The following is a 121,819-nucleotide window of genomic DNA, read 5'->3' on the forward strand; positions in this document are numbered from 1 at the left end:
GGGAGGATTGAAAAGGGACTGTTATGTCCTGCCCGATTACTGCCATCGGAGCTGCCAGTTTTCCTCAGCACCACCTCTTGGCTGGGCCCAGCCTTGAGGCAGCCTAGGTCAGCAGGGTGTTTTGAAATATAATCTGCAGCGTTGTTGCTCACCTGCTGACACACAGGAGGCATGAGGGCGGTACTGCTGTAGCTCCAGTCTCAGCCAAGTGGCTGGAATTCCAAAGCCCTGTTGGGATATGTTGTATTGTACAGCCAGCACCTGGAATCCACTGTCACTTTACCTTGTTTCTCAGTGACTGTCTTAAGAACAGCCAAATGACATAATATCCTAGAGGTATCAGAAGCCATCTTAATGGGCTGTAGTTGAACCAAAGTTTGAATCAGAGCAGCATCCAGTTCCAAATGGAGATTCCTCTGAGCTATTTGTTCTAATAGCCATTGTAGAGATAAACAAGACACCTATGAAAAAGTGGTTTAAAGCTTATGAAATGATACAAAAGAATGTGAGACCTGAAAAAATATGACAAAAGGAACATTTATTGCAGTTAAGCATGCTGCAATGTTTGGACTACAACTGGCTGTTTGTCAGGGCTTGAGAGGAGAGCAGAGCCTGTATCAGCCTCACAGAGTCCAAATGAAGATACCTCAGCTTTGCAATTATGTAAGCCACAAGCAGCACCAAGATCAGATAATTCTGTCTGTCAGTGACAACCAGTTTAGAAAACCACACGGTGCAAATGCTAAACCACTTACATTGTGTGATAGATTCTTTTAAAGTTAAATTGTAAAACAAGTGCCACTCAAGGTCGGGTGCTACAGCTTTTCCCTGAGCCGCTGATGTTGCTTTGCGCCATTTCTTACCTCCCTTTGTGATTGTGTGATGAAGTTTACGACATTACCATGGGGTCCTGGAGATACCCCTCACCTGCATGTTAGAAGCATACACAAAGAGAAATAAAGAGTGGTATTTGAGGCAGAAGAGTGATTGAGTTGCAAAGAGAAGCTGGGATGTGCTGTATTTCTGGGTTTCTATTTTTTAGTTTTGTTTGAATGGTTTTGGGTTTTGGTTTGATTTTTATTCTCTCAGCAGTTGTAAGAAATTTTTCGGTAGTCAAGTAGAAGAAAAGAGTTTAGTGAGGGAATATAAAGAAGGATGGAAAAGAGCATGGGAATTGCAGAGTACAGAACAGGAAGAGAATGGAGGAGGAAGCTGTGTGAAGAGAAGTTAGGTGAGAGAGGAGCAAAACGGTTGGATAAACAGAACAAGAGGGAAGGCAGAACTGTGGAGTGTTCTCAAGTTAAATATATGGTAGAATAAGTGTAGAAGAAATAGACAATAACATTTTTGTAGAATAAGAGTAGATAAAGAAATATACAAAATTTGTTTGTTTGCATTTAGAAAGTGAACACCCTTTTTAAAGTCATTGAGGAAGCACACTTTTATGCAAAAAAATTGAGAAGTTTATTCTTCTTGTGTTTTCTCAAGATGTGGCCAGATGTTCTTAACCAGATTGACCAAATACTCTTCTACATCAAAGCAACATCCAAGATACTGTCTCATGGTAACTTAGTTTCATTTCTTCCTATTTGTTTTCTTAGTATAAAACAAATCTGTTATGACTGAGAAATACTGATTCTAAGCCTGATTTTGAAGTAAAAAAAAAAAAAAAAAAAGATGTTTCCATTGTCTTCAGTTAGCTTTTTATGGGCCTTTGGTATATAAACATCGGACTGCATGTTGGAAATTACTTGGAGTCTGATTTCTTCAAAGTATCATTGAATCCTACACAGACTTTTTTACATCATTGTGAAAAATTCAAGCCAAATAACCAACATTGCTTTTCTATAGCAAATGGAATTGTTAAAATGTCATAGATGTATTTCTGTCCACAGAATTAAGAAATCAAAGTAATCCTGAGATTCATAATCTATCTATCAGGGATTTCCTCTTGCTCTCAGGAAAAAATATGGGTCACTTTCAAGGAAAGAATAGTGAATACGTGAGTTTTTCCTAGACTTCATAAAAATGAAGTATGTATAAAACTCCTTAAGGACTTTTATTAGCTAAAATAAAGCACAGCAATCTGAAAGGATGACTTTCAGAGAAATATTTTAAGTGATTAGACTGTGCTCCTCAGTGGGGGGCAGAGATGATGTTCTGATGTGCTGACACAAAGTAAGTGATTGAGGTATGGAGGTAATAAACCCTGGGCTTAAAAGTTTATATTGGAAGGAAGAAGTGAGACAAGGCAAAGCAAAATCTGATACGCAAGGGGAACGTCTGGCTTAACTCTTCTGGATTAAATTAATCTTGGGAGATAGATCAAGGTGATTCTTGAATGCCTTTTTGATCAGCAGTGACAAGGACATCTGTTCAAGAGAAGGGTGTTTTCAACATGACACATCATCATACTGGTAAATAGTGGGTACTCCTGTTATCCTTGAACATGAGACTTCACAAAAATGAAAGCAGCAATCTCTATGGAGAGCTTGATTTGTATTTTGTAATGTAGAGAATTCAACATTGACCTAAGCAAATGAACCCATTTGCGGCTCATTTAAACCAGTGAAGAAAATTTACTGTAGGTTTTCATTGTTTCAGAGGTTGAAAAAAAACCAAAGATGTGAAAAGAAGCAGACCTCTTCTTAGAGAAGCAGAGCTTTCTTTTAATGACATACAAAGCAAAGGGTATGCTGTTCTCTCCCTTGGCTTATTCACATTGGAATTGCTCACTTTCATGAAAGTGATCTTATTTGATGGCCTTGTATGCTTGTTCCCTTGGCTGAGTGAGTAAATCCAGCTGGTGGTAAACTGACCTCTGGCATCTTGTGCCTCAGTGCTCCTCAGCAGCTGGAGTGGTGTGAACTGCCTGTGCAGACCTGTGCAAGCCTGCAAGGCAGGAGCACAGTGCCCAGGCTCGGCTGCAGCTGGTGATGTGGCAAAGCAACCATCCAAATAGACTTTTAGTGCTGACTTGAGGGTCGCTATTTATGGAAAAAATACCAGTTTACTCAGGTCCTAATCAAGGCTGATCTAAGAAGTGTTGGAAAATATAAAATGTACCATAATGGTGCTACATTACCCTTTTTTTCCTTAAGGTGTCAACCCTTTAAGAGGGAATTTTGCTGTGAGAAACACAGAACGGGATGCTTTGTGTTTTCATAGAATTGTTTGGGTTGGAAAAGACCTTTCAGATCATCAAGTCCAACTGTGAACCTAACACTGCCAAGCCCACCACTAAGCCATGTCCCTAAGTGCCATATCTACAGGTCAGTTTGTTCTCAGTGTGCATGGTCAGTACATGTGATGCACTACAATTTGTGTATTTCATGCCTGCTCACTCCCTGACAAACAACCTGAAATGCAGTAACCCTATGCAAAGAGCCAATGATTAATTTTAATTGGACTAAGGAAAGCACAGAAATATTAAATATAAAAGCAGATGGCCTCTCTCTGCTAATATCTTGTGGGCTTCAGTGGCAATGATGGAGATTTCTTGTGCAAAATTCTGGTTCTGCTGAAGTCAATGGGAGTTTTACCACTGACCCCGATGGGGACAGAATTTCACCTCTTAATGTTTATTAGATGCAGCAGGCAGAAAGCAGACTCATAGCTATAAAGGCTATGACATTTTATGGTTCTGACTCTGCAACTGCTCAAGCACATGCTTAATTTTGCTACAGTAATAAAGTTAAGCGCCAGCTTAAGTGTTTTCAAGGAGGGGTCTCCTTTACACTTGAACAAGTCTATATTTGATCATAAATCAGGAATTTCCCCTCTTCCTCATCCCTCCCCTCCCAAAGAAAAGAATTCTGTGTGTGATCTTCAAGTTCTTTCTACTTAGCTCAAAAATAACTGCCAGTATTTTTCATTTTTGTAAGGAATGAGTACGTCAGCTGAAGTGATGTTGCCCAGGTGACATATGACTTTACACAAGTTACTAATTTCAAACAGATTCAACAGGGAAATTTCCATTTCAAACAATTTATTAGAAATAACTCAGACAATGGCTAGTTCCTGAGAGAAAGCTGAGGTTTTGCACAAGACTTTACAGCCAAAGTCATTTTCATTAAGTTTTTGAACAATTCTGGGCATCACTAGACGTGTTCTCCAAATTCTTCCCCTTTTGCTGAGAGGAGCATTTGTGTATTTAATTCCACTTAATTTTAACCAAAGCACGTGAGAAGCGTAGCAGAGTAGAAGCACAAGAAAAGGCATTAAAGCTAGATTAATTCAGACCTGAAATCAAGCATAAAATTTTAGTGGGATAGCACTTAACCAGTGGAATAACTTACCTTAGGATTTATGACTGGATGCTTCCCCATTACTACCCATCTTTATGTCAGGAGTAGATGCCTTAATGAAACAAGTTCTTCAGCTCAGACTCACAGGTTCATAGCAAATTGTGCTGAAGCAACCTCTTTCAGTCTATCACCCTGCCCCAAGCCAAATAATTTGTACCTGTATTATTTCTATCACTAATTTCATCTTCACTGATGTGCATTATAGTCTTCTGGGGAATCTATTGCAGGACTAAATTGTCCTTATTGCAAGGAAACCGTTCCTTTTTTGTATCAAAGCTACTCAGTCAAGCCATGTTCTTATTGAAGAGCCATGCACAAACCTGGCTACAGTAGTTCAGTTGAAATCTTTCTAGTGCTGAATAGTTAAGAAGGATGACTTCATCTTGTTTGTGAGGATGAAGTAATCCTTCTGCTTGGTAGTGCTAAGGCTGGCCTTGATGTTCAAAGGATGAGAGTCTTTGGTGTGTATTATACTGAAGGGCCAACTAGATGGTCATGGAAATTCCTCCTGGTTTTAAATCTCAGACAGAGAATGTGGATGATGAGTGTACAGTAGATTATTTCACAAGTTCTGTTCTTATACTAATTTGGTTTATTTACATTGTGGTTGATAGTAATAGATGAAGTAACCCACTGAGTAGGGAGGGGGGTCTTGAGTCAGTTTTAGACTCATCAGGAACCCAAGCAGATGCTGTACTTCTGTTTGATTTAGTGCACTTGCCCCTCCACCCTACTTGTTCTTCCCAGAACTAACCATGGCAATGTGGCTGGGTAGAAACTGGAAAAGTGTGTGCAACAGAGACAGTTATAAGAAAAAATATGTGACAGTCAGCTGGGAGCCAGTGACAAGCAGGATGCAGGGAGTGAGGGCTCATAATGGGGCTGTGCCTGCATTCCCCTCATAACTGGGAGAGCCTTAAGGCTGCACTTGCTAGCTACCTAGACCCCACTGGAAGTGGCTGTGTCAGATTGGGAGGAAGGTTCAAAACAAGGTGTATAAGCTGTATTTTTTATATATATATAAAATAGAATGAATATATATATATTATATGTTAGCTGTACTTACCAGGAGTCTGGAAAGCACTGAGGGAATGAAGGATTGGGGGCTGGTCTAGCCAGCTCATGGGTAAGAAAATAAGAGGGCCCAGGAGTTCAGCTCTGGTAATTACTATTTCTCATGAGCTTCTGGGTTACAATAATGGAAGTTTTACAGTGCTGTTGAGCTGTGTGTTGAAAAAACAATCCTTCAGCTTTCAACTAATTTAGCTACCATCTGTAAGCTGTTTAGGTAATTCCCCTCATTTCACTTTCCCCATTTAATTTTGCTATGTATGCCTTTTCTTCATTACACCTCCTACATGTGCATCTGTGCAGGCACAGAGTAGCACACAGATGCGTAACTCCGGATTTTCTGGCAAACACAATTGTCACTGATGTGCTCTCTGGACAGAATGGAATCATGCTAGATTACTGGAGCCCATCCACAGACTGTGGGCATTTTGCTGTGTAGACCTATGCTCTCTTCCTCACACCAGTGTGTTTTAGACAGACAAAGAAGGTGCAAAATACATAAATAATAATGCTTTATCCTACAAAACTTCCAATGTTGGGCTTTGTGTAGATGTCTGAGTTTTATTTTGTGCCTTCTGTATGGAAGTCAATTCACTGTTGGATACCAGATTTCAGACTTAACATATTAGAGTTGTCCTTAGTTCACCCAAGTCTGGCTAAGTATTGCATCTCATATGATTCATAAGATTTCCCTGGAACCCAGGGGTATATCAGTTGTCGTGGCGAGGCACAGTGAGGTGAGTTAATTAATAGCATTCCAACATATCCTGGGCTTTATTGGCTAGTAGTGAAGAATCCCAGAAGAAGGAAAGCAATGTAATTGTGCCAGATCCATCCTGTGTTTCCTATGGTTTCGTTCTTGAATTTTTTTCATATATATTTTATTGTCTCGATGCCAGTGCTCATGATCTCTGAAATTAAAAGCATTCCTCATAAAGGGGATTATGAGATTAAAAATATTGCTCATAAAGAATACGTTGATCCTCACTGGGAGGATGATAGACGTAAAAACATCAAATTACTGATGTCACCAAATAAAACTAATTTAGAAGATAATAGTGCTTTTTTAAAGAAATAGTGGGGATGTGTTAGATTTACAAACTGCAAGAACTTTCCTTCCCAGTATGGTCATTCTTCATTTATCATTTTATAATAAAAAACCCCCTTAAAGTTAGTCCCATACAAATGTCGCTTGCTAGCTTTCTTGCTAATCCAGAGGAAATATTATCCTAGTGGTCCCTGAGGTCCAATGTCTAGGTGTTGGATACATGATAAACTTACTTGAAGCTTTCTTAGTGAGATATAGTCCTCTGGAGACAGCTGTGGATTTAATTTTTCAAGCTTTAGTACAACCTAACCCCTTAAAAATAAGATTTAAGTTTCCCTTGTCAGGTCACTTCAGAGTTTCTTCTTTTATTTTACTCTTTTTTTTTCTTTTTTTTTTTTTTCCCCTCCTCTGCTACTTGCCCAGACTTCTAATCCCCAGCCTCTAGAGGAAACATTTAACCATCCCAGACTTTTCATGTCTTGATTATTTTTTTGTTCCAGAGGATAGCACACATACATTTGGCTTTTGAGTGGTTCCAGTCTGAGAGCTCAGGTAGAATGCGTTCATGAAAAGCAAATAGTTTCCTGTCTTCATCATTTAGGTTTCTACTTTCTGTTCTGAGTGAAGGTGGTTTTTGCAAATTTTGAGCCACTCCTCTGTGTAAGCAGTATTTCACACAAAGAGGTGTGTTTATAGTATCTGCAATCCACTTACCTGTGTGTTTATGCCATCCAGTATTTAGGCTTAATCTATTTTTTTGCCCCTTGATACGTAAGTTTTCCAGAAACTGAATTTAATGTTCAAGGCATGCACAGGATTTAACTGTGCAGTTCCTGGTACTGTGGAACTCCACATAACTCAAACCAGTTAAAGATGAAGGCTATCCAAGCCAGCCATTTCACAGATACACTGTATCTGAAATGCAGGGTATACTCCTGATGCTTTTACTGATCCACTAAAAATTCTTTTTACACCTCCTGACCCCCTCCATTCCCCTGATATGCACACACACACACACACAGAGCTTCTGGCAGATCTTTCCTTATCAGGAACTAAAGGTGGAAGAGGCCTTCCAAGATAATTTGTCAGATTTTTTCCCTACAATCAACTTTTTTTTTTTCCTTTCAGCTTCTTTTCATTTGGCTTCCTCAGGAAATTAGTCCTATCTTGCCTTACTCTACCCAATAATTCATCAGGTCTCTTCTTTCTCCCTCTAATAACTTCATGACACATTGACCAAGTGCAATCACCATTGAAAGATGTGCTCAGAGTTTGAAAGTTAATGAAGCTTCTAGAGGTTTGTGTGCTCTGACTGCCAGGTAGATGAGAGAGACCCATGACAGGGACAGCGCTCAGGGAGAGTTATGCAGAGTTAAAGTCTGTGGCAGCACCCAGGGGACAGTCACTCTGGGCATACTGGCCAGACAGCACAGATGAACAGGATGTCCAAGTTGTCCTAGAGCAGCTCCAGACAGGCTGCAGCACAGGCAGTGTCTTGTCCAGGATGGATCTTTCATGATAGATGGCAACTGAGAGGAACTATAGAGCTTACTTCAGGTAGAAGCAGTGAGACACATATCTCACGTTGCTCTATGGTTCACAGCACAACACATTTTCCAGTCTAGTTTTAACTGCCCTAACTAAAGGGACATTCTCCACCACTGTTGTGAAATGTGCTGCTGTACAAGGTCAAGACAAAGCCAATCTGGTGTTTGCCATCCTAGCCAACAGCAAGGAGGAGTCCACAGAGCTCCCAATCTGAAAGCCTAATGAGAGGAGCATATTGCAGCAGGTTAAATGATCTCTTTAAACCATTGTCTGCCCTTATCACTTCTTTCTACTGATCTGTTGTTATCCATCACACTCTGTACTTCCTCAGGTTGGAGTTTTTGTATTGTTATGGTATGTACACTCCAGAGAAAGGCTGGCCCTTTCTGCCATCACCACATCATGAGCATGTGCCCTGGTATGCCCAGGATGGGGTTTTCATGCTTCGACCTTGTAAGAGTTCATAGAATCATATAATCATTTCAGTTGGAAAAGACTTTCAAGATCATCAAGTCCAACCTTTAACTCTACCATGTTCACCCCTAAACCATATTCCCAAGTGCCACATCTATATGACTTTTAAACACGGCCAGGGATAGTGACTCAACCATCTGGGCAGCCACTTGACTCCGGGCAGCCTGTTCCAATGCCTGACAACCCTTATAGAGAAAAAGAATGTCCTAATATCCAGCCTAAACCTCCCCTGGTGTAGCTTTAGGCCTTTCCCTCTGGTGTTATCACTATTTACCTGTGAGAAGAGACCAGCACCTATCTCTCTACACCTTCCTTTCAGGTAGTTGCAGAGAGCAATAAGGTCTCCCATCAGACTTCTTTTCTTTAGACTAAACAGCCCCAGTTCCCTGAGCTGCTCTTTATAAGACTTGTTCTCTAGGCCTTTCACCAGCCTAGTTGCTCTTCTCTGCACCTGCTCCCAGCACCTCAATGTCTTTCTGGTATTGAGGTGCCCCAGGCTGAACACAGTACTCAAGGTGGGGCCTTATCAATGCCAAGTACAAGGGAGGGCTACTTCCTCAGAAAAGTACCTGGTCTGGCTCTGTGCAGGAGCAGCATGCAAGTGCTAGGAACCAGCCAAAGCGCATGTCCTAGCTAATGGGTTTAGGCTGTTGCCCTGGGCATAGCTGCCCTTTGCTGTCAGAGACAAGATAACTGGGCAGGGTGCTTTTTGGTCTGAGATGGGTCAGTCATCTGCTTTAGGTAGCAAGGATCCAGCTGAGAGGAAGTGGAAAGACATGTTTTTCTGGCAGTGTTGTGTGCAGAAGGAGCTTTGATGGTGTGGGTTGCCATCTTTCTTTTGCTTTGGCATTGAAAATACAGCCTTGGGAGACTTTTCTGGCAGTTGCATGCCAGAGCTAAAAGATATTAAGGCTAATTAATCTCCCACTTTCTCAGTACTCCCACATACTTTTTTGGGGCTGTTTCCTGGCTCAGCGTACAACTGTCCTCTCCAGTCATTCCTTAAAACTTTCTTCTTACATGCAGTCCACAATGGCTGAGACAGCCAGTCTCCAGACCCCCTTCCCTCTTGGTTAAAGAGCTGTGCTTGCATTCCTAAACACAGAGCTGTGGGGGTATGTGAACTATGAACACACGCACGCACAAGGCTACAGCTAACTTGATTGTGCCTTTTCCAAAACCCACAAACCCTGCCACTCAGCCAGAAGGAGATTTTTGTTAGCTTTCACCTTGTAAATGAGCTTTATCATGCACTTGAGCCAACAGAGGGCAATATACACAAAATTCAATATCGAGAAGAAAAAGACAAATCTAAGCAGCCCAGCCCTTACTGTATCAGGAATCACATATCACAGTTAAAGGCAGCATTCCATGCTGGACCTAAAACCTTCTCAGGCTTCATCAATTAAACCACCACATATGGGGTGGAAGAGACTCAGCAAGGAACTCTCACTAGGGTTCAATGAAAACCAGATGTTGTGGGCACAGCTGTCATGCTTCTTATCAGAACAACAGAACAGCCTCTGCTGCAGTTTCATCAGGAACCCTGCCCTTCCTTCTCTTCAACCTCAGCACTACTGAGGGTCCCTTACCAGGTCCAAATAAAATCCTCAGAGCCAAAGTATGCAGGAGGCCTCCCCAAATATGGCTATTTACGTTAGCATTCTGTTTATGGATCTCCAAATCAGGATCCTACTGTGACTGTCGTTGTACTTGAGACATGATGAGACAGGCTTCTACTCCTACCTAAGTGGCTTCACTCACACCCTTAAAAATGTAATTTAGTGTTGGCTCCAGAGCTGGAAGGATTAGAAGGGAAGAACTGTGTATTCCCTCCATAGGGATGAAGCTCTGGCCAATTTCATTTACATTAATTATAATGTATTTACCCGTAGGGCTCACATGCTGTGTTTTGATGCTTTAGATGGCATTCCAGATTGCTAAATTCCAATTGTATAAATGATAACAGATTGTTGCTGTGACTGCACCCATGAAAGCGCAGGGGAATTGTGCAGGATATGCCCTGAAGGGCATGAGTCATCCTGACCCACAGGCAGTGAACTCTGCTTTGGAAATGTGGTTCAAAGCAAGGGTTTCTCATGAGAGACCAGAAGTTCTATCCCAAGGCTGGGTCTTTGCCCAAGGACGTGTTTTGCTTTGCATTTCCTTGAGTCTTGTTGCCACAGAGTGATTTTGCAAGACTGACTAGTCTACTGGTGACAACAACATTATTATTGTTTGCACTTGTAAATGGTATACTGAAACCAAATTTACCTAAATTACAAATGAACAAATAAAGAAGTGGAAGAAGGGAAATAGCCCTGCAAACAAAACAAAACATTTTGGTTTGGCCTGACTCAGATTTTTTTTGTGAAAAAAGAAAAATATTTCAGTTTCTCATCAACCCAAAACACTTTTTTTTCCTCAATTCCACGCTCAAACAGAAATTATTTTTACAGTAATACTTCTGAAGACTGCTGAGCCTAATTTGACCCATGAGCAAAGTTTAGGTGGGTGAGGATTGTGACTAAAAGGTCTGGACTTCAGTAAGTCAGACAATTAGTGCATCCATTGTCATGTTACAATTTCCCAGTTTGACATCGGTGCTCACTGTTGCACTGAATAAGCCACGGAAGCTGCAGTCAGAACAATACAGGCAGTTGCTTTTCTGGCTGCAGCAGAGTCAGTTGTAAAGGTTACCACCTGCTATGCAACCTGCAGTTGTTCTTTGCTGCCCTCATAACTGCATGTGTGCTCTCTGCCTGTGACTATTCTATCAACATGATCCTGTGGTTTCAGGAACTTTAAAAAACTTGGTGTCAAAGATAAAACAAAAATTACTTGGTTTAACCACATCTATTCCTGACAACATATGCCAGGCATGAGTGTGAGTGAGAGGAATTAATATAGAGGCCTTTTTAAGATAAAGAGACATCTTACAGCAATCCTCATGGCGTGTTCCTGTGGAAATCACATTGCATACCAGGTGTTTTGTAAGCAGAACACAGTAATTTAAAGGCAAAATTGACCCTTTGTGACCTGCATGACATGTGGAGCTAGTGCACATGTTTTTCCTTTTCTGTGCAGCTGATGAGTTTCAGAAGTAGTGTGTACAGCTCAGGTCTGCAGAGACAGGTAGGTACCCACTAATATAAAAGTCCTGCTTCTCATTAAATACCCTGATGCTCCAAAAAGCAGATCTGCTTTGGATCTTGCAGTGACTCATCATAAGCCATCTAATACCTAATTTTAAACCTGCTACCCTCAGGCAGAGATCAGCTACAGGTATTTTAACAAGAAGCCACTCTAACTGATTCTTCATTTTACTCTGTGATAAACGTGATGTCCTAGGACTGCCTGATCTCATGGGGAAGAATACACATGGAGGAACTATTTTTTTAGCCACATAAATACAAACATATTCTTATTTTAAAGAAGAAGCTGTGAGGCAATACCTGTCATGCATTATGGCTGTGTCTGCTCTTATTTTAGTGTAGGGCTTCAGTTTATCTGGAGGCCCAGATGTCCCAGTGTCCCTACTATCAACAAAAACGGTGACTATCGGCTTCAGCTTCAGGAAGATTCAAATGGCCTTTTGGGAAAGGAAACTGAAGTTTTCAGCACTGATCCTACAGATCGTATGGGTACCATTGTGCCCATACTCAAGCCCTACACTTCTTGTTAATTAAGGGTACATAAGAGTGCTGGAATTGTTTGCTGCAATTGGGTAGACTGTTACTGCTTCTGTTCAGAATATGGAGCTAAGAAATAGTGTGAAGCAGTTGTGAGTTGTTCTTAGCAGGAGACTTTAAGATGCTGCTGTTGACAAATAGGCAGAGAATATAGCATCCACTTCTTGAAGAAAATGCTATTGCTGTGGCCTTTTTCAGGCACTTCTGGGCACAAATCTGTATTTCTGCCTAACCTTGGACAGCAGTAGGAAGTGCTCGGAAAGTGCTTTAAAAGGCTTGATGCTGTTGTGATTCACCTACTTCACAGTATCTGAGGACTGACTGTGTGTCACAGTAACCCTTTGATTATAGAGCTGTTTGGAACAGGGACTTAGTCTTGATCACATGCAGACAGAATAAATAGAACTAGTGTTTATGGAGCCTTCCATCAATGTTCACTCTTTTTGTGTGGAGCAGGACTACTGTGAGTCAAACCCACCCCTGATTTATCAAAAAGACTTATCACCGACATTCAGCCTGAAAAAGTAATCCTGTGAACTGTTGTTTCTGACATGTTTGTGTTGGATGGTACCTTGGAAGGTGCACATGTACCCATGCCCATCTGTCCTTATGGGTTTGATGTTATCTGAGAAGAGTGAAACTCACTTTGCAGAGTGACAGCAGAAGGAGACCTGTATCTTTACCCCTTCTACAGTTTTGATGCAAGCTTGAAGTAGTTTTGAGATTTGTTTGAGATTGATCGGTTGGAATGTTGTTCGATGATGGGATAATAAAAGTCCTAGGCAGAGACATACAGAGTGTGATTGCACATATCTCTTTTTCCTAAGGAAAGTTGTCTAGGAGTGTGTTTTGGAAAGATCACTAGGAGGGCATTAAAATTATCAGGAGTGACTCTGAAATATGCTCTGTTTCCCTTGCATATGTGTTCACTGTTATAATTGGCCGGAGTCTTTGAGGGTGTACATGGAGAGAGCTTCACTGGAGTCACAGTCACTGGGACACTTGGTAGGCACTGGGGAACCCAAACGTGCTGCTCTAAAGAGTGGGTTAAGCCCCACGTGTGCACATAAGGCTGGATAAACAGTGTCCTTTTCTGCCTTTGCGTTTCACACCCTCCTAGCAGATGTGAAAGTCTGCAGGCCTCATGAGAGTCAAAGCTATGGGGAGCCCTGGAGCTGCAATTCCAGCACCCTCCACTGTGCTGCACCAGGTTTGACTCCACTAGGACACGTCAGGGTTTATGTTTCACGCTTGGAGCCACTGCTGTCTCGAAGCAGAGAGGTCACTTTGCTACACAATGGACATTGCCAAAACTACAGCCATGACAAATGAGAAACGTGGTGACAAATTTGAGACATAGTGTCAAATGTGGAACAGGTGGGCTCTGAGTTCCTAGGCGTGTCTTTTGTCAGTGACAAAGTGAGCTTGTGCAACATCTTTCCAAAGCATTAACATGCTGTCTTGACTCATCTGTTCCTGGCATACTAACTGGCAAGTGGCTGAAAATAGATAAGCAAAGAGAAAGGGCCAGATTTGTGAGAAAACTAAGACATACACCAGGATTGTGTCTGGGCCCAGATATTTCAAAATTAGTTGGAGAGAGCCTGTTTCTCTGATAGATGCATAACCAGGAAGAAATTTGAGACTGAGTTATTTCAAGAGATGGCTGAAATTTCTAGGGCTGTGTGAAGAACATTGCCCTCTGTTCAAGGAAGGGCTCAGACTTAGGTGCAGTGGTGCTAGAGGTGATCTAACCACTGCCATGATCCTACTCTCCCCACCCTGTCCTCAGATGCACATTTCTGCCTCCCTTCTTGCACTTCTCTGGCAATTGTAAGCTCTGCGCTGAGCAGAGAGAAAACGTCAACTAATGTAGCAAGATGAAATGGCTCAGCAGAGGCCCCATCTACAGGAATGTGTGAGCAGGGAGAAGTGGGAGTGCAGAAACATACCGTCTAGTACTTACTTTACCTTTGGCTGTCTTGGAACCCCCTCCAGCAAACCTCTCTAGCAGAACACAGAGAGGAGGTCTGCATTACTTGTAAGGCCACTGTGTATTGTGGCTCACTGGCTGCCTCCTCCACACTGCAATCCCAGGTGACTGTTTCAGCCCCCATATTGTAGCACATGACAAATTCCTTTGTGTCAGCTGTGGACTGGATTGGGAAACTGATACCACTTGAAAGAAAAGTGTATTTTTCTGAATAAGATGTATTCACTGATCCATTCACCAACACGTTTGCACGATTGTAGAGAGTGGAACAGCTGGGGGGCAGTGTGCCAGTGCAGTTAGGTGAGAATGAGTAGTATAGGATGATGCTAGGTAGTTGGGGGAACAGGAAAGGCAGTAATACCTAGGGATGGTTTTAACCCTAAACACTTCTAATAAGTAATATCAAAGCAGAGGTACAGAGATTAACTTCTTCAAGGAAGCGAGTCAGGTTGGAAAATATGCTTTAATTGATGAATTGCTTAATGCTGCTTAGCCTCATCTGTAGCCAAATTACCAGTCATTTTCCTTGGGGAAGGCTAGGTCTTCTTTGTTCTGCCCTCAGAAGCCTGATCAGATGTTTGTCAGGAGTTGCAGTACTGCTCAGGACATATGGCAGCCCTTTTGTATTGAAAATGTGTAACTTTCTGATCATGTGTTGCTGCGTTGTAGTTTGCTTACACTGCAGACAGCTGAAATAAACAGCTTGAAAAGAGGAAACCCTCATGGGAACAATGTGTGGAGGTCAGTGCTGTCAGTACAAAGCCCTCATACCCTTGCCAGATGCGTTTGCAGCTCGGGAGGCTTGAAGCTGTATGGCACCGAGTTGCCTGAGCTACCAAGAAGACAAGGTTTTGAAGCAGTACCTGTCTCTCCTTGTTCCTTGAGAGCCTGATCCTCCTCTAGGCTGGGACATTCTTATGATACACAGCCCCCTTCAGCAGCTTATCGTTCTCCATCCTAAAAGCATTTCAGCTTCTCACCCTACTCCCCCTCTTCTAGAATTTTGTGCGCTGAAGTGGCCCGAACCTCTTTCTCTTTTCCAGCCAATATATTTTTCTAAGTATGCTAATGGGCAGTTTATCTCCTTCTGTTCTTCTGTGCATTTTGTTAGATTAAAGCAAAAACCTCTTACCTTTCCCCGGCTTTGTCACTCCTGTGTTCCCAGACAGCAATTTCTTCCCTGTAGCCTCTACTCATGAGATACACTACCATTTGAACAGATTAAATGAACATGGGCAGACTGTAGTGTATGAGAGTGGCTTGCCCTGCCATACACAGTGGCAAAGCATGAAGTTGAATCTATTGCTTTCTCTTTGCTTGCTGTAATCACAGTTTATTAGAGGACACAGTTCGTGTAGAGGCATGTCCGTGTTCTGTCTTCTGGCCTTCCTTTTGGGTGCCCTGGACTGAAAATCAAATTGCGAGGGACAAACAGAGAAACAAAATCACCCTGTGAGATTAAAAGAGGGAGATGGGAGATCCTGGATAATATCTGAATTCCTTTGAAGTGAAGGCTGAGTAGATTAGGAAAAGTGTAATTGAATTAAAGCCACTCTTTTTTGGAGTAGATATAATTTTACCCTGGCTAAGCAATTTCCTGGTTCGGTTTTTTATCACTTTCTGGCACCTGCTCATTTTGGAGGGTGACACTCCAGAGATTACTCTGAGCCAGTGCCAAGAGTCAGTGTTTCTTACTCCCCTCTCGCCCGCCTCCACCCCCTGCACTGCTCTAGACACACACCCCAATATAGAATGACAGCACATTGCCACAACTTAATGACACTGCCTCTGCCTCTTCAGAAAGACAGGTCCTCCAGAGAGCACCAGCTACAGCAGCTGTCAACCCTTGCATTAAACGTCTCCATCATGGCGTATAAAGCAGCACATTTGGCCTTTAAGTCACGCTGGGACAAGACAGATGAAGAACTCTGTCGGCACAGTATGTCCTTCATTTTGCATAAGGCAATCCAAAATGATTTCTTTCAGAGTTACCTTTATCTGCTGGAAAAGCTTCCCCTGGGTGAGTAGCTGGTGGGCAGGGGCGTCTGTGTGTGTGTGTGACTGTGCTTCAGAAAGACCTATCATGTTAAATGGTAGAGTGCAGACACATAAATGACAGTAAGTAGTACTTTTGAGAAGCCCAGCTAGAGAGACTAATTCAGTACTCTCTCTCTCAGCTCCCTATAATTCAGTACCCTGTTTTTTTACCTAAATACTCCACAGATTGTTTGAGAGGGATGAGGGAAAGTTTGAAAGTAAGTTTGGTTTCTGGCTGACAGTTCCATTTTTTGTCAATGTTTGACCTATTTGGAACTTGGAAGGACAAATGCAAAACTAGCATAGCTGACAGGCCTTACTTTCTGTTTCCCAATACCTGATTTGTTGTCATTCAATGTGTCCTTAGCCCTGTCATTTGTATTGTTTTGGAAAAGTGCTTGAAAGGTAATGATTTATTATTTTTTTTAAGAGTCTTTGTAATCCCAATCTTTGCAGCAGGCTGTCTAACCTACTGTTTGCTATCTGGGAGAAAGATGCTTCCAAAATCCTTGTTTATAGCCAAATTTCAGTGAAAGCCTCTGGTTCAGGGTGCCAAGACATTGTTTTTTAGATGCAGAAAATGAATGTTCATTTCATATGAAAATTTGGCTCTGAATAAGAAACAAAATTTCCGCAGGACAATGTAGCTAAGAAGTAGATTTTACTTGAGTCTGTATTATGCTAGCATGTCACTTTTTGAGCAGCATTATTCAGTCTCCACTCAATATTAGAACTGTAGGAATTTAAGGTGGAAAGGATGTGTCTGTGCAACCTGTTACACTGCTCTTCACAGTGAATTCTCGAGGGCTCCTTCATAACTGAATGATCCTTTTAGGCGAGTTACCTTAACCTGATTGTGTGAAACTATACAAACCCTGGTAAGAACTCTGCTCAAGATGGTAGAATTAATGACTGGTGAAAAGTTAAAGCATTTCTGTGCTAAAAATCTCTTAGAATTTTTATGTGGATTTTCAAATGCAGCAGTATCTGCGGCTATTTAAGATGAAACATGGAAGATAAAATACTCCTATCCCTAGTGGCAGGTAGCTGTGAACAATGGAAAGGAAGGAAAGATGGAAAGGGAGTCAATTATAGGTCGATGGAATCTCAAGAAGCCTGTGAAAATGTTATTCTTTCATTTGTTTTGAAAATAAACACAACATATTAGAAACTGAGCAGGATTTCCTACAGTGTTAACTGTTCATGTAAGTATTAATAGATCATTTTAAGGCCAGAAGGTGCCATTAGGAGCATCTAGCTTAGAATTTCATATAGAAGTTCCTGCATCATGCTTGTAACTTTTGACCGGGTGACCATACCTATTTACAAAGACAAAAATACCTTGATTTATGGGCTCGAAATGGCTGAGAATCCATCAGTCCATCAGGCTGTTTCCAGGCCTAATTACTTCAGTATTTATTTTATTTCTTGTCTGAATTTTATTTGAATTTGCATTCCCAGCCAACAAGCTTTGTAAAATGTTCCTGTCAGACTAAAGATCCTCTCTGCCAGGCTTTTCATGAACTGAACCATTAAAACTTCACTAAAGAGCTTATAAGCTTATTGCCAGCCTATCCAAATTAGTTTGACTCCATGGAAAAGGAACTCAAGTCCAGCCTTCATGTGAACATGCAGTGTGTCTGTTACTCCATGGTTATTGTCATGAAGTAAAATTGTGCATACAAATGGGTACTGTGAGGTAGCTTGTGCACTGTGAATACATATCCAAGAAACTTCACAGTGTGCTGGGATATCATGGTCTGGATGGGTGGACAATCAGATATGTAAAAAGTGGTTGGGTGATCTGGATCAGGAGCTTGTGGTGAAATCTTGAGGTCAGTGGAGGACCACAAGGTTTATCCTGTGATCCAGTGCTCTCTGTGGTGGAAAGGACAGAATGTAGCAGGTCTGAACATCTCTGTGCAATGACATTTTCCCATTCAGTTCAAAGTAGAACTGAGCAGAAATGAACTAAACTCCTGAAGCTTCAAGACTAGACCCAAAAACATCTGTGTGAACAGTATTAAAAGACTAAAGCAGTGCTAAGACTGTGACCTAGCAGGGTAGTTAAATGTGTGCTTAGCCCTAAACATGAAGAGTAACACTGAAATCAAACCTCACATTGAAACTTGCAGTGTTGTCCAAGTAGGCTGAAAGTTTCCTTCAGGTGATGCTAACTCCATGCTTCCCTCACTCCATTGCTAGGTTCAGGGGTGGGGCACTTAGGCATGTTTACCTATGAGCTGAGCATATCTGGGATCACAGTCTGTTAAGAAAAACACATCACTTTTAGAGACCAGGGTAACATTTCTAAATAAAAGCCATGAGTAACCTTAGGCCCTGATCCAACAATGTACTTAAATGTGTGTGAATGCCCTTAAGCACAGTGGACTTTAATAGAGCTACTCAGATCCTGGAAATTATGCATGTGTTTACATGGACTGTGGGACTCTGTGCCAAGGGGGTGAGATCTGCAATGGAAAACTGGGATGGTGGGTCCATGGAGACAAATATTCCCGTGTGTGAGGCATGTGTCTGTACGTAAAATCTGCTTTGGGCATGGGCTGATGTTCATCCTCTATAAAACAGAATTTAAATGGTTCTAGGACCACAGTAAAAAGGTGAGTTCTACCCTGAACCCAGATAACTAATTTTAAACTGATGCTTAAAGCAGATGTTGCATTTAAAAGGGAATACTCAGGCAAACTGGAATTAGTTCAATATCTTGCAGAAAGTATTTTAAGCCACAAAATAATGTTCACAAATAAAAACTTCAAAAAAATTACTTGCAACATTTTTACTTCTGCCATGGAAATTTAGCTGAGTAAACCCTGAAACCAAGAACTGTAAGACTGCAGGTTAAGATTGCACCAAATCTTACGCATCGAGTGGTCCCATTTCTCAAGAGATTTAGATCAGATGCAGTAGAAAAAATAATTTTGACCTGATCTATAAGAAAATATTAGAGATAATGGTTTGGATTTTGCAGGGCAAAAGGGCTTAAATAGATACTGTCTGTCTAGTCCAGGGGTTGGCCTTCAGCTGTAGGTCACCACTCTGCATCCAGACTGTGTCTGCAGTTAACTGACTATTAACGTCTCATGACTGTGGAGTGACCTTTAGGGAGCTAGTTTCTGTTCTCAGCCTGCTTTTGTAATGGGTTTGTTTAACCATCTCCACTTGGGAGACTTTCTAGCAGATTCAGCTGAGAGGCCAAGTGTGCCATGGAAAAAGTTTCTTCTTACTTTACTAGAAGCACATTTCTAACCTGAAACCTCAAAAGTCACCTGACTTAACACTGAAAACCTTAACACTGAAAGACAGCTGCTCCCCCCAGCTGCAGTCTCTGAGAGACTTTCAGGCTCCATCATCCTATCCTGCCTGTGCCCTCCTTTACAAATTTCACTGAAATCAGGCTGTATATCTGTAACACACCTCACAAGTATTTCATTTCCTGGTGCATGAGATAGTCCCACATGGGTCATGGAAAAGGAGATGCCCCTGGCTAGACAGGTCCTATGGTGGCTTACTGGAGCAAAGCTGCAACACTAACTGCCACCAAGGATATGTGTGCCTCCTTGCACTTCTCTTTTGGGATACATTCCAGCAAGCTGGCAAACCTCCCTCTCCCTCTGGACCTGCTGCTGAAGCCTGCGTGCCAGGCACAGCTGTGAGGCAGATCAGAGGTGAGGCTGATCAGCCGTGTCTGGAAAATTGGGTTGTGCATTGGGAGAGTTGGCAGTGTTGCAAGTTCATGAGAGGGTGGAGTAACACTGAGAGAGCAAGAGGTGTAAATCATCTCTATAGATCATGCACTGCATGAGTGCGACTGTAGATCTAAAGGAGAAGTCTTGGGGTGCTCTACCACCCTTTAGGCTAGCCTGTGTGCTTGTCTGCCCTCAGGTAGGAGACTTGCAGAAAAAGATCTCCAAGAAGCTTGATGCATAGAGAAGACCCTATGGATGCTAAGCCCAGAGCTCGTTTCAGATTCCAGCACGTAAAACAGGGCCCTGAGGCCCCAGCTGTCCTGGGAGGAGCAGCAGTCAGCTGGTGTATGCATGCAAGTCCTGGGAGGCATTCTGCAAGCCTGATGCTGGTTTTGAGTGAGAAATCTGAGAGCACACACTACAGATCTGATATCCTGAACAGCATATCGTCCCCATGTGTTGCCTTAGGTCAGGCTCATGTTTTGAATAGGACTCTCAGTATTGGTTGTTCGTGCTGCCAGCTGCCTGTAACACCCTGTCCTAGTGTACAGCCAGCCTGTAAATGCCTTTCCCTTCAATCTGGCAAAATGGGATAAATCACTGTCCCTTGATAGGTCCATTAAACAAGCCCTAAAAATCATCACTGGACTCTTATAGGGAAGATTTTGAAAAGCCAGCATGCAGGGATTCAGTTCTGTCCACAAGCCAGGCTGGCATCTGAAATGGAGAAAACAGCAACACAGTGTGAAGAAGATGGTGCCACCCCCAGGGGAAGATGGAGATCGTTTACTGGAAGAATCACAGCCACTGGTGAACTCTTTTTTCCCAGGCTCTAGGAGCCACCCTGGCCAAGTTGTGCTGGGGATTGGCTGCTGCCCCCTTTGTATTAATTTCTTCAGCTAAATAGTTTCTTCTGAGTATGTGAATATAATCAGTGGAGTGTATAAAACCCCCAGGTTTGACCCTTGCTGGGCTTAGTGCTTCTTGTGGTATAAATTTCTCAGGCATAACATAAATGTGTAATGGATTAAAGCTTTAATAGTATCCGTTCGGCAGTTGACTTAAGCAGGTGATGACAGGAGGGGCTGGTAATGCTGCTTTTGTTGGATGAAGGATATGCCGGGCATGCTGCTTATGTGTAACCCAATAGCACTATTCTGTTCCGAGTGGTCCTTGGTGGTAATTATTCCCCATCCTACTTCCTTTGTATCCCCCTCATTTGCCTCCAAAATGTCATCCTCCTGCTGAGGATGGGCAGGCACACACTTATCATTCCCTGCTGAGCTTGCTTGCCCTCAATAAATACATTCCAGGCTTATATTCAGGGCCTCTGGCCTAGCTCTCATCCTCTGCATGGAGGGCATCATTCCTGTTCCCCAGCCAGCGTAAGCGAGGCGTGGCCTGTTCAGACCCTTCCCAGCAACAACCAGCAGTGCTCCCGTGGAATTTTAAAGATGCAAACACAAAGCATTGCTCCCTGGCCCTTCTGTGTACGCAGCCAGCGGGGAGCTCTCCCTTTCTGTTGTTAGTAACCCAAAAGGTGTTTGCTGCTGGATCATTTTCCAGTTCCTTGAGCATGCTGGGAATCTGCAACAGAGCTGGTCTCGCACTGCAAGGTGATGCTCACAAGGCCTTCTTCCCAGTGTGACTCCATCCCTCCTTATTGCTTAGCTTGTATAGGCAGGCTTGTAGTTGTGTTTTCATTGGAGGGTCTGGCGGGGAGCAGCTGTGTGTCATACACACAGGACAATGCATGGACACCTGGAGGTGTGCATGAGTAAGGGGAGCAAACTGCTTATGACCTGCTTCCATCCAAATGCTGGAGCTGCAAAATGTAGCTATTTTTGATATGTTGATGCACATTGAGTATGGAAAAACCCAGGATGCCGAGGATAGACCTCAGGTTTTTTAAAGAACAGGGAACATAGCCCTTTACTGAGCAAAGCTCACAGGCTTTTATAAAACAGCTTCAAAGTTAGGATTGCTGCATATTGCCAGCAAAATAGCCAAGCAATGAAAAAAATCATCCAAGTCCCTGGCACTCAGGAACTTTCCAGTGTATCACCCACTGATTACCTCACTTTTTGATCCATGACACATGATAATTTAGGACTGTCTCATCTAAATTGTCTCCCCCCCTTGTACTCTCATCTAGACCTGTAACTACCATCTGCTCTTTGGTTCAGCTTACTTGCAGTGTCACAGACTGTACAGTATCACTAAAAATAAACCAGAGCAACTGCCTCATTCATCTACTCTCTTCTTGGTGTACTCTCTGTGCAGCTGTCAATGGCTGGGAAGCATATATGGAAATCTGGAGAAGAGTTAGGTTTGTAATAGTGGAAATGATGACCATGCATAGCAATAAATGCCATGCACAGCTTTTCTGGGAGCAAGTCAAACCCCTTGCTCTCTTTGGCATGCATGTTCATCTTTAAATCTGAAATTACTATTCACTGACATGTAAACATAATGTGTGATGACACAAATGAGGTCTGAGCCAGGGAGGCACTAAATATGCCCACGGGGTGCTGTGTCCCTTTAAGGCTATGCAGGATTCTATCCAACACCTTTCTTTCCACCTTTGCTTTAGAAACAGAGGTTTAGTGATTTGAAGGCTCAACTTAGGTTTATAGATCATCACCACTGGGCCTCCAGAGCAATAAACTAAACCAGAAGTATCTGTCATTCACAATAAAATAGTGATTTATCTGCTTGCAGTGAAACTTTACGCTTTGACAAGTCAAGTTATCAATGGGGAGATGCAGTTCTACGCCAGGGCCAAACACTTCTACCGGGAGGTGCCAGCCACAGAAGAGGGCATGATGGGAGACTACATTGAGCTCTCCAATACAGACATTGAATCCTCCAGGGAGTTTCTCAGGAAGTTTGTTGGGGTGAGTCATTTAATCCCATCTTTTGCAAGAAACAGTGGTGAAGTGTCATAAACGACATGCACTGTGCCCAGTCACATATATTTTAAATGGCACCTTATGTCACATTTGATAGGCAGTCACAGGCCATAACTGACTGTCACTGAGTCTAATAGTGTGTTCTGCCAGGTCCTGCATCATCACAAATACACATTTTGCCTGGCCATATGTAATTATTTACTTGTTTTGCATTCTTTTCTTATGCCTCAAAGATGCAAAGAGGATTGCGCAAGGAGTTCTTATAGCTGGTTTTGGATGGGAGATTAATTCTCAGAGCAGGACGGGGACCTTTCATGATAAAATATTTGCTGGCTTCTGTGGGAGATTTGTCTGTGCAAATTCCTGCTGTCTATTTTGGGAAGTAGGTGAGACTAAATGCCAAGTTTCTGTTTTGCCTATTTACAGATATTTCTGAGAATGCTGCAACAAAACCCAGCCCTCCCCAGACACTAGGTGTATATAGAATAAGCCACCCATTAGGAAAAATGATTTTTTCTTGAACATTCCAGTGTCCCTAGGGACCTTTCCAGGCAGATTTCTAAATGTCTGTAAACATCTTCAAAGGTCTGCTTTCACCTAAGATGCAAAGAGATGCCAAGTGGGATTTTAAAAGCCCTTACAATAGCAAAATCACTTTGGCACTTAGTTTTCTTAACGTCCTGTTGATGCCTAAATGTGTCTTTGGGAATCTGCACCCTGTTCGTTTTCTGACTGTCCCTTCTCACTTCCCACTGGAACAGCCCACTAAGTTAGCTCAACAACAGTATTAGATGCTTAAGAATCCACAAAGCTCCAGGAAACTGAATTTTTTAAGTTCTCCTGCTCACAAAATGACTAGTTCTGTATAAAGCTACCATAGATCTTTCATTTTCTGCTCAAATATACAAATTTGGGATAGCCAGATGACCTTTTTTTAGTCTTAATGATCTAGTATGGAAAAGAAGCTCAATAGTTAATTAGATGTTTTGTATGAAAAAGGGCACAGTTTAAATAGATTGGGATGGAAAATTACTGTGGCTTAACAACAGACAGAAATCCTGTAGAGCAGTGAAGGGCAACTGATGTAAAAATTTCTGTACCTGACAGAGGGAGGCTTTTGGGGCAGGGAGCCAGTAAAACACAAGTGAACAGCTTAATTTTTTAAATTAACAGTAATTTGTATTTATGCTAATACAGAAAGGCTTCACAGCATTTTGAAGCCTCACTGTATCAGACTTTCTACAAACACAAAATAAGGAAATACAAAGGAAGTTCAGTAAGGCAGCTGAACCTGATGGTAAAATGTTACTTTCAGAAAAAGTGAAATGCAAGTTATAAGCCTAGAGCCAGCTCAAGGCTTATTCCTTAAATTTTACCAAAGTCTTGTTTTCAGAACATTTGTGGAATTGACGTGGTGCATCATTGTGTACTCAGGGTGCCAAAAGGTACTTTATTCTGGTGGTTAAAGTCATAATAAGAATCAGTGGCAGGAATCTTCCTTTCTAGACATCTTAGAGATTCAGTTTTCTGAACAGCAGGTTTAAACTGCACTGTTACACAAGACCTGCAAAAGAAAGCAGTACAGTCTGCAGCAGTTTCACACGCCAAAGAGAAATCATGCCCTATGTCAGGTGTGATGACAGACAAAAAATACTCCTGAGCAGAGTACTTACTACTCCTATTATGAGCTGGGGATAGAAAGGATACTATGAATGGCCAAGATCAAACACAGGACTGGGGGAAAGGAACAGAAAGGAATCTGCACACTTGGATAAATATGATTTAGTTTGTTAAAGCCTGTCCTCTCTGGAGATACAGTCAATTAGTTATGTTACTTATGGTTTATTTTCTTTTCTTACTACTGCAGTTGGAATCTAATTCAACTAGATACAGATATTTACTGGCTTTCTGTAGTAGTGACTTTACTGTAAGGCTAATTTGAGTTATGTCTGCCAAAATTTATGGCTCTATGAATAATTTCTTTTCCAATAAGGTGATCAAGATAGAAAAAGGCAATTTGTTTCACACTAATCTAAGTTAAACTTTCTTTTTTGAAGAGTAGTTTTACAAAATCAGAAAACAGGAAAATTAGATTCAGATCAACTTAACATATTTCACTTTTTAAAAAATGGTTTTACCCTCTGAAAAATGTTTCCCTTTGTTTTCAAGACATTAGTCAGTTCCAAAATGAAAAATACTGTTTGGATGTGAAAAGTTGACAAGTTGGGTTTTTTTTTTCCTTGAAAGTCATGAAAAAGAAGTATCTTGACATTTTCAACATTCTTTCCCATGTTTTTTGGCTATAACTATTCTTTAGATTTGAAATATCAATTTCATAGAGAGTTTTGTTCTTCCAAAACTTTATTTTCTGGCAAAACGAGTGCTCTATAAAAAACAGTTGCCCAGTTCCACTCAAATTACCCCTCTTGAGTTAGTTTGGCTGGTGTGGAAATGCCACACAGTGACATTTCTCTTACATGACTGATGTTGCATACCTTCATGTATGGCATTTCTTAGCACAATTCTTAGCACCACTGTAAACTGAGCTACAGATTTCTTTACCATTGGATAATTTATCTTGCCTGGGCACATGGAAGGAATTACAGAAAGGACTAAGGACTTCACTTATATTTTAGCCTGTCTCCTTCCCAGGTGAGTCAAACTGAGTTGAAAGTGCCACTGTGCTCAAGTTAAGAGATTTTATGTGTGTGTGGGCAGAACTCAAACCAAGAGCAACATTACTTGAGCCAAGAGAGCTGTACAGACAAGCTATAGGCTGTCTTAGGTAGAGTCATACTTGAAGGGTTATCAGCAGAGCTATAGTACTGCAAATTTATGGCAATGTATTAAGGCCAGTTAAAGCCTTCATGCCCACGTAGACACTGTGTTTCCAAGTGCCTAATCCACAGGTAATGTGTAAAAAAGGAAACAAAGAAAACAAAGAAACCATTAGTTCAGGAACAGTTGTGAGCTAAAGGTGTTGAAAATAATACAGACAGACATTATATTCACTTTATAGCGCCCTTTCTCCCTTTCTTGCCCCCAGTTCACCTGCCTGATTGGTTACTTGCTGAAGGGAAAGCTTCTGGAAAGTGATTTTTCTCTTGTTTGATCAGGGGTGTGGAAGAGATGTTGTTGCAAACACGATTTTTGTTTTAATTTAGAAGGACAACCGCTATGATTTTATCTATTTATTCAACTTTGATTTATTTTTATGCTACACTGCCTCCCTCCTTTTCCAAGACATGAAGCAGTAGCATCAGGAACATATTCCACATCTTATTTATCCCTAAGGAAATCTGTGGGTCCCCTGTTTATCTTTAGAGAAGAATTTTGGGGTGTATATGTGTCCTAAATGATAGTGATTCTGAGAAATGGGGAGCAGGTAATCAGAGGAGCAGTCAATCTTAAATTTTGAAGCCTACTCTTGTTTAAAATGTTCTCTTACACTGTTTTTTTAAATGAGGAATCTAATTTTCAACTCAACTAGGCTTTTGGGAAAATGATTGCCTTCCAAAGAAAATGTTAATACCCTGTCAAAACTCTGAGCACTCCCAAACTGAAAATACATTAGCTGAACATGGAATTATGTCAACATTTTCATTACAAAAGGAGCTGTGGTGCTTTGCAACACTTCTCAACTGACTGCCTCATGCTCTTGCTCCCTTTCAGTGCAGTGTGGAATCAAGCTTCATCTCCCATGATTGTTCCCTTCCCTTCTTCTTGATGGCAAATAGAGATGTGTCATCAGAGGTCCTTGCCATGACACATCATGGGAGATTTATTCCCTGTTTTGAGTGAAGTGCTGTGACTATAGGTTCTGTGAAATACAAATGTCAAGTTGTATGGCTTTTTGTCAGATTCTGTTAGTTGTTTTGGTAAATCATTGAGTTTTCTCACCATCTTTCTTAAAGATTTTTACTTAATCCCATCACTGTAGGCCTGCATGTATCTACCAGCAAACAGTATGGAAATCCACCTTGTAAAGATCCAAGATGCAGTTCCTTCTCATTTCATGAACACCTTGTTACAGCTTAGTCTGGTCCTCAGTAAAAGCCACATGCTCATAAACCCAGGCTGTGAATGAAGAATAGCTCACATTTTCTGGCTAACTGCAAACAGGTAGTCTCCAGAGTCCAGTAGGATTGAAGGCTTGTAGACTCTTGCACACATTGGGAGATTAATCTTCCCAGGTCTACATATTGGGACCAGCAGCCCTCCAAACTGGTGAGAGCCTTTAAGGTCCTTGTGCTCTTTCTATAGTTACTCTGTGTAACCAGATACTCAGCCGGGCTATTCATAGTCATGTCATTGATGGTGCTGTCCTTTGACCTTAATAATCTACTGAATTACCCACTGAAGTGATGCCAAAAAAGCAATGAGTTACGTGATTTATGCTTGGTCATTACAGAGGGGGTCTCCCAATAAGCAGGGAGAGCTTCTTTCCTTGAAGAGCAGTGAGGTTGCAGCAGGGACTTTGGCTGTAGCTTTCACTTCAACACTCAGTTCCAGGGAAGAGGGAAAAGGTGTTTACTTTTGCTTTTTAGTATTTTTGTTTAACAGATAACTTTGGCCAAGGGAGCTCCAATCCCACATGCAGCGCGTGTACAGACTTAAAATATCTATTTTACAAAACAGAAGCAGGCTCTCAAAAGCCTTTTTGTAGGTAGAATGGAACTTTAGGGGTGAAATACAGCTTTCATTATGAAGCTCCTTTTACAGTGACTCATTAATTTCTCATAGATGTATCCTTGGTGCTGCATTTTTTCATGTCTGATCTCTGTCCAGAGGTGATATTTATGAAGAAAAAAGGAACAGTTAAACAAAATCTACTAATCATCATCGTTCTTGTCTCTATACCTAAAAAAGAAATTCTGTATATGCTCCAGTCCAAACTTTTTGAGTCGTTGTAAGTTACCTGAAACACCAAGGTCTTCATTCAAGCACAGCTTGTTTTGAAACCTGCATTCTCATCTCAAGGGTACTGTGTTACTTGCAGAGATGTCATCCATGGGCACCTTGGGAGTTCTGTGCTGCAGAAGTTACTTTTTGCATTCAGAGTTTGGTATATGCTTACCTTTTTCTTAGGCCTCTGAAGGGCTCAGAATGAGGCTTATCTAGCCATGTAGTTGGCTGTGAGGTGTGAATAGTTGACAGATGAAGTTGCAAGGGCTTTACAAAGACCGGTGGATCTTTTGAGACAGCTAGGAGCTTCTGAACGATTTTGTCTCTTCTTATACCAAGCAAAACCTTATGGTACAGCAATAAGGCTGGTTAGAACAGTTGCTATGATCTTTCAGGTGGTATTTTTCAGATTTCAAATTATTTTCTTGTATCCCACAGGGGGTGGGGAAAGCTGGCACCAACCGCGCCCTGGACTGCGGCTCTGGGATAGGTCGTATCAGCAAGCACGTCCTGTTACCAGTTTTCAAGAGTGTGGAACTGGTGGATATGATGGAGAATTTCCTGGCTGAGGTCCCAAACTACCTGCAGGGCAAGGAGGACAGAGTAGAGATGTATTATTGCAAAAGCCTCCAGGAATTCACTCCAGCCCAACAAAGATATGATGTCATCTGGATTCAGTGGGTTTCAGGTTAGTTCAGCGTGATTCATCCAGCCCAGCACCTTAGAGAACTATACAGCCTGTGCTAAAGTTTGTGCTAAAAGAATGATGCTGCTGTAAAAAGAGGTTCTCAAATCTTTGCGACTGCTTCTTAAAATCTCACAAGAGACTTCTGAGAGTTCTCCCCAGCCACACGCACAGTGGGTACAAGCCAAGTTGTTCGTTTTTTTCAGGTCATGTACCAGAGGAAAGTACATGTTCTTGGAGAGCAGCCTGCATGATAAGGTGCAGCTGAGCAGTAGGCCTTATATATGGATTTTCTTGAGCAGGAATCCTCCTTAGTTGCCAGTGCTCCAGACAGATACATGGGGTTGGCCTCACCTGTGAGCAGGCATTTCTGAATCTGATGATTATCCAGACTTGAGGGTATTACAGGAAACAATATGAAAAAAGCCATAGTGAAATCATCAATACCTACAAACGAGATCATAACTTGTACATGCACTGACCCTTATCGAACAGTGTCACTTAGCTGTGTCCCACAGTACCTGCTCATATAAGAAATACCTGCTTCTTCTCCTGCAGCCACCACAGTGAATACCCTGCAGCATTAAGAGCAGCAGACTGGCAATCAGATAATGTGGGCCATGTTCCTCACAACAACAACAACAAGAAAATCTTAATTTTTTTTCTAGAAAACCTGCTGCAGTGCCTAATTGTCCTTCCAGAAAGAAGCTTTACTCCTAATCTGTGAACATGGTGTAGTTTCAGCTGGCAGAAGTCACTCTTCTAAAGCACAAGAGGAGGCCTAAACAACTCCTTCTCTCCAAAGCCCGGGAGATAGTTTCTTGCTAGGCTAAAGGAAAGAGAAATTTAGAGAGATTAGCACAGGAGATGGTTTTATTCAGGAATATTTATTTGTTCTCTGTACATAGTCTTAAAAATGAAACTGGACTTCTTAGAATATGTCTTGATAGCTATACAGGAAAATTCCTTCAGAACAGTGTGATTTTAATTTGTATTTTTGCTCTTCTTGAAAAACTTGTCATTGCAGTAAATGTGGCTCCTGCCTCATCTTTTGAGCAAGTCCCAGTCAATACGAGGCTGAATGAGCTAAGGCTTGTCTGAGGCTGTGCTGGTCAGCCATGTGGCTGCTAATGAAGGGAGCATTTGCCTTTTCTTTAGCATAAACACAGATCTGAGTCTCCTTCCTCTGTCAGTTTCAATGAAATATGTAGTAACATTAAGTTCCAAGTTAAGTGGTCAAAAACTTCAATGAGTCTTGCTGATGCAATCTTGATTTGTCTTATGTATGCACAAGTATATAAACCCAGGCTGTTATTTTATGAAAAAACAAAAATGCAAGTTTACATTTCATATAGAAATTACCATTTCCCTTCAATTTGAAAGGTATTCAGCTTTAGCCTTTGGGGCTTTTTTCTTTTTATTATTTTTTTTGAGAGTGGTTAGAAAACCTGACATGCTATGTCAAAATGTGGTTTTGAAATGACAACTTCAATTTATAAAAGTTTAAATCTTCCATCAAGAAAACTAAATATTTTGACTAGAAAATACAAACAATTATTTTTTTCAAGGTTTTCCTTCAGATTCTGACCACCTGTCCTTGTTAATTCATTTTAGATGTTTCATGTGAGAGTTCTCATTTTGCTCTGTACTACTGATCTTGACGTAACAGAAGTGTTGATCTTTGAGAGGGTGGATAAAAACCACAATCTCAATAGCATATTGAAAAAAGTACTAGTCTAAAATGTGTATGGTATATGCAGAAATCACAACAGTATGTGGTAGTATCAAGAGCTTCTTTGGCAGTTTGGAAGGTCTTGCATTCCTCACTGGATCTTTAATCCAGAACTCCTTTGATGGGTACATAATGTTATGCAAAGTTATAGAGATTTGCAGCATTAAAAGACAGAAAGGACTGTTAGATTATCTAGTTTGACCTACTTTATATCACAAGCTGTTATATTCATTCCTTAACCCTTGTACTGAGCCAGTAGTTTGTGTTAAATTAAAATGTATCTTGAGAGAGTCAACCACACTTGATTTGAGGACTTCAAGAGGTGGTAAACACCACTTCTGTTGGTAGTTTCCAATGCGTAATTACTTACACTGTTAAACAGTTGTCACTTATTTCCAATATGAATTTGTTTGGCTCCAGTTTCCTGCCACTGATTCTTATTATGACTTTAACCACCAGATTAAAGAACCCTTCAGCACCCAGTATTTTCTCCACTATTCCCTTTGACTTTTGTCTTCCTCTGTTGCTACTACTAATATGGATCCTAAATATTGACTTGAGTTTGTAATTGTTGATCCCATTGATTTGCCCAAGATTTAATAATTAAATCTGTAGGACTAGAACTTCTCCTGCAATAAATAGGCTATGGAGACTCAGATCAAGGCACCATTCTGTACAGGGGAGTCTGTTTGAATGGTTAATAGTGATCTATTTTCCATCTTTTCATCTGTAGGATATCTGACAGACAAAGATCTCCTGGAGTTTCTCATCCGGTGCCAGAATGGCTTGAAGGATAATGGTGTTATTATTCTCAAGGACAATGTAGCCAGGGAGGGTTGTATCCTGGATTGTCTGGATAGTAGTGTGATCCGGGACCTGAACATCCTCCACAGCCTCATTGAAATGAGTGGACTCACCATCCTACGAGAGGAGAGGCAGGAGGGGTTCCCTGAACAGTGTGTCCCTGTCTGGATGTTGGCCATGCAGAAATGCCCTGGCCATTCCTGATTGCATGAGACTGCAGAGACTGGACTATGGATGAACCTCAGGACTGGGAACGAGAAAAGCATCTACTAGAATCCTCCTAACCATGCACTGCTACTACTGCTGCTCTAGGGCAACAACTCCTAAAGGATCAGAAGAAAATTACAATTGAGTCAGCTTCTTCAGGGAATACAGTCTGCTTCTAAATCCTGTCTGCTATATCATTCTCTCCACTTTTATGAGCCTTTCTCACAACTCCTTGTCAGATCCCTCTTTCATTAAGGAGTAAATACTGGACAAAACTCAACTTATAGAAAATAATTAGGTCTGAAGTTTCTGTAGTGGCTAATACATTTTGGAGTGTTCTGTATGAAGTGTTAACAAATAAGCCTGGTTTTTACTGTGGCACTTAAATCTTCTTGGAATTTCAGAAGGATCTGTCAAATCACTGAAGCAGGAAATTCAAATAACTTCTGGAAAAGCTAAGCCAAATTTTGACTGTCATCACTATCTGTACTTTAAAATATTTAAATCAAAAATGTAAGGAAAGTTTTATCCATTAGACAACCTGGTTAATTTTCCATTTTGCAGGACTACTTTATCTTCTTGATGTTTCTGCCATAGAACAATAGTGGTGCAAAAGGGTTTTCACACTCCAGGGGAAAACTTAGATGACAAATGTAGGCCTGTTTGCATTGAAATTTTGTGAAAAGATTGCCCCACAAATTACATTCTGGAAAATATTTTTTAAAAATGTTTGCAGTGGAAACCACTTGAAAGCATCTCTTTATTATTCATACCACTGTAAAGTTCTTTCTTTCCCACATTCAGAACAAGTCTGGCACCATATGCAGAGCTAATGGGATTTCATGGGGTGTTAATAGTAAGACTGTAAGAAGAACTAATACAGTATTGTATTAATTAACAACTCCACTAAGCTGCAGAGGGTGTTAGAGTAACCCCAGAACATCTATGATTTATAGTCAAACAGCAGCTGTATAAGCCTGAATTTGAAAATACTAACACACATGCCATCTCCTTAAGGCTCTCAGAACTTACACATTGAGCTTCTTGTCCCCTTCATATAGGCACAGAAAGTGCTGTGGGAGGACAGCATTTTGCAAAACAAATCAGAATTTGAAATTTTGCCTTATTCTGAATGACAACAAAAAGGGAGAATTTTTTAATTCCTTGAGGAAGGAAAACCACACAATCACAACTTGGTTTTCCAAGTTGATTAAAATTTTTCATTCAGACAAAATAAAATTTTTCTTTTGAGTTTGACTCTTAAAATAATTTGCACTTAAAATATTAAATGCAGTAAAAACCAAATTAAATATGGCTTGTTCCAAATCTTATAAATGAGTGATAACCACAGAATGGACTGTTCTGACCCTGACAGATTTTTTTTCATGTTTTATTCCCCCGAAATGCCATTCTGGCAAAACTTACCAGACTTTTAAAAAAGTTGCATTATGAAACCCCTCTGTGTTCTGATGCAAAGGGGTTCTATAAAACATCCTCTTCATGCCTGCAGGCACAATTGCCTGTGTCAAATACTGTCATCTGTGTTAGATTAACTCATATAGGAGTCTGAAGATAACAAGATCAGGGAACCTCTCAGCTGGATTTTAGTATTCTTTGCCATCCTTTGATAACAAATCTCCAGTTTTGATATTAATTGCATAACTCATCTTCTCTAGCAATATGGCTGCATATGTTCAGAATTTCCAGTTTATGGCAGAGGGCTTCCTGCTGTCAAATCTTATCCAGTAGTTGTTCTCTTGATGTGCCATCGCTAATTGCAGCATTAAGGAAGACAGCTCTGGTGATTCAGTGAACGTCGTGGCGTGTCATATAACCTGGAAATCTATGGTTCCCATGGTGCAGATGCTTCTGGAATGTTTTGGCTAATTCTTCATTCCAATCAACTGGCAGCGGATGTAAATTTAGTATATGAATAACATTGTTAAAAACCTTAGGTGAACACTTAACGTTCTGGAGTTGTCCCCAGAGCTAAGTGCTTCAAATTCCCTTTAATTCCCTGCAATGCTTTCATTCTGCCCAGGCTGCTAAAAGGTGGTGTGGTCTCTGCATGCATATGAGTGTGTGCAGATATCTGAAGGAAACCCAGTCATCTGTTTTACAGGAAGGAAGCATCAGTCCTATAGTTAGTAACACTGGTTAGCAGTAACAGAAGAATATTTAAGAGGCCTTTACATGGATTAAAAATCAATCTGTCCTTCACCGTTTTTTTCTTCCAGCCAGAGATATCTGCTATGGTGCAGAATACTTGGGGACTGCTGGAGATCCTAGTACAGTTGTGTCTGTGCCAGCCATAGGTGAATGGTGTTGGTCACTACAGTGGTGAAAGAACAGCATTGTGGAAACAGGGAAGTAAACAATTTTATACAAATCTAAACAGCTGCCACATCTCACAGTGCAGAATGTATCAGCTGTTCACTCACACACTAGAGTGGGTGCAATTCAGTAATGAGAGATGGGATTCCAAGATGGATATAGCATGTAAAGTGGTTTAGGATGAAAGGTAGAATATAAATGACCAGTACAGTTATCAGTGAAATACATTTGTCAAGGTAAAAAATGTTCTTCCTATATTTTGTACATCCTACCCATTTGAGCTTCCAGAATACATGTACATAAACATATAATGAAAATTGGTTCCCTTAACTATGTGAGAACAGAGACAAGTAAAATCTTAATTTAGTAGAAAACCCCATATTTCATTGTTCCCACATTCCTGGAAATTAATGTTTCATGGCTATGTTGCTTCCACAGTAAAATATTAAAGCTTTTCTGGTGACATAATGAACCTCAAGAGTAAAGAAACACAAGCCCTTCAGAGACTTAAATGGATGAGATTGTTGCAGACTGAATAATATTTTGGTTTCCTCTTTTTGCAAGGTATATTTCATTCAAGAACTCCCAGTCAGCCAGTGTAGGCCACACTCAAATATTCATGAATTTGAATAAGGGCCATTCTTGGCTTAAAAGATCAGGACTCTCTGGACTTTACCATAGGATACAATAATGAATCAGAAATTTCAAACGGAAGATCTTGCTTCAATATCATCTGTGTATCAGTTGCTCTTTGGTGTTCAAAGACTGGATAATCAACTCAGTTGCTCTGCCTCTACTTTCAAGGCTATTTAAACCATGCACTTAAGGAAGTCTTTAGCTCATCAGATTGCAGTGGGAGTTTGAACCCATTTGTTTGGTGCTCATTTAAGACTCGTTCATTTATCTTGACATTACCAGAAATTTAATCCAAGATCCAGACCCTGTCTGAGGTCACAGAACATTCAGGGTCCTTCAAGCCCAAGCCCTCACTCACTGCTAACAGGTAATTTGTGAAATACCGAATTAATCCTTCAATCAGATGCTTCTCCAAGGCAAGCACTGCTCAAATAAATGCTTAGCCAAACTGTAGCAAAGGCAAATTCTGCCCTGTCATCACCAAAGCTCTTGGCAATGCTTGGTTTCCCTACGTCAGTTCCAGTGCCTCTATTCTGTGTGACTGAAGGCCAGACATTATCTTTATTATATGACTGTAAGGTTCCTTGCAAAAGAGATACTCAAACCCTCATAGTAGCCCCTAAATGCTACTGCAACCTAAACTAAATTTAAGGAAGCAAATATTACTGCAGGCTGAACAGCAGTCCCAACTGTGCATCTCCAGCAACCATCAAAGCTCAAGCTGTTTGTGCTCCAAAGGCAAATCAGACATTACAAATGTCCTTTCATTCCTAATTGGAAGAGAGAGCCATCATTTTGAAACATAACACTGAATGGATGTTCTGAAATATTTTAATACTGAAATTGTCATATCAAATATTTTTAGTTTGACTTTTTTTTTTATCTTTGTATAATCGAGTCACAACTGACATGTTATGTGAGATGATAATACAATGTATTATATAGTATTGTAACAGTTGAAATAACACATTGGTTTCCTACAGAATATACTAATAAAATCAGTAGATTCCTTGCTCCCATATTTAGTGAAACATGTCAGCAATTCACAGAGGAAACAGTCATTTCAAGAGGAACAGTCCTGTTTTTGCCCTGTATTTGCCCAGGCTCTTTTTCTCCAGACATATCTGATCCATTCAGGCAGCTTGCAGTGTGCCTGATCTAGGGAACAGCCATCTTAGGGTCTTTGACAGCAAGAAAAAGGAACTGGCACCTCTGGAGCAACTGAGACCACCTCAGAGCTGAACTGGCTTGAAATAAGAGTCTTCCCTTTTTCTGATGGTTGTACAGTGGGAATGAAAGTGCATCCTTTTTGTAACCAATTTGCATCTTCAATGTTGATGTCAAACTGAAGTGCAGAGTTATCTGAGAAGCTGTGACACTCAAAAACAGAGAAAGGCATGGACTTGAATAACCAAACACCCCTTAAAAATCAAAGTCCAGGGCACTGTGTTAATATCACTGCATAATGCCAACTGACAAAAGCTTTCCCAGTTATGCCACCAAGTGCCCTGAGTACCTTTATGCCATTCATTTGTTTTTTCCATTCTCTTAATCCAAGCTCCCCAGGGCATTTACAATGGTGTATCAGACAGTAGGCCTGTCCAGAGGAACCTGGCTGTTCTGTGTGATAAAAAACAGTTGTGTTGCATCCCATCCCTCTTCTCTTCCCTTGATGCTTTTTCCAACTTGCCAAGAAAATCCCTCCTCTACTTGCCAAATATTATTTGTTCTCTGTGGACATCACCACATCTCACTGAAGTAAAACAGATTACCTTTGATTTTAAGAGGAGATAATTCTGTTTATCTGAGAGCAGTAACAACATGCTGTATTTCAAACGTACAGGTTAATATCTATCTCTTTCAATTGATGTCAAGTACCAAACAAAGCTCATCTCATCACCATAAATAACAATATTTGTAGGACACTGTGCGTTGCTCAACCTTGAAGCACACTAGTGTTTGTGATAAGGAAACTGAGGCACAGAAGGGTGATCTGGGTTGCATTACAGCTTTACCTAAGTGGTAGCTGTGAGTGATTAACACCTCCACAAATCAGGCCACTACAGGAACTACAGAGTGTTTTGCAGGCAGACATGAACTTGTCCTGGTTGTGCTTGGAGCAGATTGAAACAGGACGGTTGTGGTTAGCTTGCTTATTAGGCCAACTTGATATGTCCTGCAAAGTGAGGCTGAACAATGTGCACATGAACATAAACAGCTTCTATTCCTTTCAAAGCTTTGGAAAGAACCTGGTGTATGCCTGCAGCAAAAATAAAGACAGAAAATTGGTGGAAAGTCTCTTTTCCCTCTATCTCTTTTCCAAAAATGTTGAATTTGCAGGTAGAATGTCAATCTGTTGTGGTATTTTCAGGCTCTTGAGACTAAGGTTTTTAGAGGCATTAGAAGATGCAGAAATCCTGTAAGTGCACTGTGTCTTAGCAGATACCCAGCTGTGTCTATGGATGCCTCCTAAGTCTCTGAAGATTCAGCTGATACACAGCTTCACACAAGTCTACATTTTCAGTATTATCTAGGAGATAAGATTTGAAAGCATTTAATTGCCTGTCAGTGGAGGTAGGCATCTAGAGGGATTTCTAAAGCATTTGGCTAATTAAATCAAAGTTTAGCATCAGCATGTCTTTGAAAACCCCTCAGGGAGATATAGGCATCTTAGGTACAAATAACCTCACTTGATCTGAGACACCTAAATGTAGATGTCTCATCTAAGATATTTAATTGTCTAGGCTCTCTTTACAGTAAGTGAAGAAAAACTAGGCTATGCAGGAGACATTCATGGCAGGCCCATGCATTCATCCCATTCTAGGCAGAAGTATTCAAGCAATAGCAAAGTCCTCCTGAAAGCTCCATTCCACTTTACAGTGACTTGAATTGATTTGTAGGTGCATTGTGCCTGATTGTTCCCCTCTTCTTAACCTCTGACAAGGGCCTGTGAATATAATATCCTGATTCAGAGAATCTGTAGCAGATTCCCAAACAGTGGTACACATGCCACAGGTGCTGCTGAGCCTCTACAAAGTGGTACAGAACACTTTCTGAGCAGCCTTCTATGTGCACATGCAGCCTGACAGTGCTGGGAGCAGCTTCAGTTCCTGCTGCCACTGCTGCTGGGGCAATATGCCAGCATGGAAATCCTCCCACACTCCTCCAATATCAAAATAACAAATAGACAGCATCTTCAACTCCAGAAAGTAAGAAGTCAGAGATCTAGCTTCAAAATCTTTGTTTGGAAGTTTTCTCTCTGTGTACACACACAGTTAACAGTTTTACAGATGTTTATACATACACATGGAATATATGCAGTTTGTATTGGCCAAGGTGACCTCTGGTCCTTGGAGTATGTGTGGCTTGCCAGCTTTTCAGAAGGCATCTGCTGCAGTGAAACAGAGACCACTATGTCATCCAGATCCCTATCCACACAAATAAATGGTCCAGCACCTTTTGCCAAGGCAACTGTTGCTGGATCAGCATTGGATGTCATCTGCTCAGTCTGGCTCCATCCCAGGACTCCATGACCAAATCCCTTGGGTGACTCTTGGCAGGTCTCACTTGTAAAACCCACTCAGATCTGCCCTAGACTCTCTGAATTAATGTCACTTGTATCCTAAGCCTCTCAGTCATGTGAGGATTTTGTAATGTGGTACATAGGATGAGCTAAGATGACCTAATGGCCTTGCAGCTCCCTTCTCTATGGCTGCACATAATCACAGGGCATACCAGGTGTGAGATGCTTCTCACCTAATTTGGACATCTAAGAGATGCTTGGCTGAGGTTAAAGTAATGATCAAGACTTGGCATGGATGCTACTGGAAAGAGATCATGCTCCTCCCAGAAAGCTTCTTCCATTCTTTGATGGTTATCCCGTATACTGAACTGTAGAAGGAGCCTACACGACTGTCTTAGGTTCATACAAGTCATTCTTAGGTGTTTGAGTGAGGTGAGGGGAATTCCAGCTCGCATGTATAGGAATTCATGCACCCTGCTGTGAGACCAGTCTTCAGTGCATTCAAGTCTGTTCTTTCTCCCACAGATGCAGAATTTGGATTCGCAGCCTCAGCTGTAAAAACCTTGCAACTCTGAAAGCCTCTACTGACGACCAAAGAGAAGGTTGTCAGAAATTACTCCATCTTGGACCTTTTAGCATTTTTCTTCCAGAAGGTATGGGCACAGATACTCCTGAAAACTCAGTGAAGTACCTGCTTACACTGATGTTTGGCTTGTACTTCCCCCAGATAGACATGATGAGTTTCCTGAGGGCTGCTTTTTGCACTCTGAGTTGATCAGTTTACCAGTGATCCAGAGCTAACACTCTCTTGGGTCTTATTAAATAACAGACTAGTTTTATTTATGGATCAGTACGTGAGTGCTTTGCTAAACAAACAAGTGGCTTCTCCTAAAATTAGGGTACCATGGAAAACTCTTAAAAATGCAACCCATAAAATAAACAGACTCCAGGAGTTACCTGTGACTCCTGCCACTGCAGTAACTTCAAGGTAACAAGAAGTCAATAAACCCCCATCAGCAAAATCCCCACTGGGATCCAGCAACTGAGACTCTGAAGCAGCAGTCATCAAGAGAAACTAAGTGATTCAGTAAAACATTAAAGTTCCCAGAGGAGCCATATTTGGGCTGCCTTGATTTGGTGAGAGAGGCAGCCCTGACCACTTACCAAAGGCAAAGTGAAGGCCATTGGACAGTGTCTGTAGAGCCACTCTACTCTCTGGCTTGCTCCCTGCCTGTAATTAGGCTGTGTGTCCTCCCTACCTGTCTAGATGCCAAGGCAGAGGGAACCTGAGCAAGGCAGTATTTCTCACCCTGCCTGAAGTCATTCCACTGCTCAGGTAGGATTCAGTCGCTGTCGTTCTGTTCCCCTGGCTCTTGTGGATCTACAAACTGGTCTGATAGTGCCTTCAATTTGCAGCATGCAGTAATTCTGATTTCAATGGGCAGAGCAGAACTTGCCTACTAAAGTAGCTGAGATCAGTAACTGATCAGCTCTTTTTCTGGACAGCTCAGGAAGCTTTGTCCTGTCTCCCCCAACAGACTGTATTCTCTTCAGCAAGGAGGGAAATACTACCTCACAAAAGAGATAGCTGAGCACACCCCATTGTGGTGATCCAAACCAGCCATGTGACAGCTAGGACAGAAAGGATTTAGGAACCAGGGAACTACTTTCTGTCTCTGCCTTCTCAGGTAGACAGATCTACTTACAGCCAGGCTTTTGTGGCCTCCAGCATCTCAGCATCAGAGCATGTTGTAATAATTAGTACATTGATCCTTTCCATCCCCCTGTCAGGTAGGGAAGGACTAGTTAGGTTCATTGCATGTATGAGAGCCCCAGAAAGCAGAGTGCATTCATCTCATCTTACTTAAGCTGTTTAGTCCAGCTGGTTATTACAAGTCCCTAATAATCGCGGAAACAAGGCCAGGACCTCTGAAAGACTTTTCAGTCCATACAATGCTATTGGACAAGTCTAACAGCAGGAATATCCTGATTCTCTGTGCTGATTAGTGACTTGGTCTTCAGCTGGGACAATATTCCTGAATTTCCTTGGGGCAAGAGAGGCCTTAGACAGCAGTGTGTTTTACAGCAGGGAACAAACCCAGCTCCCCTTAGTCACAGCCATGTGCTCATACCACTGAGCCATTTTCTCTCTTATTTGTGTAAACTAAGGGGATCTGGGTTTCCAGCAAGGTAAACAAGGATTTAACTACTTCCTCCCTCCTCCCACATAACTTTCCCTGAAATTAGCATGGCAAACTGAGCCCTTGCTCTCCAAAAAGCCTTTCTGTTTGTGTTTTTGTAACTGATCCTCTGCTGGAAAAGAAGCAACTCAAATTTCTGCTAAAAACAACCCAAGGGAACCTCTTAACAATAACATTACAAGCAGTCTTGTACCCTGCTCCAGAGAGGATACCCACCTATGGATGGGTTTGTAATCCCATGACATAAAGAAGCACTAGGGCAGTTGGCAGCACAGAGAGGGCAGCATAGAGTGCCTCACTTCCCTCCAGCTTTGTGCCCTGCTGGTCAGATGAGTGGACTGAACAGCACCTAGCACCTGGCATGAGGAGCCAGAAAGAAGCTGTGGCCTCATGCTGGGCATGAGTGAGTTGCAAAGGTTGTGGTGGGAAAGGAGAAGGGATGTTTGACATAGAAAGCAGGAGACTTGGCAGGCTGGAGTATTTTCATCCTCAAACACCCTGCTGTTAGAATGGCTTTCAAATAATGACATTTTAGGAAATAATAATCTTGTGTTTGTAGTTAACATCCTTTAAGGCTTAACTGCATCATCAAGGTTAGAAAGTTGTTCTTTCAAAATTAAAATTTTCACATAACTGGAGAATGCAGCAGTAGGTCTAAGCTACCTCTGCAGATTGTCCTTCCTTTCTGTCCCATGACAATGAGTACACTCAAATAGCCTGATGGATCCATAGATGCACAGTGGCAGAAATGAAAGTTCAAGACAAAGGTGATGAGTAAGGAGGAGGCAGAATCATAGACAGGAGAAAACCAGGGATTGTTCTGCTCCTTTTGAGTGGGGAATAGCAAGAAATTTGCTGCCTATCCCATAGTTTAGGAACTTATGTTGGAACTTTGCCTCCTAAATGTATTTACTTAAGGCTAGGCCTGAAAGCACAAAGCAGCTTACAGCCCTTTCATTCATAGGTGTCAAGTGGTGCAGTGCAGAGAGGAGCTAACAGTAATCCCTACTGCAGAAAGGAAAACGACAGCCTGGAGCATCATATCACTGAGTAGCCAAGTTGGGAATCCCACCTGAATCAATCCTGCCTCTGGGCAAAGCTGTCACTTTCCTATGAGTACAACAGGTAAGTTTTTCACAGGTTGGGGCTAGGTTTTCTTTGGCATGCTGTGTAGCTTTCCTTCACAAGGGAGCTGAGAATGGCAGCTAGCAACCAGCCCTCAGCCAGGGCCTCACTGCTGCTGGGGGCAGAGCAGGGCCTTGCAAGGAGTGTGTCTTGGTACAGTAGAACAGGAGTTCCAGCCAGGGTGGCTGAGGTGAAAATCCTTCACAAATCCACATGAGGCACCCTTGCAGCTCAAGACATCCATCAGCTAATCCTCCCTTTGGCAATCTCCTCACTTGCTCCTTCCATCAAAGGAGCTTGGATTACAACGGCTGCCGTCTTAATGAGCGAGGCTCTGAAGGAGGCTGGTGTCTCCAGGACAACATATAAAGTACTTCACACTGTCTGGATGACCTTGCCTCTTAAAGAGAACCAGGCATTTAGCAAACTGTTACTGAGCCTCAGGAGGGAGATGAGTACTAACCCAGGGAGCTGTGCACACAGATGAGTTGGGGCCGAGAGAAGCTAAGTGCCTTGTTTCATGATGGAAAGCAACCATGACCTGAACTGGGCACAGAACGTGCATGTCCCACCTTGCAGGTTTTTGAGCAGATTGTGAGGCCAAGGCCCTGGCCATTCAGTGTCACTGCAGATCTAGTGGTGTTCTTTGGCAGAGGAAAGGTGTTAACTCACATTCCCTGGCCGCATTCCAATCTGACTGTCCATGTTCCTGCTCTCTTAAATTCCCACTCCACCCAACCAACCAGTTTTGACTGTTTGCTGATTTCCCCAATCATTTTTTTGTTTAGCTGTGGAGTGGCCCCTCTGTCACCCTGGAACTCACTGCACTGTGTTGCTTAAATGATCTCAGGTTGCAAGGTTATCTGCCATGACATTCCTTGTTCTGGAGAAGCATGTTTGCAAGATGGGTTCCTCCCATTCCTTTCCAACTATGAAACTGTGGCTGTCACAAGAAGGATGGTGGAGTAGAGTGGTCTCATGTGCTGTTGCAGAGCTGATATGCTTAGAGAGGGCCTTCCAGTTTCTCAGTTCCTCTCACTGCTGTTTTCCCTGTAACTATAAGAATAAGCTGCCCATGCCCCTCTAATTAAAGAAATGTGAAGTTAGCAAGAGGCCCCAAATACATTTCCTGGCAACTAGACAAAAGTAAGTCTACTGAGAAGTTTATGCAAAGAGAATATTTCTAGTATATACAGTTCTGTCTTGTTCTCAGATGCCCATACCAAAGCAATTACTCTATGGGAGATGCCGACTGGCTGGAAGAACCTGTTCATTCTGGGTCTGTAATGGAGTCTGTGAGGAGCTCAGCTTCCTGGTGTGGATGAAGGTAAGTGTGTGTTGAGGAAGGGAGGCTGGGACATGTTTATTTGGGAGGGTAACCTTTCTGGGCTGGGAGCCTACTTTTTAATTTATTTGGTGGTCCGGGAAAATTCGTCACATCACATTCTTTAGCTCCTATTTCCACTGAGGCAGTTACCTCACCCCAGAGCCTTAGCTCATAGGGATGCAGCTGTATAAAGTGCAGGCTGGCTGTTTCATGATGGCAGCGATGCAGTTTGTCCCTAAGACAAACAAAGTTGCACTGGAGAGGTAGAAGTCTGGGTCCAGCCAGGGAAATGCAGATCCAAGGCCAACTCTAAGCTTTGAGCCAGCTCACGGATGGTTTTTTCCATGTCTGCTTTTACCCCCCACCCTTGAGCTCCTCGCATCAGATCCAGAGACACATGTGGCCCCTATGTTCTTGTAAGTACAATGTCTGCTGTTTCTGGGTTCCTGGGATAAATGCCCAGGACAAATACCAGGGCTTTCCAAGTGATCAATCCAATGGTCTGAGAAGCTTTTTGGTGGTCTGGAGTTGCAGGGCATCTTGGCATCCTGACAGCACTGTGTTTTGTAAAACAAGGATGGGGGATCAAGGCCTGCAGGAGTTGGGACAAAGACTGAGGGACGGGGTTGTGGCAAAGCACTGAGGGCAGAGGAAGGTGGAAGAGGAGAACCCTAGAATGTGGGGTTTCCACAGCAGAGAATCAGTGGCTCTCCCACTCACATACTTGCTTTTTGGTGTCGTCTCACGTGAATACAGAAGAAGACTTGGTGTCTGCTGGGTCACAACCCCTTGCTATGGTGTGCCTAGGTTCAGACTCAGTATTCAAAGGGATGTTGGGATATTTGCTCATGGAGTCTCATAGAACTTCTGAGAGGTGTCTGAGTACTTTCCTGCTGTTTTGCTCACACTGTTGGTAAAGCAGTGTGGGGAATTGCCTTTCACAGTCAGGGAGTGTGGCAGTGTCAGAGCCACAAAAGAAAACTTGGTGCTGCTTAGTGCTCAGCTCACTATTCTCCCCCAGACCCTGCTGCTTTCTCTGCTGAATGCTGAACATGCTTCTGAACCCCATGTCTCATGTTTCTAGTCTATCTTTATACAAATATCTTAAAAGCAGTTTAAAACTGGCATAAACTGGGTTTTAAGAAAATGCATCTCTAAGCTCTTTGCAGGCAGAGCCTCTTTTCAAAGGTTGAACTGTACCTCTTACAAGGCAGTGCAGCCATACTCTCTGAGAGTTAACAAATCCATGCGTGCCCTTTAAAAGAAGAAATCAGGAGGATTTTTTAGACATTTCTAGACAAAGGTTATTTTTTTTCTCTCTTTTTTTTCATGGAGCCTCCTTGGTAACCAGTTAAAACAAATTCCTCCAGACTGTAAACTAGAGATAATGGAGTTTGCCTTTAATCTCGGTCCGCTACAGATCAAGTTACCTCTTAGAAATTACTTATCCTGGCCAAGCAAATGAATTGGAATTGATGTTCTTAATTGTTTTCTAAATTGCTGTTCCCCACTCCCTTCCTCCCCTTCTCTCCACACAGCTGTTTTGCATCAGAGTCTAGTCTAATGGGTACTGTCACTCACACGAGGGGGTGAAGTCATGTGGTCATAAAAGAGAAAGATTGGGAGAAGAGAGGGAAATACCACCCAGCGCATTATCTGGCTGTGACACACACAAACTGAATAGAAATAATTCCTCCTGGGGGGCTAGTCCCAACAATGGACACAGTTCTGTCTTGAGCTAGAAAAATGTAGAGAATCACTCCGTTCTCTGATACTCATTTCTCTCTCACAGAGAAGGACGATGATTAAAGTGCTAGTTTGGGACACAGAAAACCTGCGTTGAAACTGCTGACTCTGCAGCAACCTCCTTTGTCTGGTTTTGTGCAAGTTGCTTGGTTGAGGCCTTAGTGGCTGCATTTGTAATACAAAAACAGTACAATTCCCTTCCTTTCTCCTCAGGGCAACAATGGTCTTTCATTAGCTGTATCTTACAAAACAGCTTAACCTGCTCTCTGGAAGTCTTTAGTACTCCTTGTGTTTACATACATTATTAGTCTCCAGCTCACTTGGAACTTGTGTCCTTTGGGCTCTGGGAACATCAGGCCAGGACTTAACACCGGAATCCCATCCCTCCACATCTTCTAAAATGGGGACAGATCTCAAGTGTTAAGCAACAACCTTCTCCTGAGGATATTTTGCTCATATAGAAAGCATTTCTGCATGTGAAATGTATGCAAACCAACTATTTCACCAACTTCTGTGTTCTGCCATTATGTTCCCTCCCAGTTTATAAATGACCAATAATCCCAGTTTTGCTGCCAGTAGTTTTCCAGAATTCAGCTGTTCCATTTCAGATTGTACTTCCATAGACTGGCAATTGTTTTCTGCTCATCTGTCTGTTCGGAGTAGAACCTAAAAGAGCAGAGATGATCCTCTACTTAACCTCTCCCAGAAGGTCTTTCTTGACAAACAACAGTGTACCACTGTTACATCATCAAGTTAGTTTTCTGAGGGAGACCGGGGAAACAGAGAATTTGCTGCCCACATAAAATCCTGAAGCACCTGCTGGAAAAGCAGCAGACTCTTGGATATCTGACTCTTGGATAGCTGAGAACACTGTGTAGAGTAGGTCCAAGAAAAAAGGGCAGCAAAGAAAGAATTTTATACAAAAGGAGTTAAAAAATCACACTAACTGCTGAAAGTGGTGAGGAAAGCTGACTATCCTAAGTGTGAAGTCTTTTTCCCTCCTTTTCAGTAAGAAGAATGTGTATTGCTTGGGCTCACTGCAGCACTGCACACAACTATCAAGCATCAGATCACTGTTGACACTAGCAAAATCATATGCGTAAATGCTGCACATTTAGCATTCTTCATAACTGGGAAGAGACTCTAACACTGGCTGGCCTGTCCCTACAGACACTGCCACTCTGTTTAAGCAGCCTTGTTTCTTAGGAAGTGTAATGCAAATAGTTGTGACGACCCATATTAACATCACAGTGCAAATACCCTTACCTCCCTGGAGAAAGGAGAAGGAAAAGTGAATCTACCTGCAACAAACCTTAGTTATGTGACTGGGAGGTGACCTGATGTGGTGATGGAGAAAATGGTGTGAGAATCCAGAGGGAACAGATTTTGGTTTGCTTTGTTTTTCTGCCATTAGTCATCTCTAAAACAGGCAGGGCCAAGAGCTGGTCAGTATCCTGAAAGGAAGAAAATGAAATGTGCAGGTGTTGGGTGTTGTGAGTGAAGTTTTCAAAAGCATGAATGTGCATGAGGATCAGAGCTTCCAAGTAATGTGAATAGGGTACACCTTATTGTCTAAATCTGGGATTCATTCTGCTAAGTGCCCAGTTCAAAGCTAGTTTTTTGAGATCTCTCAGAACTCAGGGTAGTGAGACGGGCAATTCATGAGGCTGATAGATCCTGCCCATCCAGACACTGTGCTAGAAGGCTAGTTGCCTAGTCTATCAGCAATCACAGCAATTACCTTGTTCTGTCAAAAGGATCCAAAACAGCAGACTTAGTGTTTAAAGTGACTAAGTATGACTGTGGCCCACAGGCGAATGATCTCTAGGGAAGGAATGGCTACAAAAAGGTGTAGGTAGGCAGTAGCATTCTCCTTTTGCCTTCTTGGACACAATTTTTCAGTCTGGAAGGAAAAGCAGATAAAAGGCAATTAGAGCCATGCTCAGAAAGCAACTCTGACCATCTCGTCACAGCTTCCTTTTATCACAGGAGGATTGTTCTATCTGTTAGAGCTCTAAGCTGAGCTACTGCTCTTTTTACTTCTTATGATGTTACCAGTAAGAAAGAATATACCATCAGCATTTTTGCTGAAGAGGTGGCAGGAAGAAGGGAGCCCAATGTGCTTTATCTGTAGCAGTATGTCCTAATAGCAGGAAGGAGAAAAAACTCATTTATGTCAATGAAGCAAATAGATGTGACCCTTAGGGGGTGCTACCCGTGCTGACATTAGGTATTTGCTAGCTTCTTGAATAGCCCCTTTCAAATCAATGTAACTGCTCTTGGAGTGAGGTTCTGCTCAGTGTTAATGAAGATGTCGGAGTCTGGCCCACGGGGAATAAATGCATTGAGCAAGAAGGGGCTCTTTTATAACCTCTTTCCTAGAACATGTTTGGAGGCCTACATTTGCAGCTGGTTCCTATCTCAAAGCTGGACCAAACCAAGCCCCCCTCACCAGAAGATGCAAGCATGCCCAGACTTGTTGAAGTTCAGCTCCAGATCCAAACATTAGTCCTGATCCAAAGTCGATAGACTCCCACTCACCTAAACAGACATTTGGCCCAAGCCTCCGTGACTTGGGCCCATCCTGACACAAAGCAATACACCCTACACCAATACTACTGGGATATCTGGGCCTGTGTCTGTAGGAATATGATCCCTTTTCTTTTTTGTCCCCTCTTGCTTTTAAGTTGGTTTTCTTTTTTTTTTAGGGAAGGGATTGGTCTCAGGGAGGCATAAACTCCCTTCTTTTCCATCCCTGATTGAGTATCAAACTCCTCCGCTGAGATTTCTCCATGGAGACATTGGGTTTTCCTGGCAGGCAGGGTTGCAAACTACTCAGCGGAATGTCTACAGCTCTGCAGCTCTGGAGGAGCCAGGAGGCTGGGCATCCCAGCCAAGGGAAATACTGCTGTCGTCCCAAGAACACTTTCATGGAGACTGAGGTGCATACTGGATTAGGGGCGGCTAAGCTGGGTTCTTGGTATTTTTTGTTGGTTTTCTTTTTCCCCTCGAAAATCTAAAGCACAGGGAAGAGAAATCCACAGACGAGAAACCTGGGGATCCTTGTGGATGTTGCAAAATGTGGTTTGCTAATGGATCTTTTAACTTCTGGTACTTCTAGCTTGTTCAACACACACATGCACATACACACATACAGAGAATAACTTGGCAAGCTCGTGTTTTCGTGGCACAGCACCAGGAAATGGGAGTTCCCCTCCCAACAGAGAAGATCAGGGCAATGAGGCAAAGGTGGGGAATCAGACCCAGCCTGAGTCTCACTGGAGTGCTGGCCCGGACAACTCTTACACAAATAATCTCCAGGAGCTCTGAACCCATGCTTCATTGTGGACACAGACTGTGCTGTCGAAAAAACAGACTGAAATTGCTTCTCTTTCATGGCATCTGTAGTGTAAAAACGGTTTTCGTCCAAGACATTTGCGGTCGGAAAATCCTGACACCTCATAAATTATCTTAGAGGCACAACAAAGCTTCAAAAAGATGAAACTCAATGCTGAGGTCAGCAGGAATTTTTTTTGTGTGTTTTTTTTTTTGCATCTTCTGCAGTGAAGGAGCGTTTTCAGTCTCAGGAAAACCACCACAAAAAGAAGCAGTAAGAGAGAATATTTCTTGGCATAAGACCTTCAGTGCTCAGGGGAGTAAGGCATCTCCTATTCTTTATTTTTGGCCACCTCTGTGTTAACACATCATCAGAATATGATCCAAGCGACCAGGGGCAGCATGATAGTGAGGTGGCTGCAGCAGTTAGGTGACACTCAAGGGCTAATGGCCCTTGCATAGTGCTGGGGCATGAAGTGTGGGGTGAGTACCCTGCAGAACTGGTCTGACAACACTTCACAGGTGAGGTGGGTGCGAGATAGGGATGAAGTGCTCCAAAACCACAGTAGGCTTCAGTGTGAGTTTGCAGAGAGCGTGTAACAGTGTTGCAAGGGATGGTTTATGGTCTCCATCAGCTCATACACACCAGCAGTCAGCTGGCATTTTTTAAAGCTGTTTTCCTATTCCTCTTGACTACAAATGCAAACCCACTGCTGGAGCTCTGGCTGCCCTGCTGTGTGAACCTAAGCAGGCTGCTTAATCCCTCACACCTTCCCATAACTACAGCCAGTCTGAACGAGGACAACTGCCTCTCAGTTTCCCTCACTCTCTTATTGGATATTTCTTCTTTGCTATATAGAGGAGAGTTTCCTTCTTCCAGACAAGAACAATGTGGAGAAAGAGGAATCTGAGGGTGATGTCACACACACTTTTAACACAAGAACCTCTGCAGGTTCTTAGTTACCACATGTGGGTATTGGAGGTGCAACCAGCTGTCCTCTGCAGCACATTTAACCCCATGTTGGCCAAAACAGAGGGAAATTGAGATGGCACTTGGTACTTGAAAAGGGAAGAGACACCTGGTGTCCAGAATGACCTGTGGTTCCCCTGCTGTGGCGTGTGGCAGGAAAGACCTAGCCAAAGCCAGTTAGTTCAGGAAAGGCGGTGTTTTTGCAGGATGGAAGGTGGAAGAGATGTTCCTAAGGAGGCAGAGACTCTTGTCTGTGTCAGGAAGAAAGTATTTGTCCTGTAGCAGTTTGTGTTGCTGTTCCTCACCCCAATCCTTGCCTAGCCTTGCCCTGCAGTGCTCATGGCAGGAGATCTGGTGTTCTGTGTGGTGCTGGTGTTGTGCCTGCAGCCTGCTGAGGGCTGCCTGGGAAAGGCAGTGCCCAGGATGTGACAGCCAGCCCTCCTGCAGGGTCCCAGTGCAAGGGGGATGCTGCCAATGTAAAGCCAGTTTTTCAGGCAGAGAGAATCCCCCCTTGGGACAGGCAGTGGGTTTTAGGGTTGTTATTTATCCTCTTTACTGAGTGATTATCAAAATGGCTTCATTTCAATCTGTAGCACTGCCTGTTACTTTAATGTGTCTTACTTTGGGGAGTAAAGTGACAGGGTAAGATACAAACTGCTTTCCATTTCTGTGGGTGGACAAAACTTTCCCATTTAAAACTTCTCTCCATATGTTCAGCCCCCTGAGTCCCTAGCAAGATCTGACCTCCCTGCCCACTTAGTAAATCAACGGTTTCTAAGGCATGTAGAACTGATTTTATGGCAGCAAGATGCATTTCACTAGATTTATGTTATTAAAGTGGAGGAGGGGAAGCCTCCTTTTATTTGGGGCAGTCCTTGAGTTTTACAGGCTTGTTTGAGTAAGTAATTATTTTGGTAATGCTGGGGCCTCCTTTATTGAATCGTAAATGCATCCTGAACAGCTCTTGGAATAACAAGCAGACCTTTCCCTGAAAGTCTATGGATTGCCCTGATTAGCAAATCTGAACATTAGTAGTTTACTCTCCGATTAGCTTTGCTGCTGAGGGCTGCCTTGGTTCACTTCTCTGGGGCTACTCATGAGATTAAGCATGTATGTAAATGTTTGCAGGATCAGTGCCACAAAGGGAAAAAAAAAACCTAAGCCAAAAGCCGTTTCTTTGGAAACATCCTCTCTGACCATGTTAGGAAAAAGGATCAGATAATTGGGATCTTTATGATGCTTATTATAAAAAATGTTCTGGAACTAGTTCAAGCACCAATCAGAAACCACATTGTTCCACTAAATCACTTTCAGATGCCATTTCAGATACAGAATACAATTACTCCTAGTTTAAAAATATAAATGTTCCCTTCATAAAACACACACACACACAACTATTTTAATTTCTTTTATTTTTATCTGTCTTGGCTGGAGTTCAGGCCTTCCACAGATGATCTATCAACAGATTTTGTACCATTTCTCTCTGCCAGGCGTTGTGCACTGCACAGTGCAGAAGAGCTCTACGACGTGAACATTAGGACTTCACATACAAAAGAGCTCTTGCACAAGCTGGGCGGCTGGAGGCCCAGGCTTGGAAGTGTATGTGCTTAAGAAATCTTCTAAAGCAAAACCTGGAACAAAGATTCTGCCTGAATGTTGCATTAAAAACCCACCCGAGATGCCTGGAGTGGTTCCTGGCTTGTCATTTTTTGTTACTGAATGGGTTTTGTGAAGCAAACTCCCTCCCCTACATGGTGGCTGCCGCCCATGTGCTCTCCTTGTTGTTAGGAGAGCATGGAGGCCATCTGTGATGAGCTCAAGCTGCAAGTCTGGCCCTCTTCGTAATCGGGGGACCCACCCGCCCTCTGTGCTGTTTATGTGCGAGCACATGCTGGGGTGCAGGCAAACAAGGAGGTGTGAAAAAGCTGGAGGGGGAAAAAAAACGTGGACTGGATGAGCCAGGCACCCTCTGCTCACCTGGGGTTAGCACAGCTTGAGCCTGCTGCCCCACCGTGGTCCTCGGTGAAGATAGTGTTGGCAGACACATGGTATCTCCTTCCTTCTGAGTCAACACACACACAGGCACCTCCAGAGAGTTTCTTAGCCTCTCTGTAAGGTGTGACTCATTTTCTAGGAAGGAATATCTTGGCAGAGAGGTATGGAGGGACCCAAAATAACTCGATAGCTAGCCCAGGGCTTTGGTAGGCTGTAAGATGGTTGGAAAGGGTCTCAATCTGCCCAGCAGCAGCTCTGGAGTGGGATTCTCAGCTTTGTGCTTTCACAGTGTAGCTGCTGGGCTGTACAAGGGATGTTTCCACCTTGCCAGAGCGCCATGCTGCCTCTGGGTTTTGACTGTCTGGGACATTTCTAATGGAAAGCTTTTCTGGTTGACAGGAAATCATCCTTTGTCATTGTTGAAATCCTTCTCAAGAGTGATTCTGGTTTGGTGAGCCCAGCCACGAGTCTGCAGGAGCACAGCCCGCTCTCCTGCCAGCCGACTGCGTTGTTTTCCAGGGCTCGGGGCCCCTGTGCTTTGTTCAGTCCTGCTGTGGGATGCGAAGCCCGCAGACACCCAGAGTGTTGCCCCAGAATCCAGCCAAACCCCCCAGAGATGCCAGACCCCCAACATCCTGGCAAGAAGCCCTGGGAACCTGGGATCAAAACAGGGATAACAAGGCTTAGCTTTCTACCCCGAGGCTGGGGATGCTTGAGGATGCTGCCATCTTTCAGACACTCCACGGGCCATCCCTTTTTTATTATTATTCTTTTTTGGGGGTGAGCAGAGGGATTTCTCGGCATCGGGGCAATGTGAGAATCTCGAGGGCTGCATTTTGGAAAAATTTCTATGGAAACATTTTCATACTTTCCAAAACAAAAGATGCTAAGGGATTTGTTACTAAGAGAAAATTCCTGTACTAATTTTGCAAAGGCTGGGGTTTCTGAGTTTCCTTAGCGCCGCTCATGGCTTCTTTAGGAGGGCTTTTGAGAGGAATGGCCTTTGAACTCAGTGGTAGCTTAAATACAATGTGTGAAATCCTGGCCAGTGGCCTCCCAATGATTGGCACCAGCAAGTGAGATCAGGAATTTGGGCATGGTGTGTTTGTTATCTGACAGTGCTTGGGCCTCCTGGTGGAGTAAGGGATCTGCTCTGCGCCAAACTCCTGGCTGGGCTGACCAAAGACCACCTCGCTCCTGTCTCTCCAATGGTTGGGAAGCAAGGTTTGAATGAAAAACAGGGCCATTTCTGAAGAATAGAAGTTTTGGCTGATGTAAGAATTGAAGAAAAAATTTACAGCAGTCTGAAATAAATCTGAGAGAGGGGATTTGTAGAAGCACAGGTTGTTCTTCCTGCTGCCGGTGACTGATTCTGCAGGGGGAGCACAGTCAGGCTGATTCAAGGTGACAGTGGAAATTCAACCCTCGATGCTCAGGACTTCTAGTTTTTCTGGCCAGAAGACTGGAGCTCTTGCTGAGATGTGATTACTTCTGTGATGCTTTGTTGTTACAATAGAGTTGCAGAGCCTTGTTCAAACACCAAGATCCCCCCCGTACCTTGCCACATCCCTGAAGAACATCCCAGAGATTTTCAATCCAACTCTGCCTTACCCAAGTCAAAAACTGCTCACGAGCCCCTTCAATGAGTATTTTTTAAATATTACATATTAGTGTCATTGATCACTTTGTTTTTCAGCAAGATGTTTGTGGCCTTCACTGCAACATGCAGATTTTTCTGTTTAAGAGGGAGGTTGCTGACAAGTGTTTCACAACCCTTGTGTTACAATGTGCTTCTCATCTCAGGGATGCAAGTCTGCTCTGCAAGCAGGAAGCTTTTTTCACTGATGCGATGGGGAAGTATTACAGATTCTGATGTTACTAACTAGAGATACATTATCAGGTTTGGGGCTATTCATGAAGCACTAGTCATTGGTAATGTGTGATTACCAAAACCTCTCAGGTTTTCTGTTTTTCAAGATTATATTCCCAATCCTTCTGATTGCAGAAAAATTTCTAGCATAATAAGACGACTGCACCTGAAAGGCTAACAGAACCTAGAAAACCAGTAAAAACGTGACATTTCTTGTTCTTTTCTCTCCTTTCCTTCTCTTCTTTTCATGCCTGCCTCCTGATTCAGTACTGAGGTTTGGCAGCATAGAAAACTGCAGTGGGAAAAGAGCCAAGATTCTGCAGACGGGTTTAAGCTGCAGTATCAAAGGTGCAGCTCCAGCCTTGGATTCAAGTATCACCAGAATTTGGTTTCTGTTTGCTCTCATGGTTGGGCTTCAGCTCTTCTGGACCACAAAGAAAGCCTAGTTCACCTGTGTGAAGGTGTGGAAAACCGAATGTCAGTAGTTATTAGCAGCAGTGGGACAAGTGCCATGTTTCTGGGTGTCTCTTCTGGGGCTCACTCCTCATTCCAGGGTAACACTGAAAATGCCAGAGGAAGCAGAAGCAGCAGGAGCAGAGGTAATGGGCTCAGAATGGTGCCAGAATGCCACGGGTGAGTTTCCTTGCAAGCTGCCCATGGAGAGGGCCCGTCAGCACACACCAACAGAGCCATATTTCATTTGCACATAAGAACCCAGGATTGTCCTCGGAGGCTGCATAAGAAATGAGCCTCCATGGTCGGTGTGAAACCAATAACAAATACCGTGTTCCCTCCCACTGAGAGATCAGAGCTCAGGGGGGTGCCTGCAGTAAAGGAAAGCTGGGACAAGCACAGAGCAGCAAGGATGTTTGTTAGTTCTTCATTGTATCGCTCACCAAGCGTAACTAACCTCACCACCATCAATAGGGATTGTGACCATGGAATGAACCCAGCTCTGGGACCTACTGGACATTTTTCATTAGAAGTTTTTTTAAAAAGACATGGCATTTTTTCTGCAACTATTAAAAAGTACCTGTTTCGAGTGATTTTTTGATATTTTTTTTTTTAGGGGAAAAAAAACCAACAAAAAGAAAACGCAGGCTTTCCCAAAATTAAACTTTTTTTATAGTGCAAGAAAGTTCTGTTTCCACAGTTTTTGAATGTTCTGTAATTTCGTACTTTCCTGTATTAAGTGCTTTGGGTTGTAGTTTCTGAATGTTTCAGAAAACCTGTGTCAAAGTGGAACATGTGCTTATGTATCTCTCAATATAATTTAAGAAGTTTATTTTCAAAATGACCAATATAAAATGTTTTTGCCCACTCTGGAAGAGCAAAGGAATTAAAAATCATGGAAAAAGCTCAAAAGAGAAAGGACTAGAAAGAAGAGGAAGGCAGTTGGCAGTGAAGAGAAACACAGTAGAAGGCTTTAGGATGGAAACAGTGGGCATTCAGTGAAGAACCATCAAGGCTAAAAATGGAGAAAAGCAGGATGAAGCTGCTTGCAGGATAGATTCCCTGGTATGAAGAAGTCCTGTATAGGAGGATGACTCTGCATAGTCCACAGTCCTTGACCCAAGTTCAAGAGGTTGTGCAAGGATGCCCTGAACACTCTATTGCTGTTTGGATCAATCTATAAGTTTTATGCAACCTACTGTAAAAAGTAACAGTGCTAAAGATTTTGCAAAGCGCGCATGTCATGAGCTCAGACTGTTAAGGTGTCACTGAAGAGATGATCCCTAACTCAGAGCTTCTTCAAGGCTGCGGGGATGGAGATATGTGTGCTTTGATTAGTAGTGTCAGCAAGACACAGAGGCCTGGAGGTCTGGTTTACGTGGGGTGGTATCAGAGCTTCTGGCTTCAGGATGTGCAGGGAGGGCTCCCAAAGGAAGCAGTGCTGTAGGCCCAGGAAGCCTACGGAGCATTGTTCTGTGCACTGCTGAGAGCTGGGAGATCACCCAGAATAGGGGCAGAGCCCAGCTAGCAGCACAACAGCTTCTCCGTGGGGCTGATAAAGGAGGAGGATGAAGATGAGGCTCTTTACTTTGTCACTGGCTGGCAAACCTGTCCCCAAGGGGGAATTCTGCAGAGCTAGCTGCAGCTTTCCCCCTCTGCAAAACACACACTCAGTGTGGGGTTTCAGAGGCTTTCAGGGGCCTTGAAAACCACCTCTTGGGTGTGCTCCAGTCTTGAGTGAACACTTCAGGGACACCACTGAGGTCCCCTGCATCTCAGACAGCACGAGCCAAAGTGATAAAAATTGAAATAATAACCCCAAAACAAAGACAGAGGAAAGAAGGAGAAAATGCTGTGAGGCCCAAAGGGCTAAGGATGTGGGTACTGCTGGGCTTAATTGTCTTCTTCCTAGCTCTGTGAGGAGGAATGTTGCTGGGACAGCATTGCTGTCTTCTGGATTGTTATTGGTTGGGATTTTAAAAAAATTTTTTTTTCTTTCCCCAAAGCAAACAGGCAAGTGATGTAAAGCAAATGGAATTGCGGTTCTGAAGCTGGGAAAGTCAGAGATGATCCCAGGCTGCAAAACCCAGATCTGGGTTTTGAACTCCCTGTGTAGCACAAGGCTGCGAAGGCCTTCAGCTGGGCTAGGTCTGCTGCATGGAAGAGGGGGTGAGGGGCCAACTTCAGAGGCAGGTTTGGATTTGGAGTCTGAAACAAACCTCCCTCCCTCACCAAAGTTCAGGGTCATTCCCAGAGGCTGGGGGGGAAGAGCCAGTTCCAACCCTTCTCTAACAGGTCTTGGACTTAGTGTAGCAATTCATCCGGGCCCCTAATGAGGACAGCCATCTTTGTGATGACAGTTAACTTGTGTGCTCAGGTTCATTACTTAATCAAACGTTTGCATTACATTTGGTTTAAATTATTTCTGTACTGTGGGGGCACCCTGATTTCACAAACCTTGCAAGCTATTCTGGTTTGGAACACATGGAAAACTTCTAAAGAGTGTTGAATTAAAGCGAGTAGATGTCTTTTCACTGCCTGCAACCTTGTTTGCATTACCAGCCTTGAATCCACACTGTTGACTTGTTCTACAGGGATGTGAGGGGCTGGAAACATCTCAAAAATACACATAAAACAAAACCCCTGAGCTTCTACAGTCACTGCAAATCTGCTCCTTGGTTTGAAATCCGGAATTCTCCCCAATCTCATGGGCTGACCTCACTGTCCATTGGATGGTTGGAAAGGACACAGTTGTGTTTTGATCAATATTTCAAGTAAATCTGTAAGGTCGATTAAAGTGAACTCTGAGAGCAGGTTTGCATTGTGGGTTTGCCACAAAAGAGATTGCTTTGAGCTCTTAAACCAGGAGAAGGCATTACAAGTCAGTCATTCCTGCTCATCCTCATGGCCTTGGCAAGTTGAAGGGCAGTTTAAGGAGATGGAGCTGGTACACACAAAGTAATCCCCGAGTCTGTGATTGACTCGGGTCAGTGAAAGAGGAGTAAAGGGAGTGCAGTTTCTGGGTAGAAAACTGGTTCTGTGGAGTGTGCAGGGATTTCAGACACTGGGATTTTTTGCAACGTTTATTGGAACAGACAGGCTAAGAGCACTGAGGGATAAAGGATCCCAAATCAAACAGCCTAATTGGTCTCAAATGGAGTGACTAAGGAACTCTCTCCATTCCAAAATGGGTCAAGTTGCATTTTAGAAGGAGATCTCTGAAATTTGAGTGGGAGGCCTGGATAGAAGAATGAATGGATGAACTCATAATTGACATGGATTCCATTATGGCTAATACCTATGTCAGAGCTGCCACTGAATATGTCCTGCAAATCCAGTCTGGGGAAATTCCCTTTAGACATGTGACCCAGGTGAAGCAAACTATTTGCCATGAGTCTATGAGGAACTGAGACTTTAATTGCAAACATATGGCTGGGTAACTTTCCAGCAAGTGAAAACTGGGGGATAGAGACCTGCTCTGAAACAGATGATCCAGAAGGGCTTTCTCTGTCTCCTGGTATATTTCTGTGCTTTCGTATCACTTTATACTGAGCAGAAAATTGTAAAGAAAGGAATCATGATGTCAAAGTTTAATGTTGGCACAGGGAGCCCAGTGATTTTAGGTAGAATGAGAGTGAAATTAAGTTCCCTATGATTTTATTTAGAATTGGTTCCCTGTTTTTTGTCTTGTAAAAGGCAGAAGTCTGATCTTCAGCTTGCTCCTCTCCTGGAGAAGACGTAAGGTGGCTTATGTCATGAACAGTTCTTCCTAGAGTCAATTCCAATCTGACAAGATGGCCTGAAGGACAATGTCATCACCCACTTGTGATGGGGACCAGTGTGGCTGCCTAAAATCCCCATCCTGGTGTTCAGCAAGCAGGGCAAGTGCACTGCAGCAAGGAGGACCTGGGCACCAGCTCCTGGGTCTGGTTTCTTCCAGGGACAACAGGGAACACCTCCCACATCCAGGATCAGGATCAGCAAGGTGTATGAGCACAGGTAGACCTACAAGGTAGTTGAGGCAAAGAGCAGTGATATGGGCCTGTGTTTAAAGGCAGCTCCCATGCGAACTGGAGAAGGGCCTTGTAGAGGCTTCTCACAGTGATTTCACAGTTTTCCACAACAAGCTGATTCCAGATTGCAGTTGCACTTTATCATACCTGGCCTCCAGCTCTGGCGGCCAGACCCCAAAGAAAGGGGAGAGGCTGCAGAGCTTTTTGGTGCACTTGAGGCCCTGGGAATGCAGACTGTGAGTTCATCTGGCTGTTGCTATATCTCCTGACTGTCCTAAAGGTTTTTCATGCTTTGCAGAATAGTTGTAATACTATACAGTCCCTATGTGTTTGTGCTTCCTCTAAGACCTGGAAGCATGTCCTTATGCATAACATGGGGTGTAGAACTGGGTGGCTGGGAAAGGGCAAAAGGGAACGTGCGCTGGCATTGATCACAAGAACAGAAGGGATGAGCTCAAGGGAGTTTTCTGAAAGTGTTTATGTTTGTCAGGTGAACTTGACAGGACAAGAAGTTAACAAGACAGGAATGTAGCTGGGTTAAAGAGTTTTGTTAGGCTGCACAGCATCTTCTGGGTCCTGGCTTGGAAGAGGCAGCTCCTTGGTGTCACAGATGGCCAGTCTACAGGAAACTTGGGCCTTTTCAGTGCTGCAGTTGTTTGACTCCTGAGTGTTGGAGATTTAAGCCTTGAAGTGAATTGAACAAGGCCTGAACTTGTTGTGGAGAAAGGATTTCTCCTTCCTTGACCAGGCATCTGGGTAAGGCAAGCAGCACATTGAATGTCAGCTGGAATACCGGCTCTCAGAAGAGAAGCAAAGATGAGTTTGAACAAATATGACAACCTGTGAGTGCTGGTTTTGTGTACATAACTACAATCTTCCATGTGACCTAAATATTAAGGTTTGAAGAGCCAGAGACTGTGAGTAACTACAGCCTGATTGCTGCTTTGTGATGATGTTTAGCAGTTCACACAGGCCAAAGCACCAATTTTGGTCCGGATAATTTTTACGAGCAGTGTCTGAGATGTCTGTGGCAGTCTCTGGTTATGCTGAGTAGTCCTGAGAATGAAACCAAGAAAAGTTGGGTCTCCAAAAACTCAGGCATTTAACAGTAAATATTCGCTAAACTGGTGACCACATGTCTGAAATTCAAGATTTATGCAAAATGGGAAGGGAAGTTTCATAACAGCGCTCTGTAATAAAATAACAACAGTGACGTATGCACACATGTACACACACACTCATTCCAGATAAGATCAAATATCTAACACTCCAAAGATAAAACACTTTTCTGTTTATTTTTCTCCTTCTGACTATGAAGTATAATTTTTCTTGGACTGACAGTTTGAGAGTTCTACAGAAATGCTGTAGAGAATTCTTTCAGCTGCTGCTAGGGGTGAGTTTTCCCCTTTGCCTGTACCCATGAATGTACCACAGGTCTTTTCTGCTTGTAACTGTTCATGCATATCCCAGCCCTCCTGCCCCTCAAATCCTGCTCACTTTGCCCTGTGCATCTCTTTCCAGGATACCGGAATGCATCTCTGCTTAGAAATTCTGTTGTCAGTGATTTTAGCACATAACATAGAGGTAGAGGAGTGGAGCCACCAGAGTAATCGTGGGATCTATTGGAAGGGAGGAAATGCAGAGAGGAGAGAGAAAATGAGGTAAAAAGACAGAATTGGAAGGGAGAAGTGAAAAGGAGAAGGTGGAAAAGGAAGAGAAAGAAAGGATAGGAAAAACAAGGATACCGAATAATGACAAATTATTCCTCTGAGCCATGTTATACACTGCATAAATTATAGTAAATTGAAATATTGTTAATCTATAAAGGCTGTATTGTTCTCCTTTTCTCTTGGCCAGCTACTGCTGACGTATGCAGGAACTCTGCTCTGGGCTGAAGAAGTTGAGAGCCCAGCAAGCAAGCCTGGCGCCCAGACTGGGGCTGGAAGTGGGATTTGGCCTCTGCTGCAGAAAGACTTTGAGGACTCAGACTTAGAGGAACCCAGGGAATGTGAGGCTGTTGGGCAAGCTTCAGATAGGAGCATTTAGTCAGTGTTTCTTCTGCAAAAGCTAATAAAAATACATCTTTAAATGTCTTCCAGGTAGATGTCAGCGCTCTTCTGCAGCTTTTATGTGCCCAAGACAGAGACCAGCTTAGTCATTATAGGATAAGGGACAGGGGTTTAAGCCCTGCTAGGAGCTCATATACCCTGCAGGCTAACTAAAGAACGTGCTGCTTACTCCATGATGTGTTTAAATGTATGTGCGTGGGTGTATATATATATATATATATATATACATATATATGTATCACTATGTATAAGCTTATCCAGGTATCTCTTTTCTCCCAATAATTCAGTAATTCTGCCTTCAGCTTTGCAGACTCCAGGATCCTGGCCAGCTGGACCAGGAGAGGCTGCCAAGTCCATCAGGTTGATGGAGCCAGCAGGCTGCTCCACCTGACTGTCTGGAAGCATTCTTTTACTCTCTTGGTAAGTTCCCAGTGCATCTCCATTTCCTCTGGAAGAAAGTTCACCCATCACTGCCAGCATCTTTGTCAGGTCTTCTTTCCATGGGTACCGTGGCTGCACAACCCAGAGACCCATGGCCCTTCTTAACACTGTTCTAGTCATCACCCAGCTGCACAAGCCCTGACAATTTCCAAAATGTAGCTAATGAAGCAGATGAAAAGACACAGGCTCTTGTCTAGTCCTATAGCTGCTTTATAGGGATAGAGAGGATGGTCTTCTCAAGAGTTCTTTATATCTCACAACCTAGTGAAGGGACCCCCAGGTCCCTTTCTCCTACACTGCTCTCCAGCAGGTCAACCCCCAACCTGTACTGGTACATGGGGTTGTTCTTCCCCAGATGCAAGACTCTACACTTGCCCTTGTTGAATTTCATAAAGTTTCTCCCTGCCCAACTCTCCAGCCTGTCGAGATCTCACTGAATGGCAGCACAGCCTTCTGGTGTGTCAGCCACTCCTCCCAGTTTAGTGTCATCAGCAAACTTGCTGAGGGCACACTCTGTTCCCTCATCCAGGTCGCTGATGAAAATACTGAACAACACCAGTTGAGTACCGACCCCTGAGGGACTCCACTAGTCACAGACCTCCAACTAGACTCTCTCCCATTGACCACAACTCTCTGACTTCTTCCTTTCAACCAGTTCACGATCCACCTCACTACCTGACCATCAAGACCACACTTCCTCAGTTTATCTACAAGGATGCTGTGGGAGACAGTGTCAAATGCTTTACTGAAATCTAGATAAACCACATCTACCGCCCTGCCATCATCTATCCACCTAGCTACTTCCTCATAGAAGGCTATAAGGTTGGTCAAACATGACTTCCCCTTGGTAGAACCATGTTGACTGCTCTTAATGACCCCCTCATCCTTGAAAAGATCATAAAAAATCAGTCCTGGGGTGCATGAGGAGGTAGCAAGGGGACAGCTGAAATTTATGTCATTGTGAAGTTTCTGTGTTAATCTCAAGAATGATCATGCTGAGAACGGAAATTCTTTGCAAATGCTCATGAATCTCTGGTATTCAGGTGCCCTGCAGGAGAGACACAGAGACACAGAAAAGATTTGCACCACTTGATCTTAACATGTGGCTCTTGTCTGGAGCCTGCTCCTTGCCTGGGACAGTGTTCAGAACAAGTGTGATTTTCAAAAGTGATCTATATAGGGAAGAGCAAAAATATTCCTGTTTTCCCCTCTGCCTGGGCTAAACAGATTGCTCCAACTGCACCTCCCCTCTGGGTATTCCTCCCATATGCAGGTGAAGAAAGTTTCTTCACAAGATTTGGAAGCAGATGCTTGCACTGGCAGTTCTGCCATCCATCTGTGGTCATGCCCTGCGTACACAGTGGTGAGGTGGAGCCCTGGAACAGGAGAGAGGGACAGCAAGGAGAGAGGAGAGGTGGAAAAACACATCAGCAACAAGCCCAGAAGTTCAGTGAGTGTGTAAGTAGTACCATCAGTGTGTGCATGTGAAATGTGTGGTATGTAGCAGGGAGCAGCCTTACTGCTTCTGGCTGACTCAAACAGTAGGTCTCTTTTACCTGTCATTAACCTGTGAGATCTTCACCCTGGTGAGTGAATCTGTCACTTTTTGTTCAGCTCACTGTACCTTGTCATACATAGGAAAGACATGCAACTTCATGCTCTTTCTCTCTTCCTAAACACAGAGGCAAAGATCCCTGTCAACCTTCTTTATGTCTTTTGGAGCACTTGCACTTTTATTGTTCTATTTTGAATAGAGAATTTTTAAGAACAGTTGGTTCTCCAGACCAACTACAGATTTTCATAACCTTGCCAGCCATCCATGGATCAAGGGTGGGAAGTGCTCTTTTGGATTACAAGTTGCCAATTTTTATTATTTTCTCTTTAATTTTTTAATATAACAAGAATTCTGGTGAAGAAGAACTGCATGTAAAAAGGAAGTGAGGATTAATGAAGAAGCAAACAGTAGGTCTTTTTTTGCTTACATGGAAAGGGAGAAAAAAATAAAATGGCTGACTGTGGAATCATGGAAGGTCTCCAGTATAATCAATAATAAGAATAATTTCAAATATATTTTCAGATATCTGAACAGTATTTATATGCAAATACTATCTCAGAAGGTAGTGGAAAAAATCCGTTTTCCTAACACTGGCTGGGAAACAGAATTTGCAGTTTTGGAAGACTTATGATTTCCATAGGAACCAGATGAGATGGAGTAGAAAGACTTAACAGAGGTGATTAAAAAGTATTTTGTACTGAAAGCAAACTTTCTAGTTGAATGACATAAATTACATTTAAGGGAGAAAATGGCTTTCTAGAAAGTTTAAAAAAACATGCCAGTATCAGCCCTTTGGTGTGGCCTGACTTTGTGTTAAAAAGCCTTAGAGAGCAGAGAGTTAAACTGCAGAGCACAATCTTGGAGGAAATGTGGGCACATCTTTGGGGTGGCACACTGAGTTGGTGTAAACGTAGTTTATGCTCATAGAATTTTGAGGTCCTGTTAATATTCAAATACATGCCAAAAAATCCTTGCTTCATAAATCCAGAAAGAACCTTCAGTATTTTCCCTTGTTCTGAGCAGAGGTGGGAGCTGAGTGATGTGGGCAGAACACTTCCCCACTATCTGGTGTTTGGGAATTTTAAGGAGAGAAAGAATTATGGATGATAGCCTGCATTAAGGCCTTGCCTTACTTTTTGTTTTGGTTTGGTTATTTTAGCAGTAATAATTTTGTAGTTTCTGTACTCGCCTTCCCAAAGATCAGGAAGCACAAACAAGCTCTGCAGTGCTATTTCTGTTTTAGTGAGCTAAAAAAGAAGCTTGATATGTAATGAGATATTTTCATCCAAGTCTGCACTTGATTGAACTCATGTTAATCTCAGCAAAATTAATGCAGATATATGTTCTTAGGGTTTCTGGGCAGTCAAATGGGATCTTGCAGTTCGACCTGGTGCAAGTTCAGTGGACACCACTATAGGGCAGAGATCTTTCTGTAGATAATTCATTGCAGCATTGGGGCATAAGAGCAAATGTATTTGGCCTGAAGCCTGAATATTTAATGCATGGCTAAAGCTTGCTTATATCTTTAGACTTCCTGTTGAAGCCAATGTCAAAACTCCCATGGAGCTCAGCAAAGTGGGATGGAATCTATACAGAAATTCTTTTTCCCAGAACAACTTTGCAATAACCAGTGGATTTGCAAACTCCTCACTCTGACACATTGAAATAATTTGGGACTTTCATTCCCTTTTGCTTTAATTGGACTTAGGCTACATCTGAGTCTTCCTAAGTGAGTTGCTGTGCCCTAAAGTATGTGCAGGCATGTTTGCACTCTCGGAGGGAACAGGGAGGTTAAACTAGAAGGCAAGGTTATATTAGCAGGGATATTTTCTTTTTATACTGCTTCCAAAGGCAACCCTGTTTTGGGCTCCCCACTCCGGCTTGACCGCTCTGTGTCTCTCCATACCAAATCATGCTGGGATTTGATGATAAAGCACATCCTCTTTCCAGGAGCCAAGCCAAGCCCTACATCCTAACTCACTGGTGTTCTGGTACCTTAGGCACTTTGTGGTCAGAAGGAAGACTGCAAATGTGGGTATTAGCCGTGGTAGTGCTGGAATGTCCAAACCCTCTGTAGGAAGAGAAGAAATTTCTTAAGAGCTGCTGTTGCCTATGTGATGCCCCATTCCCTTTTTTTTAATGTTCCTCAGTCTGTGCCAGCTGAGATAGCTCTTAGCTGGATACCAGCACTTGCAGGGCCTGATTTGGTTCATGTCTTCTATAAAAGTTTTCCATCTCTGACAAAGGTATTTCAGATCAGGGTAAAAATGTGAGTAAATCAGAGCTGGCATCTTTCCCAGACATATCAATTCCCTTAATTCCCTTTTTCCTGTGGCTTTGGGACAATCAAAATAGGGAATGTTTCCATTGCTATACCTTTATGAAAGTACAATATGTGAACACTATATCCTGAGTGCATCAGTGTGTTTCCTTACCTTGGTCATTACCAACTGCAAAGCTTTCTCCAGCAATTATATGAAATGGAGCACTGCACTAGAGTAAATCTTTTGGCAGGGCTTGGTTCCAGGGAAGATCAAAACCCCCAGTGTGACAGTTAATGAAACAAGGAAAAAGAAGAGGGGAGCTATCAGTCTCAGACAGCCAACACTAACAGAATCCAAAGGCAACTGAAGGTGCCAAGGTGTCTGCTTGCAAAATTTGGATAGAGCTGTGGGGGTCGTAGAGAGAACTTCACCATTGACAGTTTTCCTGGAGGTAAAAGCCACTTACGATAACAGAGGAGCAGAGGAGACAACTCACCCTCTCCACGTGGGCACATACTGTCCTTTTTAAGATGCAGAACAAGCTGGCATTATTCTGCATCCCTTGGGCAACAGTGCTTTGCCATGGAGCTGATCTGGGTGGAGTACATGGAGGATGGCATGGATACAGGAGTGGAAACTGAACGCACAGTAATTGCAAGGACAGGATGGGATGAACTGAGCAGGGCAGGGCACCTGGTTCCCAAGAGAGACAACCAGTGCCCTTCGGTGGGCAACGTAAAAGATTTAAAGCCAAAATGTGGCAGTCTGCTGCAGCTTGAGCCATAAAACAGAGTCCAAAGGGCCTCCTGCAACGAGCCTATTTATCTCCAAACAGTGTTTCTCAGACTGTGATCCATGAGCCTTTGGTGGTCTATAAAACATGCAGTGGTGGCTCATGAAACAATAGTAAACTCTCTCCTCCCCTCCAACAGCACAGAAGCAAGCACTCAAACAAAATGAGAGAATATAAAAGCTACTATAGATTAACTTTCAAATTTTAGTCTTTTGTTTATTTGATTTGATACATGAAAAAATATACAAGTTGGTCTTTTGATTATTTTTTTTTTAAAAAAAAGGTTTAATCCTTGGACTTGAGAAGTTTCAGAAATGTGACTCTGAGGGTGCTATTTTTGGAGCCAATTACAACAGCATTGAAAGATTCCTTTTGTTTGTTGAAAGATTAGGCTGAAGCCCTTCAGTCTGTAAAAGAATAATAAACCCTAGCAGGATACAATACTGCATTGCAATGAGGATACAAAAGCCACCTCAGAGTGGTATGTGGCCTGGATGGAGGCACAGGGCTGGCAGAGTAGGCACTGATAATTTCTAGAAAAGACTGGGGTCTCTTGCTTTATTCAAGTTATACAGTCACATCTTCCACCTCCTGCCATCATCAAGAGCTGATTTAGTAGCATTTCTGTAACAATGTGTATTTACACACTGTGCCCAGCCCCTGTTGTTATCCTTCAGTCTTGTACTATCTACCCTGAAATGGGTTGTTAGAATGGAAGGATTGGCAAATCCATTTCTCATGAAATCTTGGAGTGAAAACTAACTGACCTTTCCTTCCTTGCCACTATTGTAATCTGGGATGTTTCTGTTTGGAGGACAAGGCAGTGTGCATTTTGCAACCATGTAGAGTTGCTTTTCAGATAATCCCACTTTGAAGAGCACAGTTTCTGAGTTACTTGTAAACTACTTTGAGATTTATCAGTAGTGAGGATTATGTAGCTGTGCCTGCCTTTGATGATGTGGAAATTAGCTGCAAGTGCAGCTTACTAGAGGGCATGAGAACCTTTTTAAAGGAAGGTAGGTTTCAAGAGAGGTAGGCAGTCCAAAGTGCAAAGATTACTCGAGACAATAAAGCTTCAGGTAAAGACCAGGCATGCCTTTGTCTTGCCTGCCTGAAACAAGACAAATTCAGCAGTGGGAATGGCAAAAAGCACTTTGGTACAAAGGGTAGGTCTGTGTGTGACCAAACAGTAGGTAACAACTCTGTAGTGCATTATGAGCTGAGAGCCACATGTCTGTGCAGTCACAAGGAGCAGGAACTGCACAGCCAGTGAATCAGTAGAGATGCTGCCTGAGGGCATCTGCCTGAGGCCTATTGGGCAGCAGTGGGTAATGTCCAATTACCCAAATCATGCTGTTGCTTGTGGAAGTTTTGCCCAGCCCTTTCCCTCCCAAGCTGAGTACTGGTCCTGCCATCCCAACCTATCCTCCTGAGATGCTGTGTTACCTGTCACATCAGTGTACAAACAGAGCACTAACAGAGCCTGATAAAAATCACATGGCACCTCTTGCTGTTGTCTTAGCCAAGTTTCAGTGTGATTAATCACTATTCCTGCCTAAGCTTCTCCTCATTCACTGTGATTTTAATTCTTTTCATTTCTTTTCTGGCTGGTGCATTATGTTGAGCAGCACTTTTCTCATCTGTTAAATACCTCTGTTTCACCCCAGAAAGTGCCCCTGCTCCATAGCAAATGAGATGATTCCCTTGTGTCTCTTATTTCCTCCCAGTACCATGGTGAGGATTAATAAGCAAACATTTGCAAAGCACTTTGTGATCCTCTGGGTAAAGGGTTTATACAAGGGTGAAATGTTGCCCTTGTTGTGCTGGTGACCAGGTCAGACTGCAGCTTTAAGCGCCTTTTGGGCTGTAAGTGGGTAGGTACACTGTGTCATGAGCACAGAAAGGGGGAGCTGTCTTCATCTCCCAACCACGACCCTGACTGGAATTGTCTCACTTACCCTTGGCATTGAAGCTTGGCTTGGCGTGCTGACGGGGGTGAATCTGAGGGTGGGTGTTGGACAGCTGGGGTCTGTGGCACGTTCAGGTCTTATGAAATCTGTCTCACTAGGGTTTGCAAGGTGGAAGGAAATCTGCCTGCCTGTGGTGCCATGGGTTTGACAGCAGAGCAGAAGGGCCTTTGGAGAACAGGGGAATAAAAAGCAGAACTCTGAAGAAACTGATTTCTACCCCAGGTATCAATTCCAGCAGAAACAAATTAAGCCTAATCAGAAAGATCCCTCAAACTGAAAATCCTAATCTTCTCGCAGATATGACCGACTTCTGCTCACAAGGTGTCTCTGCCTTTTGTTGGGTTTGGTTCATCAGGCTTGCACAAATGCAAGCAGTTGGAAAGCAGTGTAGACCCCAGGGCAGGATTAAGGTCAGTGAACCGCTGGCTTCTGGCCCCAAGAGCTGCCCTGAGCAGGGAACTGCTCCTTGAGCTTGTACATCTGCTCCCAGACCACTCTGGAGTTGCTGTCAGGAGGGCAGCCCAGAAGGGGATGCCTCCCTGTGTCTTTGGACAGTCGTTCCCACCTGATGTAGCCATCCCACATCCCCTTCTCACCACCAGGCTGATGTTGAGCTTGGGCCAAGCAGGTGATGTTTGTATGGCTGAAGAGTTGTGGATGTGGCCTACTGCTATCAGGTTGTACAGGTGGTGCTCCATGGGCAGCACCAAGAGTCACGTGTCTAATTCTGACCTTTGAGATTTAGAGGATTTGGCATTTTGAAGTAGTCTGATGAATCAGAGCAGACTGTAACTTCAGACCACGTCTCCTCCCAGTGCCAGCTCAGCACAAAAGAACAGGAAAACACACTCAGACAAGGATGGGGCTGTCTGATCAACGCTCTTGATGACTACAAAGCCAGTTCTCCCTGGGTGACGGGCAGTCCTCTCAATAAGGAGAACAGTGGTGGCAAGAGAGATAGATGCGGTTTGAGTCAGATGCTTTGCCGGGGACTGGGAAATCAGGGTAGAAGGCAAGGGTTTCCAGAACTCGAAATAATTGCAGGAAGGGGGCTTTCATGGAAGGAGGAGAAGCCAGTTACACTGGATAATGCCTTGGCTTCAGCTTTTCTAGGAAGCTGTGGCCCAGAAGACTTCTTTTCGCTGCCAAGTGAGAGCCAGTACAATGACACCCTTCCCCTGGGCCTCCACCCTCTGTAAGGCAAGAATTGAAAAGGAAGATTACTTTTTCGTGCCATGCGTTAACTCTGCAGCTGCTGGAGCAGCGTTCCTGTGCTGGATCCGTGCTGACACAGCAGACAGGCAGCATCACAGGGAACACGCCTGCAGCCTCAGCTCTGCTCCCTGCTCCAGGGGTGCGGGGTCAAGTGAACAGGGCAGCACCATGTTGGCCCCCAAAAACCACTGCTGTGCTGGAGGCAGCAGCAAAGGGTGGGAGCTGCCTCTCCGCAGCTCACATCCCTGTCCACTTAGCTCATAACTGCTGAGCTCTGAGCTTGCACAGAAAGGCCTCTGCCTTTTCCACTGTGCTTTTTCCTCCCCTGTTGCCTTCCATGTCCTTTTTATCACGGCAGTGGGTCCCGGCTGTGTGGATCAGATTCAGAATCTGCTCAGAATTAAAACTACCCCATGGAGGCTGCAGCTCAGTCCCCAGCAGAGACAGGCTTGCAGGGCAGTGAAGTTTGAGTTTCTATCTTATGGGACTTCCGAAGGTGTGACCTGAGCCCAGCTGCCAGTAATCAGCCAGGAACTCCCAACAGAAGATACAAGATTCACCCACAAGGACTGAAGCCTGGCTGGAGGCTCTCTGGAGAAGCCCACTGTTCTTCTACCTGATGGGGCTGTGGAGAGCCAGGGGAGAAGGTGCCTCTTGGGCACCAGGGAAGCATCACTTGGTGACACCATGTGTCTTGATTTTTTTCACTGTCCTGGCAGTCTTTATAGGGATCCGAAAAGACACGTATTGGTGGGAGGCTGCTACGCTCCTTCCCTCAAAGAGCAGCTGTGCTTACTGCTCCCCATGTTTAATTTCAAAGGAAACTCCTCTCCAGGGCACTCTCTGGGCACGTGAAAATAACCTACAGCCTGTAGCTATTGCAAAGTGCTACACAACAACTGTGCAAAACCTACACAAAGAAATGAGATTCATCCCTGACCACTGCTCCTGTGGAGAGCTCCTCAAAACACTGCCAGGCTTGCACCAGTGCCTCTGAGACAAAGCAGCTGCAGCTGTTCACCCTGTGCCCAGAGGTCCCCAGGCAGTGGCTGCACAGCCCTCGCATGCCATCCATCATGGGATGGGCAGTAATGTCATTGAAGAGATGTCTGGTGTGTCACAGCCACTGGGACTCCTTCCATGCAGCTTCTTGTGTCCTGCTGCAGGACGGGTGCGGGTGGGACCTGGCTCCACAGTTACGTGTGGCAAGTGATGCTGCTTTCTTCATCAAAGCAGGACCTCTGGCAGCATGTGTGGGGATTAGCATCAGATCCTCTGCTTGGACAAGAAGCTTCGAGCCCTCCAGCTTCGTCCCATGCTGCCACTTCTCTGAAACAAAAGCAGAGTGGCCACAGGCTTCCAGGGCACAGGCACCAAGACATATGAGGGGACAAGGACCCATCTCCAGGCCGGACGAGCCAGCGGTGCGAAAGGGTTAAGCCATGTTGTTGATTGTCACATGGTGCTGGGAATGCAAAGGGAGCGAGAGGCTGGGGAGCCCAGCGCAGCAGCACATCTTGACTGCACATGTGGCCTCTACCACAAACACTTCAAAGTGCTTCCCTCAGACTGACGGAACAGCCTGACGCCGACTGTAAATGCCCTTGACACGCAGAGTGGAAAATATCAAACGCTTCAGCGTTCCCCCGAAACACAGCCTGTTTTCGCTGGGGAAGGCCTTAATGAACCTGCACAGGAGAGGAGGAGGGTGGACAGGAGGTGTTACGGGTGGTTCTCATTTAGCCCATGTATGGGTACGCGCCAGCCTGGGCAACTGGACTTAATCTGAGGCAAATCCAAGTGCTCGAGGACATTTTAAAGGAGGCTGGGACATCAGCTCCAGGCGGCTCTGTGTCAAGACCCTACCGCTCCTTCTCTCCCACCCTGCTGCCTGCCCCAAACTGCACCAGGAAGAACAAAAGGGTTTCCAGGCTGGAGGTTTTTCCCATTCCTTGAGAAACCCCCACCTCTTCACATCCCTGTGCTGCCTCTTCTCCACCATCCGTGTCTCTGACAAATCTAGCCTGGCCAGGTGCTTTTTTGACACTGGAGAAAACCTCACTGCAGCCTCATTGTTCTCTCTGGCCTCTGAGAAGGGGAAAACCTCTTTGCCAGGCCTCTTCTGGGAGACCCTCTTCCTGCTCCAGTGAGGAGGAAAAGCCTTGAGGATTGCAAGGGCAGATCTCGGTCATCAGTAGCATCAGAGAGTGTGGGCCCTGTGCCATAATCCTGCCTGGGAGCAGCATCTGCTCTTGGTCACCCATGACATGCCAGGACATGCATCCTTCCATACTGGTGCCAGGTCACTGGTCTGTGGTGGGGCAAGCAGGTGGTCACCAGCCATGGGAATGAAGGTCTGTGCCCATCCCACATGGCATGACCCTATCTTGTTAGGGAGGATACCAGCCTCATAGTTGTGTTAGGGACCTGCAGAGACACAAAACCCAGTGAAAGGGCAGCAGCTACAGTGTTTGACTCCCAAAACAACCAATGCCACCCACAGGCTGTGCCTTGTCCTGGCCAGTGAAGGAGATGGGCAGAGAGTGTGCCATGAAGCAGGGATGGCCAGGTTGGCCATCTGCTCTGGGCAAGTAAGTCTCTCCAGCTTAGCCCCACAGGGCCTCAAGGTGTAAACACTGTATTTACAGTCTCACTGCAGCAAGATGTGAGATCACCCATCTCAAATGATAGGTCTGTCTGCTGTGTCTGGTAGATGTCGTCAGCAGTGTGGAGGAGCAGGGAAATGTGCCCCAAAGCTTTGAGGACATTTTTCTAGGAATGGGGCCAATCAGGGACCCCAATGCAGGGAGAAAGCACCATGTTCTCCTTGCAGCATGGAAACCTGCTGGCAGAGGGCAAGGTGCAGCCTGTGCTGGTGGAGAAGACACGAGGTACCAAAGTGTGGCTCTTAGGCAGCAGGTCTTGACCCTGAACCAGCATCAGAAAGATACAGTCTTTGACGGCCCTGCTTGAGCACAATTCCCACAGATTCAAAGGGAGTATGACAGTGAGTATTGACCAACAGAGCAAACCTATGCAGGCAAACACAAATCTTCCCAGCCAGATGCACAAGAGGGGACAGAAAGACGACGGGCCTGTGTGCGGTCTCCTTGGCTCCAGCACAACACACATCACCAAGAGGCTGAATGGGGCTCTGATGACTGTAGGCAAGCATCCATTGGTTATGACACATTTGGCATGAACAAAATTGCCTCATAAAATACTTCTCAGATCAGCTAGAACTTGAGGGATCTCAGGAGGGAATTGAAGGAGAGGAAAGTTCAGACGATTGGCAGCAAGATCCCTCCTTGCATCTTGGAAGCAAATGCAGACAGGGGAGGGAGACTACCAAGGGGCAGAAGGTGTAAAGAGGAGGTAAAATGGAGGTGATTTAGTTCATGGGTCTGCTTTCTCAGGGAGCATATGAGCTGGACCACCTCCATCTCCCCGGGAGAGCAATCAATATTCTGAACAACAAACAAGGTAGAGCAGTTAAGAAGGCTTTAATGAAGCATCTTTGGGAAACAGTAATGAGAGGGTAAACAGAAGACATGGGCGCCACCATAAACTGCTGACAACAGTTTGTTAACAGCACAAATGTTAAAAAGCAAACCTAGAAGCCTGGGCAGTAAAGAACAGAAGGAAGAAAGAGCCACTGAAGGAAAAAAAAAAAAAAAAAAAAGAATGGCCTGGGATTTCTGAAACCTCAGGGGAGTGTTTACCCATGAGTAGGCTGTTAGCTGTGCCCTCTGTTTGGAAGAGATGCTATTGCCTTCTTTAGTGTTGCTGGTTTTCAGAAGGGCAGGAGGTGGGGTGTCCACTCTCATATGGCTCACGGGAAGGGACTCTTGAGGGCAACTTGGCTCAGCTGCTGTGCTCTCAGCCTGCCAGCTGCAGAACATGCTGAGGAGGACAAGGGGACAGTGCCTGAGACAGTGGGAGCCTGCTCTAGGGGCCAGGGCACTGAGGGAGATTGGGTCTGGCACTGGTGAACCCCCTGGCACTGCCAGAGCTGTCAGGGGATGGCACAGCCGGGGTCCTCCCGCGCCGGTCCCCGTGCTGACAGATGAAGATGGATTGATCGCTGAGTTGCAGATTGATGACTGCTGTCAGCTGGTGGCCTGCCTTGCCAGCCAGGGAAGGGAAGCAGACTCCATGCCCAGACCTTTTAAAGGCTTTTTTTTGCCTCAGGGTGTGATTTATTGTTAGAAAACAAAGGATGTTTAAGAAAAAAAAAAAAAAGGCAACACAAAATAAAACATCTCAATTGATGAAAGCTATCTTTGGTCCCCAGTGGCTTTTCACCCTTTTATTGAGCCTGGGAGCAGAGGAGGGATACATCTCCCCCTTCCAAATAACCCCAAACCAGCTTCCTCTGCCTTTTAGGTATGCAACTGTCCAGTCTTATGATGGGACTCCATAACCTATTGGCAGGCTGTCTCCCTGCCAGCCAGCATGACACTATGTGCAAACACAGAAAAGCTCTGACCAGTGCTATTTATATGTGATGGGGGACTGGGTTTTTAAAAGCACAGAAAACGTTTGCCATGCTGAAAATAATTAAGAATAAAATCAAGGAGGAGAAGGAATTATTTAGACAAAATTGAATGGATGATAATTTAGTATTTAAGGCAGTTTCGTGGGATGCTGTAATGTCAATGCTGTTCTGGAAGCTTGATCACTGTTTTACATAAGCAAGCCCAGCTGAGAGAGAAGGTGGAAGCAGTGGTATTGTAAGTTTAGCATATATATACACACACTTGGACAAATAGCATTATGGGCATATATATGTGCACCAATGTGTACACGTCACTGGCTGATGTTGATGATAAATAAAAAAATCAGATAGCAGTGGGTAGAAATCAGCAACAACATACAGACACCTGGGAAGAGAAACTAAAGGCAGGAGTGAAAGATCTCTGGTGACTAGGGTTAATGATAATAAGAAGTTGTTTAAATGTATCAGGAAGAAACAAATCCTATAATGAGATCCCAGACAATAATGGGAAAAAACTCAGCCTGTGTGTAGAAGAGACAAAGTTACTTGTTCAAAATTTAGTTTTCTCTTTGGAAAGAAGTAGGATGACACATTCATACTTCACAGAGATAATGAAACACTTTGTATTTTACCAGTGACGAAGCCGAATGTTAAACAGCAGTGATTAAAGAAAGACATTCAGCAGGATCAGATAACTTGCATCAGAGGATAAACAAATTGGCCCAAGGGCAATCTGAACCATTAGTGTCGATTTTTAAACAAATCTGGGAACGCTGGGGAAGTTCCAGAGGACTGGGGGAAAAAATCTAACACCAGACTAATAAAGTGGTAAATAAGATGGCCCGTGAAAACAAGCAGTGTTTGGCAGGACGTGGATACAGAAAGACTGATCATAAGAAAAATGTTTATGGAACACAGTCCATATGGACTCACAGTATGTCGTGTAATTAACATCAGTCAGCTGTGGTTTGCAGAAAATAATGTCTTTTTGCAGTTTTCATGGGATAATGACCTTAATTAATAAGGTGGCATCATCTGCTTAGGTTTTTGCATGGTGCTTGGCTTCCATCTGCATGGCATCCCAATTTAAAAAAAAAGAAAAAAGAAAAAACCTGCCCCTATACAAAACCAGTGCAGTTGGAATTGGATGTATGTCTCTATAATCAAGTCAGTTGGAAATGTGGAGATGTTGTCTAGTGGGATGTCTTATGGGACCTTGCAGGGATCTGATTAATAAGAGGGACTGATCATTGCTGGAGAAGTGGGCAGACAGTAAGGAGAGGGCTAGAGCTCTACATGGCCAGACAGGTTACTTGAGCTCTGGCTATGCTAACCAGTCCTTGTGTCTTTGTCTCAGCCCTTTCATGGTAGGGAACTATTGTGACGTGCCAGCATTCCCATCTGGCCTCCTCTGTCTGCAAACTGAGGCTCTGGGGTTGCTGGTACATACCCAATCTGGAGTTGGGATGCAGCCAAAGCATGCCTCCAGATCTAAGATTTGAGAAGCATTCTGGGATAACCTCATCTAGACACATCTTGGGTCCCTTGGCCAGGAGGACTAGCCTCAAGACTATGTGTCTTAACCCAGCTGCATGCAGGGTCTTCTGTAGCTTGAAGCTCCGACCACCTGGCACCACAGCAAGTTGGTTCAGATCCTCAGAGCAATGTAGCTCCCTGCAGACTCTCAGGCTCTGGAGCAATGAGATGTCTCAGCCAGAGCAAAGGTGCATGTGATAGCAACTACTGTGTCTCCTTCCCAGAGCTGCCCCAGAGTTCAAAACCAGCTGTTCCCTGTCATACTCGTTTATTCTTTCAAGTCATGATAATGATCATCCCCATTTCAGTGTGTGTGACATTCTGTCTATCCCCTTCAGCCAAGTTTCCACAACAGCAGTATTACAATCAAATGCTTGCACCCAGAAGTACAGGCTGAAATGCTTGGAAGAATGCTCATGGAAGCTGAGAGGCCAATTATTCCAGTTATGTTATTTTCAATCTACTAAGTGTTTTGGAGTCCAAATCTTTTTCTTGAGCGTTAAAGGCCTCCTTTAGAAATTTCTAATATTGCCAAGCGTATATACGAACTTTCATTCCTAATTCATTGTAAGGGTAGTTTGCAGTATCTTGACTAGGTGGTGGGACACAGACCACAGGTCCATGGTTTAGAAAGGGGAATTACTGCCCCTGCAGGGCACGGAAGAGGTCAGACTAGGAAATAACTCAGGGTTTACAGAGTGCCTGGGAGCTTTCAGCAGTTTGATGTGGAAACACCACTCCACGCATGGCTGGACACATCTGCACACATTGAGAAGCAAATGCAAATGGAAAGCTGGGTAGGCAGAATCACAGAAGTTAGGTAACTAACCCAGCACCGTGTCTCAGGGGTGACTCGCTTTCCTTGGGGAATGGCCTGGCCCAGAGTGGTGTCATTTGTGGGGACCAGTGGCACAGCCACAGCTTCTCTGTGCCTCTCTGTGGCACATTTGTAGGGTCAGCAGGACACAAAACCAAATTCCCTTTCCCTTGGTGAGCTGTGAGCTCCATAACTCAGGAATGTGAACAACCACATGTTTGGCTGAAAAACGATCATCCTCAGGAAGGGAACAGGTCTATCATGCTAAAGGAAGGGAACAACTCAAAGCATGATGTGCAAAAATGACACCTCAGGGCTTCAAATTTGTTCCCTGTCAATGTAGAGGAAGAAAAGTGACCTAAACACTGTTGAGGTTGACAGGTCTTAAATTTAATCTTCTGTAAAGGCAAGACATGACCCCATCCCTGCATGCTGTAAGGCTGCAGCTGTTTTACCCATTGGCTTTTCCTACTCTCTGGTCACTTCACAATCTCTCAAGCAGAGCAGAGGAATTTTCCTATCTGCACATCAACTGTCAAACATGGACTTCAGCAGGATTTCTTCTGTGAACAACTGCAGCTAGAACCATCCAGACTGAAGCTCACCCCTTAGGAATGGGCAGTTGCCAGAGGATGCTGTCCCTTCTCAGGACCTGGTTGCTCTCTGCTGAGCAGGAACTTCTCCCCAGGTGCCCAGGCTTTGCTGCTGGCAATCACAGAGGTGTGCCAAAGCCCCTCTGTTTACCACTAAGCCTCTTTGAAGAGGTCTCGCTGAGCTGGGCTTTTTTAAAGTCTCCACTACCACCCTTGCTCCAGCAGGCACATTTTTTCTTATTTGATTTTCTTGGAGTCCTAAGCTGGATATTTTTGGATTGTTTTTTCTGCTGCTGCTGATTTTGCCTTTTTTCCCCTCTTTGATCCACATCATCAGGCTCCAGTAGCCAACACAGGGCTCTCAATCTGCTTGGGGTCTGACCCCCATGGCCTCAGAGAGCTCCCATGAGAGCAAGACCTGGCTGATGTTCCCACAGGGTCCCACAGTTTCTGTGAGCATGAAGGCTACCTAGATCATGTCTCAGACGCAGCTGCCGGAATAACCATGGTGTTTGTTTTTTTTTTTACTGACGGAGCCAAAACCCTGAAGAAGAGAAGGTCTTGCCAAGTCAGCAGAACACATCCATCTTCCCAGTGAAGTGAACAAAAATGGGTTTCAGGTTAATCGATCTGCCCCAAACTAAGTGTTTTGGTTTGGCCTTCCTCACTTCCCCATCTCCTCCTCTATTCTCCTCTTGTGACTGTTTGGATTTAGGAGCTGCTGGATTCAACTCAAAGCCACAGAGGGGTCCAGTCCACTTGAATTAGTACTTCCCAGCAGACAAAATCCATATCTAAAAACTAGTGTGTTCTTTTAGGTTCAACAATTTCCCCTATCATGAATTCCCTCCTTTGACCTTGGTCCGGATACTTCAGCTCTGCGGGACCTTTGTTTATTTGCGTAAGATGCTCCTTTCTCTCAGCGCTGATTGCTCTTCAAGGCAAGGACTATATTTAAGCCATACCCTGTGTTTAGGCAGTTGGCTGATGTGTTGTTGTGAAACCATTGACTGAGGCCCATTAGAAGATGGAGAGCGCTCAGCACAGATGGACTTTGTGCTTCATTCATGTGCCAAACTCCAACCAGCCTCTGCTATTTCAGAGGCTCGTGATCTGACCGACTTGGGGCACTGTCACAGGGATGGAGAAAGGCCTGTCTTCTCACTCAAGGGACACTTCTTGCCAAGCCTGGATGCAGTGCTGCTTCTCAGTAAAATGCTTGTAATAATGTTTTAATACGGGCAAAAGAAAAAATAAATAAAGAAAAGACCTCCCTAAACCTTGTTCAAAGGCCTGGTGGAAATGGAGTCATGGAATTTTTGGAAAAATACAAAACAAAACACAGCCCAGGGCAGAAACCCAGCATGGAAAATTGGAGCCCAGCTAAAGTCTGGCAAAATTGTAAGTGGAGAAACTTCTATTCTCTTCTTTTCTGCTCCAGTCCTAAAAAGCTGCCTGATGTCTCCTTGCCAGTGGAAGGAAAGAGTAGGTACTCAATGAGTACTCACCTCAGTGTGCAACTGGAAGGTGTTTGCACTCATCATGGGGGTGATGGTACAAGAGCCCTGGAGGACAGAAGAAAGTGGTATGTTGACCAGGGATTGGAGGCCTTGTAGAATAAGTGAGAAATGAAGAAGTGCAAGGTCCCATCTCTGGTTCAGCCACCGATCCCATGACATCAAGGGAAATGTCAGAATTCACCTTTCTGTCTTCACTCCTGACTGTCCTTCTGGCATGAACTGAGCGAAGGACCTTCCTCCCTTCCTGGGGCTGATTTACAGAGCCTACGGGCAGCTGGGACAAGAGGGGGCTTCAAGCTTGGCCACAACCCTGTGTGCCTCTGTGTTCCCATGCAAACTATGCAGCCTGTCCCCCGGCATGTCAAGAAGGGAGGGTGGGGGCAAAATACCATATAAGGGTGGTAGTAGAGGGGATACACTTCATAAAGGTGGAGGAGATGTGGTTTATATCTGTAGGGAGCTGGAGGGACCAAATCATTCTCCCTGCTGGGATCTGTGTCTGGGCATCACTATCTGCTCATGGTGAGCTGTGAGTTGTGCCGTGCAGGCACCAGCAGGACTGCCCACATGTCCCAGGCCAGCCTGCTCACATCCTGCTTTGTCCATCTGGGTCATCCCTGGCCAGTGACTCAGAGGCTCTGTGAGGAATGTGTGTCTGAGCTGCTTCCCCTCGGCCATCTGGGGATCCTCCTCTCCCCACAAGTCATCCTTGCGAGGCCAAAGCCTGCCCTTCTTCTGCCATCAGTGAACATCAGTAGCTCTGTTACAAGCACATCCACATGTGGCATTCCTCTGCTTGCTTTGCATGGCTCTGTCTGGAGCTCCTGGCTTGTCCTGCAAGGACCTGGTCATGGCTGGACTTCCCCATCACACTGCTGAAGCTGTCCCAAACCTGAGCCTGGGGAGGCCAGTCATGCTGATGCATCACACATGTGAAGAGACTAGGGAGAAACAGCAAATTGCAGTAGGCCACAGGTTATCTCAGCACTTAGAGACAAGAAGCAATGGTACTTCCAGAAGTGCCTGTACCAGAGAAGGTGGAGCAACAGAGGGCATCACTTTGGAAGACAGATGCACAAATAGGTTGGAGGAGCTGGCTGGTAGGACAATCTATTGCTACAAGGGTCAAAAATGCACCCAGCTGGGTTCATATAATCTCAGTGGATGCCATTTCTTATACTATTTTGATTTGTGTCTTGTGTTCAGATAAATCTGGATTGGAGCCAACACGTTGCTCCAAATGCTGTGATACACAGAGACGAAAATTAACTATCAGTTCAGTTTCATCATCCCCTGTGGGAGCCTTTATAGACTCCCTTGATCCTGGGACAAGCTCCTGCTTATATTTTTGTTTGTTTAGGACATTTATTCAGCATTATCCTGGCTGGGTGCTCCCCAGCCAGGAGGACTGGACCCTTTCATGGTGCTTTCTTGACAAAAACATCCTTTAGACTCAGGTGCTCCCCGGACTCTGCCTGCTGGTATGAAGACAGTGGAATTTGACTGCAGACATACCAGAAGTGGTCTGTTGTACCTGGTCTGGACAGAAAGGAGACAGGCTGCCAGCTAGAGTGCCTGGACAGACACACTGTGGTTAGAGTAGTCTTGATTTTTAGATGGCAGTGGTATTCAATGTGTATAAAGCAGACAGACTGGTGCTAAAGTACTTACTGGGAACATTAATAAACCATGGACCACCCTTCCTCATCATATGATGTGGTTCTGTCTATAGGCAAGATATGTAAAAACAATTTTAAATTAATTTAGCTTTTAAACCTTTTAAAAACATATAAAACCCCCAACCTTTTGATATAGGATTGGGCTGTTTTTCCAAGTGGGAAAACGTTCACATCAGGATTGATTTAATTTTTTTTTCCCCTTTTAAATCATAAACAGTCCCAGTACAAGAAACAGTAGCTGTTATTGATTAAAAGTTCATTTGCCTTGTCTTTGCTGATGATTGATATTTGGGAAGGAGGGATAGAAGAAGGGAAGGGTGTTGGACTTTGGAGAGCAAAAGAAAATGTGTCACATGTTACCTGCATCTTAGAATAATGTTAGTGTTGGACAGCATACGGGTTGCAAAGAATAATAATTGCTTTAAGGTTCAGCAGATCCTGGTCCTTTTTGCATGTGTGCATGTGTTTTAATGTGTCGGACGCGCCCTCTTTAAATAGCAGGGTGATGCAGGAGGGGAGCAAGGCAATTGCATTTCCAAATGGGATTTTTATGGCCCGTTGAAGGAAAGCAGCTACCCCACTGAATAACACGGCGCAGTTTCCAGTGGCAGATTGTAAAGGCTTCCTTTTGTGAGCACGTGTGCCACGTGCTGAGCAGGCGGCGAGCGCGGGAGGTGCCGCGGCACTGCGGGATGTTCAGGAGCTGGCAGGTTCACCCTGGCACCTCTGAAGTTTTACTGGGTCCTGAAAACCTAAATCCATGTGTGAGAAACTGCATCGAGAACCTGGGGGTGCAGCGTACAGCCAGTGAGCTGCCCAGGGCTGAGATGGGCTGTGGTGGAGGTTGCGTTCTCAGTTACTTGCCCCAGGAACAGTGTGCATGGGTGCAGCCATTGCCCCAGCATGTGATAAGCTGGTACCCTGCAGGTTTTATAAAATCTCTGACCTTCAGGAAATCTCTGGTTTCGGACAATTTACAGGGAAACCACACTGGGATGCTGGAGGTGGAGGACCCGTTCACTCTAGGGCCTTCAAAGGACTTAGGCTCAATGGGGCATGAAAGGCATTTCTCGGTCAAAACTTTTTCCAGGCAAAAAAAGCAGATTCAGACGAGGTGAATTTCTGTGAATTCATCTCCATTCCCCAGATTGCTGAATTGAGGAAGAGAGGAAAAAAGGAAATGTCTTGCTTAGGTGTTTTCAAAGCAGAATGTATCTTGAGGTTTTTTTCTTGGCCCAGTCTTTGGTTTCAGGCCCTCCTTCAGTTTCAAAATAATAATAAAAAAATCTTAAAAAAATATTTAAAACATCTGTAAAAACAGCAACTTCTCAATAGAATTGAAATCTGCTTTTTCCAAGACTTTATAATTTACTGAAAATATCTGTGGCAAAATTTCTTCCCAGCTCATTTCCAGTGCAAAATGCCTGTGAACTGGCAGGGCATGAGCATGCTGTGATTTGCAGAGCTCTTGGTGCCTTTTCCCAGCACTTCTCTGAAGGGCCTTCAATGTGTGAAGAAGCTGTGGCAAAAAAAACCCAAACAAATTTCCCAGTAAAGGACTTGCTGGGGCTGCATCATGTGTACTTCCAAGCTGATTTAATGAAAGTTTATTGATTATAAATGGAGATGAGGTACGATGGGAAGGTGCAACTCATCTCCATCAGCTTGACTTGCTTAAAAAAGACTTAATGGAGACCTTGCTGTCCCTGCCCATCCTGGGATTGACATTTAGGGAAAACAGGGTGACTTGCTGCTCTCTCCCATGGCAGCAAGGAGGAGATCCTCCTGGGGTGGCTGATTTTTGAAGGAACAGCTCTAGGATGGCCCTGTCACGCATTACCCACCTAATGTGACCTTCGTTACCACTGATTTAGACCTCGGCACAACAGAAGTTGACTGTACAGTCGTTACAAACAGTCTGGATTCCAGAGGGAGGCTTTCACCTTTTTAGGGTAGAGTTAGTAGTATCTTAGCCTTAGGCCAAGGTAACTTTGATGTAAGCTGATTCATTACATGTTCTCTAAAAATGATTATGCCCATAAGGCAGAGGCATCTGGCATTTTATTGCATTTCCCTATGTTTTGAATTGATTTGAAAGGAGAAGAGAGGAAGAGGAAGGCACTCCTCTGTCTGACACGTGTGGATGTTTTCTGGCTCGCTACCTGTGTCTGGGCAGACTTCTCTACATCTTCTTGATGTTACTGCTGGCTTTCCCAAAATTTGCTCTGCCTACTATTCCCTTACTCTATAAATCCCATCCTGCTCTTTTGAAGCAGTTTATGGTGGTGAGAAGCAGAAACCCACAGATCTGAAGCCAGGGACCCTCCAAGGACCAGGTCTGTACCTTACCCCAGTGATATTGGTAATTGAGGAAGATCCTCTGCTGTTAACACTGGTTATTGACAGCAACACGTCCAGGCTCATTTACAGGAGCAGGGGTTTGGCCACATCAGTTCACAAGCCTGAACCACTTCCAGTGTACATGATGCACAGTCCCAACCCATGGGGGTCCAGGGCCTGGGATTTTTCAAAATAGGACAAGTTGGACCAAAAGAGCTTGGGAAGACCCCTTCCCTGCAGCTCACTTTTGTTAATTGCCGTTAACCCTTTACATGGCCTGGCAACATCCCCAGTGCCTTCCATCCCACAGCACTAGAATTGCATCCACATCTCAACATCCCTTTGTACCCAGGATTGCATCCTGTGTGTCCACCCACCCAGCTGCCCCCAGAGAAAGAGCAAAGCAAGGATGAGAGATCCCACCTGGCTGAGAGGTCTCAGTTCTACAGGCTGGCACAGGACTTGGGCAGGAGTGACAGAGGACAAGTGACACAGGGGAGCCACCCTCTCTGCAAGTCATTGCTCCATCATTGCCTGGTGTGGAAGGGGCTGGTGCTAACCCTGACCTGCCAGGACATCACCCCCTGGCTCCCTCCCTTCTCCCTCTCTGGAGAAGATGGGAGTTCCAGGCTTTGCAGCACAGGCACCCATGCCAAATCCCCTCTCCAATGCAGGCGTTCCTAATCATGCATAAATACGGCGGTGGATATAGCTGTCTGTGTTGCTCCAGAGAGAGCCTTTGATCCTAGATTGAGAGCTCATGTTTCAGGTGTTTGGGCAAATCAAAAGTACAAAATAGAAACTCCAAATTGCCTTGTAATTTTTAAGAGGCAGATCAGGAAGACACTGCTCACTGGATGGGGAACAGATGTCTCTTCACTGACTTTGCCACTGTCCGGAGCCAGGAGGTAGCACGGCTCCCCTTCCAATGGGCATCTGTGAGCAGAGGTAGTGGGGGCTTGGGCAATGTGTCTCAGAGCTTTATGGATCCTATCTGGGGAGGGGGGAAAGGCTGTCTGTCTGTGCAAGCACTACTTCTGGTTCAGAGCTAGCCCTGTCCTCCCGCTCCTTTGCACCTATAGTTTTTTTTGGGACCACAGCCCATGGGCAGCATGGCAGGCCCTTCCCCCTAGGGCTTCACTAGAAAATCAAGTTCAGCTGGGGAGCAAGCTCCCTGCGAAGCAGGTGTGGTTGGCAGCAGGGTGGTCCCTGGGCCAGGCACTGGGGAGAGGCTGATGGAGCCACCTGAGAGATGGTATAAAAGAAGAGGGAGTAGGACTCACCCTCCTTTAGGTACAGCAGGGGTGGGAGCTGGAGAGGGGTAGAGGAAAGAAGAGCTACGCTGGTTTCCCCAAGGAGGGGAACTCCCTGTTTAGGGACTGTATGGGTGATTTCCAGTGTCACCTTGTGGGCTTTGCCCTTCTGGAGGAGAATACTGTGTTTAGAGATGCTCTCCTTTGAAAGCCATCTCCACCAGCCAGGAAGGACACAGAAGGGACACCCCATGGCAGGGGGTGGGCCGATGGTGCCTGAAGGATGCAGGTATGTGAAGTGGGGGTGTGTTGAAGGGGACAGCAGGCTGCATTAGTGTATGGGGTGATGTGCCTGCACCCCATTACTGCCTGGTGATTGTACTCTGTGCCAGCAGTGGTGACGCAGCCAGGGGAGTGGACAGTGTCCCAGAGCTGAGCCTGGTGAGCACAAGGCTGGAAGCTGGTTGGATGCTTCAGTAAGCATGGTGCCTCATTCCCTTCACTTTGGTGCCTTGGCTCAATCTCCAAACCACTTGAAAGGTGCTGGGGCTGTTGTTTGTTGCTGCCTCTGAGTCAGCAGAGACAAGCAAGAGCCTTGAGGTTAAGGCAGAGTCTGTGAGTCATGGCAGCTGGAGCCACTGGGGCAACAGCCAGGTGCCAAGAAGCTTTTTGACAGAAAAGAGCAAAAACTGCACTTGGCCTTGAGAGAAAATCTGACCAGGGCCAGGCCAAGAAGCTGCTTAGGGGATAGGAGGGGACAATTGTGTTCCCCCCGAAGGCTGATGACTGAGGGAGGTCATGGTGCCTTGACAGTCCTAGGCTATGTTGGTGTAGAGCATAGTTTCCTCTTCCCCATTGAGCTCCTGTCTTGGAGCAGCTGGATGCATGGAGACCTGCTCCATCCATGGGGCTGGCCCTTCCTCCTTGGTTTGTTTCCTCCAAAACAAAGCCAATGTTTTGGAGAGGAATGGGATGTGGAGGAAGGTTTTCCAGCAATAGTTGTTTCCTCCCCTTTGCATGAAGCTCTTGGCCATGTTGTGGGAAGCCCAATTAAATCATCAAGGCATGATGTGCAGTGATCTTACTGGTGCCAGGGCAGATGCTGTGGAGTTGGTTCCAGACCAAGCAGTGGGCAAAGGTCTTCAGTGCTGGGGTTGGGTTGTGGACAGGATGAAGGTATAAATGAGCCTCTGAGGCTGGTATTTGCTCTGGAGGAGCTGATGGCTCCCAGAACTGAAATCCTTAAGTGGGCTTTGAGTATGTGTTGGGAATCTTCTCATGAAAGATTGGCCCCAACTACCCCTAATTCATTCAGAAGGGTTTCACTTGGAGGCTCCAAAGACAGGCTGGAGAGAAGCATCCTCAGCTTTGTCCCCAGTGTAGCACCCACTGCTTGCTGTCCTGGGGCACATAGGTCCATCTTGCTGGGCCATGAGACAGTCCTCACCACCCTGGGGAGACCTTCTCTGCCTGTTGCCCTGCAACCCCCTCACTCAAGAGATGAATCATGTCATCTGCAGCCCCCAGAGCATGGAATGGATCTGCTCATGCTTTGGCCTTTAGCATCTATGATTTATGCTCTGGGCAGGAGGCCTGTCACTGAGAGCACAGCTTGGCCACGATCCCTCAGCTGGGAGCAGACCGAGTGTCTCAGCCATGCCGAGTCTGACCTCAAGCTGACAGATGCCAGCTCCAGCACTGTGTTTGTGAGACTTTGGTGCCATGTTCCCCTAAATCCTCCTGAGTGTGGGGAGGGGGTGCAAGATGTGATGGGACAGCTGCTGTGAATTAGTCCCCTCTGCTAAATTGCCTCTGAGCCCTCCCCCTTCCCCCTCCCTGAAAGGCAAGCTGCAAACCCCTCTGAGTTTATGATCTGTGAGTTCATGCAGCCTCCAGTAATTTTATTAGTAGATTTTCCTGTATCTACTCGTATATCAGCCATGGGAGCAGGAGGTGGTGGGGGAACATGATGTAAGCTTGGGCTGACACACATCACTGCTAGGAGGGAGGGCATAAGTGCCCAGCCTCAATGTGAGCATCAGTCCTGCCTCTGCCAGTCTTCCCACCTTCTCCTGCTGATGCAGGAAAGCTCTGGGGCTCCCCATGCAGAAGGGAGCACTTCTGAAGTCCCTGTGGAGGAAGAGCAGTTTGTTGTCTGAGGAGCCTTGAGAGGGGCACTTGATGCTAGGGGGTGAGGGTTGTCCCCTCTGGTGTCCCATCAGGCAGGACTGGGGGACTCTGGAAACCTCCATCCCTGGTCAAATCAGGATGAGAAATGGGAAAAGATTGTAAATCACTCAGGAAAGCAATAGAGTTGGGAACCCAAAAGGCTCCAAGTCCCAGAGCACAGGTTACTGAGCTAAGCCTCCTCTGAGCAGGGCCAGGTTCTGGTCAACAGAAGTTGTGTGACTCGTCCGCCCTGTGTTACTGCTGCTTTAAAAAGATGGATGTGTGGTAGGAAGCTGGGAAGATGAGCTGGGTCTGGGGAGTCTGCAGGAGCTGAGAGCTGGGGACCCACCACAGGACCCAGACAGGTGATGCAGGCTGGTTTACTTTGCTTGGAAAAACTCAGGATCCTTCCCCAGAGGCTTGAAGATGGCCTGTGACTGATGTGAGTCACCAACCATGATGGTGCTGGTGTGAGCAAGGGTCCATGGGACCTTCCTGAGGGGTTATGTTGTTACCAACCCAAAGGCTAGGGAAAGGAAAGGCTGGAGGGGGCTGAGTAGGCAGGCATGGCTTGGAGTGGCTGGGGACAGCCCTAAGCACACTGCCGGGGTTACTGCAGGCAGGGTGGAGGGAACAAGGTGGCCATCCAGGAAATGCATCTGATGAGTTAAGGTTAAAGGTCCAGCATGCAAAGTAATGAGGGTAATGAGAAGGGGATGGAAAAATGCCCCTTTTCTGCTTTAATTTGCCCTTGGTAGTGTAGGTGCCTCTTACATACAGGGAGTGTTAACCATTCCCAGAGCCCCTGAGGGAAATGGGCTGCATGGGCAGAATGAAAGAGGGATGTAAACCCCCAGACCTCCCTATAAACTTGTGGGGTAATTGGCAGCATTGCACTTGCTATGAAACCCAAGAAGGAGCTAAGTCCTCACACAGGGTAGAGCTTTGGGAGGAGGGTGCAAAGGAGCCTGTTGGAAACTGGTTGCATTTCAGGCTCAGGTTCTCCTTTGCTTTCCCCAGGGGACCAGCTGCTTGTGTGGCTCCAGCCCAGGTGGGACTTGATCCACCCTCAGCAGCTGGGGATGCAGGTGTGGGGACCCCAATGTGGGTCCTGTGCCCTGGAAACTGCCAAAAAATCATTGTCTGAAGCTTTGATTCCTCAAAGCACTTTGTGTTTGAGCAGGCTAACCCACCAGTAAATGCAATTCCAAGTGTTTTGGCAGTCCATCAGGCTCACTGAGTTGTTGCACAGGGACTGTCTTGCCATGGGGCTGCCAAGTGCTTGGAGTGGGCCAGGGCTGAGCCATGCAGTGGAGCAGGTTATGGGGCTGCATCCACAGAGCTGGGAGAAGGTGCTTGGCTTTGCTGTGCCAGCTCCAAGGTGGTGGAGAGCCTTCTCCATGCTGCTGGAGCAGAGGGTGTGCAGCTGAGATGAGGCTGGCTCTGTCCTGAGGCTGCCAGAGACTTTTTTTTAATGGTGCTTTGTCTCCACTGATTACCAGGTCACTTCCAGAAACATTTTTTATCTTTTTGAACAAAACCTGACCATTTTTGTTCTTCTTGCAAGCACTTTGTATCTCTCTCCCAACTGGCAACACTTGGGAATTTTTTTGTGACTTTATGTTGAAAGACTGGGGGGGATTTTTTTTTTCCCAGGATTAATTCTGCAGTGGAAAAATCCCATTTTTCAGCTACCTCTGTGTGTTGACTCTGACAGAGCACCCTCTCCCAAACCAACACTAACCAAACCACAAAAAAATCTTCTCAAAGAGGCAATCAAAAGGGAAGGAAAAAGACACCGACCAGGATCTCTTTTTCTTTATATATTCTGAGAAAGCATGTGAATGATCCTGCTTCCAATTCTTCCCAGAACATCGTAGTAACGTTACAAATTTAGTCATAAAGCTGCGGTTGAATTATAGTTATCATTGTAAAACAATAATAACTATGCAGATACTTATTATGGTGCATTAAGTTACAGAGATAGTAAATCTGTCATAATAACCATGGCAACTCTCTCAGCTGCGCAGCGGGGATCCTGCCATGTTATTGATAAAATCTGCTGAACTCGGCTGTCTTACCCTCCGCAGAGCTGCTGTACCGTTTTATTGGAAATGGTGATTAAATGATGCAAACCATGCCTCCCCCAGCACTCATTTGTTCTCTTTGCTTGTGAGAAGCCCTAAAGATGGGACATTAAATGCTCTGTCGCTTAACACATGGGACCAGCGATAATTGCGGACCCCGGGGAGAGGCTCGGCCCTCCAGGGGAGGGGTTTTGTAGGATGGGCTCAGGCTGAAAGGAATGGGGCTGAGGGTGGGCTTGGCTCATCTAGTGCTTGTTTGGGGGATTGGCTGGTGTTTGGCTGAGCTGCACAGGATTTCTTGTATCCCTGCTGCTTTGCTGGGTGGACTCTGGCTCCTGGCCCATGGGTGGCTCTGTGGGAGGGCTGGTGCCTACACCTGAAACCAGCGAGGTGTCCCCCAAAACAGCACAAGTGCAAGCCCTTGGAAGATGCTGAGGCTTCCTTCAGGCTGGAGATGGTTAATGGTGCTGGGCTGCCCAGGCCTAAGCCTGGAGTGTGCTGGAGGCAGGTCAGTGGTGCTGGGCTGCCTCAGGCTGTGGTCAGGCTGGAGTGCCCAGCGCAAAGACTCGCATCATGTGGCTGCTGCTCTGACATATTTTATGGCCCTGCGTTGTCTTACTCCTGGTCCTGTCCAGCCACACCACTGCCAGAAAAACCCACAAGAAAGGCTATTCACATGAATTTCCCTGACTTGCTTTGGGGTGAGGGAAGATCACGCTTTGGATGTCTCTGGGAGCCAAACCACAGTGGCTCCTTCCTAGTTTCCATTGATCTCATGCATGTGCAATCTTAGACAAACGTGGGGTGAGGCCAAGGTGGGCACCAGTTTGCCCAAACAGGGATGTGTGTGGAGGCATCAACAGCTTCCAGCACCTCCTGGTCACATCTGTCCAGGCTGTGACAGCTCAGAGACCTACCTGCAACCTTTTGTCTCTGTCCCATGACGAAGTGGGGCCATTTTTATCCTAGAATCACCTTCAGTTTTGTTAATCTGGTTTCCTAAGGGCTCTCTGTCTGCTTTTTGAGGCTCATTTCAGATGAGCATAGCAGAGGGCTGCAGTTTGCAGAGATGTAGGAGCCAGCAAGTTTCTGGGGTGGTGCCTTTGTGCAGGGCATGGGGCCCCTGAGCCCAGCTCAGTTCTGGTAGCCAGTGAGAAGCCACATGGCTGTGCTGGGCTCTGCTTGAGCTGTGTCGTGGCTGGCTACAGGCTCAGACACACACTGGCACGTGCTGCTGTGTCTGTGAGTGACGTGGGCTGCCTGGGGATGAGCACCCTGGGTTGAGTCTGCACCTAGGAAGAGCCAGGCTGGGGCAAGCTCCATCTTGTCCCCCTGCCACGCTGAGCTGGCTCTTGTCCCTTGCCCCTGTCTTCCTCCCTACCAGTGCTGCCAAAAATGGGCATGTTTCTCCTTTTGTCATTTTTCCATTGTAATGCTTCCTGCTGGTTTAGGGGAAAAAAAGGCTAATAATTTATCACTGTAATAAGGATTTTCTGGCTGAAGAAAAGCCCATTAAGGTCTCGCTGAGTATAGGATCCCGAGTTCTCTTGTGAGTGTTTATATTTTCTAATTACTCACAGATTACTCCAATTGTGTCAGGATGCAGCTGGGTATTGGACTGTAAATGCTGGCTGGTTTCTGCCCTGTTTGTTTACTGACTACTCCATGCAAGTCTGCCATGTTAGGAAGACACTCAAAGAGTTTGTTTGGGAAGATGCTGGGATGTGTCAGGCTTACCAAGCTGCATGGTGCTTTCTGCATTTGCTGCCCTTTAACCATCTTCTTTGCCCCTGTCCAGAATCTGCTGCGGTCTGAGTGCAGCTGGGGTAGGTCAAAGAAGCTGTGATGAAATGAGGCAACTTCAGCTCTTGCCAAGGAGAGAGTTGGCCCTTATAAGTAACACTTAGCCTGTTAAATACAGCAATTAATAACTTCCTTGAGGAAAATGTTTAGTTTGTTTTGGGGCCCCAAATATTCAACCAAACTCACCCTAGGCTTGAAGATAGTGCTGGGGCGGGGGGGCATTTTCAGTACTTTAGTGATGTTATTTAAATAGTAACTTGTGGCAAATGTGTCCTGGTATAAGACAGCTTTCTCCATCCTTACACTGGAGAGTTTCCCAACCCTATGGAGAATCTGTCTGGATTCTGTATGTACCACTAGAGCAAGTGCTCTCAGAACAAGGGTGCTTTGAAGTCAGTGGCTGGGGTGGGAATAGCTTGCATGGGTCACTGGGTTGCTCTCCCCAGTGTTGAGAGGTGTAAGGATTGGCAGAGGACAGTCCATCAGGATGGAGGTCGAGTCCTTACTGCTCCTGTTTTGCAGCAAGTGACCATCCTCCCTTTCAAGTTGAGCTGTGCTCTGCTCCTGAAGACCCTCTGCAAATTTTGCTTTTAACTGCTGCAATCCTCTCCATTTTGTGTAAGGATCTATGGACAGATTTTATTATTGCTCATTGCTGATTGGAAACTTATCAGTATAATTACAAAAACATGTTTTGTAGGTTGTCTTAACACTGTTAAATGGCAATCTGTTATTTCCTATAAGTTGTATTAACTGTTACTGATTACTATTACAACAAAAGCTGACATAATTATTGAATGAAGGCCATTTTAAATTGCAAGCTGCCTATGCATGCACTGTGCAATGCTTCTATTACTGATCTGAGAAAAGGGACTTAAAGTATCCAGACTCCTTGATGTATTTATGTTGCTGAAGGCATGATGGATTTCAAATGTTTCAAAATCTCACCTTTCATTTAAAAATAAGTGGGCTCTACAGATTCCCAGCTCTGCTGAGCATCGTCTTTCCTCCTTACCCTGAGCATCAGGAAGCCCCCAACAGCCTTTACAGTTCAGTACCTGAACTCAACTGGTATTATGTGATTTGGGGGTGTTTTTTTGTCCAAGTCTGCAAATGCTGTCTCAAGGCCTTTCAGCTCTCAAGGCAGCTTTCCACAGCAAGGCAGGGCCATGAGATATGCCATGGACAGGGTGTATTGCCATGGAGCATGATGGCCTCATCCTGCTGTCTCCATGGGGCTGTTTTAAGGTTGGGATCATCACCTTGAGGTGAAATGTGTGAATGTGGGGATTGCTGTAGTGTGGCACTTCTCTGCAGTGATAGCATTGGAGCAGCCCCTATGAGATGCTGCTTTCCATTGGGTCTGATGGGAAGGGGGGGTCAGGGAAGCTGGAAAGGTTTGATATGTCAGGAGAGCAGACGTTTGGGAGCTTGTTAAATTGGGGAAGGGGAGAAGAATATTTGTTTTATAAAAAGGAGCTTTAAATTACTCAGGATGCAATAAAAGCTCCATTTCCAGCTGAGTAGATCATGTTACATTTCGGGTTGCAGAGCTGGGGAGAAAATAATCCTGTGCCTCTTGTTTGGATGTGTATACTGGGATGTCTGTGTAGTGATAGGGCATGACCTTCTCCTGGGCTCACAAGGGCTTAGAGGGAGATGAGATCCAGTGGATGGAGCTGGTCTCAGGATCTCTCCTACTTCTGTGTGTGGGATGGCAGCAGCACAGTCTCCAATGGCTGCTTATTAAGGACTGTGCCTTTGATGATATAGGGCACCTGGGAGCACTAAATAATGACCTATAATGGGTGATATAAAAATAAAGGGTCATTTTATTCTGGCTGTGGCTCACAAATGGAAGTTATCATCTCTCTGGCTCTCTGAAGGGGCTGGGAAGCCTTTGCTGTCATAGCAGTATGAAAACCTGGGTTGCAGGATGGGAAATGAGGGGGCTCAGGTCTTCTACGCTGGGACTGCAAAGCCTTGAATCTCTTTTTTTTTTGAAAATCTTTCTCTTGCTGGCTCTCTTGGGGGAAGATGGGTCTTGAGGAAGAGTTCTGAACATTGTGCGGAAGTTGCCCAGCAGAAACTTGTGGTGGGACGGCCATTGCAGATAACTCGGTCATGACTAGGACAGCCATATGGGGCTGCTCTGCTGGGGAGCTTGGGAAAGCTGCCTCTCCCCATGGTCTTCCTGGCTGTGGGACAGCAGGTGACTGAGGCAAGCACTGTCCATCCAAGCATCCTGTCCATGAGAGCACCTTGCCCAAAAGCAATGTGCAGGGTAAGGAGTGAGCTTGTGTGCCCCTAAACCTCCTGATCTTGGAGCACGAAGGCTTTGCTCATCTAGTTGGCTTCTTTAGGTGGCCATGATAACCAGCTTTGGAGCTTTTTCTCTGGAGTACAGGGTAGACTTGCAGGAGAAGAGGACCTTCTGGCTTGGCTGCAGGGTGCTGCAGGGTTTGGCCATTGCCTGCCTTTCTAATTGAATATTTCTTACATCTAATAAGACCAAAGAAAGGCAAATAGTCCATGAGTAGAGTCCCACAGCATATAGTATTGGAATAACAGATGGAAATATTATATTTTTTGAGACATTCTTACAGCAGTGCTGCTTCTTTGAAGTGTGTTTGAGCAGAACACACCGTGCCAAGAACAGGGGAAGAAATTATTTGTGTCAGCAGAGCTGGTAGCTCGTGTGTCCCAGATGCTGCAGAGCCCCAGCATGCAGGGCCACTCACCCTTGGCAAAGAGGGACAAAGAGGATGGAGGGTCTGTCAGGATCTGTCCTCTACAGGTAAATCCACTGGCTGTGTCCAGGTGAGATGGTGAATCTGGGGCTTTTCCAGAGCTGTTACTCCCTGAGTGTGGTGCTAATGGCCTGTGCTCATTGGCAGCACTGCCTGACTACATTTGCACTTATACTTCCCCCCTCCCCAGTGATAAATGGCTTTCTGGGGAGGGAAAGGGGAAAGGATTCAAGGTTTGTGAGAGCATGGCTTTTCCTTCCACCAATTACAAGTTTCATGTTCAATTTGGGGGAAATTAAAGAGGCAGTGGGGCACTCCCAGGGCCCTGCCTGGGGATATGCCATTAAATCAGCAGCTGTGAGGGAGGGGTGAAGGAAATGGTGATGGAGGCAGGTTGCAAGCATTCAGCAGCACTGAGGGAATGGGCAGAGAGCTCTTCTACTGGGGAAGTGCTCCATTGCCTGGCTGCCACCAGGGTGGCTCTGCAGGGTTGGGGGACACCCAGCAGCAAGTGCCTGAGCTCCAAGCCTGGGGAGCACCATCCCTGCTGGGCACCAAGGACATGGCTCAATCTGCCCAGCTTGGCAAAGAGAGGTTCAGGTTGGAAGAAGCTCCCCCCAGAACATGCAAAGAAGGAATAAAACAAGGTCAGGCAGAGGCTCTCAGCTCTATTTAAGGAGTCCTTTTGAGTGCTTAAATACTGCTTTGATCTGCAGAAGCTTTTTCTAAGCCCTGGATGTGGAGGAAGGTGGCTCTTGGAGCTGGGCTAGTGGGTTTTCTCCTGAGATGCTGGCAGAGAGCTCCAGCTTTGGGTGGTCCTGATCCTGAAGCAAGTGTCCTGGGAGGGCTATCTTGTGAACCCATGATCATCCTGCTCTAAGGTGTGTGCTGCCATGGTGCATGCTGTCCTGGGCCTGGCTTGGCAGTGGGCATGGCTGGGAGAAGAGCAGCAGTGTCCCCTGCACCAAGTCAGGAGGAAACTGGTGTCCCCGGATAGGAGAGGAATGGGACAGTGCCTTTTCTTGGGCATATTGAGTGGGCAAGTGCTCCTCTCCAGGGTGATGGGGGGAAAGGGAGACTGAAACAGCCCTGCCTGGTACACAGCAACCCCACACTGAAACCAGGGGCATCTTTGCTCCTGCTGGCTGGCGCTGGGCTCACTGGAGCAAGGAGGGCTTTGAGGTACTAACCTTATACAACAGATCAGACCCCTGGGGTTGCAGGGTAAATACAAAGAGTATCAAGGCAGAAGCAACCCTGACACTTGGCAGCTTCTCCTATTCTGCTCTCCAGCCCCTCTCTTCCTGCTGGGGAGGATGGTCTTGTGTGCTGGGTGCAGAGAATCTGCATCGCTCCATCCAGCTTGTCCCCATCTCAACCTGGCCAAGCAGAACATTTGCACTCCCCAGAAATCATAGAATCATAGACTGGTTTGAGTTGGAATGGACCTTAAAGATCACCTAGTTCCAACCCTCTTGCATGGGCAGGAACATCTCCCAGTAGATCAGGTTGCTCAGGGCTCCATCCAACCTGGCCTTAAATGCTTCCAGGGATGGGGCTTCCACAACTTCCCTGGGCAACATGTTTCAGTGTCTCACCACCTTCACACTAAAGAATTTCCTCCTATTGTCTAACCTAAACCTCACCTCTTCCAGTTTTGATCCATTACCCCATGTCCTCTCACTACGAGCCCTTGTAAAAAGTCCCTCCCCAGCTTTTCTTCAGGCACTGGAAGGCTGCTATGAGGTCTCTCCCTCTGAGCAGACATATGCAACTGTCCTTAGAGCTGACATATGCCATGGGTAAGTGGAAATGTGTAGGTCCTGAAGGATGGTGTGCCTCCCAGGGTTTAGCGGGAATGCCTGGCTTTGTGTCGATGCATTCCCTGAGTTGGTCTGGCTGTACAGCATCAGGATGAGGGTATACATGTCCTCCCTGTCACGTAGCTTCAACATGTTCTCTTCACAGCATGGAGCGGCGCTAGCTGCTGGGGGCTGCCTTGTGACAGCAGGCTGCACTGCCATCCCGTACCTGTTTGATCTCATGGTGCAAAGACGTGTGTGTTATGAGCTTGTGATAAAGTTCCTGTGATAAAGCAGTGAAGATGTGACAGCTCCAGACAGACCCCCGCTCCAGCCCTTGCTCTGGGATACAGATGTTGGCTGTGCCACTCCACACACTGCTGGGGGATGTTCCCGGCAGAGCTGAGCCAAGAAGAGCATTTAGGACTTACAGAGGTATTTGGGATTTTCATTCCTTTCTGTTGGGAAGTGAAGTATGTGATGCTTTGAGGTTCTTCCTGAAGGTTAAGTTGGGCATGAGAGCTTCTTGCTGAGTTGCCCTGGCACAGCAGCTATGGGTCCTGGTTCTCCCTGTCCTTCCAGGGGGTAGACAGGGGAGCTGGAGGAGAGTGGATACCTTTCCATTTCTGGTCTAGGCTTTGGTGCTTGTTAGCAAAGACTGCTACTTCAGCAGGGGGATTTCGTCTGGATAAGGCTGCAGAGTGTGTGTTTGCTCAGGGCTTTCCCATCCAGCTCTGACTCCCATTTTCAAGGGATGGGGAAAATGAAGTATGAGGACTCATCAATGTCCCTGCATTGCCAGTGGTCATGGAACAAGGAAACCAGTGTCCTCCTCTTGGTTCAGTGCAGAGGAGTGGCTGGACTTGGCTCTGCTCCAAATCAGTCTTCCCACGTGCTCTGTTAAGCTCTTGGGCAGCCAGAGCTGTCCTTGCTTCCACCAACCTGATGGCAGATCCACTCCTAATAAGTTAATCTGATGGGTTTTGTCATGAGCAAAACAAGAAATCACGTTTTTAATAATAAAAAAGGGTCCTGCATCTTGTTAACATCTGGAGTTCAATCATTTCTGTGCTCAAAACTGTGGAATGCTTCAGCACAATATAAATCTTGCCACTTGTGTACATGGGCTCCAGATGGGGAGGGAGAATTCATGTTCACTTGTAACCCATCTGGGTGCTGGTGGCTCCGAGTGGAGCTGCCACGGCATGCGGCTTCCTTGGTCCTATGCTGGGGGATGGCAGAGAACCCCCCTCCCAGATAGGACCTGGCACCATGTTCAGCATAGGGTGTTTGCATTTGGCATGGCAGGGTTGTATCATGGTGCTCCCATACCCATGGTGCCTATCTGCAGAGGGGTGAGGACTCTCCACTGCCTAGAAGCTTGTGATCCTGAAGGTTTTCCAGCACCACAAGGTGATGGAGCCACAGCCTGATGCTACCATGGAACCAAAGCAAATACCAGGTTGAGCATCTCCACTGGGCGATGCACAACTGCTCCTGGGAGCCAGAAGCAGGGCTGGAGCTGTGTCCTTCTGATGGCACCCACAAACATCAGATGGGAAAGCCCGTGGTCAGGATGATGGGACCCTAAGCCCCTGTGGGTTTGTGTCATCTGCAAGCATTGCCACCTTGTTTTTCACCCAGATCACTGATAAATATCTAAAATCCCAGAGAAGAGCTGTGGAATGCCTGGCTGTTAACCTAATGTCAGGCTGAGAATGAAGCATTTATCTTTGCTCTGCTCCTTCTCCAGCCTATAATCTGGACCAGTTCCTCCCCTTTTGCATAGTGACAGTTTAATTTCCTTAATAGTGTCTTGAGGTGGGCATTTTTGTTTGAAAGTCTGAGTGTAGCAATCACATCCTCTCTGGAAGCTTTTTTCATTTTCACTAAAAAACTTGAAAATTGCATTTTTTGGTTAAAACCAAGATTTTTGCAGCTCAAGGCCGAAACTTGATGTCTTTACTAGTTTTTTTGACATTTCAGACAAGTCAGGCAAATTTCCACAAAAAGCTTTTCTGTATTTTTTGGTTTGTTTGTTTTTTTTAAGTTGCCTTTCACTGAAAAATGACCTGCTAAAAACTGTTTAGATGGAAATTTTTCAAGCAGCTGTGATGAGGGCATTGGTGTGAGAAAGGCAGTAGTAGAGCTGCAGGCAGGAATAGGAAATGTGTGCTTGGAGGGTCGGGGAAGCTCCATGCTGCTTGTGGTTTTGTTGGTGTTATAGGTGGAGCAGGGTGGTTTGGCTTCTGTGTCTTTAGGCATGTCTGGTCAAATAGCTCAGGGCAGAGTTAAGATGAGGGGCAGGAGAGGAGGGAGGCTGGGGGTGATGCATGATGAGTGTGGGTCCATGGCTGTCCTGAAATAGCAGAGCTTTGTGGCCCAAGGGGATCTGACCTCCCTGGTTTTGGGGATGTCTAGAGTGGAGACATCCCATTGCATTAATAAAATGATGTTGCAGGGCTTGCCCCACAGCCAAGCTGGAGGTTGGGTTTTCCCTTCCAAGTGGTTTTCTATGATAACATGAAGGTTTACAAGCCCTGAAGCACAGCAAGTGTGCCTAAATATCTTCAGGAAAGCTGCTAGAATTGTTGGGTTTTGAAGGCATCTATGTACCTCCAGCCCCTGTCCACAAAACTACACAAGCCCTTAATTCCCATTGAAAACCCTAGAACAAAAAACAAGCAATTCTTTCTGAGGGTCTGGGTTTTACCAGCTGGTATCTAGGTATTATCTGTTGCTTTAGGCATTTTGGTATCTTTAAACTGCCTGGCACTCAGTTCCCAGTGGCTTCAAAGGAGAGTAGAGATGTGCCTGCTTGCTTTCCCAAATAGAGATGCTTTCCTGGATGAGGGCTAGATCAATGTTCTTGGTGTGGCTTTGATGGATGATCTGCTCTGACAACCCCATCCCCCAGTTTACATTGCTGCCTTATATATGGGGAAATTTGGAGCCCAGGCATATGAAAACCATTTTTCATTTGTTTTTTATCAGTTTGGCTAGAAAACTCAATCTGCTCCTATGCAGGGGCTGAGGTGAATCAGGTGCTGCTCGTAGGCAGCTCTTGGTCAAGAGGACAGAGGTAAAGTGAGGGTCTCAGGGCTGGAGTGTGCAGTGTCCTGCTTGCTGGCCCCTGTGCTTTGTTTTTTGGGTGGTCTGGAAAGCATTTGGTGATCTATATGGGCTGAGATCACCTGTGGTTTTTAAGCAACATGTTTTCTGTGTCAGGCTAAGTCTTCAGAGGAAGCTTTTGAGATCTGCTTCAAGGTGTGGGGCTGTTTTCACCTGGGCTGCTTTAATTTGTGTTGATTAATACCAGGATGATAGTAGGGAGGGTGTGTGTCCCTGCCATGAGTGGGTGGAGGATGCCAGCACCTTGATGTGAGTGTGGCAGAGGCAGCAGACTGCTCTAGAGATGCGTGAGGAGGCCAGTGTTGGTTGTCCACGTGGCCAGACTGGTATGCTGGTCAAAACTTGGCCTTTGAAACATCTTCCCCTGCCCAGCAAGCTTGGCTTGTGGCAAATGAAGGCTTCCATGTAAAATGTCAGTCTGCTTTTTGAAGCACTCCAGTTTTAACTGGAAAGCATAGAAGAAACAAACTGGAAATTAAAAGATTCAGGCTGGAAAATGTTAAATTCACAGAAATTAAAAAAAAAAAATCAGGCCAAATTGTTTTGGTTTTGGTTCCTGGCTTTTTTTCCCTGGGAAACAAACTATTCCTTGTTTGACAGAGGAAGAGAGAGATAAGCAAAAGAAATCCACAGCAATCTCTGACAAGCTGATCTGGGGGGAATATCCCTCCTGATCCTCAAATTGGAGACTTGCTAGCTCCAGATGCTACCAGGACACTCACCCAACCACAGAGGTTTCCCAGCATCCCAGGTCTCCTAGCAAACCTCCTTGGCACCTTAGCTAGGACCCCTGGGAGGGAACAGGGAGAAGATGGGTTGGAAATCATCTCCCTTGGATCAAAGCAGTCTGGTGTCCTGTCTAAAGTTTGTCCTTGGCTCCTCCAGTATGGGTTTGTTGTTGCTGATCAGGCTCTAGCTCTTCCATGCACTGGTAAGAAGGTGAGGAGGAAGGGTCCTGGCTTCTTTCCTTGGCATTTCACAGAATCACAGAATCTTAGGGTTTGGAAGGGACCTTGAAAGATCCTCTAGTCCAACCCCCCTGCCAATGCAGGATCACCTAGAGCACATCACACAGGAACATGTCCAGGCAGGTTTTGAATGTCTCCAGTGAAGGAGACTTGTAGCTGAGATGCAGAAGGGGACTCTCTTGGTTTGCTTTTCCCCTTGCCTATGGTTGAATATCTGTTGATGTTTGCTAAACAAGAGCGCCAGTGGCAGAGGAATTAGAAGAAATCCCTTCTTAATTGGAAACAGTGAGTTTGTGTATTTTTTCAGTTGTCTATTTTAGGCCTTGTAAAATTAAAGTTATTAACTGTAATGCAGTGGTTTCCAGATTCCCACAGCCCTTTACAATAGCAGGGAAATTCATCCCAGGTCACTGGGAGCCTTTAATGAATACATTAAGGCTTATTATTAAAATAAAGTACTTGCAGCTTTATGGGAGACATCTGGCAAGGATGCTTGTCTCTCTGAAGACAGCACGGCTCCCTGAGTGTCCTCTCCCAGCGTGCACCATGTCTGCCCTGGCAGAGGCTTTCAGAAGAAGTTTTCTGCACAAGGATTCCCATAGGTGGATCTGGGAGACAGAGGGACCTTTGCTGGATGCCATGGAGGTTGGCTGTACCAGACCTGTCCCTGTGACTGCTCTGTTGATGCTTCCAGAGCCAACCAACCCCTTGCTGGTGCTGCAGGTACTGGTGAGCCCTGCAGGGATGCTTGTGCTCAGCAGAGCAGTTGCACCAGGGTAAAGCTTCTTCATTCACCAGATAATGTGATGTGCAGGCAGAGCTGAGCCTGGGCTAATCCCAAGCAGGAGGAGAGGAGACTGGGCAGAGGCAGCTGACCTGGGTGCAGGCAGGGCAGCTCAGAGCCAGCTGTTGGCCAGCTGTGCTCACCCAAAGCCCTGAGCTAGCAGGGTGCTGCGTCTAAGTGGCTTCATCTCGCATTGTGCGAGTTCACTGGTGTGGCTGCACCCATGCAACATCTCCATCCTGCATGGGTGCATCCTAAAACAATTCCTTGGCATTGTATGGAAAGCAGGGAGCCAAATCTCTGGGGTTTAGGGCCATAAAGCTCCCTGGCCCAATGCTAATGGGAGCAGGTAACTTGCAGCTGGAGCACTGGTGTCCCAATGAGCACAACCCGCAGCCAGGGAGGCTGCAGAGGGGTCTGGAGCAGCCTGTGATCTTATCGCTGCTTTATCTCTATCCAGGCTTGATCCTGGCAGAAAGCAGGGCCACGTGGCAGTAATTGCCTTAGGAAAACAAACTAATCTCCAAAGGGACAGAGAGCAGCTGTTGGGCTATCAGTGCTATCAGGGGAAATGGATGTGGCCTGCCAGCTTGCAGCACAGGACTGCTTCACTGCCAGGGCCAGGCAGGGGGTGGAGGGGGCACAAAGGGGGTAAAAATAAGTTTGGCCTGCCAGATGGGACTGAGGGAGTGTTTGTCATGGCATGACCTGCCCAATGTTACCTGTCCTTCTCTGCCAAGGAGCCCTTCACTTGCCAGAAGGTTTGTGAAATGTGGTCTGGTGGATCAGGTGTAGGAGTGGGGAGAGCTGGGTTTAACTCACTGGCTTAGCAAGATCCAGGTTTGACCTTGGCAGATCACTTATCTGCCCTGATGTCTCCTCTCTGCTCCTTGTCTACTTAAGCAGTGGCTTTGCAGAGCTTCCTCTGAATGTGCATCATGCAAGTCTTGCTTCATGCCCCAGGCACCCCAAAACCCACTGCTGACTGCAGTTGAGCCATGGGGTGCTCACCCATCCCAGGGCTGGGCTTGCTCTCCCTCCCCACCCCTCTCCTACCTCTTCAGCCTGAGCTGGAGGCTCCAGAGAGTCTCTTGGAGATGAGTTTGGAGACTGGGCTGCAGCAGCAGGAGCCTCCCTGTGCAACCCTTTCCCAAATTTGCAAGAGAGAGGAAACATCCAGTGGTCAGGCTGGTTTTAAGCTGAGTGTCTCCTGCAAAGCTAATAGCAAAAAATTAACTACAAGGATCCTGTAACTGTTGTGCTTGGCCCCCCAGACCTCTCCTCTGTGCCTGGATCAGCAGCCCAGGAGATCTGGCACTGCCATATGGTAAAACACTACCAGGAGATGGGGATTTCCCACCAAATTCTGACTGAGCATGAGCATCTTTGGGGTAGTGGAAGGAGGGGAGGAAAGCAAGTGGTAGAGGCAGGTCAACCTCACAGGTTACATGAGTCCCCTCTTCCCAACAAGCTAAATCAAGCCCCTGGCTTCAAATAACCCCAAATTTAGGGAATGCTGAAATCCAGCTCTGAAGTGTCTGGCTTCAACCCAACACAAACATTATTGTTGTTTCTGGATTATGTAGTTTAACAGAAAAGAAAATCCTATCATTAAGTAATGCCAACGAGATACACACTTGTGTCTTGTATTTAGCCTGTCCTATGAACTCTACTAAGGCTCCAATCAAGATGAACTTAAAAAAAAAAAAGGCCCAGAATTACGCAGCTCCCCAAAGTTTTCCTGAAAATAAATTTTTGCCCCAGCAGTTAATTAAGACTTCTATTAAATGCTGACAGGCACTTGATAATGTTATATATTGCAGCAGGCTCTGTTTGTGGTGTTATAATTATGGCACTAAAACAGTTTCCATTATAGCCCTTCTTTTCATAAGCTAATAACTTTTGAAAACATTCACTTTTCAGGTTGAAATTTTTGCATGCCTGGCCTTTACCCAGTGGGGATTATTTATTTTTTTTGGAAACCCTGAGCAAAATCCATCTAGTCCTCTGAGTTATGAAACAGAGGAGGAGAAAAAAAAAAGAGCACTGTTTTTAGTGAGTATAGGTGGGGGAAAAAAAGCTAATGACATGATTTTTCTCAATAGATGGATAGCAAAAGCATGTAATACCTGATGCTTGATTTGGAAGTTGCTAGGGTGGGCTTTGTAGAGTGTCTGGGGCGGGTCCTTATCTCTGATTTGATGAAACCAATGTGAGAGCTTCAAGAGAATCCAATTGTCACCCATGAGAATCACAGAATCCTAGGGCTTGGAAGGGACCTTGAAAGATCATCTAGTATCTCTTGGTTGCAGGTTAAAAACAGAGGTTGGTAATTAACAACTCTTTCCTTCTGGCAGCATTTCTGAGGTACTGACAGTATTTCTCATCTCTCTTGGGGATGAAGAGTCAGTTGTGAAAAATTTTGTGAAGTAAAAAACCAAAGGGTAAGATCTTTTTAGGTCAATGAAAATATTTTTCTTTGATAATTTCAAGCTTCCTGTTTTGATAGGCTTTTCCTACAAGCAGCCTAATTTTGAAGAGAAAAGACCTTTTCAACTAAAACCCAGGGATGTGGCACTGAAGGAAATGTAGAAGCCAAATATTTGGACAATTTGGAAGTGCGTGTCAGTTTTTGTCAAGTTGAAACAACAGTTTGAACCACCCTGGCTTGTGAAAAGTTAAATGGGCATTTTCCCACCAGCTCCCCTCTCCTTCCCAAGCCTGTTGTTCTGGGAGCTTCCCAGTTGGCCCATGTTAGATGGTGGGTAAGATGCAGCAATGGGCCAAATGCGATGGAACTACATTGGCAGGAGTGACTTGAACCCCCTCTAAGACTTCAGTGGGTTCCTGACTTTAATTGTTCCAGGGCAAAAGCCTTGTCCTCCTTCCCAGCCACCACCACTGGGATCCCTCAAGAAGGACTTCAAAGGCGTGAGGGCATCCCTTAAAGATATTGAAGATAGAGATGAACCTCTACTGCAACCTTCAAAAGCATCTAGGATGAGTATGTCTGCCTCCTGATGAGGCCTTTAACCACACTGGAAAGTGGTATTTAGGCTCTTAAATTGTTTCTGTGCTCTTGAAAAACACTTGTAGTCCTCCTTGGGGCTTGTTCTTAGTCGTCAGCCACAGAAAGACATGGCAAGGAAAGACATGCAGAGGCAGTGTCCAGTGGGAGTAGAGCTGGAGAGGGATGCTTTTTCAGCCTCATGTCGCTTGATGTGCTGGGCTGTTTTTCCAGCAGAGCTAAAAGAAAAGGTGTCCTGGAGAAGGATGTGGGGGGATGAATGGGGGTACCCACCTACCAAAGTGGAGGGGTTTGTCCCTGAGAGGTGGCAATGCACTTTGTCAGTGCTGATGAGTGATAAAGCAGAAGTAAATCAGCCACTCTTAAGCTCCTGGTTTTCAGCAGTGGATCAAGGGGACATCTAGACTGCAAACATGTGGCAGTTGCATGTTTCGTTTCTCTTCTGTGAAATGGGGCACTGACTGCTAAACTTGGTTCCATGCTTATATACAGCTGCACATTCCCCAGTGGCAGCTGCAGGGAGTTTCTGAAGACCGGATGGGTTTTCTGCAGCTCCTCTCCTAAGCTGCAGCGGAAGAGATTACCAGTTATGACCATCTGCATGGCAGCTAGAGGTGGGTTTGCAGCCTGTGCTGCCTCGCATGAGCTGGCTTTCCCCTCTGCTGTGCCCCTGTGTGGAGGTGCAGAGGGACCAGTGCCCTCCCTAACACGCTGTTCATAACCCCTGGCTGGCCTGGCTGCTTTCTTTGGCATGGTGGGAGCTCGCTTGGCTCTGGTGAGAAGCCATGTCTTGACACTGATATAATCAAAATCCAAATATCACTGGAGGAAGCTTATCTCCAAACATGCCTTGCTCTGGAGCCAGCATCTCCAGTGCAAGCCCAATGCCCAAAGCAGTGCCAGGAAGGGTTAAGTGGATGGTGCTGAATAAGTCAGCTCAAAACAATGGCCATAGGGATGCTGCTGAGACCTAGAAAAAAGTTAGAGCTGGAAAAATCTGCTTTGGCTGTCAGACCCAAGGGTCTTCACTGACCTGGACCCTTTGTTTTTAGGTTTTCTTCCCTGGGCCTTTCCCAGAGGGCTGTCCTGTCAAATACCCTCTCTGGGGTGGTTCCAGCAGCTCCAAGGAGCCCCAAAATAGAGGCTTTTTCTGTGTAGCAGATCCAATGTGTGTCCTTGCTGAGCACTGGAACCAACAGGGGATGTAGGCTGCTAGGTAGAATTTAGGCCAAGTTGCACATGCCAGAAAAAAATGAAAAGAGAAAAATGCTTAATTGATTTAAAAATATATTGGAAATGCTCAGAACTGCTGTCCATGTTATTGAGCTGAGAAAAAATGGGAGGAGCAAGGAGGGATCAGCAGGTAGAAAATTACACCAGGGCCACTCTTGTTGAGGAAGAGGTTTTGTTCATGGAGTGAAACTTTGAAAAGACTTGTGAACACTGCAAACTTATGGGGTAAAAAATATTGCAAGCATGGGACAGTGGAAGGAGCTGCAAAAGGAAGAATATCACCAATGTCACATTAGGTGTCATCATAGGTTTCTCATGTCCATCCACAGGCAGCAGTGACTCCTTAGGGATGGAGCATGTATGATGTGATCCTTAGAGCCAAGGGTTGCATCTGGCCTGCAATTTTCAGGTAGTTCCCAACAGATCAGCCTTTCTCAAGTGTGAATCCATTCCTCCTTGATCCATCCACACCATCCTGTGGTGTCAGGTATGATGGCACCCTGTGTCAGCAGCAAACAGCCTGTGTTTTTTGTGTTGATGGCAGTGACACGGTGCTAATTTTCAACTTCGTACCCCAAATTCCCAACAGAAGTGGAAGAACCTTCGAGCAGTGCTGTTCTTGGTGGTTCTTGGTGCACTCAAAGGGGGGTTTTTGCTGGGCACTTATCCCTGCAGCGGCATCAGGGAGCTGGGCTGCTTGCAAAGAGCTCACTGGGCATCTCTCAAGGGCTGGCGCTGCTCCATGCAGTTGGGTCCAGACTTCCTTGCTCCCCACTGATCTGCTCTCTCCACCCCAATTGTTTTTCCAGACTGCGGCAATAATCGAATGCGCAGAGGTGGTGGGACATGGATCTGTGTCTGAGCCCCGCTTGTCTTCGGTACCCTGGTGTGCTTTTGGGGGGCGGGAAGAAGAGAAGGAGAGGAGGGCTTTTATCCTTTTTTTTAAAAAAGCAGGAACATGGGATGTACATTAGGCTTCCTTCTCCAGAGAGTATTGCTGCATTTTGCCTCTCAAGCCATGCCTCGACGCACGCCCCTCCCCGCGCATTCCAGCACAAACCCCTTTTGTTCGCTGCCCTCAGCCAATATCCAGGCAGCAACAGCAGCCCAGATGTTCCCTATCAAACTCAGAGCCATGCCAACAAACTTTGGCACACATGAAAGTGTGCAGAGGAATGGGCCTCCGCAAATACCATTTATTTTTTTTCTCCTCCACCCTCCCATTCCTGCAAGCATTTTTAAATGTTAATGGCTTCCACCCTGCGACAGCTGCTGGGGGCCTGCCAAGCTGGGCTCTGGGGGTGTCTAGCAAATTAGCAGTTCAGGTATCCCCCCCCCCAGCACCTCATCAGGGCTGTGCTAACCTCCAGCTCCTGCCTTGCATTTTCCCTGATGGCTTTTCAAGGACAAGGCTGATCTGGGGGTGTTTTTCCATGGGTGATGCTGTTTGAGGATGGGAACCCTCAGCCCAGCCAAAAGGGAGAATCCAGGCGATGCTCTGGGGGGATTTGTGGTAAATCTGTTTTCTCTAGCACTGTCAGAGCTGGTTTGTGATGACCTAGAAAACTCATAGTTAAAGATGCCACAGGGGCTGTGTGGCCCCTCTAGGCTTAGTTTTGCCACACATCCGGTGCTTGGAAGGTGCATGGGAGAGCTAGTTGGGTTTTTGGCCATTGTGGGATGTAGGTTTTGGTCATCTCTTTCTCAGGATCTTCCCTTCAGGCAATTCCCGTTGCTGTCATCTGAACATTGAATCATGGTGCAGATGGGGCCACCATCCTGCTGCTCAGTGAGCTGCCAAAGATCACCAGCACACATCAGGGCAGACCAGGAGCCAAGGAACAGTGTGGCCAGGACTCAGCACAGGAAACTGGAATTGAGTTGGCTTTGGCTACGCGTGAATGGGTGAGTGCACACTTGAAAACCTTCCTCTGTCTGTATGTGCAATGTATCTGCTTCTGCCGAGTCAAACACAAATTCAAGGCTGTGCATGCACATGCTTCCATGGAAGAGCTCCCTAGCATGTAAATGTGATTAAAAGCTGCTGCAGGCAGGAGCTGCCTGTGTATGTATGCGCTCCTGTGCAGGCTCACATGTTTCTCTTCCCATCTCAAATGGCAGAGCTAGGTCCCTCCTCTCCTGCTTCACCACTGAACCCCATGCTGTCTGTGCCAGATTTGGTGCCCACTGCACTGACTTTGGAGAGATGGGCTCAGGCAGCTGCCAAGCCTGTGCTTGCTGAGGCAAGCAAAGGCCATTTCTGCTTAGAAGATCCATTGTCATCTCATCTAAACACGAGAAGCCCATTTGTTTCAGCACCCGGGCTCTTCAAAGAGAACCTTGAACACATTTTTTCCCTCTGCTATAATGGCAGCAATGTATTTTTTCACTCCTTTCTCACATTGTAAAGACTGAAGCATTTTTGTTCAAATTTAAGAATTAAAAAAAAAAAAAATCCCATTTGGATGAAGACCAGACCTTGCAAACTTTCCACAGAGGGTGGTGAACCTCTCTCCAGAGCAGTGGGCTTATCTGAGATCATGTCAATGAACGTGCCAAGATTTCCATACTGGAAAAAGACCCTTCTCAGAGTTTTGCACAGGAAGGGATGGCATGAGACCTTGCAGGGTGAATTTGGCTATGAGATGAGGAGGCAGATGAGGTCCCAGGGGAGGGAGAACATTTCTAGCCTGGAGCTGAACAGGGATGAAGCAATAATTGCAGAGAGGTTCAGAGAAACAACCAGATGTGCATGCGATAGCCAGCACTGTGGAAGGGAGAGAAAATGGGTTTGCACAATCTAAATGCAGGAGTCAACTCTGCCTACAAACATGTGCTCTGGTGGGCAGCAGCTACAGCTGCTACGGATGGGCCTGACTGGGTGACCTGGGCTGGATGAGGGCAGGGGCCATTTTCAGAGATCCTCCCAGACTTGGGTCTCTTGCAGCAGTGACAGGGATGTTGGAAAGATCAAGTCAGCTGCACCCTCTGTATCCTGGTCCTGGCTAGGGGCCTTAGAAAATAAATGTAACCTTGGAGGCAATGTTAAGACAAAAGTAGTGGGGGGAAAAAATGGTCTGAACTGATGGAAAACTCTTCTCTGAGGGGAGAGAGAGGGAAAGTGAGATTGTGGTTATATTTTCAGGAAAGATTTGTAGGGACTCTTTCTAGAAAGCAGAAGAAACTGAGTGCCAGTCCTTGGTCCCCTCCTTTAAAACAATAATAAAAACCAAAAAAACTCCCATAGCCCTTAAATTATCTTCTTTAAAAATAAAAAATTAAGAGGTAGTTGTCATTTCACATGTGGTCTGGTTTAAATCCTGGGAGCAACGTGGTCCCTGAGATCTAACCTGTTGGAGCAGATCCCCACTGTGTTCAAAGGCAATGGAGAACCCTTGAATTTGCTTTCAAACTTGGGCTGGGGTTGCTAAGGTTTTTGAAGCCCTAAGCAAGAGGAAGATCTCTTTTCATAACCAAGCAGTTTGTGGGAAAAATATATTGGTATATTTGCATGAAGGGAAAAGTCTGGGACGTGAGGCAAGTCTCTCCAGATGCTTGCTGGAGTGTTTTGTGGCTTGTGCAGAAAGGCTGCAATCTTTGGGGCTTTATATAAAACCTGGAAGACAAAGGTCCTCTTTGTAAGCATAGACACCATCAGATTCCCCCAAATGAGGCCAATTTCAACAGCAGATCTTCATTTAACACTCCCAAACCAGATGAAAAATTGCAGACTGAATCTGACCATGTGTACTTGAGAGGGTTTCCTAGTTGCTGGTGCACAGGTGTTGCTACAGGGAGGATGCAGACATACCCTGATATATGCTGAATAATCGTGCTTTTTTGAGCTGGACAGTCCATAATGGATTAGAAGGTAGTGCCAGTAGTTCTCAAAACTTCAGCTCATTTTCAGTTCCTCTGTTTGAAAGTGCATTGCTACACTGAGCACGTGGACAGGGATTGCAGACCCTTTTCTCCTGCTAGGAGAGGAATCTGGAAACAATTACAAGCTGCTCATGCTTAATCACTTGGGTAACTCTTAAATGCCTGTCTTAATATTTTGCAGGACTGAAGATGGCATCTGAATTTTTGCAGTGTGCAAGTTACACAGCAGAGCATGGAGATTTTGACAGCTTTGCTTTATGTGTGTTTCAGGGGTGTCTGGTCCTGAGGACCCCACAGCTTCTCTGAAATTCAGGTACAATTTCAATGAAAATGTAAAATGCAAAGAAAAAAAGAAACCACCCAGCCAAAGTGTTTGCCTGATGCTTGTGCAAATTATCAGCTCAGTCATATTTTTATGAACCTTTGCTGAACCCAACCATTTGTACCTCAAACTGAACTGGAAGAGAGTATTAAATTAGTTGATTTTTTTAAAAAAAATTAAATCCCCTGCAAAAATGAAGGCAACCAGAATAACTCACAAATCTGGGCTGAAGTCAGTCAATGACAAGGAAAAACAATAGAAGTCCTTTCCTTCCTTAAATATTGAAATGTTTCACTTCAGCATTTTCAGGCTAAAGCAGCTTGCTTCAGTGTAGATCACTTAGTTCGAAGCCTTCTTTTTGTTAAATGGACCTAAATTTAAAAGGAAAAGAGCTGTGGTTTCTAGTTTGACTTTTTAAAAAATAAAAAAAGATTAAACAGTTTCCAAGCAAACCAGAACATTTTGCTACTGGTCAAGCACAACATTTTTGGTTGACCCAAAAGGAAACAAGTTTTTCTCATTGTATTAAAAGTCCTTCCTCTTCAGCTCAGCTCCAAAACCCCAATTTTCCAGCACTAGAAGAAACCAATCACCCTTGTTTTCACCCTTCTACTGCACTAGTAAAATTCTAATTTTGGTTGCCCCTACTTCAATCAGGGCTTGCTTTATTAACCTATCCATTTATTGCAGGCTGAGGAGATCTGTGTGGTATTGGAGTTTGCAGCCAGGATGTGGTACAGCTTTTTCTCCAGCACTCTGGGATACCTCACCAAAGAGCTGTTCAGCCTCTCTGGCCATCAGCCTGCTTATTTGTAGGCTTTATAGCAATGGCTCAGACCCTGCCAGTGACACAGAGACGTGGAAATCTTCCTTGGTAACGTGGCCATGGTAAGCTCGTGGGTGTCAGCTGGATGTGCAGTCAGGACAGTATTTAAAAACTAAAGAAAACACTCTCTTCCCAGCCAAACTGCTGAAAAACATCATCTACAAGAACATGGTGAAAGGCAGCTACTGGGTTTTGGAGATGGCTTTTCAAAGCCATGAAAGGAAGTTACCTACTCATGCCTCGGTGAAAGCCAAGCACTTGACAACTCAGCAATCCTTTCAAAACCTCCTCCCAGATCCAGCCTTGGCAAGTAATAGTTCATCACTAAGGACATCCATAAACACATGGGGTTTTACATCTTTTTTTGCACTTGCTGCAGAGAGATAGCATCCACGTTTTGTGAACTTTATTGTGGGAAAGACACAATGTTTCATCTTAAAGACTTCCAAATTGTAACACGTGTTATCTGTAGCGTGGCTAGTGGCCAAGGCTGTGGGTGGGAGCAGAAGACCATCCCTTGGAGCTCAGTGAGTGCTCAGGAGCTGGCTGGGTGCAGGTGCTCACAACGTGGGGCACCACAGATAGTGTTTGTTCAAGGTGATGCTGGAATGCTGCACACAAAATCAGCCATGGTGTCTCAGCCTATTTGTGGTGCTGAGGGCAACCTGGCTGACTTGGGCCTCCCCCAGGCTCTCACCATGGCTGCAGGGCAGTATCAGGCAGCTGAGGGGACAGTGAGATCCTAACCCTGCACATCTGTCTTTTGTAGCTTAATCCTTTGCAGGATGGGGAGGTGAAGCAAGCTAGTGTATTTCCTGAAGAGCTTGTAGCTTGCCAGTCTCCAAGTGAGTTCCTCTGCCATTGGAGATGTTTGGTTGTTCTTCTTTAATATTTGTGTTACAGGCACCTCCAGGAGACCCTGAACAAGGAGGAGACTGTTGTGCTGTGGACAAGACTCCATGGAGAAATGCTCAACATGTTCCCACAAGGACACAGGAAAGGTGAGGGTGCAGCTTATTTTACAAATAGGTGGGTGTTGTCACACATCCTCCTTTGGCACTGAGTGCATAGACCCCCTGAGGGTCACCAGCACTGCACTGGCAGAAGGGAGTTGTCTCATCCCAGCTTGCTGAGTTGCAGTGGAGTTGAGCTACTGAGAGGTGAGGAGACAGGATCCTCCAGCATGTGGCTTGTGTAGCTGAAAGGAGTTACATGAACTGGCCCTAGCACACCTTGGACTCAGCTGTCACATTGGGGTCGTTTGGCACTTTATGGCAATAATGTTATTTTCACATCATGTAACACTATTGCAAATACATACTACAAGCACTGCTGGCTCTTGGGTTTGGCAACCCTCTGTCCTCCTGTCTTGCCATGAAAAGATGATTTCCCAGAGGGACTTTTGCAGAGGTGGCAGGAGCTACACGGCTGGTGCCAGGAGTGGTACAGCTGGTGGTGCAGGTGTGCGAGCCTCTGAGAAGGGTGATGGGACTGGGACAGCAGTGGGAAGAGGTGGGAATGCTGTGGGAAGCATCACAGGCATGGGAACAAGGCTGGGAAGAGGGGTCAGGAGATGACCAGTTCTCAGTCAGCACACCCCAATGGGATGTGGATTACCTTGAACGGGCAAACAAAAATGATTCAGCAAAGCAAGGCAAAAAATGTTGCACAGCAGCCTGCACCCATGGGGTGTCTGTGGGTCCCAATCTCCTCTAGCACCTGTGTGGGGATCCACACACCCAAGATCAACAAAAATCGTATCTTGTCCCAAGGCAGCATTGACCTTTTCTTCTGCCCTGCCCCAGGGCAGGTGTATTGTAAAAATACCTGGTGTTGGCCACACTGTGGTGGTGGTGAAGTTCTCCACGTTTTGTTGCCCTAACTGCTAGGAAACCAGTCCTCATCATCTTGCTTTCTTCTTCACCTCTCCACCATGGACACTAACATGTTGCCCCTGACTCTATACAGCTGCATTTTATATATTGAAAGACTTTTATCATGTCTTCTCTCCCATCAAGACTAAACAACCGCACTTCATTCACTTGAGCATTTAACAACAATAAGTTTGTTTAATGAAAATTCAGTTTGTTTAGCGCAGTGGTTCTAATCACTCATGCTGTGCCAAAGATAACAAACATTTAGCAAATTTCTCTTCAAATCTCTAGTTTTATCAGCTGTTTTGACAGTTAGATTATAATTTTTACACAAATGGTTAGAATTAAAGCGATTGCTTTCTAATTTTTCTGTATGAATGTTTGAATTATGACTTACATTAAGCAATACAGTTGAAAGTATTAGAGAACTGTCATGAAGTATTTAACTATGCTTTTAAAAAGTATTCTTTTAAGGGTATTTTAAAACTATTTAGAAAGTATCTTTAAGTCATTAGCTGCAAAAATATTTCTTTAGCTATATGAAAATATATATAAATAATTGCTCATTTCCACTTGTTTTACTGCTTAGCTCTGGTTTTGCCATCCAAAGTGGTAAATTTATAATCAGGATATTTCTGGTCAGGATGAATATTTTTTTTTAACCAGCTTTTTCCTTAAGGTGCTTTTATTTAGCCAGCTTTTAATCCTAGGTTACTTTTTAAAGTTCAAACATTTTAACATGAGGAATTACTACGGAATATTTTTGTGCATATGGAAAATAGTCTTAAATAGTCTCAGGGAGGAGAGGAAAAAAAAAGACCCAAAAATGTCAGTTAAAATGCTTTTTTTAAAAAGAAAAAGGAAAAAGAAAAAAGAAATGTTCATGTTGGGTGCTGAGCTTTCTCTTGGTTCAGATTTTATTTTCTGAATGCTGAACTTATCTTAAGGAAAAATCTCAAAAGCTGTAACACAAAAACACGGGGTGGGGGCCTTAAAAGCTGAGATGCTTTGAGGCTCAGTTTCAAAGCAAACACATCACTGTAATGAGGAGTGTCCTGGAAACACAGGCTGCTCTCCCCACCCTGCTCTGTTTGCCACCAGCCCTGCTTGGGATGTGCAGACGAGCATGTTTAGCCCTGGCAGAGTGAGGAGCCCCTGTGCTTGTGGGAACATCTCTCCTCCCCCAGTTTTGGCTGCTGACAGCCCTAGGGACTCTCAGGAAGGAAGCAGCAGTGTCTGCAGGTCTGGCTGGGGACTTTGCAGCCTGCTGGGGTCCATGACAAAGATCAAACTGATTTCTGTAGCCCCGCATCCCATGCCCTCTCAGTTGCATTGGGACTTTCTTCTTTGGTCCAGCCCCACTGGTGCCATAGGCAGCTCTGCAGCATCCCCCAAGGAGAGGAGCAAAATCTGCTGGGAACCCTGCTAGGATGTGTCCCCTCTTTCACTGGGATTTGAGAAGAAAAACTGGGATCTTTCAAAGTAAAATAGCTGTGGTTTCAAACCATGGCCTTAGCCCAGGGGTCAGGAAGTTACCCTCAAGGTCCCTGTGAAAGAAAACTCAGAGGGAGCAAGGGTCACAGCCTTAAATGTGCTACACAGGAGTCTGCCTCTCCACTGGACATTGCATAAAGATCCACAAATCAAAAGACATTGAAAACCATTGGTTTTGATGGTTTAAAAAGCAGATTTCCAATGCAGTGGGGTTTTTTTACCTGCTTTAAGTGGATTTTTGTTTTGTTCTTAAGAAATTCTTGCAAACTGAAGGTTGTTTTGGTCCCAGAACTGAGAATGGTGACTTAATCCCAGATACCAGGCAGCTAAGGAGAATGGAAGCTGGGGAGACAGAATAATGTCATATTTTTAAATTGTTTTCTCACTTCAGAATGACAGTAATTCATTTTACAGTGGAAACACTGCTTCCTTGGAATATACTTGCATTTTTTGCATCAGTTCCTAAGGAGCCCATTGTAGGATGGGTAGCAAGTGCAGGACACAAGGCTGTGTCCTGACTGGATGTGGTGCCTCTTCCTAAGCCAGCCTGTGCTGTGTGCTGGTAAAAGGTGGGATGGTATTGACATGGATAGTCTGATAGGTTTTGTTTGTTTTCATTAGAAAGGGAAATAATACTTAAGAATTTTTGGCTGTAGGGTCTTCCCCAGGCCTCTTGAATTATATGTTAAAGTCTTTGGGAGCTTGTGACAGGGTCTGAAACACAAGCAGAAAGGAAACTCTCCTTCACTGTACGTGTCTTTCCCTGTCTCACTTCAGGGCTCAATCTTACTGGGAAAATGTTTCTAAGTGTGTTAGTGCAGCAGTGTGGAGAGTGGTGAGCAAAATCAGGTTAAAAATATTCATCTGTGTCAGGGAGCCCCTTGTTGGAAGAGCTTATTTGGCTCTTAAAATACCTGAAAAGTTTTCAGCGTGAACTAAACCGATGCAAATTGAAGTTATGTCCTGGTACAAATTGCATCTGTCCTGGGTTGAAATGTCATCTGAGGCCTGACCCTGAGGTCTGACCTGGAGAGTCCAATTTGCTGGCCAATGATGACATTTCCACACTGATTTGGGAACTGCAGAGGAAGAAATGTTTTTTGTGATCTGTTGCCACTCACTGCTGCTGGAGCTGGGAGACTCCAGGCCAGTTAAACCAAGAGAAAATGGATGTGGCAGTCATGGAGATCTCCAGGCCTGCCATCATCTCTCTTCCAAAGAGGGGATGGAAAAGGAGGTTTCTATTTTCTCTTTGTCTGGCCTGTGTTGTAGGAATGGTTGCTTGGAAAATACTTCATTCCTTTGTGGCAAATGTTCAGTGCTGTAATCAGCTGGAGAACACAGCTAGGCTCCCTTTTTGAAATCTGCTGTTGGTAAATGCCCTGTGAAATGACTTCACTGCATTTTAATTGTTCCTGGAGAAAGCCAGCCCAAAAGGCTGGTAATTAAATCTTGGGCTGATGGAAACTGTTAAAATGGATTGCTGCTTTGCCTATAGCATTATAGTTAACAACTCAGAAGTCTTTATACTTTTTCTATAAAACACACAGGAGTTTTATGCCTGGAATATGTGGCAGTAAAGTGAATATGGTGCTTCATTTTTGTTTGGAGCATTAAAACTTGGAAGAGAAATAAAAATGAAGGGTCAAGAATGAGATCTGGTGTTTGTACTGCATGAAGCACATTTGGTGAGGATCTGTAGGTTTGGTACAGCCCATTACAGTGATGTAGGCACCAGGACAGATTTAGATTACTCATTCCTATACAGGCATCTAACAGGGAATGAGGTGCCTACACCTTGCTGTGGGGCTGGCCAATGCTGGCTCACTGTCAAATTCAAGCTGATGCCTGGTTCTGCTGTCTGGACTCCCTGGAGTTGGAGAGCATTTGAGTCAAGGCTGGATTTCGGTTCTTATTCAGATCTCTTCTGTGCTCAGTAAGGTTTGCTGGAGGGAGCTGTAATCCCATTGAAGGGCTGCCTGAGGAAACTGTAATCCCACTAAAGGGCCACCCCTCAGCCCCAGGCTTCCCCAGGATGGAAATAACAAAGCCCCGCTCGTTTGCCACCACCTCCGCTTGGTGTACGGAGGCCTTAAAGCTAAACCGAGCGTGAAAACTGGTGGCAATTCTGTTCCCTGAAGCCCTGCACCCCTGCCAGCGAGGGGCAGCTCAGCCCTGCTGCTCCTGGCGGCTGGTATTTCTGGGAGACGTTGGTCACGGCGGAGCTGCTGGAAGCGCTGCCGCCACAAATCGCGAAGCCGTGCACGGGCATCAAGCTGTGAGTTTGCTCTGGGAGACAGCAGTGCTTGAGAGCCTGACTAATCCCTTACAGATTGGAAACGGCGATGTGGTTAGGCACTGAAAATTGTCCCCGTCTTATTGCTAATGATGCATTATTTAAGCCTCCAGGCCCCTGGGTGGCTTCAGCCCTCGTGTCCCCAGGGGAGGAGTAAGCTCATCTGCAAGACCCAACGGGCTGAGCAGCCACAAGAACCGTAGATGGGTGGAAAAAAATCTGTGGATGGAAAATGCTGTTTTGTTCTCCTGGCTACTGTATCACTGTACGATGCAGGACCCTGTCAGTTTATACCTAGAGAAGCACACGTGAGCATCCTTCTAATAGTCGAAACCGACCTTCAGAAACACCAAGAGGGGCAGAGTAACAGCTTTTCGTGTAGATTTCCTCACTCACTTAGGAGAGCACCTCTCTGGGCCGCGTCCCTGCTCACAGCACCCCGAAGACACGCCCTGAGCACCCCGCAAACGCCGCTCTGGCTGCGCTGCAGCAGGTGTCTCATCTGCTCTTCTGCCTCCCTAATTACAACTTATAAATGACCCGGCAGTCGTGGCGAGGGTCCCCGAAACCTGCTTCATCTGGGAGCAGCTCCTCCTCCTCATTCCCGCCCGATTAGCTGGAGCTCTCGCCGCTTTTCTGAGGGCACGACATTCCCAGCAGGGATGTGCCACCCACAGCCCGGCTCTCCCTGCTGCCTCGGGGCACGGCCGCCCGGCGGACCCCGGGCGCTACCCCGCCGAGTGAGCGGCTGCTGGGGGCGGCCTCCGGGCCCCCCCGTAGCCCCGACCCGCTGCCCGGGCCCGGCTCCTTCCCGGCCCTTCCCGGCCCCTCGGGCCGCCATGTTCCCCGTCCCGCCCCCGCGCCCTGCCGGCGCCAGGCCCCCCGGCGGGGCTGTCCGCCGCGTTCGCCTGCCGGGAGCGGGCGGCGGTGCCGGGGCACCCGCGGGCCCTTGCGGCCCGTCAGCGGAAGGAGGAAGCGCCATGGCCGGGGCCTGGGCCGGCTTCTCGCAAGAGGAGCTGCGGCAGCTGCGGGCCCAGCGCCCAGGTACGGACCGGCACCGGGCTCTGCCGGCCGCCGAGGCAAGGGGTCGGCCGCAGGGCCTGCCCCGGTCGGTTAGCGGGAGAGCAGCGGCGCCCGGCGCGGCTCGGAGGAGCCACCGGGCCCTCGGCACCCCCCGCAGCTCTGCCTGCCTCCCTGCATCCCCTCCTCCCCTCTGGCGACACCTTCGTTCACCCCCTCAGTCTGCCCGTCCCTCAGCCCCCCTGCCGCCACCTCCATCCGCTCAGCATGCCCGTCTACCCTGGCCTCTCTACATCCTTCTCAGCCTTGCCTCTTGCCGTGGCTTCCCACGCCTTAGCCCTCACGTTCCTCCCCCATCGGTCACTTTTGGGCTCCTAATCCACATCTGTCTATCCGTCCAATTCATGCGTCAGACTCCTGTTTCTCCAGGCAGCTCCTGGTTTCCCTCAGCCAGGCGTTTGGCTCCTCCCGCCCTGGCTCGATCGCTCCGTGCTCCTCTCAACCTCCCATCCAGGCCTCTCCACCCTCAACCTCTCTCACATTTCCAAACTCTCCAGCCCCTTGTCCTGCACCACATCTGTCTGTCCACTAGCCCGCTCGTGTTGCCAGTCTCCTTTTTGCCCACCTGTCCTCTTGTTCTTCCTCTGCTCTTCACTTTATAATCCCCCAGTTTGCCCATCAGACTGCCCAGGACCCTTCCCTAGCCCTTCATCCATCTTTCTGTGATTCCCTTAAGAGCTGCCTCACTTGGCTTTAGGTTCCTTCTGCGGTCCAGGCCCCTTAGTCCTCCCTCTCCATGTTTTGGGTGCTCAGATGGTCTACCACTCCTGATTCTTAGGCTAACAAAACATTTCCAGGTTCTGGGGTTTTCCCCCAAGTTGCCTTCCCTTGACACCCTGGCATGTCTTTTCCTTAGGTTGGTTCTGCTCCAGTTTGTTTTCTTGCCCAGAAAAGCTAATTCACAGAGCCTGGCTTTGATCTTAAGGTTTTATTTTAATCCTGTTTTTCCCTCTCACCCATTGATAGATTTATATGACCCCTTGGAGCAGCAGCATCATCCCCAGACTGCAAACAAGAGCCGGAAGCAAACGCCAAGAGAAAAAGCCTTCCAGCAGCAATGCCAGAAGCTGGGGTTGCAGGGTGGAGCAGCCTCTGTTCCTCCTGAGCAGTTGCTTTCTGTACCAAAACACAAGTCTGGTCATCCTCAGCAGCCTGTGCCATCACCTCGTGCTCCTCCAGTAGGAGATGAAAGGCCAAGTGAGAACCAAGAGCAGCAGGAGGAACCGACCCCAGCAGATCCCCGTGATGGCAGCAACCGAGCGCAGACCTGCCCCCCAAAGCCCAGCTCCTGTGTGGAGAAAAAGAAAGTGGCATTGTTAGTAAGTTGGTAAAATCAGGGGATGGGTTGTATTCTGCATTGACTCATTCTTCCATTGTTCAGTAAAGTGAACTTCCCTCTATCTAACAGGAAAGTCTGAGAGATCATGTTTGCTTCCTCTGCGTTAAACCTCTGTTTTTCATCTCTACTTGGGTTAAACCTGATTCAAGACCAAATTCCATAGTGTAATCCATGCAGATAGTTTCCTGTGGTAATGGGACTGTACATCATCAAGCACCCAGGCACCACATTTAGCTGCAACAACCACCTCCTGAATCTGCCAAATTCATCTCACCCTGTGCACTTGCATTTAAATCTTATTGAAAGTATTTTTCTGTATGAGGTTTTAGGAACAGACTGATGAGGAGAAGTCTGAAGAGATATTCTTGTGCAGGAATGGTTGTTAATATTAACATGGCTGAGTATAATTGGGTATTTTTAAGCTAAGCTATTTTCAAGCTGAGACTTACTGAGAGAAGGCATGAGGAACACAACAGGGTAGAAAAGCAGCAAAGCAGGTTTTGTTTTTTTTTTCCTTAATCCTGCTCAGTTGTATTGACACAAGTTGTCCCCTTTCACCTGAGACCTTGCCTTCCATCCTCTGGGTCTGGTTGTATCTCTTAGTAGGTATAGCCTAGGAAATGGAATCCATAAAGCTCTTTCCCTGTTGGCAAAAGTGAATTCTCCTTCTTCCTTTTTACAGGTTTTTCATTGTAACTTTTACCAGCCTTTCATTTGTATCAGTTTAATTATTTGGGGACCCTACTGTAAAGCAGACCTGTGAAATGATCTGTTTTATGAAGAAAAAAACAGCTTTCCAAAAAAAGAGGCTGTGTTGGCAGACTGAATAGATGGTGACTTTTAGCAGCCACTAGGAAACCTGAAACTGCTTCTACCTAGTGGGCAAATACATCCTTTAAATGAAGAATTCCACCCATATTTTAAGAAGTGCAGTATGCTCCTTCCAGCAAAGTTGCATTAACCAGTGGCTTTACTTGCTTATCAAGGTTTTTGTTCTGATCAGCAGATTTAACCTGGAAATGTTTTACTGGTCTGAATGACTTCTTGCAGATGATCCTTTCCTCAGAACAGCAACCTTTTTTATTGTTCCTTTGACGTTTTTAGAATTTGCTCCAGGAAGCAGCATGGTGAATATTTGTGTCATTTGGGGAAGAGGGAGAGAAATGAACTTTCTGTTAATTTTGATCTTCTTGTCACTGAGCAGGCAGGAAAAGTCACGCTGGGAAATCCTCCAGCAGGAGCAGCGGCTGATAGAAGAGAAGAATAAACGCAAGAAGGCTCTCCTGGCCAGAGCTATTGCTGAGAGGTAAGGGGCTGTGCTGCAGCAGGGGCTGAGGAAGGGATTACTTTTCATCTTCAACCAGTTGCATGTCTTCTTAAATCTCACCTTTTCCTGCTGGCTGTGCTGCTCCATGAGCGAGCAGCTGTGACCTGCATTTCCCTTGAAGCTGTGACTATGACACAGTTTGACACTTAGCAGAAGCCCTCGTGCCTGTCAGTAAGGGCATGATTGGAAGTTGGGGTGCTTGGATGCTCATCCCTGTTCTATTCCTGATTTGTTTTCACTGGATTTGAAGAAAGTTTATTCGATTCCTAACCTAGGAAGGGAAACTATAGCTAATTCTGTTCATGCTTTTTACTCTTTCTAGTATGGGAAAGATGTTGAAAAGAGATGGTGATCAACTCTTAAGTTTAGGAAGGTATCATTTTACCACTGGCTTTTTAGAAATGATAAAAATTCATGTGTTCTCACAGCTGTTAGCTCCTGCTCTTCAGGTGACCAGACTGCAAGGTACTGTACAGTGTTGTCCACCAAGATAGTACAGGGAAGGCAAGGTTTGTGGGGAAGGAAATGGGAGCAGCTGATAATACTGGATCAAGGCAGGAGATGGGTAGTATGTTCTGCCCATCAAAGCTTTTGGGTAGCACAGATTAACATAGCCAGTACTGTGCAGAAGATTCTCTTTGAGGTTCTGAAGATTATTTTTTTTCCTTTGGCAGGCAGATAGAAGTTTGAGTCACTGCAGGGCAGGAAACATGGGTGTGGCCACCAGGCTGGGTTCATCTTCCTGGAAGCAGGGCATTTGGAGAGAGAGGAGGCTGGAAGGAGATAGCTATTATGTCTGACATGCAAAGGCCTTTTTCAGGCTCTCAGCAGTGCTACAGGATGTCTGATTCTCTCCACCTGCATCAGCTGATCTAATGAGAGATGGCATCACTTCCTACAGATCTAGTCTGGCTTTCAAGTACCTGCTTTGGGGTTGAAAGCAATGGCTGAAAAGCATGGTTTTGCTGGTGGTGAAGAATGTGACCTGGTGTAAAAGCTTTTTGAAATTTACTTAGCTTGCTTGGGAGTGAAATCCATCAAAGGTTGCTGCCCTTGGCAACATTTAGTTTTCAGAACTTAAGAATGAATAGGCTGGGTTGAAAAAGGTTACATAAGGCTTGATTGAAATCCTTTGTGCTTCATGTAAGATTTTCCATTGACTTCACTGGGGTTTGGCTGGGCCTTTTGGGAATAATTTTACAAAATGGAAATCAAGCTTAGGTTAGGTGACTTTTTGGCCCCTACTAACTGGGCTTCTTTGAAAGGGGATATTTGCAGGGCTAAATACCCTTCCCCCTCTAATTCCCCCCCAAGCCATTTCCTGTTTCCTTACACTGAGAACTACTTAAATACAGCAACTTCTTGTATGTTTCCACAGTGAAGAAACACAATCCATTTTAGGCACTTTGATTAGAGTCATTACGTAATTTCACCATACTCCTTTAATAGCAGGCATTTTAGATCCCTGTGGATATTAAAAAAGATCAAAAGTCTTAAACCATAAAGGAGAAACCTTCTGATCAGCTCTTAAAGAAGTTAGTTGCACTGCAAATGAAATGGGGCCTGTTATGTCAAGGAGAGTGGCTTGAAAAAAAAAAAAACGTAAAAAAAAAAAGGCATCCTCCTTTTGCAGATCCAAAAGAACTCAAGCTGAAACAGTGAAACTAAAAAGGATTCAGAAGGAACTACAAGCTCTGGATGACATGGTATCTGCTGACATTGGCATCCTGAGGAACCGCATTGACCAGGCCAGCCTGGACTACTCCTACGCCCGGTAAGAGACAGGGAGGTGGGAATAACCCTGCCTGAGTGGAGGGAGAAAATGCTGTTTCCTGTCACCAAAGTAGCAATGGAGTTATGTCATTGTCATAATGTGTAGCTAGAGTGGTCACAGTCTGGGGGGCTTTCAAATCTTGAGGTAAAAGTGTGCTTTCTGTTTCTTAATTTTCCCCTTGGACTCTGGAAACCGAAGCAGGTTTCCTAACTGCAGGCTCTGCTCTCCAGCTTCATGCTGTCATGAGACATACTGCTTTAACTGTGCAGTTGTCCATAGGCCCTGCTTTATTGTTTCAAGGTTGTTTATTTCTTCTCACGGGGAAAGAGGGATTTTTCTTAAGTCCTAAAATGAAAGTCCTTTTCAGGGAAACTTGATGACAGCTCTGGTCCTGTTGGCATCAATGGAACCAATTAAGCTTAAAACATATAGTACAGCTGAAGTGCTTTTGGAAGTGGGACCAGAACTTGATGGAAAAAGCAAGCTTTCACCCTGTACAATGTGCCTTTAATCACTCTGATTCTGATGAGTTCCTTAAATGCAAGAAATTAATCGGAACACCCTATTAGTTGTGGGTAAACCACAACATCAGTAGATAAACATCAGCGTGTTTATGTAGCCGTTTAATAGAATGGAAACGTTCGGCTGCGGTTTTGAGTTCACAATTCAATGTGTTAAATGTGTATTTCTCCTTGTGAATTCTGCTCTACATTGACCACAGGCCAATAAACGTGGTGATTAGTCTTTAAAAAAAATAGCAGCGGTAGCTAAAAAATAAGGATTTATTTTTATATATTTTTTTTATACTTATCATTTGAAATATCTAAGATTAACTGTAGTTTCAGGAGCTGAGTGTGAGCACTGAATTTCGTGCCCTCAGGAGAAAAAACATGTCAGTGTCTTTTAGTTTTAAGTCTGGTTTCTAAAACTGTTAAATGCTTCATAGTAATGTGTATATTTGAAATGCTTAATGGCTGAAGAGCATATAACACAACCAGCTCTGACGTTTGGAAACCAGATTTTAATGAAGATAACAAAAGAGGATGCTGGTAGGACAAAGGGAAGAAGCTTTACAAAATACCTAGTGACTTTTATGAACTTAGTAAGCCTTACTGGGAGGGAGGGATTTGAAAATGTGAGTTAGATACTTCCAGTGTTGTAGTTTTTATACATTGTGAGCCAAAGCTGTTTTACTTTTGTGTCTTTTAAATTTTTTTTTTTTTCTGTTTTTTCCTTATATTTTAGGGCTAAAGCACAAATCTTTTCAGGGGGTTAAAAAGTGCAATATTAAATAGTCCTGAGCACATACAGCGTTAGGGGCATTTGTCAATTGCTGTGGAATGGTTTTTTTGTAAATAGGATGTGAAGAATATGCGTGAATTCAGCCCAAAGATTTAACCGTGTAGAAGTTTCCAGCGTAGCATTAGTAGGAAAATCTTGACCTTCTTGAGAGGGAAACATTAGTGGGCATCTTCTGCCCACTGCAGGCACAGCCTTTGCAGCTGGGTCAAAGTTTTGTGATTATCATATAAAGGAACATATTTGGGAAGGCTTTTCTATGTCTTATTTCCTTCCATTTCACTAAGCAAAGGATCTCTCCTATCTTTCTGTTGCTTTGTTTAGCTAGATATTTGAATCTGGTTTTATAAAACAGCTGGATTCTTTATTCAGCCACCTTACTATTACTATTACTATTACTATTACTATTACTATTACTATTACTATTACTATTACTATTACTATTACTATTACTATTTTTATGAATACCCTGTAAGGTACTTATTGTAGTTATGTTGCAAAAGCCTTTGCATGTTCCCTTTCCTGATGAGCAAGATTTCATCTGTCTTTCTATTAAATCAGAATGAATATACAGATTCACTGAATGTAGTGAAAGATGCATCATTAATATGGACACCAACCATTAAAGTGCTAGATGTCTCAGATGCATTAACCTCAGTAAATTTTTTGAATATTTCCTTTTTGCTGTATTTATCATGACAGGAAGTGCAGATTGGCAGGAGGTGTGTGTCACAGGGATGCTGACAGTAACATTCTACATCATGCAGAAGCTGTGATCACTATTGATGTCATATGCTGTGTCAATCTGTGCAGCTCCTGGTTTTCTGAACATGCTAAATGGGTGGCCGGAAGAGAGACTTCTGGAGTAGGTCCAAATGTGAATGTGTGTAGCACCACTGTAGCATCTGTCTCTCTTGGGCGGATGGTTGGGTTAGAAAAAACACAAAACTGCTGCAGTGTTTCGGTTCACTAGGTAGGCGTTCTTTACAAGTGTGAAAACACTTAACATTTCTGATGGATTCTTTCTGCTGCCAGTGATGCATCTCTTAAAACAGGCAGTAAAAATGCTTGTTTGTGATTCAATCTGTAGATTTCAGATGAGTAAATTAACTCTGGGAGTACAGCAGCAGTACAGCAGAGGCTAATGTGTCAGGAGAAGAAGTTTGTTTGATTCACACTTGTTTTCTTCCCTTTTGCTAACGTAGCTGCTCTGAAATAGCTGGCATAATGCATGGCAGAGCACATTGCGTTTCAGGGATGCTTAAAGTACCTGTCCATGTGTCAGACTGTAAATGGCTTGGAGAACTAACCCACTAGAAATGATGCTGGTTTTGCAGGAAGCGGTATGACAAGGCTGAGTCGGAGTACGTGGCCGCCAAGCTGGACCTGCAGCACAAGACAGAGATTAAGGAGCACCTCACAGAGCACCTGTGCACCATCATACAGCAGAACGAGCTCCGCAAGGCCAGGAAGCTGGAGGAGTTAATGCAGCAGCTGGAAGTGCAGGCAGATGAGGAAAATCTGGAACTTGAGATCGAGGTGGAGCGGATGCTGCAGCAGCAGGAGGCAGAAACAGGGAGACAAGCCAGCCAGTCACACAATCACGCTGGGACAGCGAAGGAAAACCCCACTGCCGGGGTCATGGCGCAGGAGAGGGAGCATGCCAGCCGTGCTGTCACTTCTCCTGCTACTTCTGAACAGTTGGTTCAGTCTGAAAACTCCAGTACCAAATCTCTCTCCCATATGGACAGCCAAATTCCAACAGTAAAAGTGACTTCAGGAAACTCTCCAGCCTGTTCTGATACATGACTACTATATCCACATCAGCCAGCTGGTTAGGGTGACATGCTCACTGCAGGCTTGTGTGCTGTCTGTTATAGCTGGGTTTCTGCCATGCCAGTAACATGCACTTCATTTCTCTTTTCCTTTAATATTTTTTTCAAATTTTAGAGGCTCATTTTTTTCACCAGGCTTTCATTTGGGGTTCACCATCTCTCTTCATCATTCTGGTTTAAGTTCATGTTCTAATGCTCACCTCTTCATGGGGCTTTGTACCTTCCTGAAAGAGGATACTTGGAAGTGAACAGTAGGGTCTTTCCAAAGGCTTTCAGCACTTTGCTATCACAGATGATGCCAGTTCCAAGCAGTGTGCAAGAGATGTGTATCTACATGAGGAAATATCCCAACTTACTCTGTTTCTGAACGCTGACAACTGCAACGGGAAGTTTCCCTTTCTTTTTATCTGCAAGGGACTGGCTTTTGAACGGTTTTTAATCCTGTGAAACCCAAGTGCTTTCTTTAATTATCTTTGTAGCTGATACTCTTTCCTGTGCCTGATTTAAAGGAAATTTGCATATTGAGGCAAATTGCAAAGTCAGTCGGAATATTTCCTTTTTTCTCTTTGACTGTTCCTTTCAGATCACACTATGTCACACACAGCTGTGTGTTTATAACATTATTGTCTATGAAATCAGGGCAGCTATGATTTAACAAAAAATGAGAGGTCACAGTTTGCAGAATGGATGATGTAGAAGTGGAGACACACAAAAGAGGCTATTACAACTGAAGCTGTTCCATTGCAAACGTTTTTCTCTGTCATAGTTGCCTCAGAGTTACAACAGTTACCCAGGGATCTTGTAATGAATAATCCCCACTGTATATTGGAAGTGGGACCATTTTTTGTATAATATTCAATGCATTTTCTTGCCTGAAGAGTGGGCTTGTACCCCACAAGAAGTTCAGCTGTTTTCCTCTGTTGCTGCTGAAAGGCTTTAAAAAGCTATTCCAGGTGGAGAAAGTCTCGGGAATTAAAATAGAGGAGGTAGGAAAACCTCCCATGGACTGATGCAGCTGTGAGCCGTGGGGACAGTGTTCAGAGCTGTCCACTTTGTCACAGAGGAAGGCTGCTCTCATGGTGGAAATGGTTCCTCTACTACCTGATTTGTACGTGTCAGAGTTCATGAATGAGCTGCTGAATGACACCACCGAGTATATAAATGGCTCTCTATGGCTTTAATAGTGGAAAAACATGTCACTACATTTCATTTTTATTCTATTAAAAAATCGGTGCATCTTCTGTGCAGTGTGTCTACTTTCAGTTGTGATATCTGATACTAATACACATATCCAAGATTTTTTCCACAGGAGATGACAAATGACAGTATCAGGTTTGTCCCTTGGCAACTTTCCCCTGTGTGAAAGTAAAACCTTCAAAAAAGCTGTTCCAAAATAAGAAAACTTACAAAGCAAAGACAAAGCAGGGTATGCTGTTTGGCAGGAATCTTTTCAACTCACCGTGGTCCAGGGCAGCAGTGGAAAATCTCTGCTGGTGCTTTACATACACAGGAGAAGGAGGG

The 121,819-nt window shown here is 45.1% G+C and overlaps 2 protein-coding genes across 25 annotated transcripts; both read left to right on the plus strand.

Moving 5' to 3' along the window:
* Positions 1-15,913: 15,913 nt before the first annotated feature.
* Positions 15,914-31,676, plus strand: NTMT2 (N-terminal Xaa-Pro-Lys N-methyltransferase 2). 3 transcript variants are annotated; one of them, XM_051624468.1, is made up of 4 exons: positions 15,914-16,153; positions 22,599-22,774; positions 28,133-28,382; positions 30,845-31,676. In XM_051624468.1, the coding sequence occupies exons 1-4, from the start codon at positions 16,000-16,002 to the stop codon at positions 31,117-31,119; spliced, it is 855 nt and encodes a 284-aa protein (XP_051480428.1). In that variant the 5' UTR covers positions 15,914-15,999; the 3' UTR covers positions 31,120-31,676. The 3 variants fall into 3 exon arrangements, with proteins under 3 accessions (XP_051480428.1, XP_051480429.1, XP_051480430.1); XM_051624469.1 differs by having other exon boundaries at positions 15,937-16,072; XM_051624470.1 differs by lacking the exon at positions 22,599-22,774 and having other exon boundaries at positions 16,072-16,153.
* Positions 16,074-121,539, plus strand: GORAB (golgin, RAB6 interacting). Of its 22 annotated transcripts, none has more exons than XM_051624450.1 (16): positions 36,447-37,301; positions 38,141-38,268; positions 40,781-40,941; positions 42,155-42,268; positions 59,023-59,140; positions 59,817-59,983; positions 60,435-60,619; positions 100,210-100,331; positions 102,659-102,855; positions 105,014-105,145; positions 105,845-106,042; positions 106,884-106,981; positions 113,691-114,039; positions 115,268-115,369; positions 117,024-117,164; positions 119,801-121,539. In XM_051624450.1, exons 10-16 carry the CDS (start codon positions 105,090-105,092, stop codon positions 120,270-120,272), a joined length of 1,416 nt encoding a protein of 471 aa, XP_051480410.1. In that variant the 5' UTR covers positions 36,447-37,301; positions 38,141-38,268; positions 40,781-40,941; positions 42,155-42,268; positions 59,023-59,140; positions 59,817-59,983; positions 60,435-60,619; positions 100,210-100,331; positions 102,659-102,855; positions 105,014-105,089; the 3' UTR covers positions 120,273-121,539. The 22 variants fall into 22 exon arrangements, with proteins under 22 accessions (XP_051480407.1, XP_051480408.1, XP_051480410.1 ...); XM_051624449.1 differs by lacking the exon at positions 59,817-59,983 and adding an exon at positions 91,972-92,240; XM_051624452.1 differs by lacking the exon at positions 59,817-59,983 and adding an exon at positions 101,760-101,828.
* The last annotated feature ends 280 nt before the right edge of the window (positions 121,540-121,819 follow it).

The sequence above is a fragment of the Apus apus genome, chromosome 7, assembly GCF_020740795.1.
Source record: "Apus apus isolate bApuApu2 chromosome 7, bApuApu2.pri.cur, whole genome shotgun sequence".
In the NCBI taxonomy this organism is placed as follows: Eukaryota; Metazoa; Chordata; class Aves; order Apodiformes; family Apodidae; genus Apus; species Apus apus.

Excerpts from the sequence above, each read along its gene's own strand:
- NTMT2 (XM_051624468.1), top strand. The coding sequence starts at position 16,000 with ATGGCGTATAAAGCAGCACATTTGGCCTTTAAGTCACGCTGGGACAAG. Across the intron at positions 16,154-22,598 it reads GCTGGAAAAGCTTCCCCTGG|TGAAACTTTACGCTTTGACA; the intron begins GTGAGTAGCTGG and ends ATCTGCTTGCAG. Across the intron at positions 22,775-28,132 it reads TTCTCAGGAAGTTTGTTGGG|GGGGTGGGGAAAGCTGGCAC; the intron begins GTGAGTCATTTA and ends TGTATCCCACAG.
- GORAB (XM_051624447.1), top strand. The coding sequence starts at position 105,090 with ATGTGTGTTTCAGGGGTGTCTGGTCCTGAGGACCCCACAGCTTCTCTG. Across the intron at positions 106,982-113,690 it reads CCCACAAGGACACAGGAAAG|ATTTATATGACCCCTTGGAG; the intron begins GTGAGGGTGCAG and ends ACCCATTGATAG. Across the intron at positions 117,165-119,800 it reads CTGGACTACTCCTACGCCCG|GAAGCGGTATGACAAGGCTG; the intron begins GTAAGAGACAGG and ends CTGGTTTTGCAG.